Source organism: Dendrobates tinctorius, unplaced genomic scaffold (genome assembly GCF_039654945.1).
Source record: "Dendrobates tinctorius isolate UK_male_01 unplaced genomic scaffold, ASM3965494v1 ptg000048l, whole genome shotgun sequence".
Taxonomy (NCBI): Eukaryota; Metazoa; Chordata; class Amphibia; order Anura; family Dendrobatidae; genus Dendrobates; species Dendrobates tinctorius.
Window position 1 is genome coordinate 22,276,025 of NW_027361716.1, and position 144,179 is coordinate 22,420,203.

Sequence of the window (144,179 nt, forward strand, 5' to 3'; positions counted from 1 at the left end):
TCCTCTTAGAAACTTGTTTGGGCTGTTGAGAGGAGTAAAAAAACATCAAAAATTTCAATCCTGCACGATTCTACCAAGAAATGTGATTGTTAATTCAAAACGCTGCTTTTTGCTATTGGGCTCTATTGTATAATCAATGTTTTGAATTTTCTCCAAAAGTAAAGTAGTTGCAAGCTCATCCTTTTAGAGTCTTGTTTGGGCTCATGAGAGGAGTAGAAAAACATTAAAAATTTCAATCCTGAACGATTTTACCAAGAGATGTGAGTGTTCATTCAAACCACTGCTTTTTGCTATTGGTCCCTATTGAATAATGAATATTTTGAATTTTCTCCAAAAGTAATGTAGTTGCAAACTCATCCTTTTAGAAACTTGTTTGGGCTGTTGAGTGGAGTAGAAAAACATCAAAATTTTCAATACTGAACGATTCTACCAAGAGATGTGAGTGTTCATTCAAACCGCTGCTTTTTGCTATTGGGCGTTATTGAATAATGAATGTTTTGAATTTTCTCCAAAGGTAAAGTAGTTGCAAACTCATCCTTTTAGAAAGTTGTTTGGGCTGTTGAGAGGAGTAGAAGAACATCAAAAATTTCAATCCTGCACGATTCTACCAAGAAATGTGAGTGTTCTTTCAAACCGCTGCTTTTTGCTATTGGTCCCTATTGAATAATGAATGTTTTGAATTTTCTCCAAAAGTAAAGTAATTGCAAACTCATCCTTTTAGAAACTTCTTTGGGCTGTTGAGCAGAGTAGAGAAACACGAAAAATTTCAATCCTGCACGATTCTACCAAGAAATGTGAGTGTTCATTCAAACCGCTGATTTTTGGTGTTTTGGGCCCAATTGAATAATGAATGTTTTGAATTTTCTCCAAAAGTAAAGTAGTTGCAAACTCATCCTCTTAGAAACTTGTTTGGGCTGTTGAGATGAGTAAAAAAACATCAAAAATTTCAATCCTGCACGATTCTACCAAGAAATGTGAGTGTTCATTCAAACCGCTGGTTTTTGCTATTTTGGGCCCTATTGAATAATGAATGTTTTGAATTTTCTCCAAAAGTAAAGTAGTTGCAAGCTCATCCTTTTAGAGTCTTGTTTGGGCTCATGAGAGAAGTAGAAAAACATCAAAAATTTCAATCCTGAACCATTCTACCAAGAGATGTGAGTGTTCATTCAAACAGCTGCTTTTTGCTATTGGGCCTTATTGAATAATGAATGTTTTGAATTGTCTTCAAAAGTAAAGTAGTTGCAAACTCATCCTTTTAGAAACTTGTTTGGGCTGTTGAGAGGAGTAGAAAAACATCAAAAATTTCAATCCTGCACTATTCTACCAAGAAATGTGAGTGTTCATTCAAACCGCTGGTTTTTGCTATTTTGGGCCCTATTGAATAATGAATGTTTTGAATTTTCTCCAAAAGTAAAGTAGTTGCAAACTCATCCTCTTAGAAACATGTTTGGGCTGTTGAGAGGAGTAAAAAAACATCAAAAATTTCAATCCTGCACGATTCTACCAAGAAATGTGATTGTTCATTCAAACCGCTGATTTTTGCTATTGGGCCCTATTGAATAATGAATTTTTTGAACTTTCTCCAAATCGAAACTAGTTGCAAACTCATACTTCTAGAGTCTTGTTTGGGCTCTGGAGAGAAGTAGAAAAACATCACAAATTTCAATCCTGAACGATTCTACCAAGAGATGTGAGTGTTCATTCAAACAGCTGCTTTTTGCTATTGGGCCCTATTGAATAATGAATGTTTTGAATTTTCTGCAAAAGTAAAGTTGTTGCAAACTTATCCTTTTAGAAACTTGTTTGGGCTGTTTAGAGGAGTAGAAAAACATCAAAAATTTCAATCCTGCAAGATTCTACCAAGAACTGTGATTGTTCATTCAAAACGCTGCTTTTTGCTATTAGACCCTATTGAATAATGAATGTTTTGAATTTTCTGGAAAAGTAAAGCAGTTGCAAACTCATCCTTCTTTAGTCTTGTTTGGGCTCATGAGAGTAGAAAAACGTCAAAAATTTCAATCCTGCATGATTCCACCAAAAAATGTGAGTTCATTCAAACCGCTGCTTTTTGCAATTGATCCCTAATGAATAATGAATGTTTTGAATTTTAACCAAAAGTAAAGTAGTTGCAAACTTATGCTTTTAGAGTCTTGTTGGGCTCATGAGAGGAGTAGAAAAACATCAAAAATTTCAATCCTGAATGATTCTACCAAGAAATGTGAGTGTTCATTCAAACCGCTGGTTTTTGCTATTTTGGGCCCTATTGAATAATGAATGTTTTGAATTTTCTCCAAAAGTAAAGTAGTTGCAAGCTCATCCTTTTAGAGTCTTGTTTGGGCTCATGAGAGGAGTAGAAAAACATCAAAAATTTCAATCCTGAACGATTCTACCAAGAGATGTGAGTGTTCATTCAAACCGCTGCTTTTTGCTATTGGTCCCTATTGAATAATGAATATTTTGAATTTTCTCCAAAAGTAAAGTAGTTGCAAACTCATCCTTTTAGAAACTTGTTTGGGCTGTTGAGAGGAGTAGAAAAACAAGAACATTTTCTATCCTGCACGATTCTACCAGGAAATGTGATTGTTCATTCAAAACGCTGCTTTTTGCTAATGGGCAAATGAATGAATGTTTTGAATTTTCTCCAAAAGTAAAGTAGTTGCAAACTCATCCTTTTAGAGTCTTGTTTGGGCTCATGAGAGGAGTAGAAAAACATCAAAAATTTCAGTCCTGAACAATTCTACCAAGAGATGTGAGTGTTCATTCAAACAGCTGCTTTTTTCTATTGGGCCCTATTGAATAATGAATATTTTGAATTTTCTGCAAAAGTAAAGTAGTTGCAAACTCATCCTTTTAGAAACTTGTTTGGGCTGTTGAGAGGAGTAGAAAAACATCAAAAATTTCAATTCTGCACGATTCTATCAAGAGCTGTGATTGTTCATTCAAAACGCTGCTTTTTGCTGTTAGACCCTATTGAATAATGAATGTTTTGAATTTTCTGCAAAAGTAAAGTAGTTGCAAACTCATCATTCTATAGTATTGTTTGGGCTCATGAGAGTAGAAAAACATCAAAAATTTCAATCCTGCACCATTCTACCAAAAAATGTGAGTACATTCAAACCGCTGCTTCTTGCTATTGATCCCTAATGAATAATGAATGTTTTGAATTTTAACCAAAAGTAAAGTAGTTGCAAACTTATCCTTTTAGAGACTTGTTTGGGCTCATGAGAGGAGTAGAAAAACATCAAAAATTTCAATCCTGAACGATTCTACCAAGAGATGTGAGTGTTTATTCAAACCGCTGCTTTTTGCTATTGAATAATGAATGTTTTGAATTTTCTCCAAAAGTAAAGTAGTTGCAAACTCATCCTTTTAGAAACTTGTTTGGGCTCATGAGAGGAGTAGAAAAATATCAAAAATATAAATCCTGCTCGATTCTACCAAGAAATGTGAGTGTTCCTTCAAACGTCTGCTTTTTGCTATTGGGCCCTCTTGAATAATGAATGTTTTGAATTATCTCCAAAAGTAAAGTAGTTGCAAACTCATCCTTTTAGAAACTTGTTTGGGCTGTTGAGAGGAGTAGAAAAGCATCAAAAATTTCAATCCTGCACGATTCTACCATGAACCGAGATTGTTCATTCAAAACGCTGCTTTTTGCTATCAGACCCTATTGAATAATGAATGTTTTGAATTTTCTCCAAAAGTATAGTTGCAAACTCATCCTTCTAGAGTTTTGCTTGTGCTCATGAGAGGAGTAGAAAAACGTCAAAAATTTCAATCCTGCATGATTCTACCAAGAAATGTGAGTGTTCTTTCAAACCGCTGCTTTTTGCTATTGGGCCTATTGAATAATGAATGTTTTGAATTTTCTCCAAAAGTAAAGTAGTTGCAAACTCATCGTTTTAGAAACTTGTTTGGGCTGTTGAGAGGAGTAGAAAAACATCAAAAATTTCAATCCTGCACGATTCTACCAAGAAATGTGATTGTTCATTCAAAACGCTGCTTTTTGCTATTGGGCTCTATTGAATAATGAATGTTTTGAATTTTCTGCAAAAGTAAAGTAGTTGCAAACTCATCCTCTTATAAACTTGTTTGGGCTGTTGAGAGGAGTAAAAAAACATCAAAAATTTCAATCCTGCACGATTCTACCAAGAAATGTGATTGTTCATTCAAACAGCTGCTTTTTGCTATTGGACCCTATTGAATAATGAAAGTTTTGAATTTTCTGCAAAAGTAAAGTAGTTGCAAACTCATCCTCTTAGAAACTTGTTTGGGTTGTTGAGAGGAGTAAAAAAACATCAAAAATTTCAATCCTGCACGATTCTACCAAGAAATGTGTTTGTTCATTGAAAACGCTGCTTTTTGCTATTGGGCTCTATTGAATAATGAATGTTTTGAATTTTCTGCAAAAGTAAAGTAGTTGCAAACTCATACTTCTAGAGTCTTGTTTGGGCTCAGGAGAGGAGTAGAAAAACATCACAAATTTCAATCCTGCACGATTCTACCAAGAAATGTGATTGTTCATTCAAAACGCTACTTTTTGCTATTGGGCTCTATTGAATAATGAATGTTTTGAATTTTCTCCAAAAGTAAAGTAGTTGCAAGCTCATCCTTTTAAATTCTTGTTTGGGCTCATGAGAGGAGTAGAAAAACATCAAAAATTTCAATCCTGAACGATTCTACCAAGAGATGTGAGTGTTCATTCAAACAGCTGCTTTTTGATATTGGGCCCTATTGAATAATGAATGTTTTGAATTTTCTGCAAAGGTAAAGTAGTTGCCAACCATCCTTATAGAGACTTGTTTGGGCTCATGAGAGGAGTAGAAAAACGTCAAAAATTCCAATCTTGCACGATTATACCGAGAAATGTGAGTGTTCATTCAAACGGCTGGTTTTTGCTATTGGGTCTTATTGAATAATGAATGTTTTGAAATTTCTCCAAAAGTAAAGTAGTAGCAAACTCATCCTTTTAGATTCTTGTTTGGGCTCATGAGAGGAGTAGAAAAACATCAAAAATTTCTATCCTTTACCATTCTACCCAGAAATATGAGTGTTAATTCAAACCGCTGCTTTTTCCTATTGGGCCCTATTGAATAATGAATGTTTTTAATTTTCTCCAAAAGTAAAGTAGTTGCAAACTCATCCTTCTAGAGTCTTGTTTGGGCTCATGAGAGGAGTAGAAAAACATCAAAAATTTCAATCCTGAACGATTCTACCAAGAGATGTGAGTGTTCATTGAAACAGCTGCTTTTTGCTATTGGTCCCTATTGAATAATGAATGTTTTGAATTTCCTCCAAAAGTAAAGTAGTTGCAAACTCATCCTTTTAGAAACTTGCTTGGGCTGCACTATTCTACCAAGAAATGTGAGTGCTCATTCAAACCACTGCTTTTTGCTATTTTGGGCCCTATTGAATAATGAGTGTTTTGAATTTTCTCCAAAAGTAAAGGAGTTGCAAACTTATCCTTTTAGAAACTTGTTTGGGCTGTTGAGAGGAGTACAAAAACATCAAAAATTTCAATACTGCATGATTCTACCAAGAAATGTGATTGTTCATTCAAAACGCTGCTTTTTGCTATTGGGCTCTATTGAATAATGAATGTTTTGAATTTTCTCCAAAAGTAAAGTAGTTGCAAGCTTATCCTTTTAGAGTCTTGTTTGGGCTCATGAGAGGAGTAGAAAAACATCAAAAATTTCAATCCTGAACGATTGTACCAAGAAATGTGAGTGTTCATTCAAACAGCTGCTTTTTGCTATTGGGCACTATTGAATAATGAATGTTTTGAATTTTCCGCAAAAGTAAAGTAGTTGCAAACCCATCCTTATAGAGACTTGTTTGGGCTCATGAGAGGAGTAGAAAAATGTCAAAAAATCCAATCCTGCACGATTCTACCGATAAATGTGAGTGTTCATTCAAACTGCTGCTTTTTGCTATTGGGCCTAAATTGAATAATTAATGTTTTGAATTTTCTCCAAAAGTAAAGTAGTTGCAAACTCATCCTTTTAGAAACTTGTTTGGGCTGTTGAGAGGAGTAGAAAAACATCAAAAATTTCAATCCTGCACGATTCTATCAAGAAATGTGAGCGTTCATTCAAACCGCTGCTTTTTTACTATTGGTCCCTATTGAATAATGAATGTTTTGAATTTGCTCCAAAAGTAAAGTAATTGCAAACTCATCCTTTTAGAAACTTGTTTGGGCTGTTGAGCGGAGTAGAAAAACATGAAAAATTTCAATCCTGCACGATTCTACCAGGAAACGTGAGTGTTCATTCAAACCGCTGATTTTTGCTATTTTGGGCCCTATTGAATAATGAATGTTTTGAATTTTCTCCAAAAGTAAAGTAGTTGCAAACTCATCCTCTAAGAAACTTGTTTGGGCTGTTGATAGGAGTAAAAAAACATCAAAAATTTCAATCCTGCACGATTCTACCAAGAAATGTGATTGTTCATTCAAAACGCTGCTTTTTGCTATTGGGCTCTATTGAATAATGAATGTTTTGAATTTTCTCCAAAAGTAAAGTAGTTGCAAGCTCATCCTTTTAGAGTCTTGTTTAGGCTCATGAGAGGAGTAGAAAAACATCAAAAATTTCAATCATGAACGATTCTACCAAGAGATGTGAGTGTTGATTCAAACCGCTGCTTTTTGCTATTGGTCCCTATTGAATAATGAATATTTTGAATTTTCTCCAAAAGTAAAGTAGTTGCAAACTCATCCTTTTAGAATCTTGTTTGGGCTGTTGAGAGGAGTAGAAAAACATCAACATTTTCTATCCTGCACGATTTTACCAAGAAATGTGATAGTTCATTCAAAACGCTGCTTTTTGCTAATGGGCAAATGAATGAATGTTTTGAATTTTCTCCAAAAGTAAAGTAGTTGCAAGCTCATCCTTTTAGAGTCTTGTTTGAGCTCATGAGAGGAGTAGAAAAACATCAAAAATTTCAATTCTGCACGATTCTACCAAGAGATGTGAGTGTTCATTCAAACAGCTGCTTTTTGCTATTGGGCCCTATTGAATAATGAATGTTTTGAATTTTCTGCAAAAGTAAAGTTGTTGCAAACTCATCCTTTTAGAAACTTGTTTGGGCTGTTGAGAGGAGTAGAAAAATATCAAAAATTTCAATCCTGCAAGATTCTACCAAGAACTGTGATTGTTCATTCAAAACGCTGCTTTTTACTACTAGACCCTATTGAATAATGAATGTTTTGAATTTTCTGGAAAAGTAAAGTAGTTACAAACTCATCCTTCTATAGTCTTGTTTGGGCTCATGAGAGTAGAAAAACGTCAAAAATTTCAATCCTGCACGATTCTACCAAAAAATGTGAGTTCATTCAAACCGCTGCTTTTTGCAATTGATCCCTAATGAATAATGAATGTTTTGAATTTTAAAAAAAAGTAAAGTAGTTGCAAACTTATGCTTTTAGAGTCTTGTTTGGGCTCATGAGAGGAGTAGAAAAACATCAAAAATTTCAATCCTGAACGATTCTACCAAGAGATGTGAGTGTTCATTCAAACAGCTGCTTTATGCTATTGGGCCCTATTGAACAATGAATGTTTTGAATTTTCTGCAAAAGTAAAGCAGTTGCAAACTCATCCTTTTAGAAACTTGTTTGGGCTCATGAGAGGAGTAGAAAAATATCAAAAATATAAATCCTGCTCAATTCTACCAAGAAATGTGAGTGTTCCTTCAAACGGCTGCTTTTTGCTATTGGGCCCTCTTGAATAATGAATGTTTTGAATTATCTCCAAAAGCAAAGTAGTTGCAAACTCATCCTTTTAAAAACTTGTTTGGGCTGTTGAGAGGAGTAGAAAAGCATCAAAAATTTCAATCCTGCACGATTCTACCATGAACCGAGATTGTTCATTCAAAACGCTGCTTTTTGCTATCAGACCCTATTGAATAATGAATGTTTTGAATTTTCTCCAAAAGTAAAGTAGTTGCAAACTGATCCTTTTAGAAACTTGTTTGAGCTCATGAGAGGAGTAGAAAAACATCAAAAATATAAATCCTGCTCGATTCAACCAAGAAATATGAATGTTCCTTCAAACCGCTGCTTTTTGCTATTGGGCCCTCTTGAATAATGAATGTTGTGAATTATCTCCAAAAGTTAAGTAGTTGCAAACTCATCCTTTTAGAAACTTGTTTGGGCTGTTGAGAGGAGTAGAAAAACATCAAAAAATTCAATCCTGCACGATTCTACCAAGAAATGTGAGTGTTCTTTCAAACCGCTGCTTTTTGCTATTGGTCCCTATTGAATAATGAATGTTTTGAATTTTCTCCAAAAGTAAAGTAATTGCAAACTCATCCTTTTAGAAACTTCTTTGGGCTGTTGAGCAGAGTAGAGAAACATGAAAAATTTCAATCCTGCACGATTCTACCAAGAAATGTGAGTGTTCATTCAATCCGCTGATTTTTGCTATTTTGGGCCCAATTGAATAATGAATGTTTTGAATTTTCTCCAAAAGTAAAGTAGTTGCAAACTCATCCTCTTAGAAACTTGTTTGGGCTGTTGAGAGGAGTAGAAAAACAAGAACATTTTCTATCCTGCACGATTCTACCAGGAAATGTGATTGTTCATTCAAAACGCTGCTTTTTGCTAATGGGCAAATGAATGAATGTTTTGAATTTTCTCCAAAAGTAAAGTAGTTGCAAACTCATCCTTTTAGAGTCTTGTTTGGGCTCATGAGAGGAGTAGAAAAACATCAAAAATTTCAGTCCTGAACAATTCTACCAAGAGATGTGAGTGTTCATTCAAACAGCTGCTTTTTTCTATTGGGCCCTATTGAATAATGAATATTTTGAATTTTCTGCAAAAGTAAAGTAGTTGCAAACTCATCCTTTTAGAAACTTGTTTGGGCTGTTGAGAGGAGTAGAAAAACATCAAAAATTTCAATTCTGCACGATTCTATCAAGAGCTGTGATTGTTCATTCAAAACGCTGCTTTTTGCTGTTAGACCCTATTGAATAATGAATGTTTTGAATTTTCTGCAAAAGTAAAGTAGTTGCAAACTCATCATGCTATAGTATTGTTTGGGCTCATGAGAGTAGAAAAACATCAAAAATTTCAATCCTGCACCATTCTACCAAAAAATGTGAGTACATTCAAACCGCTGCTTTTTGCTATTGATCCCTAATGAATAATGAATGTTTTGAATTTTAACCAAAAGTAAAGTAGTTGCAAACTTATCCTTTTAGAGACTTGTTTGGGCTCATGAGAGGAGTAGAAAAACATCAAAAATTTCAATCCTGAACGATTCTACCAAGAGATGTGAGTGTTTATTCAAACCGCTGCTTTTTGCTATTGAATAATGAATGTTTTGAATTTTCTCCAAAAGTAAAGCAGTTGCAAACTCATCCTTTTAGAAACTTGTTTGGGCTCATGAGAGGAGTAGAAAAACATCAAAAATATAAATCCTGCTCGATTCTACCAAGAAATGTGAGTGTTCTTTCAAACCGCTGCTTTTTGCTATTGGGCCCTCTTGAATAATGAATGTTTTGAATTATCTCCAAAAGTTAAGTAGTTGCAAACTCATCCTTTTAGAAACTTGTTTGGGCTGTTGAGAGGAGTAGAAAAACGTCAAAAATATAAATCCTGCACAATTCTACCAAGAAATTTGAGTGTTTATTCAAACCGCTGCTTTTTGCTATTGGGCCCTATTGAATAATGAATGTTTTGAATTTTCCGCAAAAGTAAAGTAGTTGCAAACCCATCCTTATAGAGACTTGTTTGGGCTCATGAGAGGAGTAGAAAAACGTCAAAAAATCCAATCCTGCACGATTCTATTGAGAAATGTGAGTGTTCATTCAAACCGCTGCTTTTTGCTATTGGGCCTTATTGAATAATGAATGTTTTGAATTTTCTTCAAAAGTAAAGTAGTTGCAAACTCATTCTTTTAGAAACTTGTTTGGGCTGTTGAGAGGAGTAGAAAAACATCAAAAATTTCAATCCTGCACGATTCTACCAAGAAATGTGATTGTTCATTCAAAAAGCTGCTTTTTGCCATTGGGCTCTATTGAATAATGAATGTTTTGAATTTCCTCCAAAAGTAAAGTAGTTACAAGCTCATCCCTTTAGAGTCTTGTTTGGGCTCATGAGAGGAGTAGAAAAACATTAAAAATTTCAATCCTGAACGATTCTACCAAGAGATGTGAGTGTTCATTCAAACAGCTGCTTTTTGCTATTGGGCCTATTGAATAATGAATGTTTTGAATTTTCTGCAAAAGTAAAGTAGTTGCAAACTCATCCTTTTAGAAACTTGTTTGGGCTGTTGAGAGGAGAAGAAAAGCATCAAAAATTACAATCCTGCCCGATTCTACCAAGAACTGTGATTGTTCATTGAAAACACTGCTTTTTGCAATTAGACTCTATTGAATAAAGAATGTTTTGAATTTTCTCCAAAAGTAAAGTAGTTGCAAACTCATCCTTTTAGAAACTTGTTTGGGCTGTTGAGAGGAGTAGAAAAACATCAAAAATTTCAATCCTGCTCGATTATACGAAGAAATGTGAGTGTTCATTCAAACCGCTGCTTTTTGCGATTGGGTCCGATTGAATAATGAATGTTTTGAATTTTCTGCAAAAGTAAAGTAGTTCCAAACTCATCCTTCTAGAGTCTTGTTTGGGATCCTGAGAGGATTAGAAAAAGTTAAAAATTTCAATCCTGCATGATTCTACCAAGAAATGTGAGTGTTTATTCAAACCGCTGCTTTTTGCTATTGAATAATGAATGTTTTGAATTTTCTCCAAAAGTAAAGTAGTTGCAAGCTCATCCTTTTAGAGTCTTGTTTGGGCTCATGAGAGGAGTAGAAAAACATCAAAAATTTCAGTCCTGAACAATTCTACCAAGAGATGTGAGTGTTCATTCAAACAACTGCTTTTTGCTATTGGGCCCTTTTGAATAATGAATGTTTTGAATTTTCTGCAAAAGTAAAGTAGTTGCAAACTCATCCTTTTAGAAACTTGTTTGGGCTGATGAGAGAAGTAGAAAAACATAAAAAATTTCAATTCTGCACGATTCTATCAAGAACTGTGATTGTTCATTCAAAACGCTGCTTTTTGCGATTAGACCCTATTGAATAATGAATGTTTTGAATTTTCTGCAAAAGTAAAGTAGTTGCAAACTCATCCTTTTAGAAAATTGTTTGGGCTGTTGAGAGGAGTAGAAAAACATCAAAAATTTCAATTCTGCACGATTCTTTCAAGAACTGTGATTGTTCATTCAAAACGCTGCTTTTTGCTACTAGACCCTATTGAATAATGAATGTTTTGAATTTTCTGCAAAAGTAAAGTAGTTGCAAACTCATCCTTCTATAGTATTGTTTGGGCTCATGAGAGTAGAAAAACGTCAAAAATTTCAATCCTGCACGATTCTACCAAAAAATGTGAGTACATTCAAACCGCTGCTTTTTGCTATTGATCCCTAATGAATAATGAATGTTTTGAATTTTAACCAAAAGTAAAGTAATTGCAAACTCATCCTTTTAGAAACTTGTTTGGGCTGTTGAGCGGAGTAGAGAAACATGAAAAATTTAAATCCTGCACGATTCTACCAAGGAATGTGAGTGTTCATTTAAACCGCTGATTTTTGCTATTTTGGGCCCTATTGAATAATGAATGTTTTGAATTTTCTCCAAAAGTAAAGAAGTTGCAAACTCATCCTCTTAGAAACTTGTTTGGGCTGTTGAGAGGAGTAAAAAAACATCAAAAATTTCAATCCTGCACGATTCTACCAAGAAATGTGATTGTTCATTCAAAACGCTGCTTTTTGCTATTGGGCTCTATTGAATAATGAATATTTTGAATTTTCTCCAAAAGTAAAGTAGTTGCAAGCTCATCCTTTTAGAGTCTTGTTTGGGCTCATGAGAGGAGTAGAAAAACATCAAAAATTTCAATCCTGAACGATTCTACCAAGAGATGTGAGTGTTCATTCAAACAGCTGCTTTTTGCTATTGGGCCCTATTGAATAATGAATGTTTTGAATTTTCCGCAAAAGTAAAGTAGTTGCAAACCCATCCTTATAGAGACTTGTTTGGGCTCATGAGAGGAGTAGAAAAACGTCAAAAAATCCAATCCTGCACGATTCTACCGAGAAATGTGAGTGTTCATTCAAACAGCTGCTTTTTGCTATTCGGCCTTATTGAATAATGAATGTTTTGAATTTTCTTCAAAAGTAAAGTAGTTGCAAACTCATCCTTTTAGAAACTTGATTGGGCTGTTGAGAGGAGTAGAAAAACATCAAAAATTTCAATCCTGCACGATTCTACCAAGAAATGTGTGTGTTCATTCAAACCGCTGCTTTTTGCTATTGGTCCCTATTGAATAATGAATGTTTTGAATTTTCTCCAAAAGTAAAGTAATTGCAAACTCATCCTTTTAGAAACTTGTTTGGGCTGTTGAGAGGAGTAGAAAAACATCAAAAATTTCAATCCTGCACGATTCTACCAAGAAATGTGAGTGTTCATTCAAACCGCTGGTTTTTGCTATTTTGGGCCCTATTGAATAATGAATGTTTTGAATTTTCTCCAAAAGTAAAGTAGTTGCAAACTCATCCTCTTAGAAACTTGTTTGGGCTGTTGAGAGGAGTAAAAAAACATCAAAAATTTCAATCCTGCACGATTCTACCAAGAAATGTGTTTGTTCATTGAAAACGCTGCTTTTTGCTATTGGGCTCTATTGAATAATGAATGTTTTGAATTTTCTCCAAAAGTAAAGTAGTTGCAAGCTCATCCTTTTAGAGTCTTGTTTGGGCTCATTAGAGAAGTAGAAAAACATCAAAAATTTCAATCCTGAACGATTCTACCAAGAGATGTGAGTGTTCATTCAAACCGCTGCTTTTTGCTATTGGTCCCTATTGAATAATGAATATTTTGAATTTTCTCCAAAAGTAAAGTAGTTGCAAACTCATCCTTTTAGAAACTTGTTTGGGCTGTTGAGAGGAGTAGAAAAGCATCAAAAATTTCAATCCTGCACGATTCTACCATGAACCGAGATTGTTCATTCAAAACGTTGCTTTTTGCTATCAGACCCTATTGAATAATGAATGTTTTGTATTTTCTCCAAAAGTATAGTTGCAAACTCATCCTTCTAGAGTTTTGCTTGTGCTCATGAGAGGAGTAGAAAAATGTCAAAAATTTCAATCCTGCACGATTCTACCAAGAAATGTGAGTGTTCTTTCAAACCGCTGCTTTTTGCTATTGGGCCTATTGAATAATGAATGTTTTGAATTTTCTCCAAAAGTAAAGTAGTTGCAAACTCATCCTTCTATAGTATTGTTTGGGCTCATGAGAGTAGAAAAACGTCAAAAATTTCAATCCTGCACAATTCTACCAAAAAATGTGAGTACATTCAAACCGCTGCTTTTTGCTATTGATCCCTAATGAATAATGAATGTTTTGAATTTTAACCAAAAGTAAAGTAATTGCAAACTCATCCTTTTAGAAACTTCTTTGGGCTGTTGAGCGGAGTAGAGAAACATGAAAAATTTAAATCCTGCACGATTCTACCAAGGAATGTGAGTGTTCATTTAAACCGCTGATTTTTGCTATTTTGGGCCCTATTGAATAATGAATGTTTTGAATTTTCTCCAAAAGTAAAGTAGTTGCAAACTCATCCTCTTAGAAACTTGTTTGGGCTGTTGAGAGGAGTAAAAAAACATCAAAAATTTCAATCCTGCACGATTCTACCAAGAAATGTGATTGTTCATTCAAAACGCTGCTTTTTGCTATTGGGCTCTATTGAATAATGAATGTTTTGAATTTTCTCCAAAAGTAAAGTAGTTGCAAGCTCATCCTTTTAGAGTCTTGTTTGGGCTCATGAGAGGAGTAGAAAAACATCAAAAATTTCAATCCTGAACGATTCTACCAAGAGATGTGAGTGTTCATTCAAACAGCTGCTTTTTGCTATTGGGCCCTATTGAATAATGAATGTTTTGAATTTTCCGCAAAAGTAAAGTAGTTGCAAACCCATCCTTATAGAGACTTGTTTGGGCTCATGAGAGGAGTAGAAAAACGTCAAAAAATCCAATCCTGCACGATTCTACCGAGAAATGTGAGTGTTCATTCAAACCGCTGCTTTTTGCTATTCGGCCTTATTGAATAATGAATGTTTTGCATTTTCTTCAAAAGTAAAGTAGTTGCAAACTCATCCTTTTAGAAACTTGATTGGGCTGTTGAGAGGAGTAGAAAAACATCAAAAATTTCAATCCTGCACGATTCTACCAAGAAATGTGAGTGTTCATTCAAACCGCTGGTTTTTGCTATTTTGGGCCCTATTGAATAATGAATGTTTTGAATTTTCTCCAAAAGTAAAGTAGTTGCAAACTCATCCTCTTAGAAACTTGTTTGGGCTGTTGAGAGGAGTAAAAAAACATCAAAAATTTCAATCCTGCACGATTCTACCAAGAAATGTGTTTGTTCATTGAAAACGCTGCTTTTTGCTATTGGGCTCTATTGAATAATGAATGTTTTGAATTTTCTCCAAAAGTAAAGTAGTTGCAAGCTCATCCTTTTAGAGTCTTGTTCGGGCTCATGAGAGAAGTAGAAAAACATCAAAAATTTCAATCCTGAACGATTCTACCAAGAGATGTGAGTGTTCATTCAAACCGCTGCTTTTTGCTATTGGTCCCTATTGAATAATGAATATTTTGAATTTTCTCCAAAAGTAAAGTAGTTGCAAACTCATCCTTTTAGAAACTTGTTTGGGCTCATGAGAGGAGTAGAAAAATATCAAAAATATAAATCCTGCTCGATTCTACCAAGAAATGTTAGTGTTCCTTCAAACGTCTGCTTTTTGCTATTGGGCCCTCTTGAATAATGAATGTTTTGAATTATCTCCAAAAGTAAAGTAGTTGCAAACTCATCCTTTTAGAAACTTGTTTGGGCTGTTGAGAGGAGTAGAAAAGCATCAAAAATTTCAATCCTGCACGATTCTACCATGAACCGAGATTGTTCATTCAAAACGCTGCTTTTTGCTATCAGACCCTATTGAATAATGAATGTTTTGAATTTTCTCCAAAAGTATAGTTGCAAACTCATCCTTCTAGAGTTTTGCTTGTGCTCATGAGAGGAGTAGAAAAACGTCAAAAATTTCAATCCTGCACGATTCTACCAAGAAATGTGAGTGTTCTTTCAAACCGCTGCTTTTTGCTATTGGGCCTATTGAATAATGAATGTTTTGAATTTTCTCCAAAAGTAAAGTAGTTGCAAACTCATCGTTTTAGAAACTTGTTTGGGCTGTTGAGAGGAGTAGAAAAACATCAAAAATTTCAATCCTGCACGATTCTACCAAGAAATGTGATTGTTCATTCAAAACGCTGCTTTTTGCTATTGGGCTCTATTGAATAATGAATGTTTTGAATTTTCTGCAAAAGTAAAGTAGTTGCAAACTCATCCTCATATAAACTTGTTTGGGCTGTTGAGAGGAGTAAAAAAACATCAAAAATTTCAATCCTGCACGATTCTACCAAGAAATGTGATTGCTCATTCAAACAGCTGCTTTTTGCTTTTGGACCCTATTGAATAATGAAAGTTTTGAATTTTCTGCAAAAGTAAAGTAGTTGCAAACTCATCCTCTTAGAAACTTGTTTGGGCTGTTGAGAGGAGTAAAAAAACATCAAAAATTTCAATCCTGCACGATTCTACCAAGAAATGTGATTGTTCATTCAAAATGCTGCTTTTTGCTATTGGGCTCTATTGAATAATGAATGTTTTGAATTTTCTCCAAAAGTAAAGTAGTTGCAATCTCATCCTTTTAGAGTCTTGTTTGGGCTCATGAGAGAAGTAGAAAAACATCAAAAATTTCAATCCTGAACGATTCTACCAAGAGATGTGAGTGTTCATTCAAACAGCTGCTTTTTGCTATTGGGCCCTATTGAATAATGAATGTTTTGAATTTTCTGCAAAAGTAAAGTAGTTGCAAACCCATCCTCATAGAGACTTGTTTGGGCTCATGAGAGGAGTAGAAAAACATCAAAAAATCCAATCCTGCACGATTCTACCGAGAAATGTGAGTGTTCATTCAAACCGCTGCTTTTTGCTATTGGGCCTTATTGAATAATGAATGTTTTGAATTTTCTTCAAAAGTAAAGTATTTGCAAACTCATCCTTTTAGAAACTTGTTTGGGCTGTTGAGAGGAGTAGAAAAACATCAAAAATTTCAATCCTGCACGATTCTACCAAGAAATGTGATTGTTCATTCAAACCGCTGATTTTTGCTATTGGGCCCTATTGAATAATGAATGTTTTGAACTTTCTCCAAAACTAAACTAGTTGCAAACTCATACTTCTAGAGTCTTGTTTGGGCTCAGGAGATGAGTAGAAAAACATCACAAATTTCAATCCTGACCGATTCTACCAAGAGATGTGAGTGTACATTCAAGCAGCTGCTTTTTGCTATTGGGCCCTATTGAATAATGAATGTTTTGAATTTTCTGCAAAAGTAAAGTAGTTGCAAACCATCCTTCTAGAGTCTTGTTTGGGCTCATGAGAGGAGTAGAAAAATGTCAAAAATTCCAATCCTGCAATATTATACCGAGAAATGTGAGTGTTCATTCAAACCGCTGCTTTTTGCTATTGGGCCTTATTGAATAATGAATGTTTTGAATTTTCTGCAAAAGTAAAGTAGTTGCAAACTCATACTTCTAGAGTCTTGTTTGGGCTCAGGAGAGGAGTAGAAAAACATCACAAATTTCAATCCTGCACGATTCTACCAAGAAATGTGATTGTTCATTCAAAACGCTACTTTTTGCTATTGGGCTCTATTGAATAATGAATGTTTTGAATTTTCTCCAAAAGTAAAGTAGTTGCAAGCTCATCCTTTTAGATTCTTGTTTGGGCTCATGAGAGGAGTAGAAAAACATCAAAAATTTCAATCCTGAACGATTCTACCAAGAGATGTGAGTGTTCATTCAAACAGCTGCTTTTTGATATTGGGCCCTATTGAATAATGAATGTTTTGAATTTTCTGCAAAAGTAAAGTAGTTGCCAACCATCCTTATAGAGACTTGTTTGGGCTCATGAGAGGAGCAGAAAAACATCAAAAATTCCAATCCTGCACGATTATACCGAGAAATGTGAGTGTTCATTCAAACCGCTGCTTTTTGCTATTGGGTCTAATTGAATAATGAATGTTTTGAAATTTCTCCAAAAGTAAAGTAGTAGCAAACTCATCCTTTTAGATTCTTGTTTGGGCTCATGAGAGGAGTAGAAAAACATCAAAAATTTCTATCCTTTACCATTCTACCCAGAAATATGAGTGTTAATTCAAACCGCTGCTTTTTCCTATTGGGCCCTATTGAATAAAGAATGTTTTTAATTTTCTCCAAAAGTAAAGTAGTTGCAAACTCATCCTTCTAGAGTCTTGTTTGGGCTCATGAGAGGAGTAGAAAAACATCAAAAATTTCAAACCTGAACGATTCTACCAAGAGATGTGAGTGTTCATTGAAACAGCTGCTTTTTGCTATTGGTCCCTATTGAATAATGAATGTTTTGAATTTCCTCCAAAAGTAAAGTAGTTGCAAACTCATCCTTTTAGAAACTTGCTTGGGCTGCACTATTCTACCAAGAAATGTGAGTGCTCATTCAAACCACTGCTTTTTGCTATTTTGGGCCCTATTGAATAATGAGTGTTTTGAATTTTCTCCAAAAGTAAAGGAGTTGCAAACTTATCCTTTTAGAAACTTGTTTGGGCTGTTGAGAGGAGTACAAAAACATCAAAAATTTCAATACTGCATGATTCTACCAAGAAATGTGATTGTTCATTCAAAACGCTGCTTTTTGCTATTGGGCTCTATTGAATAATGAATGTTTTGAATTTTCTCCAAAAGTAAAGTAGTTGCAAGCTTATCCTTTTAGAGTCTTGTTTGGGCTCATGAGAGGAGTAGAAAAACATCAAAAATTTCAATCCTGAACGATTCTACCAAGAAATGTGAGTGTTCATTCAAACAGCTGCTTTTTGCTATTGGGCACTATTGAATAATGAATGTTTTGAATTTTCCGCAAAAGTAAAGTAGTTGCAAACCCATCCTTATAGAGACTTGTTTGGGCTCATGAGAGGAGTAGAAAAATGTCAAAAAATCCAATCCTGCACGATTCTACCGAGAAATGTGGGTGTTCATTCAAACTGCTGCTTTTTGCTATTGGGCCTAAATTGAATAATTAATGTTTTGAATTTTCTCCAAAAGTAAAGTAGTTGCAAACTCATCCTTTTAGAAACTTGTTTGGGCTGTTGAGAGGAGTAGAAAAACATCAAAAATTTCAATCCTGCACGATTCTACCAAGAAATGTGAGCGTTCATTCAAACCGCTGCTTTTTTACTATTGGTCCCTATTGAATAATGAATGTTTTGAATTTGCTCGAAAAGTAAAGTAATTGCAAACTCATCCTTTTAGAAACTTGTTTGGGCTGTTGAGCGGAGTAGAAAAACATGAAAAATTTCAATCCTGCACGATTCTACCAAGAAACGTGAGTGTTCATTCAAACCGCTGGTTTTTGCTATTTTGGGCCCTATTGAATAATGAATGTTTTGAATTTTCTCCAAAAGTAAAGTAGTTGCAAACTCATCCTCTTAGAAACTTGTTTGGGCTGTTGATAGGAGTAAAAAAACATCAAAAATTTCAATCCTGCACGATTCTACCAAGAAATGTGATTGTTCATTCAAAACGCTGCTTTTTGCTATTGGGCTCTATTGAATAATGAATGTTTTGAATTTTCTCCAAAAGTAAAGTAGTTGCAAGCTCATCCTTTTAGAGTCTTGTTTAGGCTAATGAGAGGAGTAGAAAAACATCAAAAATTTCAATCCTGAACGATTCTACCTAGAGATGTGAGTGTTGATTCAAACCGCTGCTTTTTGCTATTGGTCCCTATTGATTAAATATTTTGAATTTTGTCCAAAAGTAAAGTAGTTGCAAACTCATCCTTTTAGAATCTTGTTTTTGGCTGTTGAGTGGAGTAGAAAAACATCAACATTTTCTATCCTGCACGATTTTACCAAGAAATGTGATAGTTCATTCAAAACGCTGCTTTTTGCTAATGGGCAAATGAATGAATGTTTTGAATTTTCTCCAAAAGTAAAGTAGTTGCAAGCTCATCCTTTTAGAGTCTTGTTTGAGCTCATGAGAGGAGTAGAAAAACATCAAAAATTTCAATTCTGCACGATTCTACCAAGAGATGTGAGTGTTCATTCAAACAGCTGCTTTTTGCTATTGGGCCCTATTGAATAATGAATGTTTTGAATTTTCTGCAAAAGTAAAGTTTTTGCAAACTCATCCTTTTAGAAACTTGTTTGGGCTGTTGAGAGGAGTAGAAAAATATCAAAAATTTCAATCCTGCAAGATTCTACCAAGAACTGTGATTGTTCATTCAAAACGCTGCTTTTTGCTATTAGACCCTATTGAATAATGAATGTTTTGAATTTTCTGGAAAAGTAAAGTAGTTGCAAACTCATCCTTCTATAGTCTTGTTTGGGCTCATGAGAGTAGAAAAACGTCAAAAATTTCAATCCTGCACGATTCTACCAAAAAATGTGAGTTCATTCAAACCGCTGCTTTTTGCAATTGATCCCTAATGAATAATGAATGTTTTGAATTTTAAAAAAAAGTAAAGTAGTTGCAAACTTATGCTTTTAGAGTCTTGTTTGGGCTCATGAGAGGAGTAGAAAAACATCAAAAATTTCAATCCTGAACGATTCTACCAAGAGATGTGAGTGTTCATTCAAACAGCTGCTTTATGCTATTGGGCCCTATTGAACAATGAATGTTTTGAATTTTCTGCAAAAGTAAAGCAGTTGCAAACTCATCCTTTTAGAAACTTGTTTGGGCTCATGAGAGGAGTAGAAAAATATCAAAAATATAAATCCTGCTCAATTCTACCAAGAAATGTGAGTGTTGCTTCAAACGGCTGCTTTTTGCTATTGGGCCTATTGAATAATGAATGTTTTGAATTTTCTCCAAAAGTAAAGTAGTTGCAAACTCATCCTTCTATAGTATTGTTTGGGCTCATGAGAGTAGAAAAACGTCAAAAATTTCAATCCTGCACAATTCTACCAAAAAATGTGAGTACATTCAAACCGCTGCTTTTTGCTATTGATCCCTAATGAATAATGAATGTTTTGAATTTTAACCAAAAGTAAAGTAATTGCAAACTCATCCTTTTAGAAACTTCTTTGGGCTGTTGAGCGGAGTAGAGAAACATGAAAAATTTAAATCCTGCACGATTCTACCAAGGAATGTGAGTGTTCATTTAAACCGCTGATTTTTGCTATTTTGGGCCCTATTGAATAATGAATGTTTTGAATTTTCTCTAAAAGTAAAGTAGTTGCAAACTCATCCTCTTAGAAACTTGTTTGGGCTGTTGAGAGGAGTAAAAAAACATCAAAAATTTCAATCCTGCACGATTCTACCAAGAAATGTGATTGTTCATTCAAAACGCTGCTTTTTGCTATTGGGCTCTATTGAATAATGAATGTTTTGAATTTTCTCCAAAAGTAAAGTAGTTGCAAGCTCATCCTTTTAGAGTCTTGTTTGGGCTCATGAGAGGAGTAGAAAAACATCAAAAATTTCAATCCTGAACGATTCTACCAAGAGATGTGAGTGTTCAATCAAACAGCTGCTTTTTGCTATTGGGCCCTATTGAATAATGAATGTTTTGAATTTTCCGCAAAAGTAAAGTAGTTGCAAACCCATCCTTATAGAGACTTGTTTGGGCTCATGAGAGGAGTAGAAAAACGTCAAAAAATCCAATCCTGCACGATTCTACCGAGAAATGTGAGTGTTCATTCAAACCGCTGATTTTTGCTATTCGGCCTTATTGAATAATGAATGTTTTGCATTTTCTTCAAAAGTAAAGTAGTTGCAAACTCATCCTTTTAGAAACTTGATTGGGCTGTTGAGAGGAGTAGAAAAACATCAAAAATTTCAATCCTGCACGATTCTACCAAGAAATGTGTGTGTTCATTCAAACCGCTGCTTTTTGCTATTGGTCCCTATTGAATAATGAATGTTTTGAATTTTCTCCAAAAGTAAAGTAATTGCAAACTCATCCTTTTAGAAACTTGTTTGGGCTGTTGAGAGGAGTAGAAAAACATCAAAAATTTCAATCCTGCACGATTCTACCAAGAAATGTGAGTGTTCATTCAAACCGCTGGTTTTTGCTATTTTGGGCCCTATTGAATAATGAATGTTTTGAATTTTCTCCAAAAGTAAAGTAGTTGCAAACTCATCCTCTTAGAAACTTGTTTGGGCTGTTGAGAGGAGTAAAAAAACATCAAAAATTTCAATCCTGCACGATTCTACCAAGAAATGTGTTTGTTCATTGAAAACGCTGCTTTTTGCTATTGGGCTCTATTGAATAATGAATGTTTTGAATTTTCTCCAAAAGTAAAGTAGTTGCAAGCTCATCCTTTTAGAGTCTTGTTTGGGCTCATGAGAGAAGTAGAAAAACATCAAAAATTTCAATCCTGAACGATTCTACCAAGAGATGTGAGTGTTCATTCAAACCGCTGCTTTTTGCTATTGGTCCCTATTGAATAATGAATATTTTGAATTTTCTCCAAAAGTAAAGTAGTTGCAAACTCATCCTTTTAGAAACTTGTTTGGGCTCATGAGAGGAGTAGAAAAATATCAAAAATATAAATCCTGCTCGATTCTACCAAGAAATGTTAGTGTTCCTTCAAACGTCTGCTTTTTGCTATTGGGCCCTCTTGAATAATGAATGTTTTGAATTATCTCCAAAAGTAAAGTAGTTGCAAACTCATCCTTTTAGAAACTTGTTTGGGCTGTTGAGAGGAGTAGAAAAGCATCAAAAATTTCAATCCTGCACGATTCTACCATGAACCGAGATTGTTCATTCAAAACGCTGCTTTTTGCTATCAGACCCTATTGAATAATGAATGTTTTGAATTTTCTCCAAAAGTATAGTTGCAAACTCATCCTTCTAGAGTTTTGCTTGTGCTCATGAGAGGAGTAGAAAAACGTCAAAAATTTCAATCCTGCACGATTCTACCAAGAAATGTGAGTGTTCTTTCAAACCGCTGCTTTTTGCTATTGGGCCTATTGAATAATGAATGTTTTGAATTTTCTCCAAAAGTAAAGTAGTTGCAAACTCATCGTTTTAGAAACTTGTTTGGGCTGTTGAGAGGAGTAGAAAAACATCAAAAATATCAATCCTGCACGATTCTACCAAGAAATGTGATTGTTCATTCAAAACGCTGCTTTTTGCTATTGGGCTCTATTGAATAATGAATGTTTTGAATTTTCTGCAAAAGTAAAGTAGTTGCAAACTCATCCTCATATAAACTTGTTTGGGCTGTTGAGAGGAGTAAAAAAACATCAAAAATTTCAATCCTGCACGATTCTACCAAGAAATGTGATTGCTCATTCAAACAGCTGCTTTTTGCTTTTGGACCCTATTGAATAATGAAAGTTTTGAATTTTCTGCAAAAGTAAAGTAGTTGCAAACTCATCCTCTTAGAAACTTGTTTGGGCTGTTGAGAGGAGTAAAAAAACATCAAAAATTTCAATCCTGCACGATTCTACCAAGAAATGTGATTGTTCATTCAAAATGCTGCTTTTTGCTATTGGGCTCTATTGAATAATGAATGTTTTGAATTTTCTCCAAAAGTAAAGTAGTTGCAATCTCATCCTTTTAGAGTCTTGTTTGGGCTCATGAGAGAAGTAGAAAAACATCAAAAATTTCAATCCTGAACGATTCTACCAAGAGATGTGAGTGTTCATTCAAACAGCTGCTTTTTGCTATTGGGCCCTATTGAATAATGAATGTTTTGAATTTTCTGCAAAAGTAAAGTAGTTGCAAACCTATCCTCATAGAGACTTGTTTGGGCTCATGAGAGGAGTAGAAAAACATCAAAAAATCCAATCCTGCACGATTCTACCGAGAAATGTGAGTGTTCATTCAAACCGCTGCTTTTTGCTATTGGGCCTTATTGAATAATGAATGTTTTGAATTTTCTTCAAAAGTAAAGTATTTGCAAACTCATCCTTTTAGAAACTTGTTTGGGCTGTTGAGAGGAGTAGAAAAACATCAAAAATTTCAATCCTGCACGATTCTACCAAGAAATGTGATTGTTCATTCAAACCGCTGATTTTTGCTATTGGGCCCTATTGAATAATGAATGTTTTGAACTTTCTCCAAAACTAAACTAGTTGCAAACTCATACTTCTAGAGTCTTGTTTGGGCTCAGGAGATGAGTAGAAAAACATCACAAATTTCAATCCTGACCGATTCTACCAAGAGATGTGAGTGTACATTCAAACAGCTGCTTTTTGCTATTGGGCCCTATTGAATAATGAATGTTTTGAATTTTCTGCAAAAGTAAAGTAGTTGCAAACCATCCTTCTAGAGTCTTGTTTGGGCTCATGAGAGGAGTAGAAAAATGTCAAAAATTCCAATCCTGCAATATTATACCGAGAAATGTGAGTGTTCATTCAAACCGCTGCTTTTTGCTATTGGGCCTTATTGAATAATGAATGTTTTGAATTTTCTGCAAAAGTAAAGTAGTTGCAAACTCATACTTCTAGAGTCTTGTTTGGGCTCAGGAGAGGAGTAGAAAAACATCACAAATTTCAATCCTGCACGATTCTACCAAGAAATGTGATTGTTCATTCAAAACGCTACTTTTTGCTATTGGGCTCTATTGAATAATGAATGTTTTGAATTTTCTCCAAAAGTAAAGTAGTTGCAAGCTCATCCTTTTAGATTCTTGTTTGGGCTCATGAGAGGAGTAGAAAAACATCAAAAATTTCAATCCTGAACGATTCTACCAAGAGATGTGAGTGTTCATTCAAACAGCTGCTTTTTGATATTGGGCCCTATTGAATAATGAATGTTTTGAATTTTCTGCAAAAGTAAAGTAGTTGCCAACCATCCTTATAGAGACTTGTTTGGGCTCATGAGAGGAGCAGAAAAACATCAAAAATTCCAATCCTGCACGATTATACCGAGAAATGTGAGTGTTCATTCAAACCGCTGCTTTTTGCTATTGGGTCTAATTGAATAATGAATGTTTTGAAATTTCTCCAAAAGTAAAGTAGTAGCAAACTCATCCTTTTAGATTCTTGTTTGGGCTCATGAGAGGAGTAGAAAAACAACAAAAATTTCTATCCTTTACCATTCTACCCAGAAATATGAGTGTTAATTCAAACCGCTGCTTTTTCCTATTGGGCCCTATTGAATAAAGAATGTTTTTAATTTTCTCCAAAAGTAAAGTAGTTGCAAACTCATCCTTCTAGAGTCTTGTTTGGGCTCATGAGAGGAGTAGAAAAACATCAAAAATTTCAATCCTGAACGATTCTACCAAGAGATGTGAGTGTTCATTGAAACAGCTGCTTTTTGCTATTGGTCCCTATTGAATAATGAATGTTTTGAATTTCCTCCAAAAGTAAAGTAGTTGCAAACTCATCCTTTTAGAAACTTGCTTGGGCTGCACTATTCTACCAAGAAATGTGAGTGCTCATTCAAACCACTGCTTTTTGCTATTTTGGGCCCTATTGAATAATGAGTGTTTTGAATTTTCTCCAAAAGTAAAGGAGTTGCAAACTTATCCTTTTAGAAACTTGTTTGGGCTGTTGAGAGGAGTACAAAAACATCAAAAATTTCAATACTGCAAGATTCTACCAAGAAATGTGATTGTTCATTCAAAACGCTGCTTTTTGCTATTGGGCTCTATTGAATAATGAATGTTTTGAATTTTCTCCAAAAGTAAAGTAGTTGCAAGCTTATCCTTTTAGAGTCTTGTTTGGGCTCATGAGAGGAGTAGAAAAACATCAAAAATTTCAATCCTGAACGATTCTACCAAGAAATGTGAGTGTTCATTCAAACAGCTGCTTTTTGCTATTGGGCACTATTGAATAATGAATGTTTTGAATTTTCCGCAAAAGTAAAGTAGTTGCAAACCCATCCTTATAGAGACTTGTTTGGGCTCATGAGTGGAGTAGAAAAATGTCAAAAAATCCAATCCTGCACGATTCTACCGAGAAATGTGAGTGTTCATTCAAACTGCTGCTTTTTGCTATTGGGCCTAAATTGAATAATTAATGTTTTGAATTTTCTCCAAAAGTAAAGTAGTTGCAAACTCATCCTTTTAGAAACTTGTTTGGGCTGTTGAGAGGAGTAGAAAAACATCAAAAATTTCAATCCTGCACGATTCTACCAAGAAATGTGAGCGTTCATTCAAACCGCTGCTTTTTTACTATTGGTCCCTATTGAATAATGAATGTTTTGAATTTGCTCCAAAAGTAAAGTAATTGCAAACTCATCCTTTTAGAAACTTGTTTGGGCTGTTGAGCGGAGTAGAAAAACATGAAAAATTTCAATCCTGCACGATTTTACCAAGAAACGTGAGTGTTCATTCAAACCGCTGGTTTTTGCTATTTTGGGCCCTATTGAATAATGAAAGTTTTGAATTTTCTCCAAAAGTAAAGTAGTTGCAAACTCATCCTCTTAGAAACTTGTTTGGGCTGTTGATAGGAGTAAAAAAACATCAAAAATTTCAATCCTGCACGATTCTACCAAGAAATGTGATTGTTCATTCAAAACGCTGCTTTTTGCTATTGGGCTCTATTGAATAATGAATGTTTTGAATTTTCTCCAAAAGTAAAGTAGTTGCAAGCTCATCCTTTTAGAGTCTTGTTTAGGCTAATGAGAGGAGTAGAAAAACATCAAAAATTTCAATCCTGAACGATTCTACCTAGAGATGTGAGTGTTGATTCAAACCGCTGCTTTTTGCTATTGGTCCCTATTGATTAAATATTTTGAATTTTGTCCAAAAGTAAAGTAGTTGCAAACTCATCCTTTTAGAATCTTGTTTTTGGCTGTTGAGTGGAGTAGAAAAACATCAACATTTTCTATCCTGCACGATTTTACCAAGAAATGTGATAGTTCATTCAAAACGCTGCTTTTTGCTAATGGGCAAATGAATGAATGTTTTGAATTTTCTCCAAAAGTAAAGTAGTTGCAAGCTCATCCTTTTAGAGTCTTGTTTGAGCTCATGAGAGGAGTAGAAAAACATCAAAAATTTCAATTCTGCACGATTCTACCAAGAGATGTGAGTGTTCATTCAAACAGCTGCTTTTTGCTATTGGGCCCTATTGAATAATGAATGTTTTGAATTTTCTGCAAAAGTAAAGTTTTTGCAAACTCATCCTTTTAGAAACTTGTTTGGGCTGTTGAGAGGAGTAGAAAAATATCAAAAATTTCAATCCTGCAAGATTCTACCAAGAACTGTGATTGTTCATTCAAAACGCTGCTTTTTGCTATTAGACCCTATTGAATAATGAATGTTTTGAATTTTCTGGAAAAGTAAAGTAGTTGCAAACTCATCCTTCTATAGTCTTGTTTGGGCTCATGAGAGTAGAAAAACGTCAAAAATTTCAATCCTGCACGATTCTACCAAAAAATGTGAGTTCATTCAAACCGCTGCTTTTTGCAATTGATCCCTAATGAATAATGAATGTTTTGAATTTTAAAAAAAAGTAAAGTAGTTGCAAACTTATGCTTTTAGAGTCTTGTTTGGGCTCATGAGAGGAGTAGAAAAACATCAAAAATTTCAATCCTGAACGATTCTACCAAGAGATGTGAGTGTTCATTCAAACAGCTGCTTTATGCTATTGGGCCCTATTGAACAATGAATGTTTTGAATTTTCTGCAAAAGTAAAGCAGTTGCAAACTCATCCTTTTAGAAACTTGTTTGGGCTCATGAGAGGAGTAGAAAAATATCAAAAATATAAATCCTGCTCAATTCTACCAAGAAATGTGAGTGTTCCTTCAAACGGCTGCTTTTTGCTATTGGGCCCTCTTGAATAATGAATGTTTTGAATTATCTCCAAAAGTAAAGTAGTTGCAAACTCATCCTTTTAGAAACTTGTTTGGGCTGTTGAGAGGAGTAGAAAAGCATCAAAAATTTCAATCCTGCACGATTCTACCAAGAAATGTGAGTGTTCTTTCAAACCGCTGCTTTTTGCTATTGGTCCCTATTGAATAATGAATGTTTTGAATTTTCTGCAAAAGTAAAGTAGTTGCAAACCATCCTTCTAGAGTCTTGTTTGGGCTCATGAGAGGAGTAGAAAAATGTCAAAAATTCCAATCCTGCAATATTATACCGAGAAATGTGAGTGTTCATTCAAACCGCTGCTTTTTGCTATTGGGCCTTATTGAATAATGAATGTTTTGAATTTTCTGCAAAAGTAAAGTAGTTGCAAACTCATACTTCTAGAGTCTTGTTTGGGCTCAGGAGAGGAGTAGAAAAACATCACAAATTTCAATCCTGCACGATTCTACCAAGAAATGTGATTGTTCATTCAAAACGCTACTTTTTGCTATTGGGCTCTATTGAATAATGAATGTTTTGAATTTTCTCCAAAAGTAAAGTAGTTGCAAGCTCATCCTTTTAGATTCTTGTTTGGGCTCATGAGAGGAGTAGAAAAACATCAAAAATTTCAATCCTGAACGATTCTACCAAGAGATGTGAGTGTTCATTCAAACAGCTGCTTTTTGATATTGGGCCCTATTGAATAATGAATGTTTTGAATTTTCTGCAAAAGTAAAGTAGTTGCCAACCATCCTTATAGAGACTTGTTTGGGCTCATGAGAGGAGCAGAAAAACATCAAAAATTCCAATCCTGCACGATTATACCGAGAAATGTGAGTGTTCATTCAAACCGCTGCTTTTTGCTATTGGGTCTAATTGAATAATGAATGTTTTGAAATTTCTCCAAAAGTAAAGTAGTAGCAAACTCATCCTTTTAGATTCTTGTTTGGGCTCATGAGAGGAGTAGAAAAACAACAAAAATTTCTATCCTTTACCATTCTACCCAGAAATATGAGTGTTAATTCAAACCGCTGCTTTTTCCTATTGGGCCCTATTGAATAAAGAATGTTTTTAATTTTCTCCAAAAGTAAAGTAGTTGCAAACTCATCCTTCTAGAGTCTTGTTTGGGCTCATGAGAGGAGTAGAAAAACATCAAAAATTTCAATCCTGAACGATTCTACCAAGAGATGTGAGTGTTCATTGAAACAGCTGCTTTTTGCTATTGGTCCCTATTGAATAATGAATGTTTTGAATTTCCTCCAAAAGTAAAGTAGTTGCAAACTCATCCTTTTAGAAACTTGCTTGGGCTGCACTATTCTACCAAGAAATGTGAGTGCTCATTCAAACCACTGCTTTTTGCTATTTTGGGCCCTATTGAATAATGAGTGTTTTGAATTTTCTCCAAAAGTAAAGGAGTTGCAAACTTATCCTTTTAGAAACTTGTTTGGGCTGTTGAGAGGAGTACAAAAACATCAAAAATTTCAATACTGCAAGATTCTACCAAGAAATGTGATTGTTCATTCAAAACGCTGCTTTTTGCTATTGGGCTCTATTGAATAATGAATGTTTTGAATTTTCTCCAAAAGTAAAGTAGTTGCAAGCTTATCCTTTTAGAGTCTTGTTTGGGCTCATGAGAGGAGTAGAAAAACATCAAAAATTTCAATCCTGAACGATTCTACCAAGAAATGTGAGTGTTCATTCAAACAGCTGCTTTTTGCTATTGGGCACTATTGAATAATGAATGTTTTGAATTTTCCGCAAAAGTAAAGTAGTTGCAAACCCATCCTTATAGAGACTTGTTTGGGCTCATGAGTGGAGTAGAAAAATGTCAAAAAATCCAATCCTGCACGATTCTACCGAGAAATGTGAGTGTTCATTCAAACTGCTGCTTTTTGCTATTGGGCCTAAATTGAATAATTAATGTTTTGAATTTTCTCCAAAAGTAAAGTAGTTGCAAACTCATCCTTTTAGAAACTTGTTTGGGCTGTTGAGAGGAGTAGAAAAACATCAAAAATTTCAATCCTGCACGATTCTACCAAGAAATGTGAGCGTTCATTCAAACCGCTGCTTTTTTACTATTGGTCCCTATTGAATAATGAATGTTTTGAATTTGCTCCAAAAGTAAAGTAATTGCAAACTCATCCTTTTAGAAACTTGTTTGGGCTGTTGAGCGGAGTAGAAAAACATGAAAAATTTCAATCCTGCACGATTTTACCAAGAAACGTGAGTGTTCATTCAAACCGCTGGTTTTTGCTATTTTGGGCCCTATTGAATAATGAAAGTTTTGAATTTTCTCCAAAAGTAAAGTAGTTGCAAACTCATCCTCTTAGAAACTTGTTTGGGCTGTTGATAGGAGTAAAAAAACATCAAAAATTTCAATCCTGCACGATTCTACCAAGAAATGTGATTGTTCATTCAAAACGCTGCTTTTTGCTATTGGGCTCTATTGAATAATGAATGTTTTGAATTTTCTCCAAAAGTAAAGTAGTTGCAAGCTCATCCTTTTAGAGTCTTGTTTAGGCTAATGAGAGGAGTAGAAAAACATCAAAAATTTCAATCCTGAACGATTCTACCTAGAGATGTGAGTGTTGATTCAAACCGCTGCTTTTTGCTATTGGTCCCTATTGATTAAATATTTTGAATTTTGTCCAAAAGTAAAGTAGTTGCAAACTCATCCTTTTAGAATCTTGTTTTTGGCTGTTGAGTGGAGTAGAAAAACATCAACATTTTCTATCCTGCACGATTTTACCAAGAAATGTGATAGTTCATTCAAAACGCTGCTTTTTGCTAATGGGCAAATGAATGAATGTTTTGAATTTTCTCCAAAAGTAAAGTAGTTGCAAGCTCATCCTTTTAGAGTCTTGTTTGAGCTCATGAGAGGAGTAGAAAAACATCAAAAATTTCAATTCTGCACGATTCTACCAAGAGATGTGAGTGTTCATTCAAACAGCTGCTTTTTGCTATTGGGCCCTATTGAATAATGAATGTTTTGAATTTTCTGCAAAAGTAAAGTTTTTGCAAACTCATCCTTTTAGAAACTTGTTTGGGCTGTTGAGAGGAGTAGAAAAATATCAAAAATTTCAATCCTGCAAGATTCTACCAAGAACTGTGATTGTTCATTCAAAACGCTGCTTTTTGCTATTAGACCCTATTGAATAATGAATGTTTTGAATTTTCTGGAAAAGTAAAGTAGTTGCAAACTCATCCTTCTATAGTCTTGTTTGGGCTCATGAGAGTAGAAAAACGTCAAAAATTTCAATCCTGCACGATTCTACCAAAAAATGTGAGTTCATTCAAACCGCTGCTTTTTGCAATTGATCCCTAATGAATAATGAATGTTTTGAATTTTAAAAAAAAGTAAAGTAGTTGCAAACTTATGCTTTTAGAGTCTTGTTTGGGCTCATGAGAGGAGTAGAAAAACATCAAAAATTTCAATCCTGAACGATTCTACCAAGAGATGTGAGTGTTCATTCAAACAGCTGCTTTATGCTATTGGGCCCTATTGAACAATGAATGTTTTGAATTTTCTGCAAAAGTAAAGCAGTTGCAAACTCATCCTTTTAGAAACTTGTTTGGGCTCATGAGAGGAGTAGAAAAATATCAAAAATATAAATCCTGCTCAATTCTACCAAGAAATGTGAGTGTTCCTTCAAACGGCTGCTTTTTGCTATTGGGCCCTCTTGAATAATGAATGTTTTGAATTATCTCCAAAAGTAAAGTAGTTGCAAACTCATCCTTTTAGAAACTTGTTTGGGCTGTTGAGAGGAGTAGAAAAGCATCAAAAATTTCAATCCTGCACGATTCTACCAAGAAATGTGAGTGTTCTTTCAAACCGCTGCTTTTTGCTATTGGTCCCTATTGAATAATGAATGTTTTGAATTTTCTCCAAAAGTAAAGTAATTGCAAACTCATCCTTTTAGAAACTTCTTTGGGCTGTTGAGCAGAGTAGAGAAACATGAAAAATTTCAATCCTGCACGATTCTACCAAGAAATGTGAGTGTTCATTTAATCCGCTGATTTTTGCTATTTTGGGCCCAATTGAATAATGAATGTTTTGAATTTTCTCCAAAAGTAAAGTAGTTGCAAACTCATCCTCTTAGAAACTTGTTTGGGCTGTTGAGAGGAGTAAAAAAACATCAAAAATTTCAATCCTGCACGATTCTACCAAGAAATGTTTTTGTTCATTCAAAACGCTGCTTTTTGCTATTGGGCTCTATTGAATAATGAATGTTTTGAATTTTCTCCAAAAGTAAAGTAGTTGCAAGCTCATCCTTTTAGAGACTTGTTTGGGCTCATGAGAGGAGTAGAAAAACACCAAATTTTCAATCCTGAACGATTCTACCAAGAGATGTGAGTGTTCATTCAAACAGCTGCTTTTTGCTATTGGGCCCTATTGAATAATGAATATTTTGAATTTTCCACAAAAGTAAAGTAGTTGCAAACCCATCCTTATAGAGACTTGTTTGGGCTCATGAGAGGAGTAGAAAAACGTCAAAAAATCCAATCCTGCACGATTCTACCGAGAAATGTGAGTGTTCATTCAAACCGCTGCTTTTTGCTATTGGGCCTTATTGAATAATGAATGTTTTGAATTTTCTTCAAAAGTAAAGTAGTTGCAAACTCATCCTTTTAGAAACTTGTTTGGGCTGTTGAGAGGAGTAAAAAAACATCAAAAATTTCAATCCTGCACGATTCTACCAAGAAATGTGATTGTTCATTCAAACCGCTGATTTTTGCTATTGGGCCATATTGAATAATGAATGTTTTGAACTTTCTCCAAAACTAAACTAGTTGCAAACTCATACTTCTAGAGTCTTGTTTGGGCTCAGGAGAGGAGTAGAAAAACATCACAAATTTCAATCCTGAACGATTCTACCAAGAGATGAGAGTGTTCATTCAAACAGCTGCTTTTTGCTTTTGGGCCCTATTGAATAATGAATGTTTTGAATTTTCTGCAAAAGTAAAGTAGTTGCAAACCATCCTTATAGAGACTTGTTTGTTCACATGAAGGGAGTAGAAAAACGTCAAAAATTCCAATCCTGCTCGATTATACCGAGAAATGTGAGTGTTCATTCAAACCGCTGCTTTTTGCTATTGGGCCTTATTGAATAATGAATGTTTTGAAATTTCTCCAAAAGTAAAGTAGTTGCAAACTCATCCTTTTAGAAACTTGTTTGGGCTGTTGAGAGGAGTAGAAAAACATCAACATTTTCTATCCTGCACGATTCTACCAAGAAATGTGATTGTTCATTCAAAACGATGCTTTTTGCTATTGGGCTCTATTGAATAATGAATGTTTTGAATTTTCTCCAAAATTAAAGTAGTTGCAAGCTCATCCTTTTAGATTCTTATTTGGGCTCATGAGAGGAGTAGAAAAATATCAAAAATTTCAATACTGAACGATTCTACCAAAAGATGTGAGTGTTCATTCAAACCGCTGCTTTTTGCTATTGGTCTCTATTGAATAATGAATATTTTGAATTTTCTCCAAAAGTAAAGTAGTTGCAAACTCATCCTTTTAGAAACTTGTTTGGGCTGTTGAGAGGAGTAGAAAAACATCAACATTTTCTTTTCTGCACGATTCTACCAAGAAATGTGATTGTTCATTCAAAACGATGCTTTTTGCTATTGGGCTCTATTGAATAATGAATGTTTTGAAATTTCTCCAAAAGTAAAGAAGTTGCAAACTCACCCTTTTAGAGTCTTGTTTGGGCTCATGAGAAGAGTAGAAAAACATCAAAAATTTCAATCCTGCACGATTATACCAAGAAATGTGAGTGTTCATTCAAACCGCTGCTTTTTGCGATTGGGTCCTAATGAATAATGAATGTTTTGAATTTTCTGCAAAATTAAAGTAGTTCCAAAATCATCCTTTTAGAGACTTGTTTGGGCTCATGAGAGGATCAGAAAATCGTTAAAAATTTCAATCCTGCATGATTCTACCAAGAAATGTGAGTGTTCATTCAAACCGCAGCTTTTTGCTATTGAATAATGAATGTTTTGAATTTTCTCCAAAAGTAAAGTAATTGCAAACTCATCCTTTTAGAAACTTGTTTGGGCTGTTAAGCGGAGTAGAGAAACATGAAAAATTTAAATCCTGCACGATTCTACCAAGAAATGTGAGTGTTCATTCAAACCACTGATTTTTGCTATTTTGGGCCCTATTGAATAAAGAATGTTTTGAATTTTCTCCAAAAGTAAAGAAGTTGCAAACTCACCCTTTTAGAGTCTTGTTTGGGCTCATGAGAAGAGTAGAAAAACATCAAAAATTTCAATCCTGCACGATTATACCAAGAAATGTGAGTGTTCATTCAAACCGCTGCTTTTTGCGATTGGGTCCTAATGAATAATGAATGTTTTGAATTTTCTGCAAAATTAAAGTAGTTCCAAAATCATCCTTTTAGAGACTTGTTTGGGCTCATGAGAGGATCAGAAAATCGTTAAAAATTTCAATCCTGCATGATTCTACCAAGAAATGTGAGTGTTCATTCAAACCGCAGCTTTTTGCTATTGAATAATGAATGTTTTGAATTTTCTCCAAAAGTAAAGTAGTTGCAAATTGATCCTTTTAGAAACTTGTTTGGGCTCATGAGAGGAGTAGAAAAACATCAAAAATATAAATCCTGCTCGATTCTACCAAGAAATATGAGTGTTCCTTCAAACCGCTGCTTTTTGCTATTGGGCCCTCTTGAATAATGAATGTTGTGAATTATCTCCAAAAGTTAAGTAGTTGCAAACTCATCCTTTTAGAAACTTGTTTGGGCTGTTGAGAGGAGTAGAAAAACATCAAAAAATTCAATCCTGCACGATTCTACCAAGAAATGTGATTGTTCATTCAAAACGCTGGTTTTTGCTATTAGACCCTATTGAATAATGAATGTTTTGAATTTTCTCCAAAAGTAAAGTAGTTGCAAACTCATCCTTCTAGAGTCTTGTTTGGGCTCATGAGAGGAGTAGAAACACATCAAAAATTTAAATCCTGCACGATTCTACCAAGAAATGTGAGTGTTCATTCAAACCACTGCTTTTTGCTATTGAGCCCTATTGAATAATGAATGTTTTGAACTTTCTCCAAAAGTAAAGTAGTTGCAAACTCATCCTTCTAGAGTCTTGTTTGGGCTCAGGAGAGGAGTAGAAAAACATCACAAATTTCAATCCTGCACGATTCTACCAAGAAATGTGATTGTTCATTCAAAACGCTACTTTTTGCTATTGGGCTCTATTGAATAATGAATGTTTTGAATTTTCTCCAAAAGTAAAGTAGTTGCAAGCTCATCCTTTTAGATTCTTGTTTGGGCTCATGAGAGGAGTAGAAAAACATCAAAAATTTCAATCCTGAACGATTCTACCAAGAGATGTGAGTGTTCATTCAAACAGCTGCTTTATGCTATTGGGCCCTATTGAATAATGAATGTTTTTTGAATTTTCTGCAAAAGTAAAGTCGTTGCAAACTCATCCTTTTAGAAACTTGTTTGGGCTGTTGAGAGGAGTAGAAAAACATCAAAAATTTCAATCCTGCACGATTCTACCAAGAAATGTGATTGTTCATTCAAACCACTGCTTTTTGCTATTGGGCAAATGAATGTTTTGAATGTTCTCCGAAAGTAAAGTAGTTGCAAGCTCATCCTTTTAGAGTCTTGTTTGGGCTCATGAGAGGAGTAGAAAAACATCAAAAATTTCAACCCTGAACGATTCTACCTAGAAATGTGAGTGTTCATTCAAACAGCTGCTTTTTGCTATTGGACCCTATTGAATAATGAAAGTTTTGAATTTTCTGCAAAAGTAAAGTAGTTGCAAACTCATCCTTTTAGAAACTTGTTTGGGCTGTTGAGAGGAATAGAAAAACATCAAAAATTTCAATCCTGCATGATTCTACCAAGAAATGTGAGCGTTCATTCAAACTGCTGCTTTTTGTTATTGGGCACTCTTGAACAATGAATGTTTTGAATTATCTCCAAAAGTTAAGTTTGTTGCAAACTCATTCTTTTAGAAACTTGTTTGGGCTGTTGAGAGGAGTAGAAAAACATCAAAAATTTCAATTCTGCACGATTCTATCAAGAACTGTGATTGTTCATTCAAAACGCTGCTTTTTGCGATTAGACCCTATTGAATAATGAATGTTTTGAATTTTCTGCAAATGTAAAGTAGTTGCAAACTCATCATTTTAGAAACTTGTTTGGGCTGTTGAGAGGAGTAGAAAAACATCAAAAATTTCAATTCTGCACGATTCTATCAAGAACTGTGATTGTTCATTCAAAACGCTGCATTTTGCTATTAGACCCTATTGAATAATGAATGTTTTGAATTTTTTGCAAAAGTAAAGTAGTTGCAAACTCATCCTTCTATAGTATTGTTTGGGCTCATGAGAGTAGAAAAACGTCAAAAATTTCAATCCTGCACTATTCTACCAAAAAATGTGAGTACATTCAAACTGCTGCTTTTTGCTATTGATCCCTAATGAATAATGAATGTTTTGAATTTTAACCAAAAGTAAAGTAGTTGCAAACTTATCCTTTTAGATTCTTGTTTGGGCTCATGAGAGGAGTAGAAAAACATCAAAAATTTCAATCCTGAACGATTCTACCAAGAGATGTGAGTGTTCATTCAAACAGCTGCTTTATGCTATTGGGCCCTATTGAATAATGAATGTTTTGAATTTTCTGCAAAAGTAAAGTCGTTGCAAACTCATCCTTTTAGAAACTTGTTTGGGCTGTTGAGAGGAGTAGAAAAACATCAAAAATTTCAATCCTGCACGATTCTACCAAGAAATGTGATTGTTCATTCAAACCACTGCTTTTTGCTATTGGGCAAATGAATGTTTTGAATTTTCTCCAAAAGTAAAGTAGTTGCAAGCTCATCCTTTTAGAGTCTTGTTTGGGCTCATGAGAGGAGTAGAAAAACATCAAAAATTTCAACCCTGAACGATTCTACCTAGAAATGTGAGTGTTCATTCAAACAGCTGCTTTTTGCTATTGGACCCTATTGAATAATGAAAGTTTTGAATTTTCTGCAAAAGTAAAGTAGTTGCAAACTCATCCTTTTAGAAACTTGTTTGGGCTGTTGAGAGGAATAGAAAAACATCAAAAATTTCAATCCTGCATGATTCTACCAAGAAATGTGAGCGTTCATTCAAACTGCTGCTTTTTGTTATTGGGCACTCTTGAATAATGAATGTTTTGAATTATCTCCAAAAGTTAAGTTTGTTGCAAACTCATCCTTTTAGAAACTTGTTTGGGCTGTTGAGAGGAGTAGAAAAACATCAAAAATTTCAATTCTGCACGATTCTATCAAGAACTGTGATTGTTCATTCAAAACGCTGCTTTTTGCGATTAGACCCTATTGAATAATGAATGTTTTGAATTTTCTGCAAATGTAAAGTAGTTGCAAACTCATCCTTTTAGAAACTTGTTTGGGCTGTTGAGAGGAGTAGAAAAACATCAAAAATTTCAATTCTGCACGATTCTATCAAGAACTGTGATTGTTCATTCAAAACGCTGCTTTTTGCTATTAGACTCTATTGAATAATGAATGTTTTGAATTTTTTGCAAAAGTAAAGTAGTTGCAAACTCATCCTTCTATAGTATTGTTTGGGCTCATGAGAGTAGAAAAACGTCAAAAATTTCAATCCTGCACTATTCTACCAAAAAATGTGAGTACATTCAAACTGCTGCTTTTTGCTATTGATCCCTAATGAATAATGAATGTTTTGAATTTTAACCAAAAGTAAAGTAGTTGCAAACTTATCCTTTTAGAGTCTTGTTTTGGCTCATGAGAGGAGTAGAAAAACATCAAAAATTTCAATCCTGAACTATTCTACCAAGAGATGTGAGTGTTCATTCAAAAAGCTGCTTTTTGCCATTGGGCCCTATTGAATAATGAATGTTTTGAATTTTCTGCAAAAGTAAAGTAGTTGCAAACTCATCCTTTTAGAAACTTGTTTTGTTTGTTGAGAGGAGTAGAAAAGCATCAAAAAATTCAATCCTGCCTGATTCTACCAAGAACTGTGATTGTACATTCAAAACACTGCTTTTTGCAATTAGACTCTATTGAATAAAGAATGTTTTGAATTTTCTCCAAAAGTAAAGTAGTTGCAAACTCATCCTTTTAGAAACTTGTTTGGGCTGTTGAGAGGAGTAGAAAAACATCAAAAATTTCAATCCTGCTCAATTATACCAAGAAATGTGAGTGTTCATTCAAACCGCTGCTTTTTGCGATTGGGTTCTATTGAATAATGAATGTTTTGAATTTTCTGCAAAAGTAAAGTAGTTCCAAACTCATCCTTCTAGAGTCTTGTTTGGGCTCATGAGAGGATTAGAAAAAGGTTAAAAATTTCAATCCTGCATGATTCTACCAAGAAATGTGAGTGTTTATTCAAACCGCTGCTTTTTGCTATTGAATAATGAATGTTTTGAATTTTCTCCAAAAGTAAAGTAGTTGCAAACTCATCCTTTTAGAAACTTGTTTGGGCTGTTGAGAGGAGTAGAAAAACATCAAAAATATAAATCCTGCTCGATTCTACCAAGAAATGTGAGTGTTCTTTCAAACCGCTGCTTTTTGCTATTGGGCCCTCTTGAATAATGAATGTTTTGAATTATCTCCAAAAGTTAAGTAGTTGCAAACTCATCCTTTTAGAAACTTGTTTGGGCTGTTGAGAGGAGTAGAAAAACATCAAAAATTTCAATCCTGCACGATTCTACCAAGAAATGTGATTGTTCATTCAAAACGCTGCTTTTTGCTATTAGACCCTATTGAATAATGAATGTTTTGAATTTTCTCCAAAAGTAAAGTAGTTGCAAACTCATTCTTCTAGAGTCTTGTTTGGGCTCCTGAGAGGAGGAGAAAAACATCAAAAATTTAAATCCTGCACAATTCTACCATGAAATTTGAGTGTTTATTCAAACCGCTGCTTTTTGCTATTGGGCCCTATTGAATAATGAATGTTTTGATTTTTCCACAAAAGTAAAGTAGTTGCAAACCCATCCTTATAGAGACTTGTTTGGGCTCATGAGAGGAGTAGAAAAACGTCAAAAAATCCAATCCTGCACGATTCTATTGAGAAATGTGAGTGTTCATTCAAACCGCTGCTTTTTGCTATTGGGCCTTATTGAATAATGAATGTTTTGAATTTACTTCAAAAGTAAAGTAGTTGCAAACTCATTCTTTTAGAAACTTGTTTGGGCTGTTGAGAGGAGTAGAAAAACATCAAAAATTTCAATCCTGCATGATTCTACCAAGAAATGTGATTGTTCATTCAAAACGCAGCTTTTTGCTATTGGGCTCTATTGAATAATGAATGTTTTGAATTTTCTCCAAAAGTAAAGTAGTTGCAAGCTCATCCTTTTAGAGTCTTGTTAGGGCTCATGAGAGGAGTAGAAAAACATCAAAAATTTCAATCCTGAACGATTCTACCAAGAGATGTGAGTGTTCATTCAAACCGCTGCTTTTTGCTATTGGGCCCTATTGAATAATGAATGTTTTGAATTTTCTCCAAAAGTAAAGTAGTTGCAAACTCATCCTTTTAGAAACTTGTTTGGGCTGTTGAGAGGAGTAGAAAAACATCAAAAATTTCAATAATGCACGATTCTATCAAGAACTGTGATTGTTCATTCAAAACGCTGCTTTTTGCTATTAGACCCTATTGAATAATGAATGTTTTGAATTTTCTGCAAAAGTAAAGTAGTTGCAAACTCATCCTTCTATAATATTGTTTGGGCTCATGAGAGTAGAAAAAGTCAAAAATTTCAATCCTGCACGATTCTACCAAAAAATGTGAGTTCATTCAAACCGCTGCTTTTTGCTATTGATCCCTAATGAATAATGAATGTTTTGAATTTTAACCAAAAGTAAAGTAGTTGCAAACTTATCCTTTTAGAGTCTTGTTTGAGCTCAAGAGAGGAGTAGAAAAACATCAAAAATTTCAATCCTGAACGATTCTACCAAGAAATGTGAGTGTTCTTTCAAACCGCTGCTTTTTGCTATTGGGCCCTCTTGAATAATGAATGTTTTGAATTATCTCCAAAAGTTAAGTAGTTGCAAACTCATCCTTTTAGAAACTTGTTTGGGCTGTTGAGAGGAGTAGAAAAACAAAAAAAATTTCAATCCTGCACGATTCTACCAAGAAATGTGATTGTTCATTCAAAACGCTGCTTTTTGCTACTAGACCCTATTGAATAATGAATGTTTTGAATTTTCTCCAAAAGTAAAGTAGTTGCAAACTCATCCTTCTAGAGTCTTGTTTGGGCTCCTGAGAGGAGTAGAAAAACGTCAAAAATTTAAATCCTGCACAATTCTACCAAGAAATTTGAGTGTTTATTCAAACCGCTGCTTTTTGCTATTGGGCCCTATTGAATAATGAATGTTTTGAATTTTCCACAAAAGTAAAGTAGTTGCAAACCCATCCTCATAGAGACTTGTTTGGTCTCATGAGAGGAGTAGAAAAACGTCAAAAAATCCAATCCTGCACGATTCTATTGAGAAATGTGAGTGTTCATTCAAACCGCTGCTTTTTGCTATTGGGCCTTATTGAATAATGAATGTTTTGAATTTTCTTCAAAAGTAAAGTAGTTGCAAACTCATTCTTTTAGAAACTTGTTTGGGCTCATGAGAGGAGTAGAAAAACATCAAAAATTTCAATCCTGAACGATTCTACCAAGAGATGTGAGTGTTCATTCAAACCGCTGCTTTTTGCTATTGGTCCCTATTGAATAATGAATATTTTGAATTTTCTCTAAAAGTAAAGTAGTTGCAAACTCATCCTTTTAGTAACTTGTTTGGGCTGTTGAGAGGAGTAGAAAAACATCAACATTTTCTATCCTGCACGATTCTACCAAGAACTGTGAGTGTTCATTCAAAACGCTGCTTTTTGCTAATGGGCAAATGCATGAATGTTTTGAATTTTCTCCAAAAGTAAAGTAGTTGCAAGCTCATCCTTTTAGAGTCTTGTTTGGTCTCATGAGAGGAGTAGAAAAACATCAAAAATTTCAATCCTGAACAATTCTACCAAGAGATGTGAGTGTTCATTCAAACAGCTGCTTTTTGCTATTGGGCCCTATTGAATAATGAATGTTTTGAATTTTCTGCAAAAGTAAAGTAGTTGCAAACTCATCCTTTTAGAAAGTTGTTTGGGCTGTTGAGAGGAGTAGAAGAACATCAAAAATTTCAATCCTGCACGATTCTACCAAGAAATGTGAGTGTTCTTTCAAACCGCTGATTTTTGCTATTGGGCCGTATTGAATAATGAATGTTTTGAACTTTCTCCAAAACTAAACTAGTTGCAAACTCATACTTCTAGAGTCTTGTTTGGGCTCAGGAGAGGAGTAGAAAAACATCACAAATTTCAATCCTGAACGATTCTACCAAGAGATGTGAGTGTTCATTCAAACAGCTGCTTTTCGCTTTTGGGCCCTATTGAATAATGAATGTTTTGAATTTTCTGCAAAAGTAAAGCAGTTGCAAACCATCCTTATGGAGACTTGTTTGTTCTCATGAGGGGAGTGGAAAAACGTCAAAAATTCCAATTCTGCTCGATTATACCGAGAAATGTGAGTGTTCATTCAAACCGCTGCTTTTTGCTATTGGGCCTTATTGAATAATGAATGTTTTGAAATTTCTCCAAAAGTAAAGTAGTTGCAAACTCATCCTTTTAGAAACTTGTTTGGGCTGTTGAGAGGAGTAGAAAAACATCAACATTTTCTATCCTGCACGATTCTACCAAGAAATGTGATTGTTCATTCAAAACGATGCTTTTTGCTATTGGGCTCTATTGAATAATGAATGTTTTGAATTTTCTCCAAAATTAAAGTAGTTGCAAGCTCATCCTTTTAGATTCGTGTTTGGGCTCATGAGAGGAGTAGAAAAATATCAAAAATTTCAATACTGAACGATTCTACCAAGAGATGTGAGTGTTCATTCAAACCGCTGCTTTTTGCTATTGGTCTATATTGAATAATGAATATTTTGAATTTTCTCCAAAAGTAAAGTAGTTGCAAACTCATCCTTTTAGAAACTTGTTTGGGCTGTTGAGAGGAGTAGAAAAACATCAACATTTTCTATCCTGCACGATTCTACCAAGAAATGTGATTGTTCATTCAAAACGATGCTTTTTGCTATTGGGCTCTATTGAATAATGAATGTTTTGAAATTTCTCCAAAAGTAAAGTAATTGCAAACTCATCCTTTTAGAAACTTGTTTGGGCTGTTAAGCGGAGTAGAGAAACATGAAAAATTTAAATCCTGCACGATTCTACCAAGAAATGTGAGTGTTCATTCAAACCACTGATTTTTGCTATTTTGGGCCCTATTGAATAATGAATGTTTTGAATTTTCTCCAAAAGTAAAGTAGTTGCAAACTCATCCTTTTAGAAACTTGTTTGGGCTGTTGAGAGGAGTAAAAAAACATCAAAAATTTCAATCCTGCCCGTTTCTACCAAGAAGTGTGATTGTACATTCAAAACACTGCTTTTTGCAATTAGTCTCTATTGAATAAAGAATGTTTTGAATTTTCTCCAAAAGTAAAGAAGTTGCAAACTCATCCTTTTAGAGTCTTGTTTGGGCTCATGAGAAGAGTAGAAAAACATCAAAAATGTCAATCCTGAACGATTCTACCAAGAGATGTGAGTGTTCATTCAAACCGCTGCTTTTTGCTATTGGTCCCTATTGAATAATGAATATTTTGAATTTTCTCTAAAAGTAAAGTAGTTGCAAACTCATCCTTTTAGAAACTTGTTTGGGCAGTTGAGAGGAGTAGAAAAACATCAACATTTTCTATCCTGCACGATTCTACCAAGAACTGTGAGTGTTCATTCAAAACGCTGCTTTTTGTTAATGGGCAAATGAATGAATGTTTTGAATTTTCTCCAAAAGTAAAGTAGTTGCAAGCTCATCCTTTTAGAGTCTTGTTTGGTCTCATGAGAGGAGTAGAAAAACATCAAAAATTTCAATCCTGAACAATTCTACCAAGAGATGTGAGTGTTCATTCAAACAGCTGCTTTTTGCTATTGGGCCCTACTGAATAATGAATGTTATGAATTTTCTGCAAAAGTAAAGTAGTTGCAAACTCATCCTTTTAGAAAGTTGTTTGGGCTGTTGAGAGGAGTAGAAGAACATCAAAAATTTCAATCCTGCACGATTCTACCAAGAAATGTGAGTGTTCTTTCAAACCGCTGCTTTTTGCTATTGGTCTATATTGAATAATGAATATTTTGAATTTTCTCCAAAAGTAAAGTAGTTGCAAACTCATCCTTTTAGAAACTTGTTTGGGCTGTTGAGAGGAGTAGAAAAACATCAACATTTTCTATCCTGCACGATTCTACCAAGAAATGTGATTGTTCATTCAAAACGATGCTTTTTGCTATTGGGCTCTATTTAATAATGAATGTTTTGAAATTTCTCCAAAAGTAAAGTAATTGCAAACTCATCCTTTTAGAAACTTGTTTGGGCTGTTAAGCGGAGTAGAGAAACATGAAAAATTTAAATCCTGCATGATTCTACCAAGAAATGTGAGTGTTCATTCAAACCACTGATTTTTGCTATTTTGGGCCCTATTGAATAATGAATGTTTTGAATTTTCTCCAAAAGTAAAGTAGTTGCAAACTCATCTTTTTAGAAACTTGTTTGGGCTGTTGAGACGAGTAAAAAAACATCAAAAATTTCAATCCTGCCTGTTTCTACCAAGAAGTGTGATTGTACATTCAAAACACTGCTTTTTGCAATTAGACTCTATTGAATAAAGAATGTTTTGAATTTTCTCCAAAAGTAAAGAAGTTGCAAACTCACCCTTTTAGAGTCTTGTTTGGGCTCATGAGAAGAGTAGAAAAACATCAAAAATTTCAATCCTGCACGATTATACCAAGAAATGTGAGTGTTCATTCAAACCGCTGCTTTTTGCGATTGGGTCCGAATGAATAATGAATCTTTTGAATTTTCTGCAAAATTAAAGTAGTTCCAAAATCATCCTTTTAGAGACTTGTTTGGGCTCATGAGAGGATCAGAAAAACGTTAAAAATTTCAATCCTGCATGATTCTACCAAGAAATGTGAGTGTTCATTCAAACCGCAGCTTTTTGCTATTGAATAATGAATGTTTTGAATTTTCTCCAAAAGTAAAGTAGTTGCAAACTGATCCTTTTAGAAACTTGTTTGGGCTCATGAGAGGAGTAGAAAAACATCAAAAATATAAATCCTGCTCGATTCTACCAAGAAATATGAGTGTTCCTTCAAACCGCTGCTTTTTGCTATTGGGCCCTCTTGAATAATGAATGTTGTGAATTATCTCCAAAAGTTAAGTAGTTGCAAACTCATCCTTTTAGAAACTTGTTTGGGCTGTTGAGAGGAGTAGAAAAACATCAAAAAATTCAATCCTGCACAATTCTACCAAGAAATGTGATTGTTCATTCAAAACGCTGGTTTTTGATATTAGACCCTATTGAATAATGAATGTTTTGAATTTTCTCCAAAAGTAAAGTAGTTGCAAACTCATCCTTCTAGAGTCTTGTTTGGGCTCATGAGAGGAGTAGAAAAACATCAAATATTTAAATCCTGCACGATTCTACCAAGAAATGTGAGTGTTCATTCAAACCGCTGCTTTTTGCTATTGAGCCCTATTGAATAATGAATGTTTTGAACTTTCTCCAAAAGTAAAGTAGTTGCAAACTCATCCTTCTAGAGTCTTGTTTGGGCTCAGGAGAGGAGTAGAAAAACATCACAAATTTCAATCCTGCACGATTCTACCAAGAAATGTGATTGTTCATTCAAAACGCTACTTTTTGCTATTGGGCTCTATTGAATAATGAATGTTTTGAATTTTCTCCAAAAGTAAAGTAGTTGCAAGCTCATCCTTTTAGATTCTTGTTTGGGCTCATGAGAGGAGTAGAAAAACATCAAAAATTTCAATCCTGAACGATTCTACCAAGAGATGTGAGTGTTCATTCAAACAGCTGCTTTATGCTATTGGGCCCTATTGAATAATGAATGTTTTGAATTTTCTGCAAAAGTAAAGTCGTTGCAAACTCATCCTTTTAGAAACTTGTTTGGGCTGTTGAGAGGAGTAGAAAAACATCAAAAATTTCAATCCTGCACGATTCTACCAAGAAATGTGATTGTTCATTCAAACCACTGCTTTTTGCTATTGGGCAAATGAATGTTTTGAATTTTCTCCAAAAGAAAAGCAGTTGCAAGCTCATCCTTTTAGAGTCTTGTTTGGGCTCATGAGAGGAGTAGAAAAACATCAAAAATTTCAACCCTGAACGATTCTACCTAGAAATGTGAGTGTTCATTCAAACAGCTGCTTTTTGTTATTGGACCCTATTGAATAATGAAAGTTTTGAATTTTCTGCAAAAGTAAAGTAGTTGCAAACTCATCCTTTTAGAAACTTGTTTGGGCTGTTGAGAGGAGTAGAAAAACATCAAAAATATAAATCCTGCTCGATTCTACCAAGAAATGTGAGCGTTCATTCAAACTGCTGCTTTTTGTTATTGGGCACTCTTGAATAATGAATGTTTTGAATTATCTCCAAAAGTTAAGTAGTTGCAAACTCATCCTTTTAGAAACTTGCTTGGGCTGTTGAGAGGAGTAGAAAAACATCAAAAATTTCAATTCTGCACGATTCAACCAAGAAATGTGATTGTTCATTCAAAACGCTGCTTTTTGCTATTAGACCCTATTGAATAATGAATGTTTTGAATTTTCTCCAAAAGTAAAGTAGTTGCAAACTCATTTTTCTAAAGTCTTGTTTGGGCTCCTGAGAGGAGGAGAAAAACGTCAAAAATTTAAATCCTGCACATTTCTACCATGAAATTTGAGTGTTTATTCAAACCGCTGCTTTTTGCTATTGGGCCCTATTGAATAATGAATGTTTTGAATTTTCTCCAAAAGTAAAGTAGTTGCAAACTCATTCTTTTAGAAACTTGTTTGGGCTGTTGAGAGGAGTAGAAAAACATCAAAAATTTCAATCCTGCACGATTCTACCAAGAAATGTGATTGTTCATTCAAAACGCAGCTTTTTGCTATTGGGCTCTATTGAATAATGAATGTTTTGAATTTTCTCCAAAAGTAAAGTAGTTGCAAGCTCATCCTTTTAGAGTCTTGTTTGGGCTCATGAGAGGAGTAGAAAAACATCAAAAATTTCAATCCTGAACGATCCTACCAAGAGATGTGAGTGTTCATTCAAACCGCTGCTTTTTGCTATTGGGCCCTATTGAATAATGAATGTTTTGAATTTTCTCCAAAAGTAAAGTAGTTGCAAACTCATCCTTTTAGAAACTTGTTTGGGCTGTTGAGAGGAGTAGAAAAACATCAAAAATTTCAATTCTGCACGATTCTATCAAGAACTGTGATTGTTCATTCAAAACGCTGCTTTTTGCTATTAGACCCTATTGAATAATGAATGTTTTGAATTTTCTGCAAAAGTAAAGTAGTTGCAAGCTCATCCTTTTAGAGTCTTGTTTGATCTCATGAGAGGAGTAGAAAAACATCAAAAATTTCAATCCTGAACAATTCTACCAAGAGATGTGAGTGTTCATTCAAACAGCTGCTTTTTGCTATTGGGCCCTACTGAATAATGAATGTTATGAATTTTCTGCAAAAGTAAAGTAGTTGCAAACTCATCCTTTTAGAAAGTTGTTTGGGCTGTTGAGAGGAGTAGAAGAACATCAAAAATTTCAATCCTGCACGATTCTACCAAGAAATGTGAGTGTTCTTTCAAACCGCTGCTTTTTGCTATTGGTCTATATTGAATAATGAATATTTTGAATTTTCTCCAAAAGTAAAGTAGTTGCAAACTCATCCTTTTAGAAACTTGTTTGGGCTGTTGAGAGGAGTAGAAAAACATCAACATTTTCTATCCTGCACGATTCTACCAAGAAATGTGATTGTTCATTCAAAACGATGCTTTTTGCTATTGGGCTCTATTTAATAATGAATGTTTTGAAATTTCTCCAAAAGTAAAGTAATTGCAAACTCATCCTTTTAGAAACTTGTTTGGGCTGTTAAGCGGAGTAGAGAACATGAAAAATTTAAATCCTGCATGATTCTACCAAGAAATGTGAGTGTTCATTCAAACCACTGATTTTTGCTATTTTGGGCCCTATTGAATAATGAATGTTTTGAATTTTCTCCAAAAGTAAAGTAGTTGCAAACTCATCCTTTTAGAAACTTGTTTGGGCTGTTGAGACGAGTAAAAAAACATCAAAAATTTCAATCCTGCCCGTTTCTACCAAGAAGTGTGATTGTACATTCAAAACACTGCTTTTTGCAATTAGACTCTATTGAATAAAGAATGTTTTGAATCTTCTCCAAAAGTAAAGAAGTTGCAAACTCACCCTTTTAGAGTCTTGTTTGGGCTCATGAGAAGAGTAGAAAAACATCAAAAATTTCAATCCTGCACGATTATACCAAGAAATGTGAGTGTTCATTCAAACCGCTGCTTTTTGCGATTGGGTCCGAATGAATAATGAATGTTTTGAATTTTCTGCAAAATTAAAGTAGTTCCAAAATCATCCTTTTAGAGACTTGTTTGGGCTCATGAGAGGATCAGAAAAACGTTAAAAATTTCAATCCTGCATGATTCTACCAAGAAATGTGAGTGTTCATTCAAACCGCAGCTTTTTGCTATTGAATAATGAATGTTTTGAATTTTCTCCAAAAGTAAAGTAGTTGCAAACTGATCCTTTTAGAAACTTGTTTGGGCTCATGAGAGGAGTAGAAAAACATCAAAAATATAAATCCTGCTCGATTCTACCAAGAAATATGAGTGTTCCTTCAAACCGCTGCTTTTTGCTATTGGGCCCTCTTGAATAATGAATGTTGTGAATTATCTCCAAAAGTTAAGTAGTTGCAAACTCATCCTTTTAGAAACTTGTTTGGGCTGTTGAGAGGAGTAGAAAAACATCAAAAAATTCAATCCTGCACGATTCTACCAAGAAATGTGATTGTTCATTCAAAACGCTGGTTTTTGATATTAGACCCTATTGAATAATGAATGTTTTGAATTTTCTCCAAAAGTAAAGTAGTTGCAAACTCATCCTTCTAGAGTCTTGTTTGGGCTCATGAGAGGAGTAGAAAAACATCAAAAATTTAAATCCTGCACGATTCTACCAAGAAATGTGAGTGTTCATTCAAACCGCTGCTTTTTGCTATTGAGCCCTATTGAATAATGAATGTTTTGAACTTTCTCCAAAAGTAAAGTAGTTGCAAACTCATCCTTCTAGAGTCTTGTTTGGGCTCAGGAGAGGAGTAGAAAAACATCACAAATTTCAATCCTGCACGATTCTACCAAGAAATGTGATTGTTCATTCAAAACGCTACTTTTTGCTATTGGGCTCTATTGAATAATGAATGTTTTGAATTTTCTCCAAAAGTAAAGTAGTTGCAAGCTCATCCTTTTAGATTCTTGTTTGGGCTCATGAGAGGAGTAGAAAAACATCAAAAATTTCAATCCTGAACGATTCTACCAAGAGATGTGAGTGTTCATTCAAACAGCTGCTTTATGCTATTGGGCCCTATTGAATAATGAATGTTTTGAATTTTCTGCAAAAGTAAAGTCGTTGCAAACTCATCCTTTTAGAAACTTTTTTGGGCTGTTGAGAGGAGTAGAGAAACATCAAAAATTTCAATCCTGCACGATTCTACCAAGAAATGTGATTGTTCATTCAAACCACTGCTTTTTGCTATTGGGCAAATGAATGTTTTGAATTTTCTCCAAAAGAAAAGTAGTTGCAAGCTCATCCTTTTAGAGTCTTGTTTGGGCTCATGAGAGGAGTAGAAAAACATCAAAAATTTCAACCCTGAACGATTCTACCTAGAAATGTGAGTGTTCATTCAAACAGCTGCTTTTTGTTATTGGACCCTATTGAATAATGAAAGTTTTGAATTTTCTGCAAAAGTAAAGTAGTTGCAAACTCATCCTTTTAGAAACTTGTTTGGGCTGTTGAGAGGAGTAGAAAAACATCAAAAATATAAATCCTGCTCGATTCTACCAAGAAATGTGAGCGTTCATTCAAACTGCTGCTTTTTGTTATTGGGCACTCTTGAATAATGAATGTTTTGAATTATCTCCAAAAGTTAAGTAGTTGCAAACTCATCCTTTTAGAAACTTGCTTGGGCTGTTGAGAGGAGTAGAAAACCATCAAAAATTTCAATTCTGCACGATTCTACCAAGAAATGTGATTGTTCATTCAAAACGCTGCTTTTTGCTATTAGACCCTATTGAATAATGAATGTTTTGAATTTTCTCCAAAAGTAAAGTAGTTGCAAACTCATTCTTCTAGAGTCTTGTTTGGGCTCCTGAGAGGAGAAAAACGTCAAAAATTTAAATCCTGCACATTTCTACCATGAAATTTGAGTGTTTATTCAAACCGCTGCTTTTTGCTATTGGGCCCTATTGAATAATGAATGTTTTGAATTTTCTCCAAAAGTAAAGTAGTTGCAAACTCATTCTTTTAGAAACTTGTTTGGGCTGTTGAGAGGAGTAGAAAAACATCAAAAATTTCAATCCTGCACGATTCTACCAAGAAATGTGATTGTTCATTCAAAACGCAGCTTTTTGCTATTGGGCTCTATTGAATAATGAATGTTTTGAATTTTCTCCAAAAGTAAAGTAGTTGCAAGCTCATCCTTTTAGAGTCTTGTTTGGGCTCATGAGAGGAGTAGAAAAACATCAAAAATTTCAATCCTGAACGATTCTACCAAGAGATGTGAGTGTTCATTCAAACCGCTGCTTTTTGCTATTGGGCCCTATTGAATAATGAATGTTTTGAATTTTCTCCAAAAGTAAAGTAGTTGCAAACTCATCCTTTTAGAAACTTGTTTGGGCTGTTGAGAGGAGTAGAAAAACATCAAAAATTTCAATTCTGCACGATTCTATCAAGAACTGTGATTGTTCATTTAAAACGCTGCTTTTTGCTATTAGACCCTATTGAATAATGAATGTTTTGAATTTTCTGCAAAAGTAAAGTAGTTGCAAACTCATCCTTCTATAGTATTGTTTGGGCTCATGAGAGTAGAAAAACATCAAAAATTTCAATCCTGCACGATTCTACCAAAAAATGTGAGTTCATTCAAACCGCTGCTTTTTGCTATTGATCCCTAATGAATAATGAATGTTTTGAATTTTCTCCAAAAGTAAAGTAGTTGCAAACTAATCCTTCTAGATTCTTGTTTGGGCTCCTGAGAGGAGTAGAAAAACGTCAAAAATTTAAATCCTGCACAATTCTACCAAGAAATTTGAGTGTTTATTCAAACCGCTGCTTTTTGCTATTGGGCCCTATTGAATAATGAATGTTTTGAATTTTCCGCAAAAGTAAAGTAGTTGCAAACCCATCCTTATAGAGACTTGTTTGGTCTCATGAGAGGAGTAGAAAAACGTCAAAAAATCCAATCCTGCACGATTCTATTGAGAAATGTGAGTGTTCATTCAAACCGCTGCTTTTTGCTATTGGGCCTTATTGAATAATGAATGTTTTGAATTTTCTTCAAAAGTAAAGTAGTTGCAAACTCATTCTTTTAGAAACTTCTTTGGGCTGTTGAGAGGAGTAGAAAAACATCAAAAATTTAAATCCTGCACGATTCTACCAAGAAATGTGATTGTTCATTCAAAACGCAGCTTTTTGCTATTGGGCTCTATTGAATAATGAATGTTTTGAATTTTCTCCAAAAGTAAAGTAGTTGCAAGCTCATCCTTTTAGAGTCTTGTTTGGGCTCATGAGACGAGTAGAAAAACATCAAAAATTTCAATCCTGAACGATTCTACCAAGAGATGTGAGTGTTCATTCAAACCGCTGCTTTTTGCTATTGGTCCCTATTGGATAATGAATATTTTGAATTTTCTCTAAAAGTAAAGTAGTTGCAAACTCATCCTTTTAGAAACTTGTTTGGGCTGTTGAGAGGAGTAGAAAAACATCAACATTTTCTATCCTGCACGATTCTACCAAGAACTGTGAGTGTTCATTCAAAACGCTGCTTTTTGCTAATGGGCAAATGAATGAATGTTTTGAATTTTCTCCAAAAGTAAAGTAGTTGCAAGTTAATCCTTTTAGAGTCTTGTTTGGTCTCATGAGAGGAGTAGAAAAACATCAAAAATTTCAATCCTGAACAATTCTACCAAGAGATGTGAGTGTTCATTCAAACAGCTGCTTTTTGCTATTGGACCCTATTGAATAATGAATGTTTTGAATTTTCTGCAAAAGTAAAGTAGTTGCAAACTCATCCTTTTAGAAAGTTGTTTGGGCTGTTGAGAGGAGTAGAAGAACATCAAAAATTTCAATCCTGCACGATTCTACCAAGAAATGTGAGTGTTCTTTCAAACCGCTGCTTTTTGCTATTGGTCCCTATTGAATAATGAATGTTTTGAATTTTCTCCAAAAGTAAAGTAATTGCAAACTCATCCTTTTAGAAACTTCTTTGGGCTGTTGAGCAGAGTAGAGAAACATGAAAAATTTCAATCCTGCACGATTCTACCAAGAAATGTGAGTGTTCATTCAATCTGCTGATTTTTGCTATTTTGGGCCCAATTGAATAATGAATGTTTTGAATTTTCTCCAAAAGTAAAGTAGTTGCAAACTCATCCTCTTAGAAACTTGTTTGGGCTGTTGAGAGGAGTAAAAAAACATCAAAAATTTCAATCCTGCACGATTCTACCAAGAAATGTTTTTGTTCATTCAAAACGCTGCTTTTTGCTATTGGGCTCTATTGAATAATGAATGTTTTGAATTTTCTCCAAAAGTAAAATAGCTGCAAGCTCATCCTTTTAGAGTCTTGTTTGGGCTCATGAGAGGAGTAGAAAAACACCAAATTTTCAATCCTGAACGATTCTACCAAGAGATGTGAGTGTTCATTCAAACAGCTGCTTTTTGCTATTGGGCCCTATTGAATAATGAATATTTTGAATTTTCCGCAAAAGTAAAGTAGTTGCAAACCCATCCTTATAGAGACTTGTTTGGGCTCATGAGAGGAGTAGAAAAACGTCAAAAAATCCAATCCTGCACGATTCTACCGAGAAATGTGAGTGTTCATTCAAACCGCTGCTTTTTGCTATTGGGCCTTATTGAATAATGATTGTTTTGAATTTTCTTCAAAAGTAAAGTAGTTGCAAACTCATCCTTTTAGAAACTTGTTTGGGCTGTTGAGAGGAGTAAAAAAACATCAAAAATTTCAATCCTGCACGATTCTACCAAGAAATGTGATTGTTCATTCAAACCGCTGATTTTTGCTTTTGGGCCGTATTGAATAATGAATGTTTTGAACTTTCTCCAAAACTAAACTAGTTGCAAACTCATACTTCTAGAGTCTTGTTTGGGCTCAGGAGAGGAGTAGAAAAACATCACAAATTTCAATCCTGAACGATTCTACCAAGAGATGTGAGTGTTCATTCAAACAGCTGCTTTTTGCTTTTGGGCCCTATTGAATAATGAATGTTTTGAATTTTCTGCAAAAGTAAAGTAGTTGCAAACCATCCTTATAGAGACTTGTTTGTTCTCATGAGGGGAGTGGAAAAACGTCAAAAATTCCAATCCTGCTCGATTATACCGAGAAATGTGAGTGTTCATTCAAACCACTGCTTTTTGCTATTGGGCCTTATTGAATAATGAATGTTTTGAAATTTCTCCAAAAGTAAAGTAGTTGCAAACTCATCCTTTTAGAAACTTGTTTGGGCTGTTGAGAGGAGTAGAAAAACATCAACATTTTCTATCCTCCACGATTCTACCAAGAAATGTGATTGTTCATTCAAAACGCTGGTTTTCGCTATTAGACCCTATTGAATAATGAATCTTTTGAATTTTCTCCAAAAGTAAAGTAGTTGCAAACTCATCCTTCTAGAGTCTTGTTTGGGCTCATGAGAGGAGTAGAAAAACATCAAAAATTTAAATCCTGCACGATTCTACCAAGAAATGTGAGTGTTCATTCAAACCGCTGCTTTTTGCTATTGAGCCCTATTGAATAATGAATGTTTTGAACTTTCTCCAAAAGTAAAGTAGTTGCAAACTCATCCTTCTAGAGTCTTGTTTGGGCTCAGGAGAGGAGTAGAAAAACATCACAAATTTCAATCCTGCACGATTCTACCAAGAAATGTGATTGTTCATTCAAAACGCTACTTTTTGCTATTGGGCTCTATTGAATAATGAATGTTTTGAATTTTCTCCAAAAGTAAAGTAGTTGCAAGCTCATCCTTTTAGATTCTTGTTTGGGCTCATGAGAGGAGTAGAAAAACATCAAAAATTTCAATCCTGAACGATTCTACCAAGAGATGTGAGTGTTCATTCAAACAACTGCTTTATGCTATTGGGCCCTATTGAATAATGAATGTTTTGAATTTTCTGCAAAAGTAAAGTCGTTGCAAACTCATCCTTTTAGAAACTTGTTTGGGCTGTTGAGAGGAGTAGAAAAACATCAAAAATTTCAATCCTGCACGATTCTACCAAGAAATGTGATTGTTCATTGAAACCACTGCTTTTTGCTATTGGGCAAATGAATGTTTTGAATTTTCTCCAAAAGTAAAGTAGTTGCAAGCTCATCCTTTTAGAGTCTTGTTTGGGCTCATGAGAGGAGTAGAAAAACATCAAAAATTTCAACCCTGAACGATTCTACCTAGAAATGTGAGTGTTCATTCAAACAGCTGCTTTTTGCTATTGGACCCTATTGAATAATGAAAGTTTTGAATTTTCTGCAAAAGTAAAGTAGTTGCAAACTCATCCTTTTAGAAACTTGTTTGGGCTGTTGAGAGAAATAGAAAAATATCAAAAATTTCAATCCTGCATGATTCTACCAAGAAATGTGAGCGTTCATTCAAACTGCTGCTTTTTGTTATTGGGCACTCTTGAATAATGAATGTTTTGAATTATCTCCAAAAGTTAAGTTTGTTACAAACTCATCCTTTTAGAAACTTGTTTGGGCTGTTGAGAGAAGTAGAAAAACATCAAAAATTTCAATTCTGCACGATTCTATCAAGAACTGTGATTGTTCATTCAAAACGCTGCTTTTTGCGATTAGACCCTATTGAATAATGAATGTTTTGAATTTTCTGCAAATGTAAAGTAGTTGCAAACTCATCCTTTTAGAAACTTGTTTGGGCTGTTGAGAGGAGTAGAAAAACATCAAAAATTTCAATTCTGCAAGATTCTATCAAGAACTGTGATTGTTCATTCAAAACGCTGCTTTTTGCTATTAGACCCTATTGAATAATGAATGTTTTGAATTTTCTGCAAAAGTAAAGTAGTTGCAAACTCATCCTTCTATAGTATTGTTTGGGCTCATGAGAGTAGAAAAACGTCAAAAATTTCAATCCTGCACTATTCTACCAAAAAATGTGAGTACATTCAAACTGCTGCTTTTTGCTATTGATCCCTAATGAATAATGAATGTTTTGAATTTTAACCAAAAGTAAAGTAGTTGCAAACTTATCCTTTTAGAGTCTTGTTTGGGCTCATGAGAGGAGTAGAAAAACATCAAAAATTTCAATCCTGAACGATTCTACCAAGAGATGTGAGTGTTCTTTCAAAAAGCTGCTTTTTGCTATTGGGCCCTATTGAATAATGAATGTTTTCAATTTTCTGCAAATGTAAAGTAGTTGCAAACTCATCCTTTTAGAAACTTGTTTGGGTTGTTGAGAGGAGTAGAAAAGCATCAAAAAATTCAATCCTGCCTGATTCTACCAAGAACTGTGATTGTACATTCAAAACACTGCTTTTTGCAATTAGAATCTATTGAATAAAGAATGTTTTGAATTTTCTCCAAAAGTAAAGTAGTTGCAAACTCATCCTTTTAGAAACTTGTTTGGGCTGTTGAGAGAAGTAGAAAAACATCAAAAATTTAAATCCTGCTCGATTATACCAAGAAATGTGAGTGTTCATTCAAACCGCTGCTTTTTGCGATTGGGTCCTATTGAATAATGAATGTTTTGAATTTTCTGCAAAAGTAAAGTAGTTCCAAACTCATCCTTCTAGAGTCTTGTTTGGGCTCATGAGAGGATTAGAAAAAGGTTAAATATTTCAATCCTGCATGATTCTACCAAGAAATGTGAGTGTTTATTCAAACCGCTGCATTTTGCTATTGAATAATGAATGTTTTGAATTTCCTCCAAAAGTAAAGTAGTTGCAAGCTCATCCTTTTAGAAACTTGTTTGGGCTCATGAGAGGAGTAGAAAAACATCAAAAACATAAATCCTGCTCGATTCTACCAAGAAATGTGATTGTTCATTCAAAACGCTGCTTTTTGCTATTAGACCCTATTGAATAATGAATGTTTTGAATTTTCTCCAAAAGTAAAGTAGTTGCAAACTCATTCTTCTAGAGTCTTGTTTGGGCTCCTGAGAGGAGGAGAAAAACGTCAAAAATTTAAATCCTGCACAATTCTACCATGAAATTTGAGTGTTTATTCAAACCGCTGCTTTTTGCTATTGGGCCCTATTGAATAATGAATGTTTTGATTTTTCCACAAAAGTAAAGTAGTTGCAAACCCATCCTTATAGAGACTTGTTTGGGCTCATGAGAGGAGTAGAAAAACGTCAAAAAATCCAATCCTGCACGATTCTATTGAGAAATGTGAGTGTTCATTCAAAACGCTGCTTTTTGCTAATGGGCAAATGAATGAATGTTTTGAATTTTCTCCAAAAGTAAAGTAGTTGCAAGCTCATCCTTTTAGAGTCTTGTTTGGGATCATGAGAGGAGTAGAAAAACATCAAAAATTTCAGTCCTGAACAATTCTACCAAGAGATGTGAGTGTTCATTCAAACAGCTGCTTTTTGCTATTGGGCCCTGTTGAATAATGATTGTTTTGAATTTTCTGCAAAAGTAAAGTAGTTGCAAACTCATCCTTTGAGAAACTTGTTTGGGCTGTTGAGAGGAGTAGAAAAACATCAAAAATTTCAATTCTGCACGATTCTATCAAGAACTGTGATTGTTCATTCAAAACGCTGCTTTTTGCGATTAGACCCTATTGAATAATGAATGTTTTGAATTTTCTGCAAAAGTAAAGTAGTTGCAAACTCATCCTTTTAAAAACTTGTTTGGGCTGTTGAGAGGAGTAGAAAAACATCAAAAATTTAAATTCTGCACAATTCTATCAAGAACTGTGATTGTTCATTCAAAACGCTGCTTTTTGCTAATAGACCCTATTGAATAGTGAATGTTTTGAATTTTCTGCAAAAGTAAAGTAGTTGCAAACTCATCCTTCTATAGTATTGTTTGGGCTCATGAGAGTAGAAAAACGTCAAAAATTTCAATCCTGCACGATTCTACCAAAAAATGTGAGTACATTCAAACCGCTGCTTTTTGCTATTGATCCCTAATGAATAAAGAATGTGTTGAATTTTAACCAAAAGTAAAGTAGTTTCAAACTTATCCTTTTAGAGTCTTGTTTGGGCTCATTAGAGGAGTAGAAAAACATCAAAAATTTCAATCCTGAACGATTCTACCAAGAAATGTGAGTGTTCATTCAAACAGCTGCTTTTTGCTATTGGGCTCTATTGAATAATGAATGTTTTGAATTTTCTGCAAAAGTAAAGTAGTTGCAAACTCATCCTTTTAGAAACTTGTTTGGGCTGTTGAGAGGAGTAGAAAAGCATCAAAAATTTCAATCCTGCCCGATTCTACCAAGAACTGTGATTGTACATTCAAAACACTGCTTTTTGCAATTAGACTCTATTGAATAAAGAATGTTTTGAATTTTCTGCAAAACTAAAGTAGTTGCAAAGTCATCATTTTAGAAACTTGTTTGGGCTGTTGAGAGGAGTAGAAAAACATCAAAAATTTCAATCTTGCTCGATTATACCAAGAAATGTGAGTGTTCATTCAAACCGCTGCTTTTTGCGATTGGGTCCTATTGAATAATGAATGTTTTGAATTTTCTGCAAAAGTAAAGTAGTTCCAAACTCATCCTTCTAGAGTCTTGTTTGGGCTCATGAGAGGATTAGAAAAAGGTTAAAAATTTCAATCCTGCATGATTCTACCAAGAAATGTGAGTGTTTATTCAAACCGCTGCTTTTTGCTATTGAATAATGAATGTTTTGAATTTTCTCCAAAAGTAAAGTAGTTGCAAACTCATCCTTTTAGAAACTTGTTTGGGATCATGAGAGGAGTAGAAAAACATCAAAATTATAAATCCTGCTCGATCCTACCAAGAAATGTGAGTGTTCTTTCAAACCGCTGCTTTTTGCTATTGGGCCCTCTTGAATAATGAATGTTTTGAATTATCTCCAAAAGTTAAGTAGTTGCAAACTCATCCTTTTAGAAACTTGTTTGGGCTGTTGAGAGGAGTAGAAAAACATCAAAAATTTCAATCCTGCACGATTCTACCAAGAAATGCGATTGTTCATTCAAAACGCTGCTTTTTGCTATTAGACCCTATTGAATAATGAATGTTTTGAATTTTCTCCAAAAGTAAAGTAGTTGCAAACTCATCCTTCTATAGTCTTGTTTGGGCTCCTGAGAGGAGTAGAAAAACGTCAAAAATTTAAATCCTGCACAATTCTACCAAGAAATTTGAGTGTTTATTCAAACCGCTGCTTTTTGCTATTGGGCCCTATTGAATAATGAATGTTTTGAATTTTCCGCAAAAGTAAAGTAGTTGCAAACCCATCCTTATAGAGACTTGTTTGGTCTCATGAGAGGAGTAGAAAAACGTCAAAAAATCCAATCCTGCACGATTCTATTGAGAAATGTGAGTGTTCATTCAAACCGCTGCTTTTTGCTATTGGGCCTTATTGAATAATGAATGTTTTGAATTTTCTTCAAAAGTAAAGTAGTTGCAAACTCATTCTTTTAGAAACTTGTTTGGGCTGTTGAGAGGAGTAGAAAAACATCAAAAATTTCAATCCTGCACGATTCTACCAAGAAATGTGATTGTTCATTCAAAACGCAGCTTTTTGCTATTGGGCTCTGTTGAATAATGAATGTTTTGAATTTTCTCCAAAAGTAAAGTAGTTGCAAGCTCATCCTTTTAGAGTCTTGTTTGGGCTCATGAGAGGAGTAGAAAAACATCAAAAATTTCAATCCTGAACGATTCTACCAAGAGAAGTGAATGTTCATTCAAACCGCTGCTTTTTGCTATTGGTCCCTATTGAATAATGGATATTTTGAATTTTCTCTAAAAGTAAAGTAGTTGCAAACTCATCCTTTTAGAAACTTGTTTGGGCTGTTGAGAGGAGTAGAAAAACATCAACATTTTCTATCCTGCACGATTCTACCAAGAACTGTGAGTGTTCATTCAAAACGCTGCTTTTTGCTAATGGGCAAATGAATGAATGTTTTGAATTTTCTCCAAAAGTAAAGTAGTTGCAAGTTAATCCTTTTAGAGTCTTGTTTGGTCTCATGAGAGGAGTAGAAAAACATCAAAAATTTCAATCCTGAACAATTCTACCAAGAGATGTGAGTGTTCATTCAAACAGCTGCTTTTTGCTATTGGGCCCTATTGAATAATGAATGTTTTGAATTTTCTGCAAAAGTAAAGTAGTTGCAAACTCATTCTTTTAGAAAGTTGTTTGGGCTGTTGAGCAGAGTAGAGAAACATGAAAAATTTCAATCCTGCACGATTCTACCAAGAAATGTGAGTGTTCATTCAATCTGCTGATTTTTGCTATTTTGGGCCCAATTGAATAATGAATGTTTTGAATTTTCTCCAAAAGTAAAGTAGTTGCAAACTCATACTCTTAGAAACTTGTTTGGGCTGTTGAGAGGAGTAAAAAAACATCAAAAATTTCAATCCTGCACGATTCTACCAAGAAATGTTTTTGTTCATTCAAAACGCTGCTTTTTGCTATTGGGCTCTATTGAATAATGAATGTTTTGAATTTTCTCCAAAAGTAAAGTAGTTGCAAGCTCATCCTTTTAGAGTCTTGTTTGGGCTCATGAGAGGAGTAGAAAAACACCAAATTTTCAATCCTGAACGATTCTACCAAGAGATGTGAGTGTTCATTCAAACAGCTGCTTTTTGCTATTGGGCCCTATTGAATAATGAATATTTTGAATTTTCCGCAAAAGTAAAGTAGTTGCAAACCCATCCTTATAGAAACTTGTTTGGGCTCATGAGAGGAGTAGACAAACGTCAAAAAATCCAATCCTGCACGATTCTACCGAGAAATGTGAGTGTTCATTCAAACCGCTGCTTTTTGCTATTGGGCCTTATTGAATAATGAATGTTTTGAATTTTCTTCAAAAGTAAAGTAGTTGCAAACTCATCCTTTTAGAAACTTGTTTGGGCTGTTGAGAGGAGTAAAAAAACATCAAAAATTTCAATCCTGCACGATTCTACCAAGAAATGTGATTGTTCATTCAAACCGCTGATTTTTGCTATTGGGCCGTATTGAATAATGAATGTTTTGAACTTTCTCCAAAACTAAACTAGTTGCAAACTCATACTTCTAGAGTCTTGTTTGGGCTCAGGAGAGGAGTAGAAAAACATCACAAATTTCAATCCTGAACGATTCTACCAAGAGATGTGAGTGTTCATTCAAACAGCTGCTTTTTGCTTTTGGGCCCTATTGAATAATGAATGTTTTGAATTTTCTGCAAAAGTAAAGTAGTTGCAAACCATCCTTATAGAGACTTGTTTGTTCTCATGAGGGGAGTGGAAAAATGTCAAAAATTCCAATCCTGCTCGATTATACCGAGAAATGTGAGTGTTCATTCAAACCGCTGCTTTTTGCTATTGGGCCTTATTGAATAATGAATGTTTTGAAATTTCTCCAAAAGTAAAGTAGTTGTAAACTCATCCTTTTAGAATCTTGTTTGGGCTGTTGAGAGGAGTAGAAAAACATCAACATTTTCTATCCTGCACGATTCTACCAAGAAATGTGATTGTTCATTCAAAACGATGCTTTTTGCTATTGGGCTCTATTGAATAATGAATGTTTTGAATTTTCTCCAAAATTAAAGTAGTTGCAAGCTCATCCTTTTAGATTCTTGTTTGGGCTCATGAGAGGAGTAGAAAAATATCAAAAATTTCAATACTGAACGATTCTACCAAGAGATGTGAGTGTTCATTCAAACCGCTGCTTTTTGCTATTGGTCTATATTGAATAATGAATATTTTGAATTTTCTCCAAAAGTAAAGTAGTTGCAAACTCATCCTTTTAGAAACTTGTTTGGGCTGTTGAGAGGAGTAGAAAAACATCAACATTTTCTATCCTGCACGATTCTACCAAGAAATGTGATTGTTCATTCAAAACGATGCTTTTTGCTATTGGGCTCTATTGAATAATGAATGTTTTGAAATTTCTCCAAAAGTAAAGTAATTGCAAACTCATCCTTTTAGAAACTTGTTTGGGCTGTTAAGCGGAGTAGAGAAACATGAAAAATTTAAATCCTGCACGATTCTACCAAGAAATGTGAGTGTTCATTCAAACCACTGATTTTTGCTATTTTGGGCCCTATTGAATAATGAATGTTTTAAATTTTCTCCAAAAGTAAAGTAGTTGCAAACTCATCCTTTTAGAAACTTGTTTGGGCTGTTGAGAGGAGTAAAAAAACATCAAAAATTTCAATCCTGCCCGTTTCTACCAAGAAGTGTGATTGTACATTCAAAACACGGCTTTTTGCAATTAGTCTCTATTGAATAAAGAATGTTTTGAATTTTCTCCAAAAGTAAAGAAGTTGCAAACTCACCCTTTTAGAGTCTTGTTTGGGCTCATGAGAAGAGTAGAAAAACATCAAAAATGTCAATCCTGAACGATTCTACCAAGAGATGTGAGTGTTCATTCAAACCGCTGCCTTTTGCTATTGGTCCCTATTGAATAATGAATATTTTGAATTTTCTCTAAAAGTAAAGTAGTTGCAAACTCATCCTTTTAGAAACTTGTTTGGGCAGTTGAGAGGAGTAGAAAAACATCAACATTTTCTATCCTGCACGATTCTACCAAGAACTGTGAGTGTTCATTCAAAACGCTGCTTTTTGCTAATGGGCAAATGAATGAATGTTTTGAATTTTCTCCAAAAGTAAAGTAGTTGCAAGCTCATCCTTTTAGAGTCTTGTTTGGTCTCATGAGAGGAGTAGAAAAACATCAAAAATTTCAGTCCTGAACAATTCTACCAAGAGATGTGAGTGTTCATTCAAACAGCTGCTTTTTGCTATTGGGCCCTATTGAATAATGAATGTTTTGAATTTTCTGCAAAAGTAAAGTAGTTGCAAACTCATTCTTTTAGAAAGTTGTTTGGGCTGTTGAGCAGAGTAGAGAAACATGAAAAATTTCAATCCTGCACGATTCTACCAAGAAATGTGAGTGTTCATTCAATCTGCTGATTTTTGCTATTTTGGGCCCAATTGAATAATGAATGTTTTGAATTTTCTCCAAAAGTAAAGTAGTTGCAAACTCATACTCTTAGAAACTTGTTTGGGCTGTTGAGAGGAGTAAAAAAACATCAAAAATTTCAATCCTGCACGATTCTACCAAGAAATGTTTTTGTTCATTCAAAACGCTGCTTTTTGCTATTGGGCTCTATTGAATAATGAATGTTTTGAATTTTCTCCAAAAGTAAAGTAGTTGCAAGCTCATCCTTTTAGAGTCTTGTTTGGGCTCATGAGAGGAGTAGAAAAACACCAAATTTTCAATCCTGAACGATTCTACCAAGAGATGTGAGTGTTCATTCAAACAGCTGCTTTTTGCTATTGGGCCCTATTGAATAATGAATATTTTGAATTTTCCGCAAAAGTAAAGTAGTTGCAAACCCATCCTTATAGAAACTTGTTTGGGCTCATGAGAGGAGTAGACAAACGTCAAAAAATCCAATCCTGCACGATTCTACCGAGAAATGTGAGTGTTCATTCAAACCGCTGCTTTTTGCTATTGGGCCTTATTGAATAATGAATGTTTTGAATTTTCTTCAAAAGTAAAGTAGTTGCAAACTCATCCTTTTAGAAACTTGTTTGGGCTGTTGAGAGGAGTAAAAAAACATCAAAAATTTCAATCCTGCACGATTCTACCAAGAAATGTGATTGTTCATTCAAACCGCTGATTTTTGCTATTGGGCCGTATTGAATAATGAATGTTTTGAACTTTCTCCAAAACTAAACTAGTTGCAAACTCATACTTCTAGAGTCTTGTTTGGGCTCAGGAGAGGAGTAGAAAAACATCACAAATTTCAATCCTGAACGATTCTACCAAGAGATGTGAGTGTTCATTCAAACAGCTGCTTTTTGCTTTTGGGCCCTATTGAATAATGAATGTTTTGAATTTTCTGCAAAAGTAAAGTAGTTGCAAACCATCCTTATAGAGACTTGTTTGTTCTCATGAGGGGAGTGGAAAAATGTCAAAAATTCCAATCCTGCTCGATTATACCGAGAAATGTGAGTGTTCATTCAAACCGCTGCTTTTTGCTATTGGGCCTTATTGAATAATGAATGTTTTGAAATTTCTCCAAAAGTAAAGTAGTTGCAAACTCATCCTTTTAGAATCTTGTTTGGGCTGTTGAGAGGAGTAGAAAAACATCAACATTTTCTATCCTGCACGATTCTACCAAGAAATGTGATTGTTCATTCAAAACGATGCTTTTTGCTATTGGGCTCTATTGAATAATGAATGTTTTGAATTTTCTCCAAAATTAAAGTAGTTGCAAGCTCATCCTTTTAGATTCTTGTTTGGGCTCATGAGAGGAGTAGAAAAATATCAAAAATTTCAATACTGAACGATTCTACCAAGAGATGTGAGTGTTCATTCAAACCGCTGCTTTTTGCTATTGGTCTATATTGAATAATGAATATTTTGAATTTTCTCCAAAAGTAAAGTAGTTGCAAACTCATCCTTTTAGAAACTTGTTTGGGCTGTTGAGAGGAGTAGAAAAACATCAACATTTTCTATCCTGCACGATTCTACCAAGAAATGTGATTGTTCATTCAAAACGATGCTTTTTGCTATTGGGCTCTATTGAATAATGAATGTTTTGAAATTTCTCCAAAAGTAAAGTAATTGCAAACTCATCCTTTTAGAAACTTGTTTGGGCTGTTAAGCGGAGTAGAGAAACATGAAAAATTTAAATCCTGCACGATTCTACCAAGAAATGTGAGTGTTCATTCAAACCACTGATTTTTGCTATTTTGGGCCCTATTGAATAATGAATGTTTTAAATTTTCTCCAAAAGTAAAGTAGTTGCAAACTCATCCTTTTAGAAACTTGTTTGGGCTGTTGAGAGGAGTAAAAAAACATCAAAAATTTCAATCCTGCCCGTTTCTACCAAGAAGTGTGATTGTACATTCAAAACACGGCTTTTTGCAATTAGTCTCTATTGAATAAAGAATGTTTTGAATTTTCTCCAAAAGTAAAGAAGTTGCAAACTCACCCTTTTAGAGTCTTGTTTGGGCTCATGAGAAGAGTAGAAAAACATCAAAAATGTCAATCCTGAACGATTCTACCAAGAGATGTGAGTGTTCATTCAAACCGCTGCCTTTTGCTATTGGTCCCTATTGAATAATGAATATTTTGAATTTTCTCTAAAAGTAAAGTAGTTGCAAACTCATCCTTTTAGAAACTTGTTTGGGCAGTTGAGAGGAGTAGAAAAACATCAACATTTTCTATCCTGCACGATTCTACCAAGAACTGTGAGTGTTCATTCAAAACGCTGCTTTTTGCTAATGGGCAAATGAATGAATGTTTTGAATTTTCTCCAAAAGTAAAGTAGTTGCAAGCTCATCCTTTTAGAGTCTTGTTTGGTCTCATGAGAGGAGTAGAAAAACATCAAAAATTTCAGTCCTGAACAATTCTACCAAGAGATGTGAGTGTTCATTCAAACAGCTGCTTTTTGCTATTGGGCCCTATTGAATAATGAATGTTTTGAATTTTCTGCAAAAGTAAAGTAGTTGCAAACTCATCCTTTTAGAAAGTTGTTTGGGCTGTTGAGAGGAGTAGAAGAACATCAAAAATTTCAATCCTGCACGATTCTACCAAGAAATGTGAGTGTTCTTTCAAACCGCTGCTTTTTGCTATTGGTCTATATTGAATAATGAATATTTTGAATTTTCTCCAAAAGTAAAGTAGTTGCAAACTCATCCTTTTAGAAACTTGTTTGGGCTGTTGAGAGGAGTAGAAAAACATCAACATTTTCTATCCTGCACGATTCTACCAAGAAATGTGATTGTTCATTCAAAACGATGCTTTTTGCTATTGGGCTATATTTAATAATGAATGTTTTGAAATTTCTCCAAAAGTAAAGTAATTGCAAACTCATCCTTTTAGAAACTTGTTTGGGCTGTTAAGCGGAGTAGAGAAACATGAAAAATTTAAATCCTGCATGATTCTACCAAGAAATGTGAGTGTTCATTCAAACCACTGATTTTTGCTATTTTGGGCCCTATTGAATAATGAATGTTTTGAATTTTCTCCAAAAGTAAAGTAGTTGCAAACTCATCCTTTTAGAAACTTGTTTGGGCTGTTGAGAGGAGTAAAAAAACATCAAAAATTTCAATCCTGCCCGTTTCTACCAAGAAGTGTGATTGTACATTCAAAACACTGCTTTTTGCAATTAGACTCTATTGAATAAAGAATGTTTTGAATTTTCTCCAAAAGTAAAGAAGTTGCAAACTCACCCTTTTAGAGTCTTGTTTGGGCTCATGAGAAGAGTAGAAAAACATCAAAAATTTCAATCCTGCACGATTATACCAAGAAATGTGAGTGTTCATTCAAACCGCTGCTTTTTGCGATTGGGTCCGAATGAATAATGAATGTTTTGAATTTTCTGCAAAATTAAAGTAGTTCCAAAATCATCCTTTTAGAGACTTGTTTGGGCTCATGAGAGGATCAGAAAAACGTTAAAAATTTAAATCCTGCATGATTCTACCAAGAAATGTGAGTGTTCATTCAAACCGCAGCTTTTTGCTATTGAATAATGAATGTTTTGAATTTTCTCCAAAAGTAAAGTAGTTGCAAACTGATCCTTTTAGAAACTTGTTTGGGCTCATGAGAAGAGTAGAAAAACATCAAAAATGTCAATCCTGAACGATTCTACAAAGAGATGTGAGTGTTCATTCAAACCGCTGCTTTTTGCTATTGGTCCCTATTGAATAATGAATATTTTGAATTTTCTCTAAAAGTAAAGTAGTTGCAAACTCATCCTTTTAGAAACTTGTTTGGGCAGTTGAGAGGAGTAGAAAAACATCAACATTTTCTATCCTGCACGATTCTACCAAGAACTGTGAGTGTTCATTCAAAACGCTGCTTTTTGCTAATGGGCAAATGAATGAATGTTTTGAATTTTCTCCAAAAGTAAAGTAGTTGCAAGCTCATCCTTTTAGAGTCTTGTTTGGTCTCATGAGAGGAGTAGAAAAACATCAAAAATTTCAATCCTGAACAATTCTACCAAGAGATGTGAGTGTTCATTCAAACAGCTGCTTTTTGCGATTGGGCCTTATTGAATAATGAATGTTTTGAATTTTCTTCAAAAGTAAAGTAGTTGCATACTCATCCTTTTAGAAACTTGTTTGGGCTGTTGAGAGGAGTAGAAAAACATCAAAAATTTCAATCCTGCACTATTCTACCAAGAAATGTGAGTGTTCATTCAAACCACTGGTTTTTGCTATTTTGGGCCCTATTGAATAATGAATGTTTTGAATTTTCTCCAAAAGTAAAGTAGTTGCAAACTCATCCTCTTAGAAACTTGTTTGGGCTGTTGAGAGGAGTAGAAAAACATCAAAAATTTCAATCCTGCACTATTCTACCAAGAAATGTGAGTGTTCATTCAAACCACTGGTTTTTGCTATTTTGGGCCCTATTGAATAATGAATGTATTGAATTTTCTCCAAAAGTAAAGTAGTTGCAAACTCATCCTCTTAGAAACTTGTTTGGGCTGTTGAGAGGAGTAAAAAAACATCAAAAATTTCAATCCTGCAAGATTATACCGAGAAATGTGAGTGTTCATTCAAACCGCTGCTTTTTGCTATTGGGCCTTATTGAATAATGAATGTTTTGAATTTTCTGCAAAAGTAAAGTAGTTGCAAACTCATACTTCTAGAGTCTTGTTTGGGCTCAGGATAGGAGTAGAAAAACATCACAAATTTCAATCCTGCGCGATTCTACCAAGAAATGTGATTGTTCATTCAAAACGCTACTTTTTGCTATTGGGCTCTATAGAATAATAAATGTTTTGAAATTTCTCCAAAAGTAAAGTAGTTGCAAACTCATCCTTTTAGATTCTTGTTTGGGCTCATGAGAGGAGTAGAAAAACATCAAAAATTTCAATCCTGCACGATTATACCAAGAAATGTGAGTGTTCATTCAAACCGCTGCTTTTTGCTATTGAATAATGAATGTTTTGAATTTTCTCCAAAAGTAAAGTAGTTGCAAACTCATCCTTTTAGAAACTTTTTTGGGCTCATGAGAGGAGTATAAAAATATCAAAAATATAAATCCTGCTCGATTCTACCAAGAAATGTGAGTGTTCCTTCAAACGGCTGCTTTTTGCTATTGGGCCCTCTTGACTAATGAATGTTTTGAATTATCTCCAAAAGTAAAGTAGTTGCAAACTCATCCTTTTAGAAACTTGTTTGGGCTGTTGAGAGGAGTAGAAAAGCATCAAAAATTTCAATCCTGCACGATTCTACCATGAACCGAGATTGTTCATTCAAAACGCTGCTTTTTGCTATCAGACCCTATTGAATAATGAATGTTTTGAATTTTCTCCAAAAGTATAGTTGCAAACTCATCCTTCTAGAGTTTTGCTTGTGCTCATGAGAGGAGTAGAAAAACGTCAAAAATTTCAATCCTGCACGATTCTACCAAGAAATGTGAGTGTTCATTCAAACCGCTGCTTTTTGCTATTGGGCCTATTGAATAATGAATGTTTTGAATTTTCTCCAAAAGTAAAGTAGTTGCAAACTCATCGTTTTAGAAACTTGTTTGGGCTGTTGAGAGGAGTAGAAAAACATCAAAAATTTCAATCCTGCACAATTCTACCAAGAAATGTGATTGTTCATTCAAAACGCTGCTTTTTGCTATTGGGCTCTATTGAATAATGAATGTTTAGAATTTTCTGCAAAAGTAAAGTAGTTGCAAACTCATCCTCTTAGAAACTTGTTTGGGCTGTTGAGAGGAGTAAAAAAACATCAAAAATTTCAATCCTGCACGATTCTACCAAGAAATGTGATTGTTCATTCAAACAGCTGCTTTTTGGTATTGGACCCTATTGAATAGTGAAAGTTTTGAATTTTCTGCAAAAGTAAAGTAGTTGCAAACTCATCCTCTTAGAAACTTGTTTGGGCTGTTGAGAGGAGTAAAAAAACATCAAAAATTTCAATCCTGCACGATTCTACCAAGAAATGTGATTGTTCATTCAAAACGCTGCTTTTTGCTATTGGGCTCTATTGAATAATGAATGTTTTGAATTTTCTCCAAAAGTAAAGTAGTTGCAATCTCATCCTTTTAGAGTCTTGTTTGGGCTCATGAGAGGAGTAGAAAAACATCAAAAATTTCAATCCTGAACGAATCTACCAAGAGACGTGAATGTTCATTCAAACAGCTGCTTTTTGCTTTTGGGCCCTATTGAATAATGAATGTTTTGAATTTTCTGCAAAAGTAAAGTAGTTGCAAAGCCATCCTTACAGAGACATGTTTGGGATCATGAGAGGAGTAGAAAAACGTCAAAAAATCCAATCCTGCTCGATTCTACCAAGAAATGTGATTGTTCATTCAAAACACTGCTTTTTGCTATTGGGCTCTATTGAATAATGACTGTTTTGAATTTTCTCCAAAAGTAAAGTAGTTGCAAGCTCATCCTTTTAGAGTCTTGTTTAGGCTCATGAGAGGAGTAGAAAAACATTAAAAATTTCAATCCTGATCGATTCTACCAAGAGATGTGAGTGTTCATTCAAACCGCTGCTTTTTGCTATTGGTCTCTATTGAATAATGAATATTTTGAATTTTCTCCAAAAGTAAAGTAGTTGCAAACTCATCCTTTTAGAAACTTGTTTGGGCTGTTGAGAGGAGTAGAAAAACATCAACATTTTCTATCCTGCACGATTCTACCAAGAAATGTGATTGTTCATTCAAAACGATGCTTTTTGCTATTGGGCTCTATTGAATAATGAATGTTTTGAATTTTCTCCAAAATTAAAGTAGTTGCAAGCTCATCCTTTTAAATTATTGTTTGGGCTCATGAGAGGAGTAATAAAATATCAAAAATTTCAATACTGAACGATTATACCAAGAGATGTGAGTGTTCATTCAAACCGCTGCTTTTTGCTATTGGGCGTTATTGAATAATGAATGTTTTGAATTTTCTCCAAAAGTAAAGTAGTTGCAAACTCATCCTTTTAGAAACTTGTTTGGGCTGTTGAGAGGAGTAGAAAAACATCAAAAATTTCAATCCTGCACGATTCTACCAAGAAATGTGAGTGTTCATTCAAACCGGTGCTTTTTGCTATTGGTCCCTATTGAATAATGAATGTTTTGAAATTTCTCCAAAAGTAAAGTAATTGCAAACTCATCCTTTTAGAAACTTGTTTGGGCTGTTAATCGGAGTAGAAAAACATGAAAAATTTAAATCCTGCACGATTCTACCAAGAAATGTGAGTGTTCATTCAAACCGCTGATTTTTGCTATTTTGGGCCCTATTGAATAATGAATGTTTTGAATTTTCTCCAAAAGTAAAGTAGTTGCAAACTCATCCTTTTAGAAACTTGTTTGGGCTGTTGAGAGGAGTAAAAAAACAGCAAAAATTTCAATCCTGCACGATTCTACCAAGAAATGTGATTGTTCATTCAAACAGCTGCTTTTTGCTATTGGACCCTATTGAATAATGAAAGTTTTGAATTTTCTGCAAAAGTAAAGTAGTTGCAAACTCATCCTCTTAGAAACTTGTTTGGGCTGTTGAGAGGAGTAAAAAAACATCAAAAATTTCAATCCTGCACGATTCTACCAAGAAATGTGATTGTTCATTCAAAACGCTGCTTTTTGCTATTGGGCTCTATTGAATAATGAATGTTTTGAATTTTCTCCAAAAGTAAAGTAGTTGCAATCTCATCCTTTTAGAGTCTTGTTTGGGCTCATGAGAGGAGTAGAAAAACATCAAAAATTTCAATCCTGAACGAATCTACCAAGAAATGTGATTGTTCATTCAAAACGCTGCTTTTTGCTATTGGGCTCTATTGAATAATGAATGTTTTGAATTTTCTCCAAAAGTAAAGTAGTTGCAATCTCATCCTTTTAGAGTCTTGTTTGGGCTCATGAGAGGAGTAGAAAAACATCAAAAATTTAAATCCTGAACGAATCTACCAAGAGACGTGAATGTTCATTCAAACAGCTGCTTTTTGCTTTTGGGCCCTATTGAATAATGAATGTTTTGAATTTTCTGCAAAAGTAAAGTAGTTGCAAAGCCATCCTTACAGAGACATGTTTGGGCTCATGAGAGGAGTAGAAAAACGTCAAAAAATCCAATCCTGCTCGATTCTACCAAGAAATGTGATTTTTCATTCAAAACACTGCTTTTTGCTATTGGGCTCTATTGAATAATGACTGTTTTGAATTTTCTCCAAAAGTAAAGTAGTTGCAAGCTCATCCTTTTAGAGTCTTGTTTAGGCTCATGAGAGGAGTAGAAAAACATTAAAAATTTCAATCCTGATCGATTCTACCAAGAGATGTGAGTGTTCATTCAAACCGCTGCTTTTTGCTATTGGTCTCTATTGAATAATGAATATTTTGAATTTTCTCCAAAAGTAAAGTAGTTGCAAACTCATCCTTTTAGAAACTTGTTTGGGCTGTTGAGAGGAGTAGAAAAACATCAACATTTTCTATCCTGCACGATTCTACCAAGAAATGTGATTGTTCATTCAAAACGATGCTTTTTGCTATTGGGCTCTATTGAATAATGAATGTTTTGAATTTTCTCCAAAATTAAAGTAGTTGCAAGCTCATCCTTTTAGATTATTGTTTGGGCTCATGAGAGGAGTAATAAAATATCAAAAATTTCAATACTGAACGATTATACCAAGAGATGTGAGTGTTCATTCAAACCGCTGCTTTTTGCTATTGGGCGTTATTGAATAATGAATGTTTTGAAATTTCTCCAAAAGTAAAGTAATTGCAAACTCATCCTTTTAGAAACTTGTTTGGGCTGTTAAGCGGAGTAGAAAAACATGAAAAATTTAAATCCTGCACGATTCTACCAAGAAATGTGAGTGTTCATTCAAACCGCTGATTTTTGCTATTTTGGGCCCTATTGAATAATGAATGTTTTGAATTTTCTCCAAAAGTAAAGTAGTTGCAAACTCATCCTTTTAGAAACTTGTTTGGGCTGTTGAGAGGAGTAAAAAAACATCAAAAATTTCAATCCTGCCCGATTCTACCAAAAAGTGTGATTGTACATTCAAAACACTGCTTTTTGCAATTAGACTCTATTGAATAAAGAATGTTTTGAATTTTCTCCAAAAGTAAAGAAATTGCAAACTCACCCTTTTAGAGTCTTGTTTGGGCTCATGAGAAGAGTAGAAAAACATCAAAAATTTCAATCCTGCACGATTATACCAAGTTATGTGAGTGTTCATTCAAACCGCTGCTTTTTGCGATTGGGTCCTATTGAATAATGAATGTTTTGAATTTTCTGCAAAAGTAAAGTAGTTCCAAAATCATCCTTTTAGAGACTTGTTTGGGCTCATGAGAGGATCAGAAAAACGTTAAAAATTTCAATCCTGCATGATTCTACCAAGAAATGTGAGTTTTCATTCAAACCGCAGCTTTTTGCTATTGAATAATGAATGTTTTGAATTTTCTCCAAAAGTAAAGTAGTTGCAAACTCATCCTTTTAGAAACTTGTTTGGGCTCATGAGAGGAGTAGAAAAACATCAAAAATATAAATCCTGCTCGATTCTACCAAGAAATATGAGTGTTCCATCAAACCGCTGCTTTTTGCTATTGGGCCCTCTTGAATAATTAATGTTGTGAATTATCTCCAAAAGTTAAGTAGTTGCAAACAAATCCTTTTAGAAACTTGTTTGGGTTGTTGAGAGGAGTAGAAAAACATCAAAAAATTCAATCCTGCACGATTCTACCAAGAAATGTGATTGTTCATTCAAAACGCTGGTTTTTGCTATTAGACCCTATTGAATAATGAATGTTTTGAATTTTCTCCAAAAGTAAAGTAGTTGCAAACTCATCCTTCTACAGGCTTGTTTGGGCTCATGAGAGAAGTAGAAAAACGTCAAAAATTTCAATCCTGCACGATTCTACCAAGAAATGTGAGTGTTCATTCAAACCGCTGATTTTTGCTACTGGGCCTTATTGAATAATGAATGTTTTGAATTGTCTTCAAAAGTAAAGTAGTTGCAAACTCATCCTCTTAGAAACTTGTTTGGGCTGTTGAGAGGAGTAAAAAAACATCAAAAATTTCAATCCTGCACGATTCTACCAAGAAATGTGAGTGTTCATTCAAACCGCTGGTTTTTGCTATTTTGGGCCCTATTGAATAATGAATGTTTTGAATTTTCTCCAAAAGTAAAGTAGTTGCAAACTCATCCTCTTAGAAACTTGTTTGGGCTGTTGAGAGGAGTAAAAAAACATCAAAAATTTCAATCCTGCACGATTCTACCAAGAAATGTGATTGTTCATTCAAACCGCTGATTTTTGCTATTGGGCCCTATTGAATAATGAATGTTTTGAACTTTCTCCAAAACGAAACTAGGTGCAAACTCATACTTCTAGAGTCTTGCTTGGGCTCAGGAAAGGAGTAGAAAAACATCACAAATTTCAATCCTGAACGATTCTACCAAGAGATGTGAGTGTTCATTCAAACAGCTGCTTTTTGCTATTGGGCCCTATTGAATAATGAATGTTTTGAATTTTCTGCAAAAGTAAAGTAGTTGCAAACCATCCTTCTAGAGTCTTGTTTGGGCTCATGAAAGGAGTAGAAAAATGTCAAAAATTCCAATCCTGCAAGATTATACCGAGAAATGTGAGTGTTCATTCAAACCGCTGCTTTTTGCTATTGGGCCTTATTGAATAATGAATGTTTTGAATTTTCTGCAAAAGTAAAGTAGTTGCAAACTCATACTTCTAGAGTCTTGTTTGGGCTCAGGAGAGGAGTAGAAAAACATCACAAATTTCAATCCTGCACGATTCTACCAAGAAATGTGATTGTTCATTCAAAACGCTACTTTTTGCTATTGGGCTCTATTGAATAATGAATGTTTTGAAATTTCTCCAAAAGTAAAGTAGTTCCAAACTCATCCTTTTAGATTCTTGTTTGGGCTCATGAGAGGAGTAGAAAAACATCAAAAATTTCAATCCTGCACGATTATACCAAGAAATGTGAGTGTTCATTCAAACCGCTGCTTTTTGCTATTGAATAATGAATGTTTTGAATTTTCTCCAAAAGTAAAATAGTTGCAAACTCATCCTTTTAGAAACTTTTTTGGGCTCATGAGAGGAGTATAAAAATATCAAAAATATAAATCCTGCTCGATTCTACCAAGAAATGTGAGTGTTCCTTCAAACGGCTGCTTTTTGCTATTGGGCCCTCTTGACTAATGAATGTTTTGAATTATCTCCAAAAGTAAAGTAGTTGCAAACTCATCCTTTTAGAAACTTGTTTGGGCTGTTGAGAGGAGTAGAAAAGCATCAAAAATTTCAATCCTGCACGATTCTACCATGAACCGAGATTGTTCATTCAAAACGCTGCTTTTTGCTATCAGACCCTATTGAATAATGAATGTTTTGAATTTTCTTCAAAAGTATAGTTGCAAACTCATCCTTCTAGAGTTTTGCTTGTGCTCATGAGAGGAGTAGAAAAACGTCAAAAATTTCAATCCTGCACGATTCTACCAAGAAATGTGAGTGTTCATTCAAACCGCTGCTTTTTGCTATTGGGCCTATTGAATAATGAATGTTTTGAATTTTCTCCAAAAGTAAAGTAGTTGCAAACTCATCGTTTTAGAAACTTGTTTGGGCTGTTGAGAGGAGTAGAAAAACATCAAAAATTTCAATCCTGCACGATTCTACCAAGAAATGTGATTGTTCATTCAAAACGCTGCTTTTTGCTATTGGGCTCTATTGAATAATGAATGTTTAGAATTTTCTGCAAAAGTAAAGTAGTTGCAAACTCATCCTCTTAGAAACTTGTTTGGGCTGTTGAGAGGAGTAAAAAAACATCAAAAATTTCAATCCTGCACGATTCTGCCAAGAAATGTGATTGTTCATTCAAACAGCTGCTTTTTGCTATTGGACCCTATTGAATAATGAAAGTTTTGAATTTTCTGCAAAAGTAAAGTAGTTGCAAACTCATCCTCTTAGAAACTTGTTTGGGCTGTTGAGAGGAGTAAAAAAACATCAAAAATTTCAATCCTGCACGATTCTACCAAGAAATGTGATTGTTCATTCAAAACGCTGCTTTTTGCTATTGGGCTCTATTGAATAATGAATGTTTTGAATTTTCTCCAAAAGTAAAGTAGTTGCAATCTCATCCTTTTAGAGTCTTGTTTGGGCTCATGAGAGGAGTAGAAAAACATCAAAAATTTCAATCCTGAACGAATCTACCAAGAGACGTGAATGTTCATTCAAACAGCTGGTTTTTGCTTTTGGGCCCTATTGAATAATGAATGTTTTGAATTTTCTGCAAAAGTAAAGTAGTTGCAAAGCCATCCTTACAGAGACATGTTTGGGCTCATGAGAGGAGTAGAGAAATGTCAAAAAATCCAATCCTGCTCGATTCTACCAAGAAATGTGATTGTTCATTCAAAACACTGCTTTTTGCTATTGGGCTCTATTGAATAATGACTGTTTTGAATTTTCTCCAAAAGTAAAGTAGTTGCAAGCTCATCCTTTTAGAGTCTTGTTTAGACTCATGAGAGGAGTAGAAAAACATTAAAAATTTCAATCCTGATCAATTCTACCAAGAGATGTGAGTGTTCATTCAAACCGCTGCTTTTTGCTATTGGTCTCTATTGAATAATGAATATTTTGAATTTTCTCCAAAAGTAAAGTAGTTGCAAACTCATCCTTTTAGAAACTTGTTTGGGCTGTTGAGAGGAGTAGAAAAACATCAACATTTTCTATCCTGCACGATTCTACCAAGAAATGTGATTGTTCATTCAAAACGATGCTTTTTGCTATTGGGCTCTATTGAATAATGAATGTTTTGAATTTTCTCCAAAATTAAAGTAGTTGCAAGCTCATCCTTTTAGATTATTGTTTGGGCTCATGAGAGGAGTAATAAAATATCAAAAATTTCAATACTGAACGATTATACCAAGAGATGTGAGTGTTCATTCAAACCGCTGCTTTTTGCTATTGGGCGTTATTGAATAATGAATGTTTTGAATTTTCTCCAAAAGTAAAGTAGTTGCAAACTCATCCTTTTAGAAACTTGTTTGGGCTGTTGAGAGGAGTAGAAAAACATCAAAAATTTCAATCCTGCACGATTCTACCAAGAAATGTGAGTGTTCATTCAAACCGGTGCTTTTTGCTATTGGTCCCTATTGAATAATGAATGTTTTGAAATTTCTCCAAAAGTAAAGTAATTGCAAACTCATCCTTTTAGAAACTTGTTTGGGCTGTTAAGCGGAGTAGAAAAACATGAAAAATTTAAATCCTGCACGATTCTACCAAGAAATGTGACTGTTCATTCAAACCGCTGATTTTTGCTATTTTGGGCCCTATTGAATAATGAATGTTTTGAATTTTCTCCAAAAGTAAAGTAGTTGCAAACTCATCCTTTTAGAAACTTGTTTGGGCTGTTGAGAGGAGTAAAAAAACATCAAAAATTTCAATCCTGCACGATTCTACCAAGAAATGTGATTGTTCATTCAAACAGCTGCTTTTTGCTATTGGACCCTATTGAATAATGAAAGTTTTGAATTTTCTGCAAAAGTAAAGTAGTTGCAAACTCATCCTCTTAGAAACTTGTTTGGGCTGTTGAGAGGAGTAAAAAAACATCAAAAATTTCAATCCTGCACGATTCTACCAAGAAATGTGATTGTTCATTCAAAACGCTGCTTTTTGCTATTGGGCTCTATTGAATAATGAATGTTTTGAATTTTCTCCAAAAGTAAAGTAGTTGCAATCTCATCCTTTTAGAGTCTTGTTTGGGCTCATGAGAGGAGTAGAAAAACATCAAAAATTTCAATCCTGAACGAATCTACCAAGAAATGTGATTGTTCATTCAAAACGCTGCTTTTTGCTATTGGGCTCTATTGAATAATGAATGTTTTGAATTTTCTCCAAAAGTAAAGTAGTTGCAATCTCATCCTTTTAGAGTCTTGTTTGGGCTCATGAGAGGAGTAGAAAAACATCAAAAATTTCAATCCTGAACGAATCTACCAAGAGACGTGAATGTTCATTCAAACAGCTGCTTTTTGCTTTTGGGCCCTATTGAATAATGAATGTTTTGAATTTTCTGCAAAAGTAAAGTAGTTGCAAAGCCATCCTTACAGAGACATGTTTGGGCTCATGAGAGGAGTAGAAAAACGTCAAAAAATCCAATCCTGCTCGATTCTACCAAGAAATGTGATTTTTCATTCAAAACACTGCTTTTTGCTATTGGGCTCTATTGAATAATGACTGTTTTGAATTTTCTCCAAAAGTAAAGTAGTTGCAAGCTCATCCTTTTAGAGTCTTGTTTAGGCTCATGAGAGGAGTAGAAAAACATTAAAAATTTCAATCCTGATCGATTCTACCAAGAGATGTGAGTGTTCATTCAAACCGCTGCTTTTTGCTATTGGTCTCTATTGAATAATGAATATTTTGAATTTTCTCCAAAAGTAAAGTAGTTGCAAACTCATCCTTTAAGAAACTTGTTTGGGCTGTTGAGAGGAGTAGAAAAACATCAACATTTTCTATCCTGCACGATTCTACCAAGAAATGTGATTGTTCATTCAAAACGATGCTTTTTGCTATTGGGCTCTATTGAATAATGAATGTTTTGAATTTTCTCCAAAATTAAAGTAGTTGCAAGCTCATCCTTTTAGATTATTGTTTGGGCTCATGAGAGGAGTAATAAAATATCAAAAATTTCAATACTGAACGATTATACCAAGAGATGTGAGTGTTCATTCAAACCGCTGCTTTTTGCTATTGGGCGTTATTGAATAATGAATGTTTTGAATTTTCTCCAAAAGTAAAGTAGTTGCAAACTCATCCTTTTAGAAACTTGTTCGGGCTGTTGAGAGGAGTAGAAAAACATCAAAAATTTCAATCCTGCACGATTCTACCAAGAAATGTGAGTGTTCATTCAAACCGGTGCTTTTTGCTATTGGTCCCTATTGAATAATGAATGTTTTGAAATTTCTCCAAAAGTAAAGTAATTGCAAACTCATCCTTTTAGAAACTTGTTTGGGCTGTTAAGCGGAGTAGAAAAACATGAAAAATTTAAATCCTGCACGATTCTACCAAGAAATGTGAGTGTTCATTCAAACCGCTGATTTTTGCTATTTTGGGCCCTATTGAATAATGAATGTTTTGAATTTTCTCCAAAAGTAAAGTAGTTGCAAACTCATCCTTTTAGAAACTTGTTTGGGCTGTTGAGAGGAGTAAAAAAACATCAAAAATTTCAATCCTGCCCGATTCTACCAAAAAGTGTGATTGTACATTCAAAACACTGCTTTTTGCAATTAGACTCTATTGAATAAAGAATGTTTTGAATTTTCTCCAAAAGTAAAGAAATTGCAAACTCACCCTTTTAGAGTCTTGTTTGGGCTCATGAGAAGAGTAGAAAAACATCAAAAATTTCAATCCTGCACGATTATACCAAGATATGTGAGTGTTCATTCAAACCGCTGCTTTTTGCGATTGGGTCCTATTGAATAATGAATGTTTAGAATTTTCTGCAAAAGTAAAGTAGTTCCAAAATCATCCTTTTAGAGACTTGTTTGGGCTCATGAGAGGATCAGAAAAACGTTAAAAATTTCAATCCTGCATGATTCTACCAAGAAATGTGAGTTTTCATTCAAACCGCAGCTTTTTGCTATTGAATAATGAATGTTTTGAATTTTCTCCAAAAGTAAAGTAGTTGCAAACTCATCCTTTTAGAAACTTGTTTGGGCTCATGAGAGGAGTAGAAAAACATCAAAAATATAAATCCTGCTCGATTCTACCAAGAAATATGAGTGTTCCATCAAACCGCTGCTTTTTGCTATTGGGCCCTCTTGAATAATTAATGTTGTGAATTATCTCCAAAAGTTAAGTAGTTGCAAACTCATCCTTTTAGAAACTTGTTTGGGTTGTTGAGAGGAGTAGCAAAACATCAAAAAATTCATTCCTGCACGATTCTACTAAGAAATGTGATTGTTCATTCAAAACGCTGGTTTTTGCTATTAGACCCTATTGAATAATGAATGTTTTGAATTTTCTCCAAAAGTAAAGTAGTTGCAAACTCATCCTTCTACAGGCTTGTTTGGGCTCATGAGAGAAGTAGAAAAACGTCAAAAATTTCAATCCTGCACGATTCTACCAAGAAATGTGAGTGTTCATTCAAACCGCTGATTTTTGCTTTTTTGGGCCCTATTGAATAATGAATGTTTTAAATTTTCTCCAAAAGTAAAGTAGTTGCAAACTCATCCTCTTAGAAACTTGTTTGGGCTGTTGAGAGGAGTAAAAAAACATCAAAAATTTCAATCCTGCACGATTCTACCAAGAAATGTGATTGTTAATTCAAAACGCTGCTTTTTGCTATTGGGCTCTATTGTATAATGAATGTTTTGAATTTTCTCCAAAAGTAAAGTAGTTGCAAGCTCATCCTTTTAGAGTCTTGTTTGGGCTCATGAGAGGAGTAGAAAAACATTAAAAATTTCAATCCTGAACGATTCTACCAAGAGATGTGAGTGTTCATTCAAACCACTGCTTTTTGCTATTGGTCCCTATTGAATAATGAATATTTTGAATTTTCTCCAAAAGTAAAGTAGTTGCAAACTCATCCTTTTAGAAACTTGTTTGGGCTGTTGAGTGGAGTAGAAAAACATCAAAAATTTCAATACTGAACGATTCTACCAAGAGATGTGAGTGTTCATTCAAACCGCTGCTTTTTGCTATTGGGCGTTATTGAATAATGAATGTTTTGAATTTTCTCCAAAGGTAAAGTAGTTGCAAACTCATCCTTTTAGAAAGTTGTTTGGGCTGTTGAGAGGAGTAGAAGAACATCAAAAATTTCAATCCTGCACGATTCTACCAAGAAATGTGAGTGTTCTTTCAAACCGCTGCTTTTTGCTATTGGTCCCTATTGAATAATGAATGTTTTGAATTTTCTCCAAAAGTAAAGTAATTGCAAACTCATCCTTTTAGAAACTTCTTTGGGCTGTTGAGCAGAGTAGAGAAACACGAAAAATTTCAATCCTGCACGATTCTACCAAGAAATGTGAGTGTTCATTCAAACCGCTGATTTTTGGTATTTTGGGCCCAATTGAATAATGAATGTTTTGAATTTTCTCCAAAAGTAAAGTAGTTGCAAACTCATCCTCTTAGAAACTTGTTTGGGCTGTTGAGATGAGTAAAAAAACATCAAAAATTTCAATCCTGCACGATTCTACCAAGAAATGTGTTTGTTCATTGAAAACGCTGCTTTTTGCTATTGGGCTCTATTGAATAATGAATGTTTTGAATTTTCTCCAAAAGTAAAGTAGTTGCAAGCTCATCCTTTTAGAGTCTTGTTTGGGCTCATGAGAGAAGTAGAAAAACATCAAAAATTTCAATCCTGAACCATTCTACCAAGAGATGTGAGTGTTCATTCAAACAGCTGCTTTTTGCTATTGGGCCCTATTGAATAATGAATGTTTTGAATTTTCCGCAAAAGTAAAGTAGTTGCAAACCCATCCTTATAGAGACTTGTTTGGGCTCATGAGAGGAGTAGAAAAACGTCAAAAAATCCAATCCTGCACGATTATACCGAGAAATGTGAGTGTTCATTCAAACAGCTGCTTTTTGCTATTGGGCCTTATTGAATAATGAATGTTTTGAATTGTCTTCAAAAGTAAAGTAGTTGCAAACTCATCCTTTTAGAAACTTGTTTGGGCTGTTGAGAGGAGTAGAAAAACATCAAAAATTTCAATCCTGCACTATTCTACCAAGAAATGTGAGTGTTCATTCAAACCGCTGGTTTTTGCTATTTTGGGCCCTATTGAATAATGAATGTTTTGAATTTTCTCCAAAAGTAAAGTAGTTGCAAACTCATCCTCTTAGAAACTTGTTTGGGCTGTTGAGAGGAGTAAAAAAACATCAAAAATTTCAATCCTGCACGATTCTACCAAGAAATGTGATTGTTCATTCAAACCGCTGATTTTTGCTATTGGGAACTATTGAATAATGAATGTTTTGAACTTTCTCCAAAACGAAACTAGGTGCAAACTCATACTTCTAGAGTCTTGTTTGGGCTCAGGAGAGGAGTAGAAAAACATCACAAATTTCAATCCTGAACGATTCTACCAAGAGATGTGAGTGTTCATTCAAACAGCTGCTTTTTGCTATTGGGCCCTATTGAACAATGAATGTTTTGAATTTTCTGCAAAAGTAAAGTAGTTGCAAACCATCCTTCTAGAGTCTTGTTTGGGCTCATGAAAGGAGTAGAAAAACGTCAAAAATTCCAATCCTGCAAGATTATACCGAGAAATGTGAGTGTTCATTCAAACCGCTGCTTTTTGCTATTGGGCCTTATTGAATAATGAATGTTTTGAATTTTCTGCAAAAGTAAAGTAGTTGCAAACTCATACTTCTAGAGTCTTGTTTGGGCTCAGGAGAGGAGTAGAAAAACATCACAAATTTCAATCCTGCACGATTCTATCAAGAAATGTGATTGTTCATTCAAAACGCTACTTTTTGCTATTGGGCTCTATTGAATAATGAATGTTTTGAAATTTCTCCAAAAGTAAAGTAGTTGCAAACTCATCCTTTTAGATTCTTGTTTGGGCTCATGAGAGGAGTAGAAAAACATCAAAAATTTCAATCCTGCACGATTATACCAAGAAATGTGAGTGTTCATTCAAACCGCTGCTTTTTGCTATTGAATATGAATGTTTTGAATTTTCTCCAAAAGTAAAGTAGTTGCAAACTCATCCTTTTAGAAACTTTTTTGGGCTCATGAGAGGAGTATAAAAATATCAAAAATATAAATCCTGCTCGATTCTACCAAGAAATGTGAGTGTTCCTTCAAACGGCTGCTTTTTGCTATTGGGCCCTCTTGACTAATGAATGTTTTGAATTATCTCCAAAAGTAAAGTAGTTGCAAACTCATCCTTTTAGAAACTTGTTTGGGCTGTTGAGAGGAGTAGAAAAGCATCAAAAATTTCAATCCTGCACGATTCTACCATGAACCGAGATTGTTCATTCAAAACGCTACTTTTTGCTATCAGACCCTATTGAATAATGAATGTTTTGAATTTTTTCCAAAAGTATAGTTGCAAACTCATCCTCCTAGAGTTTTCCTTGTGCTCATGAGAGGAGTATAAAAATATCAAAAATTTCAATCCTGCACGATTCTACCAAGAAATGTGAGTGTTCATTCAAACTGCTGCTTTTTGCTATTGGGCCTATTGAATAATGAAAGTTTTGAATTTTCTCCAAAAGTAAAGTAGTTGAAACTCATCGTTTTAGAAACTTGTTTGGGCTGTTGAGAGGAGTAGAAAAACAGCAAAAATTTCAATCCTGCACGATTCTACCAAGAAATGTGATTGTTCATTCAAAACGCTGCTTTTTGCTATTGGGCTCTATTGAATAATGAATGTTTAGAATTTTCTGCAAAAGTAAAGTAGTTGCAAACTCATCCTCTTAGAAACTTGTTTGGGCTGTTGAGAGGAGTAAAAAAACATCAAAAATTTCAATCCTGCACGATTCTACCAAGAAATGTGATTGTTCATTCAAACAGCTGCTTTTTGCTATTGGACCCTATTGAATAATGAAAGTTTTGAATTTTCTGCAAAAGTAAAGTAGTTGCAAACTCATCCTCTTAGAAACTTGTTTGGGTTGTTGAGAGGAGTAAAAAAACATCAAAAATTTCAATCCTGCACGATTATACCAAGAAATGTGATTGTTCATTCAAAACGCTGCTTTTTGCTATTGGGCTCTATTGAATAATGAATGTTTTGAATTTTCTCCAAAAGTAAAGTAGTTGCAATCTCATCCTTTTAGAGTCTTGTTTGGGCTCATGAGAGGAGTAGAAAAACATCAAAAATTTCAATCCTGAACGAATCTACCAAGAGACGTGAATGTTCATTCAAACAGCTGCTTTTTGCTTTTGGGCCCTATTGAATAATGAATGTTTTGAATTTTCTGCAAAAGTAAAGTAGTTGCAAAGCCATCCTTACAGAGACATGTTTGGGCTCATGAGAGGAGTAGAAAAACGTCAAAAAATCCAATCCTGCTCGATTCTACCAAGAAATGTGATTGTTCATTCAAAACACTGCTTTTTGCTATTGGGCTCTATTGAATAATGACTGTTTTGAATTTTCTCCAAAAGTAAAGTAGTTGCAAGCTCATCCTTTTAGAGTCTTGTTTAGGCTCATGAGAGGAGTAGAAAAACATTAAAAATTTCAATCCTGATCGATTCTACCAAGAGATGTGAGTGTTCATTCAAACCGCTGCTTTTTGCTATTGGTCTCTATTGAATAATGAATATTTTGAATTTTCTCCAAAAGTAAAGTAGTTGCAAACTCATCCTTTTAGAAACTTGTTTGGGCTTTTGAGAGGAGTAGAAAAACATCAACATTTTCTATCCTGCACGATTCTACCAAGAAATGTGATTGTTCATTCAAAACGATGCTTTTTGCTATTGGGCTCTATTGAATAATGAATGTTTTGAATTTTCTCCAAAATTAAAGTAGTTACAAGCTCATCCTTTTAGATTATTGTTTGGGCTCATGAGAGGAGTAATAAAATATCAAAAATTTCAATACTGAACGATTATACCAAGAGATGTGAGTGTTCATTCAAACCGCTGCTTTTTGCTGTTGGGCGTTATTGAATAATGAATGTTTTGAATTTTCTCCAAAAGTAAAGTAGTTGCAAACTCATCCTTTTAGAAACTTGTTTGGGCTGTTCAGAGGAGTAGAAAAACATCAAAAATTTCAATCCTGCACGATTCTACCAAGAAATGTGAGTGTTCATTCAAACCGGTGCTTTTTGCTATTGGTCCCTATTGAATAATGAATGTTTTGAAATTTCTCCAAAAGTAAAGTAATTGCAAACTCATGCTTTTAGAAACTTGTTTGGGCTGTTAAGCGGAGTAGAAAAACATGAAAAATTTAAATCCTGCACGATTATACCAAGATATGTGAGTGTTCATTCAAACCGCTGCTTTTTGCGATTGGGTCCTATTGAATAATGAATGTTTTGAATTTTCTGCAAAAGTAAAGTAGTTCCAAAATCATCCTTTTAGAGACTTGTTTGGGCTCATGAGAGGATCAGAAAAACGTTAAAAATTTCAATCCTGCATGATTCTACCAAGAAATGTGAGTTTTCATTCAAACCGCAGCTTTTTGCTATTGAATAATGAATGTTTTGAATTTTCTCCAAAAGTAAAGTAGTTGCAAACTCATCCTTTTAGAAACTTGTTTGGGCTCATGAGAGGAGTAGAAAAACATCAAAAATATAAATCCTGCTCGATTCTACCAAGAAATATGAGTGTTCCATCAAACCGCTGCTTTTTGCTATTGGGCCCTCTTGAATAATGAATGTTGTGAATTATCTCCAAAAGTTAAGTAGTTGCAAACTCATCCTTTTAGAAACTTGTTTGGGTTGTTGAGAGGAGTAGAAAAACATCAAAAAATTCAATCCTGCACGATTCTACCAAGAAATGTGATTGTTCATTCAAAACGCTGGTTTTTGCTATTAGACCCTATTGAATAATGAATGTTTTGAATTTTCTCCAAAAGTAAAGTAGTTGCAAACTCATCCTTCTACAGGCTTGTTTGGGCTCATGAGAGAAGTAGAAAAATGTCAAAAATTTCAATCCTGCACGATTCTACCAAGAAATGTGAGTGTTCATTCAAACCGCTGATTGTTGCTTTTTTGGGCCCTATTGAATAATGAATGTTTTAAATTTTCCCCAAAAGTAAAGTAGTTGCAAACTCATCCTCTTAGAAACTTGTTTGGGCTGTTGAGAGGAGTAAAAAAACATCAAAAATTTCAATCCTGCACGATTCTACCAAGAAATGTGATTGTTAATTCAAAACGCTGCTTTTTGCTATTGGGCTCTATTGTATAATGAATGTTTTGAATTTTCTCCAAAAGTAAAGTAGTTGCAAGCTCATCCTTTTAGAGACTTGTTTGGGCTCATGAGAGGAGTAGAAAAACATTAAAAATTTCAATCCTGAACGATTCTACCAAGAGATGTGAGTGTTCATTCAAACCACTGCTTTTTGCTATTGGTCCCTATTGAATAATGAATATTTTGAATTTTCTCCAAAAGTAAAGTAGTTGCAAACTCATCCTTTTAGAAACTTGTTTGGGCTGTTGAGTGGAGTAGAAAAACATCAAAATTTTCAATACTGAACGATTATACCAAGAGATGTGAGTGTTCATTCAAACCGCTGCTTTTTGCTATTGGGCGTTATTGAATAATGAATGTTTTGAATTTTCTCCCAAGGTAAAGTAGTTGCAAACTCATCCTTTTAGAAAGTTGTTTGGGCTGTTGAGAGGAGTAGAAGAACATCAAAAATTTCAATCCTGCACGATTCTACCAAGAAATGTGAGTGTTCTTTCAAACCGCTGCTTTTTGCTATTGGTCCCTATTGAATAATGAATGTTTTGAATTTTCTCCAAAAGTAAAGTAATTGCAAACTCATCCTTTTAGAAACTTCTTTGGGCTGTTGAGCAGAGTAGAGAAACACGAAAAATTTCAATCCTGCACGATTCTACCAAGAAATGTGAGTGTTCATTCAAACCGCTGATTTTTGGTGTTTTGGGCCCAATTGAATAATGAATGTTTTGAATTTTCTCCAAAAGTAAAGTAGTTGCAAACTCATCCTCTTAGAAACTTGTTTGGGCTGTTGAGATGAGTAAAAAAACATCAAAAATTTCAATCCTGCACGATTCTACCAAGAAATGTGTTTGTTCATTGAAAACGCTGCTTTTTGCTATTGGGCTCTATTGAATAATGAATGTTTTAAATTTTCTCCAAAAGTAAAGTAGTTGCAAGCTCATCCTTTTAGAGTCTTGTTTGGGCTCATGAGAGAAGTAGAAAAACATCAAAAATTTCAATCCTGAACCATTCTACCAAGAGATGTGAGTGTTCATTCAAACAGCTGCTTTTTGCTATTGGGCCCTATTGAATAATGAATGTTTTGAATTTTCCGCAAAAGTAAAGTAGTTGCAAACCCATCCTTATAGAGACTTGTTTGGGCTCATGAGAGGAGTAGAAAAACGTCAAAAAATCCAATCCTGCACGATTCTACCGAGAAATGTGAGTGTTCATTCAAACAGCTGCTTTTTGCTATTGGGCCTTATTGAATAATGAATGTTTTGAAATGTCTTCAAAAGTAAAGTAGTTGCAAACGCATCCTTTTAGAAACTTGTTTGGGCTGTTGAGAGGAGTAGAAAAACATCAAAAATTTCAATCCTGCACTATTCTACCAAGAAATGTGAGTGTTCATTCAAACCGCTGGTTTTTGCTATTTTGGGCCCTATTGAATAATGAATGTTTTGAATTTTCTCCAAAAGTAAAGTAGTTGCAAACTCATCCTCTTAGAAACTTGTTTGGGCTGTTGAGAGGAGTAAAAAAACATCAAAAATTTCAATCCTGCACGATTCTACCAAGAAATGTGATTGTTCATTCAAACCGCTGATTTTTGCTATTGGGCCCTATTGAATAATGAATTTTTTGAACTTTCTCCAAATCGAAACTAGTTGCAACCTCATACTTCTAGAGTCTTGTTTGGGCTCTGGAGAGAAGTAGAAAAACATCACAAATTTCAATCCTGAACGATTCTACCAAGTGATGTGAGTGTTCATTCAAACAGCTGCTTTTTGCTATTGGGCCCTATTGAATAATGAATGTTTTGAATTTTCTGCAAAAGTAAAGTTGTTGCAAACTTATCCTTATAGAAACTTGTTTGGGCTGTTTAGCGGAGTAGAAAAACATCAAAAATTTCAATCCTGCAAGATTCTACCAAGAACTGTGATTGTTCATTCAAAACGCTGCTTTTTGCTATTAGACCCTATTGAATAATGAATGTTTTGAATTTTCTGGAAAAGTAAAGTAGTTGCAAACTCATCCTTCTTTAGTCTTGTTTGGGCTCATGAGAGCAGAAAAACGTCAAAAATTTCAATCCTGCATGATTCTACCAAAAAATGTGAGTTCATTCAAACCGCTGCTTTTTGCAATTGATCCCTAATGAATAATGAATGTTTTGAATTTTAACCAAAAGTAAAGTAGTTGCAAACTTATGCTTTTAGAGTCTTGTTGGGCTCATGAGAGGAGTAGAAAAACATCAAAAATTTCAATCCTGAATGATTCTACCAAGAAATGTGAGTGTTTATTCAAACCGCTGGTTTTTGCTATTTTGGGCCCTATTGAATAATGAATGTTTTGAATTTTCTCCAAAAGTAAAGTAGTTGCAAGCTCATCCTTTTAGAGTCTTGTTTGGGCTCATGAGAGGAGTAGAAAAACATCAAAAATTTCAATCTTGAACGATTCTACCAAGAGATGTGAGTGTTCATTCAAACCGCTGCTTTTTGCTATTGGTCCCTATTGAATAATGAATATTTTGAATTTTCTCCAAAAGTAAAGTAGTTGCAAACTCATCCTTTTAGAAACTTGTTTGGGCTGTTGAGAGGAGTAGAAAAACAAGAACATTTTCTATCCTGCACGATTCTACCAGGAAATGTGATTGTTCATTCAAAACGCTGCTTTTTGCTAATGGGCAAATGAATGAATGTTTTGAATTTTCTCCAAAAGTAAAGTAGTTGCAAACTCATCCTTTTAGAGTCTTGTTTGGGCTCATGAGAGGAGTAGAAAAACATCAAAAATTTCAATCCTGAACGATTCTACCAAGAGATGTGAGTGTTTATTCAAACCGCTGCTTTTTGCTATTGAATAATGAATGTTTTGAATTTTCTCCAAAAGTAAAGTAGTTGCAAACTCATCCTTTTAGAAACTTGTTTGGGCTCATGAGAGGAGTAGAAAAATATCAAAAATATAAATCCTGCTCGATTCTACCAAGAAATGTGAGTGTTCCTTCAAACGTCTGCTTTTTGCTATTGGGCCCTCTTGAATAATGAATGTTTTGAATTATCTCCAAAAGTAAAGTAGTTGCAAACTCATCCTTTTAGAAACTTGTTTGGGCTGTTGAGAGGAGTAGAAAAGCATCAAAAATTTCAATCCTGCACGATTCTACCATGAACCGAGATTGCTCATTCAAAACGCTGCTTTTTGCTATCAGACCCTATTGAATAATGAATGTTTTGAATTTTCTCCAAAAGTATAGTTGCAAACTCATCCTTCTAGAGTTTTGCTTGTGCTCATGAGAGGAGTAGAAAAACGTCAAAAATTTCAATCCTGCACGATTCTACCAAGAAATGTGAGTGTTCATTCAAACCGCTGCTTTTTGCTATTGGGCCTATTGAATAATGAATGTTTTGAATTTTCTCCAAAAGTAAAGTAGTTGCAAACTCATCGTTTTAGAAACTTGTTTGGGCTGTTGAGAGGAGTAGAAAAACATCAAAAATTTCAATCCTGCACGATTCTACCAAGAAATGTGATTGTTCATTCAAAACGCTGCTTTTTGCTATTGGGCTCTATTGAATAATGAATGTTTTGAATTTTCTGCAAAAGTAAAGTAGTTGCAAACTCATCCTCTTATAAACTTGTTTGGGCTGTTGAGAGGAGTAAAAAAACATCAAAAATTTCAATCCTGCACGATTCTACCAAGAAATGTGATTGTTCATTCAAACAGCTGCTTTTTGCTATTGGACCCTATTGAAAAATGAAAGTTTTGAATTTTCTGCAAAAGTAAAGTAGTTGCAAACTCATCCTCTTAGAAACTTGTTTGGGCTGTTGAGAGGAGTAAAAAAACATCAAAAATTTCAATCCTGCACGATTCTACCAAGAAATGTGTTTGTTCATTGAAAACGCTGCTTTTTGCTATTGGGCTCTATTGAATAATGAATGTTTTGAATTTTCTGCAAAAGTAAAGTAGTTGCAAACTCATACTTCTAGAGTCTTGTTTGGGCTCAGGAGAGGAGTAGAAAAACATCACAAATTTCAATCCTGCACGATTCTACCAAGAAATGTGATTGTTCATTCAAAACGCTACTTTTTGCTATTGGGCTCTATTGAATAATGAATGTTTTGAATTTTCTCCAAAAGTAAAGTAGTTGCAAGCTCATCCTTTTAAATTCTTGTTTCGGCTCATGAGAGGAGTAGAAAAACATCAAAAATTTCAATCCTGAACGATTCTACTAAGAGATGTGAGTGTTCATTCAAACAGCTGCTTTTTGATATTGGGCCCTATTGAATAATGAATGTTTTGAATTTTCTGCAAAGGTAAAGTAGTTGCCAACCATCCTTATAGAGACTTGTTTGGGCTCATGAGAGGAGTAGAAAAACGTCAAAAATTCCAATCCTGCACGATTATACCGAGAAATGTGAGTGTTCATTCAAACGGCTGGTTTTTGCTATTGGGTCTTATTGAATAATGAATGTTTTGAAATTTCTCCAAAAGTAAAGTAGTAGCAAACTCATCCTTTTAGATTCTTGTTTGGGCTCATGAGAGGAGTAGAAAAACATCAAAAATTTCAATCCTGAACGATTCTACCAAGAGATGTGAGTGTTCATTGAAACAGCTGCTTTTTGCTGTTGGTCCCTATTGAATAATGAATGTTTTGAATTTCCTCCAAAAGTAAAGTAGTTGCAAACTCATCCTTTTAGAAACTTGCTTGGGCTGCACTATTCTTCCAAGAAATGTGAGTGCTCATTCAAACCACTGCTTTTTGCTATTTTGGGCCCTATTGAATAATGAGTGTTTTGAATTTTCTCCAAAAGTAAAGTAGTTGCAAGCTCATCCTTTTAAATTCTTGTTTGGGCTCATGAGAGGAGTAGAAAAACATCAAAAATTTCAATCCTGAACGATTCTACCAAGAGATGTGAGTGTTCATTGAAACAGCTGCTTTTTGCTATTGGTCCCTATTGAATAATGAATGTTTTGAATTTCCTCCAAAAGTAAAGTAGTTGCAAACTCATCCTTTTAGAAACTTGCTTGGGCTGCACTATTCTACCAAGAAATGTGAGTGCTCATTCAAACCACTGCTTTTTGCTATTTTGGTCCCTATTGAATAATGAATGTTTTGAATTTCCTCCAAAAGTAAAGTAGTTGCAAACTCATCCTTTTAGAAACTTGCTTGGGCTGCACTATTCTACCAAGAAATGTGAGTGCTCATTCAAAACGCTACTTTTTGCTATTGGGCTCTATTGAATAATGAATGTTTTGAATTTTCTCCAAAAGTAAAGTAGTTGCAAGCTCATCCTTTTAAATTCTTGTTTGGGCTCATGAGAGGAGTAGAAAAACATCAAAAATTTCAATCCTGAACGATTCTACCAAGAGATGTGAGTGTTCATTCAAACAGCTGCTTTTTGTTATTGGGCCCTATTGAATAATGAATGTTTTGAATTTTCTGCAAAGGTAAAGTAGTTGCCAACCATCCTTATAGAGACTTGTTTGGGCTCATGAGAGGAGTAGAAAAACGTCAAAAATTCCAATCCTGCACGATTATACCGAGAAATGTGAGTGTTCATTCAAACGGCTGGTTTTTGCTATTGGGTCTTATTGAATAATGAATGTTTTGAAATTTCTCCAAAAGTAAAGTAGTAGCAAACTCATCCTTTTAGATTCTTGTTTGGGCTCATGAGAGGAGTAGAAAAACATCAAAAATTTCTATCCTTTACCATTCTACCCAGAAATATGAGTGTTAATTCAAACCGCTGCTTTTTCCTATTGGGCCCTATTGAATAATGAATGTTTTTAATTTTCTCCAAAAGTAAAGTAGTTGCAAACTCATCCTTCTAGAGTCTTGTTTGGGCTCATGAGAGGAGTAGAAAAACATCAAAAATTTCAATCCTGAACGATTCTACCAAGAGATGTGAGTGTTCATTGAAACAGCTGCTTTTTGCTATTGGTCCCTATTGAATAATGAATGTTTTGAATTTCCTCCAAAAGTAAAGTAGTTGCAAACTCATCCTTTTAGAAACTTGCTTGGGCTGCACTATTCTACCAAGAAATGTGAGTGCTCATTCAAACCACTGCTTTTTGCTATTTTGGGCCCTATTGAATAATGAGTGTTTTGATTTTCTCCAAAAGTAAAGTAGTTGCAAACTCATCCTTTTAGAAACTTGTTTGGGCTCATGAGAGGAGTAGAAAAACGTCAAAAAATCCAATCCTGCACGATTCTACCGAGAAATGTGAGTGTTCATTCAAACCGCTGCTTTTTGCTATTGGGCCTTATTGAATAATGAATGTTTTGAATTTTCTTCAAAAGTAAAGTAGTTGCAAACTCATCCTTTTAGAAACTTGTTTGGGCTGTTGAGAGGAGTAAAAAAACATCAAAAATTTCAATCCTGCACGATTCTACCAAGAAATGTGATTGTTCATTCAAACCGCTGATTTTTGCTATTGGGCCATATTGAATAATGAATGTTTTGAACTTTCTCCAAAACTAAACTACTTGCAAACTCATACTTCTAGAGTCTTGTTTGGGCTCAGGAGAGGAGTAGAAAAACATCACAAATTTCAATCCTGAACGATTCTACCAAGAGATGTGAGTGTTCATTCAAACAGCTGCTTTTTGCTTTTGGGCCCTATTGAATAATGAATGTTTTGAATTTTCTGCAAAATTAAAGTAGTTGCAAACCATCCTTATAGAGACTTGTTTGTTCACATGAGGGGAGTAGAAAAACGTCAAAAATTCCAATCCTGCTCGATTATACCGAGAAATGTGAGTGTTCATTCAAACCGCTGCTTTTTGCTATTGGGCCTTATTGAATAATGAATGTTTTGAAATTTCTCCAAAAGTAAAGTAGTTGCAAACTCATCCTTTTAGAAACTTGTTTGGGCTGTTGAGAGGAGTAGAAAAACATCAACATTTTCTATCCTGCATGATTCTACCAAGAAATGTGATTGTTCATTCAAAACGATGCTTTTTGCTATTGGGCTCTATTGAATAATGAATGTTTTGAATTTTCTCCAAAATTAAAGTAGTTGCAAGCTCATCCTTTTAGATTCTTGTTTGGGCTCATGAGAGGAGTAGAAAAATATCAAAAATTTCAATACTGAACGATTCTACCAAGAGATGTGAGTGTTCATTCAAACCGCTGCTTTTTGCTATTGGTCTCTATTGAATAATGAATATTTTGAATTTTCTCCAAAAGTAAAGTAGTTGCAAACTCATCCTTTTAGAAACTTGTTTGGGCTGTTGAGAGGAGTAGAAAAACATCAACATTTTCTTTTCTGCACGATTCTACCAAGAAATGTGATTGTTCATTCAAAACGATGCTTTTTGCTATTGGGCTCTATTGAATAATGAATGTTTTGAAATTTCTCCAAAAGTAAAGTAATTGCAAACTCATCCTTTTAGAAACTTGTTTGGGCTGTTAAGCGGAGTAGAGAAACATGAAAAATTTAAATCCTGCACGATTCTACCAAGAAATGTGAGTGTTCATTCAAACCACTGATTTTTGCTATTTTGGGCCCTATTGAATAATGAATGTTTTGAATTTTCTCCAAAAGTAAAGTAGTTGCAAACTCATCCTTTTAGAAACTTGTTTGGGCTGTTGAGAGGAGTAAAAAAACATCAAAAATTTCAATCCTGCCTGTTTCTACCAAGAAGTGTGATTGTACATTCAAAACACTGCTTTTTGCAATTAGACTCTATTGAATAAAGAATGTTTTGAATTTTCTCCAAAAGTAAAGAAGTTGCAAACTCACCCTTTTAGAGTCTTGTTTGGGCTCATGAGAAGAGTAGAAAACCATCAAAAATTTCAATCCTGCACGATTATACCAAGAAATGTGAGTGTTCATTCAAACCGCTGCTTTTTGCGATTGGGTCCTAATGAATAATGAATGTTTTGAATTTTCTGCAAAATTAAAGTAGTTCCAAAATCATCCTTTTAGAGACTTGTTTGGGCTCATGAGAGGATCAGAAAATCGTTAAAAATTTCAATCCTGCATGATTCTACCAAGAAATGTGAGTGTTCATTCAAACCGCAGCTTTTTGCTATTGAATAATGAATGTTTTGAATTTTCTCCAAAAGTAAAGTAGTTGCAAACTCATCCTTTTAGAAACTTGTTTGGGCTCATGAGAGGAGTAGAAAAACATCAAAAATATAAATCCTGCTCGATTCTACCAAGAAATATGAGTGTTCCTTCAAACCGCTGCTTTTTGCTATTGGGCCCTCTTGAATAATGAATGTTGTGAATTATCTCCAAAAGTTAAGTAGTTGCAAACTCATCCTTTTAGAAACTTGTTTGGGCTGTTGAGAGGAGTAGAAAAACATCAAAAAATTCAATCCTGCACGATTCTACCAAGAAATGTGATTGTTCATTCAAAACGCTGGTTTTTGCTATTAGACCCTATTGAATAATGAATGTTTTGAATTTTCTCCAAAAGTAAAGTAGTTGCAAACTCATCCTTCTAGAGTCTTGTTTGGGCTCATGAGAGGAGTAGAAAAACATCAAAAATTTAAATCCTGCACGATTCTACCAAGAAATGTGAGTGTTCATTCAAACCGCTGCTTTTTGCTATTGAGCCCTATTGAATAATGAATGTTTTGAACTTTCTCCAAAAGTAAAGTAGTTGCAAACTCATCCTTCTAGAGTCTTGTTTGGGCTCAGGAGAGGAGTAGAAAAACATCACAAATTTCAATCCTGCACGATTCTACCAAGAAATGTGATTGTTCATTCAAAACGCTACTTTTTGCTATTGGGCTCTATTGAATAATGAATGTTTTGAATTTTCTCCAAAAGTAAAGTAGTTGCAAGCTCATCCTTTTAGATTCTTGTTTGGGCTCATGAGAGGAGTAGAAAAACATCAAAAATTTCAATCCTGAACGATTCTACCAAGAGATGTGAGTGTTCATTCAAACAGCTGCTTTATGCTATTGGGCCCTATTGAATAATGAATGTTTTGAATTTTCTGCAAAAGTAAAGTCGTTGCAAACTCATCCTTTTAGAAACTTGTTTGGGCTGTTGAGAGGAGTAGAAAAACATCAAAAATTTCAATCCTGCACGATTCTACCAAGAAATGTGATTGTTCATTCAAACCACTGCTTTTTGCTATTGGGCAAATGAATGTTTTGAATGTTCTCCAAAAGTAAAGTAGTTGCAAGCTCATCCTTTTAGAGTCTTGTTTGGGCTCATGAGAGGAGTAGAAAAACATCAAAAATTTCAACCCTGAACGATTCTACCTAGAAATGTGAGTGTTCATTCAAACAGCTGCTTTTTGCTATTGGACCCTATTGAATAATGAAAGTTTTGAATTTTCTGCAAAAGTAAAGTAGTTGCAAACTCATCCTTTTAGAAACTTGTTTGGGCTGTTGAGAGGAATAGAAAAACATCAAAAATTTCAATCCTGCATGATTCTACCAAGAAATGTGAGCGTTCATTCAAACTGCTGCTTTTTGTTATTGGGCACTCTTGAACAATGAATGTTTTGAATTATCTCCAAAAGTTAAGTTTGTTGCAAACTCATTCTTTTAGAAACTTGTTTGGGCTGTTGAGAGGAGTAGAAAAACATCAAAAATTTCAATTCTGCAAGATTCTATCAAGAACTGTGATTGTTCATTCAAAACGCTGCTTTTTGCGATTAGACCCTATTGAATAATGAATGTTTTGAATTTTCTGCAAATGTAAAGTAGTTGCAAACTCATCATTTTAGAAACTTGTTTGGGCTGTTGAGAGGAGTAGAAAAACATCAAAAATTTCAATTCTGCACGATTCTATCAAGAACTGTGATTGTTCATTCAAAACGCTGCTTTTTGCTATTAGACCCTATTGAATAATGAATGTTTTGAATTTTTTGCAAAAGTAAAGTAGTTGCAAACTCATCCTTCTATAGTATTGTTTGGGCTCATGAGAGTAGAAAAACGTCAAAAATTTCAATTCTGCACTATTCTACCAAAAAATGTGAGTACATTCAAACTGCTGCTTTTTGCTATTGATCCCTAATGAATAATGAATGTTTTGAATTTTAACCAAAAGTAAAGTAGTTGCAAACTTATCCTTTTAGATTCTTGTTTGGGCTCATGAGAGGAGTAGAAAAACATCAAAAATTTCAATCCTGAACGATTCTACCAAGAGATGTGAGTGTTCATTCAAACAGCTGCTTTATGCTATTGGGCCCTATTGAATAATGAATGTTTTGAATTTTCTGCAAAAGTAAAGTCGTTGCAAACTCATCCTTTTAGAAACTTGTTTGGGCTGTTGAGAGGAGTAGAAAAACATCAAAAATTTCAATCCTGCACGATTCTACCAAGAAATGTGATTGTTCATTCAAACCACTGCTTTTTGCTATTGGGCAAATGAATGTTTTGAATTTTCTCCAAAAGTAAAGTAGTTGCAAGCTCATCCTTTTAGAGTATTGTTTGGGCTCATGAGAGGAGTAGAAAAACATCAAAAATTTCAACCCTGAACGATTCTACCTAGAAATGTGAGTGTTCATTCAAACAGCTGCTTTTTGCTATTGGACCCTATTGAATAATGAAAGTTTTGAATTTTCTGCAAAAGTAAAGTAGTTGCAAACTCATCCTTTTAGAAACTTGTTTGGGCTGTTGAGAGGAATAGAAAAACATCAAAAATTTCAATCCTGCATGATTCTACCAAGAAATGTGAGCGTTCATTCAAACTGCTGCTTTTTGTTATTGGGCACTCTTGAATAATGAATGTTTTGAATTATCTCCAAAAGTTAAGTTTGTTGCAAACTCATCCTTTTAGAAACTTGTTTGGGCTGTTGAGAGGAGTAGAAAAACATCAAAAATTTCAATTCTGCACGATTCTATCAAGAACTGTGATTGTTCATTCAAAACGCTGCTTTTTGCGATTAGACCCTATTGAATAATGAATGTTTTGAATTTTCTGCAAATGTAAAGTAGTTGCAAACTCATCCTTTTAGAAACTTGTTTGGGCTGTTGAGAGGAGTAGAAAAACATCAAAAATTTCAATTCTGCACGATTCTATCAAGAACTGTGATTGTTCATTCAAAACGCTGCTTTTTGCTATTAGACTCTATTGAATAATGAATGTTTTGAATTTTTTGCAAAAGTAAAGTAGTTGCAAACTCATCCTTCTATAGTATTGTTTGGGCTCATGAGAGTAGAAAAACGTCAAAAATTTCATTCCTGCACTATTCTACCAAAAAATGTGAGTACATTCAAACTGCTGCTTTTTGCTATTGATCCCTAATGAATAATGAATGTTTTGAATTTTAACCAAATGTAAAGTAGTTGCAAACTTATCCTTTTAGAGTCTTGTTTTGGCTCATGAGAGGAGTAGAAAAACATCAAAAATTTCAATCCTGAACGATTCTACCAAGAGATGTGAGTGTTCATTCAAAAAGCTGCTTTTTGCTATTGGGCCCTATTGAATAATGAATGTTTTGAATTTTCTGCAAAAGTAAAGTAGTTGCAAACTCATCCTTTTAGAAACTTGTTTTGGTTGTTGAGAGGAGTAGAAAAGCATCAAAAAATTCAATCCTGCCTGATTCTACCAAGAACTGTGATTGTACATTCAAAACACTGCTTTTTGCAATTAGACTCTATTGAATAAAGAATGTTTTGAATTTTCTCCAAAAGTAAAGTAGTTGCAAACTCATCCTTTTAGAAACTTGTTTGGGCTGTTGAGAGGAGTAGAAAAACATCAAAAATTTCAATCCTGCTCAATTATACCAAGAAATGTGAGTGTTCATTCAAACCGCTGCTTTTTGCGATTGGGTTCTATTGAATAATGAATGTTTTGAATTTTCTGCAAAAGTAAAGTAGTTCCAAACTCATCCTTCTAGAGTCTTGTTTGGGCTCATGAGAGGATTAGAAAAAGGTTAAAAATTTCAATCCTGCATGATTCTACCAAGAAATGTGAGTGTTTATTCAAACCGCTGCTTTTTGCTATTGAATAATGAATGTTTTGAATTTTCTCCAAAAGTAAAGTAGTTGCAAACTCATCCTTTTAGAAACTTGTTTGGGCTCATGAGAGGAGTAGAAAAACATCAAAAATATAAATCCTGCTCGATTCTACCAAGAAATGTGAGTGTTCTTTCAAACCGCTGCTTTTTGCTATTGGGCCCTCTTGAATAATGAATGTTTTGAATTATCTCCAAAAGTTAAGTAGTTGCAAACTCATCCTTTTAGAAACTTGTTTGGGCTGCTGAGAGGAGTAGAAAAACATCAAAAATTTCAATCCTGCACGATTCTACCAAGAAATGTGATTGTTCATTCAAAACGCTGCTTTTTGCTATTAGACCCTATTGAATAATGAATGTTTTGAATTTTCTCCAAAAGTAAAGTAGTTGCAAACTCATTCTTCTAGAGTCTTGTTTGGGCTCCTGAGAGGAGGAGAAAAACATCAAAAATTTAAATCCTGCACAATTCTACCATGAAATTTGAGTGTTTATTCAAACCGCTGCTTTTTGCTATTGGGCCCTATTGAATAATGAATGTTTTGATTTTTCCACAAAAGTAAAGTAGTTGCAAACCCATCCTTATAGAGACTTGTTTGGGCTCATGAGAGGAGTAGAAAAACGTCAAAAAATCCAATCCTGCACGATTCTATTGAGAAATGTGAGTGTTCATTCAAACCGCTGGTTTTTGCTATTGGGCCTTATTGAATAATGAATGTTTTGAATTTACTTCAAAAGTAAAGTAGTTGCAAACTCATTCTTTTAGAAACTTGTTTGGGCTGTTGAGAGGAGTAGAAAAACATCAAAAATTTCAATCCTGCATGATTCTACCAAGAAATGTGATTGTTCATTCAAAACGCAGCTTTTTGCTATTGGGCTCTATTGAATAATGAATGTTTTGAATTTTCTCCAAAAGTAAAGTAGTTGCAAGCTCATCCTTTTAGAGTCTTGTTTGGGCTCATGAGAGGAGTAGAAAAACATCAAAAATTTCAATCCTGAACGATTCTACCAAGAGATGTGAGTGTTCATTCAAACCGCTGCTTTTTGCTATTGGGCCCTATTGAATAATGAATGTTTTGAATTTTCTCCAAAAGTAAAGTAGTTGCAAACTCATCCTTTTAGAAACTTGTTTGGGCTGTTGAGAGGAGTAGAAAAACATCAAAAATTTCAATAATGCACGATTCTATCAAGAACTGTGATTGTTCATTCAAAACGCTGCTTTTTGCTATTAGACCCTATTGAATAATGAATGTTTTGAATTTTCTGCAAAAGTAAAGTAGTTGCAAACTCATCCTTCTATAATATTGTTTGGGCTCATGAGAGTAGAAAAAGTCAAAAATTTCAATCCTGCACGATTCTACCAAAAAATGTGAGTTCATTCAAACCGCTGCTTTTTGCTATTGATCCCTAATGAATAATGAATGTTTTGAATTTTAACCAAAAGTAAAGTAGTTGCAAACTTATCCTTTTAGAGTCTTGTTTGAGCTCATGAGAGGAGTAGAAAAACATCAAAAATTTCAATCCTGAATGATTCTACCAAGAAATGTGAGTGTTCTTTCAAACCGCTGCTTTTTGCTATTGGGCCCTCTTGAATAATGAATGTTTTGAATTATCTCCAAAAGTTAAGTAGTTGCAAACTCATCCTTTTAGAAACTTGTTTGGGCTGTTGAGAGGAGTAGAAAAACAAAAAAAATTTCAATCCTGCACGATTCTACCAAGAAATGTGATTGTTCATTCAAAACGCTGCTTTTTGCTACTAGACCCTATTGAATAATGAATGTTTTGAATTTTCTCCAAAAGTAAAGTAGTTGCAAACTCATCCTTCTAGAGTCTTGTTTGGGCTCCTGAGAGGAGTAGAAAAACGTCAAAAATTTAAATCCTGCACAATTCTACCAAGAAATTTGAGTGTTTATTCAAACCGCTGCTTTTTGCTATTGGGCCCTATTGAATAATGAATGTTTTGAATTTTCCGCAAAAGTAAAGTAGTTGCAAACCCATCCTCAGAGAGACTTGTTTGGTCTCATGAGAGGAGTAGAAAAACATCAAAAAATCCAATCCTGCACGATTCTATTGAGAAATGTGAGTGTTCATTCAAACCGCTGCTTTTTGCTATTGGGCCTTATTGAATAATGAATGTTTTGAATTTTCTTCAAAAGTAAAGTAGTTGCAAACTCATTCTTTTAGAAACTTGTTTGGGCTCATGAGAGGAGTAGAAAAACATCAAAAATTTCAATCCTGAACGATTCTACCAAGAGATGTGAGTGTTCATTCAAACCGCTGCTTTTTGCTATTGGTCCCTATTGAATAATGAATATTTTGAATTTTCTCTAAAAGTAAAGTAGTTGCAAACTCATCCTTTTAGAAACTTGTTTGGGCTGTTGAGAGGAGTAGAAAAACATCAACATTTTCTATCCTGCACGATTCTACCAAGAACTGTGAGTGTTCATTCAAAACGCTGCTTTTTGCTAATGGGCAAATGCATGAATGTTTTGAATTTTCTCCAAAAGTAAAGTAGTTGCAAGCTCATCCTTTTAGAGTCTTGTTTGGTCTCATGAGAGGAGTAGAAAAACATCAAAAATTTCAATCCTGAACAATTCTACCAAGAGATGTGAGTGTTCATTCAAACAGCTGCTTTTTGCTATTGGGCCCTATTGAATAATGAATGTTTTGAATTTTCTGCAAAAGTAAAGTAGTTGCAAACTCATCCTTTTAGAAAGTTGTTTGGGCTGTTGAGAGGAGTAGAAGAACATCAAAAATTTCAATCCTGCACGATTCTACCAAGAAATGTGAGTGTTCTTTCAAACCGCTGCTTTTTGCTATTGGTCCCTATTGAATAATGAATGTTTTGAATTTTCTCGAAAAGTAAAGTAATTGCAAACTCATCCTTTTAGAAACTTCTTTGGGCTGTTGAGCAGAGTAGCGAAACATGAAAAATTTCAATCCTGCACGATTCTACCAAGAAATGTGAGTGTTCATTCAATCTGCTGATTTTTGCTATTTTGGGCCCAATTGAATAATGAATGTTTTGAATTTTCTCCAAAAGTAAAGTAGTTGCAAACTCATCCTCTTAGAAACTTGTTTGGGCTGTTGAGAGGAGTAAAAAACATCAAAAATTTCAATCCTGCATGATTCTACCAAGAAATGTTTTTGTTCATTCAAAACGCTGCTTTTTGCTATTGGGCTCTATTGAATAATGAATGTTTTGAAATTTCTCCAAAAGTAAAGTAGTTGCAAGTTCATCCTTTTAGAGTCTTGTTTGGGCTCATGAGAGGAGTAGAAAAACACCAAATTTTCAATCCTGAACGATTCTACCAAGAGATGTGAGTGTTCATTCAAACAGCTGCTTTTTGCTATTGGGCCCTATTGAATAATGAATATTTTGAATTTTCCGCAAAAGTAAAGTAGTTGCAAACCCATCCTTATAGAGACTTGTTTGGGCTCATGAGAGGAGTAGAAAAACGTCAAAAAATCCAATCCTGCACGATTCTACCGAGAAATGTGAGTGTTCATTCAAACCGCTGCTTTTTGCTATTGGGCCTTATTGAATAATGAATGTTTTGAATTTTCTTCAAAAGTAAAGTAGTTGCAAACTCATCCTTTTAGAAACTTGTTTGGGTTGTTGAGAGGAGTAAAAAAACATCAAAAATTTCAATCCTGCACGATTCTACCAAGAAATGTGATTGTTCATTCAAACCGCTGATTTTTGCTATTGGGCCGTATTGAATAATGAATGTTTTGAACTTTCTCCAAAACTAAACTAGTTGCAAACTCATACTTCTAGAGTCTTGTTTGGGCTCAGGAGAGGAGTAGAAAAACATCACAAATTTCAATCCTGAATGATTCTACCAAGAGATGTGAGTGTTCATTCAAACAGCTGCTTTTTGCTTTTGGGCCCTATTGAATAATGAATGTTTTGAATTTTCTGCAAAAGTAAAGCAGTTGCAAACCATCCTTATGGAGACTTGTTTGTTCTCATGAGGGGAGTGGAAAAACGTCAAAAATTCCAATTCTGCTCGATTATACCGAGAAATGTGAGTGTTCATTCAAACCGCTGCTTTTTGCTATTGGGCCTTATTGAATAATGAATGTTTTGAAATTTCTCCAAAAGTAAAGTAGTTGCAAACTCATCCTTTTAGATACTTGTTTGGGCTGTTGAGAGGAGTAGAAAAACATCAACATTTTCTATCCTGCACGATTCTACCAAGAAATGTGATTGTTCATTCAAAACGATGCTTTTTGCTATTGGGCTCTATTGAATAATGAATGTTTTGAATTTTCTCCAAAATTAAAGTAGTTGCAAGCTCATCCTTTTAGATTCTTGTTTGGGCTCATGAGAGGAGTAGAAAAATATCAAAAATTTCAATACTGAATGATTCTACCAAGAGATGTGAGTGTTCATTCAAACCGCTGCTTTTTGCTATTGGTCTATATTGAATAATGAATATTTTGAATTTTCTCCAAAAGTAAAGTAGTTGCAAACTCATCCTTTTAGAAACTTGTTTGGGCTGTTGAGAGGAGTAGAAAAACATCAACATTTTCTATCCTGCACGATTCTACCAAGAAATGTGATTGTTCATTCAAAACGATGCTTTTTGCTATTGGGCTCTATTGAATAATGAATGTTTTGAAATTTCTCCAAAAGTAAAGTAATTGCAAACTCATCCTTTTAGAAACTTGTTTGGGCTGTTAAGCGGAGTAGAGAAACATGAAAAATTTAAATCCTGCACGATTCTACCAAGAAATGTGAGTGTTCATTCAAACCACTGATTTTTGCTATTTTGGGCCCTATTGAATAATGAATGTTTTGAATTTTCTCCAAAAGTAAAGTAGTTGCAAACTCATCCTTTTAGAAACTTGTTTGGGCTGTTGAGAGGAGTAGAAAAACATCAAAAATTTCAATCCTGCACGATTCTACCAAGAAATGTGAGTGTTCATTCAAACCGGTGCTTTTTGCTATTGGTCCCTATTGAATAATGAATGTTTTGAAATTTCTCCAAAAGTAAAGTAATTGCAAACTCATCCTTTTAGAAACTTGTTTGGGCTGTTAAGCGGAGTAGAAAAACATGAAAAATTTAAATCCTGCACGATTCTACCAAGAAATGTGAGTGTTCATTCAAACCGCTGATTTTTGCTATTTTGGGCCCTATTGAATAATGAATGTTTTGAATTTTCTCCAAAAGTAAAGTAGTTGCAAACTCATCCTTTTAGAAACTTGTTTGGGCTGTTGAGAGGAGTAAAAAAACATCAAAAATTTCAATCCTGCCCGATTCTACCAAAAAGTGTGATTGTACATTCAAAACACTGCTTTTTGCAATTAGACTCTATTGAATAAAGAATGTTTTGAATTTTCTCCAAAAGTAAAGAAATTGCAAACTCACCCTTTTAGAGTCTTGTTTGGGCTCATGAGAAGAGTAGAAAAACATCAAAAATTTCAATCCTGCACGATTATACCAAGATATGTGAGTGTTCATTCAAACCGCTGCTTTTTGCGATTGGGTCCTATTGAATAATGAATGTTTAGAATTTTCTGCAAAAGTAAAGTAGTTCCAAAATCATCCTTTTAGAGACTTGTTTGGGCTCATGAGAGGATCAGAAAAACGTTAAAAATTTCAATCCTGCATGATTCTACCAAGAAATGTGAGTTTTCATTCAAACCGCAGCTTTTTGCTATTGAATAATGAATGTTTTGAATTTTCTCCAAAAGTAAAGTAGTTGCAAACTCATCCTTTTAGAAACTTGTTTGGGCTCATGAGAGGAGTAGAAAAACATCAAAAATATAAATCCTGCTCGATTCTACCAAGAAATATGAGTGTTCCATCAAACCGCTGCTTTTTGCTATTGGGCCCTCTTGAATAATTAATGTTGTGAATTATCTCCAAAAGTTAAGTAGTTGCAAACTCATCCTTTTAGAAACTTGTTTGGGTTGTTGAGAGGAGTAGCAAAACATCAAAAAATTCAATCCTGCACGATTCTACTAAGAAATGTGATTGTTCATTCAAAACGCTGGTTTTTGCTATTAGACCCTATTGAATAATGAATGTTTTGAATTTTCTCCAAAAGTAAAGTAGTTGCAAACTCATCCTTCTACAGGCTTGTTTGGGCTCATGAGAGAAGTAGAAAAACGTCAAAAATTTCAATCCTGCACGATTCTACCAAGAAATGTGAGTGTTCATTCAAACCGCTGATTTTTGCTTTTTTGGGCCCTATTGAATAATGAATGTTTTAAATTTTCTCCAAAAGTAAAGTAGTTGCAAACTCATCCTCTTAGAAACTTGTTTGGGCTGTTGAGAGGAGTAAAAAAACATCAAAAATTTCAATCCTGCACGATTCTACCAAGAAATGTGATTGTTAATTCAAAACGCTGCTTTTTGCTATTGGGCTCTATTGTATAATGAATGTTTTGAATTTTCTCCAAAAGTAAAGTAGTTGCAAGCTCATCCTTTTAGAGTCTTGTTTGGGCTCATGAGAGGAGTAGAAAAACATTAAAAATTTCAATCCTGAACGATTCTACCAAGAGATGTGAGTGTTCATTCAAACCACTGCTTTTTGCTATTGGTCCCTATTGAATAATGAATATTTTGAATTTTCTCCAAAAGTAAAGTAGTTGCAAACTCATCCTTTTAGAAACTTGTTTGGGCTGTTGAGTGGAGTAGAAAAACATCAAAAATTTCAATACTGAACGATTCTACCAAGAGATGTGAGTGTTCATTCAAACCGCTGCTTTTTGCTATTGGGCGTTATTGAATAATGAATGTTTTGAATTTTCTCCAAAGGTAAAGTAGTTGCAAACTCATCCTTTTAGAAAGTTGTTTGGGCTGTTGAGAGGAGTAGAAGAACATCAAAAATTTCAATCCTGCACGATTCTACCAAGAAATGTGAGTGTTCTTTCAAACCGCTGCTTTTTGCTATTGGTCCCTATTGAATAATGAATGTTTTGAATTTTCTCCAAAAGTAAAGTAATTGCAAACTCATCCTTTTAGAAACTTCTTTGGGCTGTTGAGCAGAGTAGAGAAACACGAAAAATTTCAATCCTGCACGATTCTACCAAGAAATGTGAGTGTTCATTCAAACCGCTGATTTTTGGTATTTTGGGCCCAATTGAATAATGAATGTTTTGAATTTTCTCCAAAAGTAAAGTAGTTGCAAACTCATCCTCTTAGAAACTTGTTTGGGCTGTTGAGATGAGTAAAAAAACATCAAAAATTTCAATCCTGCACGATTCTACCAAGAAATGTGTTTGTTCATTGAAAACGCTGCTTTTTGCTATTGGGCTCTATTGAATAATGAATGTTTTGAATTTTCTCCAAAAGTAAAGTAGTTGCAAGCTCATCCTTTTAGAGTCTTGTTTGGGCTCATGAGAGAAGTAGAAAAACATCAAAAATTTCAATCCTGAACCATTCTACCAAGAGATGTGAGTGTTCATTCAAACAGCTGCTTTTTGCTATTGGGCCCTATTGAATAATGAATGTTTTGAATTTTCCGCAAAAGTAAAGTAGTTGCAAACCCATCCTTATAGAGACTTGTTTGGGCTCATGAGAGGAGTAGAAAAACGTCAAAAAATCCAATCCTGCACGATTATACCGAGAAATGTGAGTGTTCATTCAAACAGCTGCTTTTTGCTATTGGGCCTTATTGAATAATGAATGTTTTGAATTGTCTTCAAAAGTAAAGTAGTTGCAAACTCATCCTTTTAGAAACTTGTTTGGGCTGTTGAGAGGAGTAGAAAAACATCAAAAATTTCAATCCTGCACTATTCTACCAAGAAATGTGAGTGTTCATTCAAACCGCTGGTTTTTGCTATTTTGGGCCCTATTGAATAATGAATGTTTTGAATTTTCTCCAAAAGTAAAGTAGTTGCAAACTCATCCTCTTAGAAACTTGTTTGGGCTGTTGAGAGGAGTAAAAAAACATCAAAAATTTCAATCCTGCACGATTCTACCAAGAAATGTGATTGTTCATTCAAACCGCTGATTTTTGCTATTGGGAACTATTGAATAATGAATGTTTTGAACTTTCTCCAAAACGAAACTAGGTGCAAACTCATACTTCTAGAGTCTTGTTTGGGCTCAGGAGAGGAGTAGAAAAACATCACAAATTTCAATCCTGAACGATTCTACCAAGAGATGTGAGTGTTCATTCAAACAGCTGCTTTTTGCTATTGGGCCCTATTGAACAATGAATGTTTTGAATTTTCTGCAAAAGTAAAGTAGTTGCAAACCATCCTTCTAGAGTCTTGTTTGGGCTCATGAAAGGAGTAGAAAAACGTCAAAAATTCCAATCCTGCAAGATTATACCGAGAAATGTGAGTGTTCATTCAAACCGCTGCTTTTTGCTATTGGGCCTTATTGAATAATGAATGTTTTGAATTTTCTGCAAAAGTAAAGTAGTTGCAAACTCATACTTCTAGAGTCTTGTTTGGGCTCAGGAGAGGAGTAGAAAAACATCACAAATTTCAATCCTGCACGATTCTATCAAGAAATGTGATTGTTCATTCAAAACGCTACTTTTTGCTATTGGGCTCTATTGAATAATGAATGTTTTGAAATTTCTCCAAAAGTAAAGTAGTTGCAAACTCATCCTTTTAGATTCTTGTTTGGGCTCATGAGAGGAGTAGAAAAACATCAAAAATTTCAATCCTGCACGATTATACCAAGAAATGTGAGTGTTCATTCAAACCGCTGCTTTTTGCTATTGAATATGAATGTTTTGAATTTTCTCCAAAAGTAAAGTAGTTGCAAACTCATCCTTTTAGAAACTTTTTTGGGCTCATGAGAGGAGTATAAAAATATCAAAAATATAAATCCTGCTCGATTCTACCAAGAAATGTGAGTGTTCCTTCAAACGGCTGCTTTTTGCTATTGGGCCCTCTTGACTAATGAATGTTTTGAATTATCTCCAAAAGTAAAGTAGTTGCAAACTCATCCTTTTAGAAACTTGTTTGGGCTGTTGAGAGGAGTAGAAAAGCATCAAAAATTTCAATCCTGCACGATTCTACCATGAACCGAGATTGTTCATTCAAAACGCTGCTTTTTGCTATCAGACCCTATTGAATAATGAATGTTTTGAATTTTTTCCAAAAGTATAGTTGCAAACTCATCCTCCTAGAGTTTTCCTTGTGCTCATGAGAGGAGTATAAAAATATCAAAAATTTCAATCCTGCACGATTCTACCAAGAAATGTGAGTGTTCATTCAAACTGCTGCTTTTTGCTATTGGGCCTATTGAATAATGAAAGTTTTGAATTTTCTCCAAAAGTAAAGTAGTTGCAAACTCATCGTTTTAGAAACTTGTTTGGGCTGTTGAGAGGAGTAGAAAAACAGCAAAAATTTCAATCCTGCACGATTCTACCAAGAAATGTGATTGTTCATTCAAAACGCTGCTTTTTGCTATTGGGCTCTATTGAATAATAAATGTTTAGAATTTTCTGCAAAAGTAAAGTAGTTGCAAACTCATCCTCTTAGAAACTTGTTTGGGCTGTTGAGAGGAGTAAAAAAACATCAAAAATTTCAATCCTGCACGATTCTACCAAGAAATGTGATTGTTCATTCAAACAGCTGCTTTTTGCTATTGGACCCTATTGAATAATGAAAGTTTTGAATTTTCTGCAAAAGTAAAGTAGTTGCAAACTCATCCTCTTAGAAACTTGTTTGGGTTGTTGAGAGGAGTAAAAAAACATCAAAAATTTCAATCCTGCACGATTATACCAAGAAATGTGATTGTTCATTCAAAACGCTGCTTTTTGCTATTGGGCTCTATTGAATAATGAATGTTTTGAATTTTCTCCAAAAGTAAAGTAGTTGCAATCTCATCCTTTTAGAGTCTTGTTTGGGCTCATGAGAGGAGTAGAAAAACATCAAAAATTTCAATCCTGAACGAATCTACCAAGAGACGTGAATGTTCATTCAAACAGCTGCTTTTTGCTTTTGGGCCCTATTGAATAATGAATGTTTTGAATTTTCTGCAAAAGTAAAGTAGTTGCAAAGCCATCCTTACAGAGACATGTTTGGGCTCATGAGAGGAGTAGAAAAACGTCAAAAAATCCAATCCTGCTCGATTCTACCAAGAAATGTGATTGTTCATTCAAAACACTGCTTTTTGCTATTGGGCTCTATTGAATAATGACTGTTTTGAATTTTCTCCAAAAGTAAAGTAGTTGCAAGCTCATCCTTTTAGAGTCTTGTTTAGGCTCATGAGAGGAGTAGAAAAACATTAAAAATTTCAATCCTGATCGATTCTACCAAGAGATGTGAGTGTTCATTCAAACCGCTGCTTTTTGCTATTGGTCTCTATTGAATAATGAATATTTTGAATTTTCTCCAAAAGTAAAGTAGTTGCAAACTCATCCTTTTAGAAACTTGTTTGGGCTTTTGAGAGGAGTAGAAAAACATCAACATTTTCTATCCTGCACGATTCTACCAAGAAATGTGATTGTTCATTCAAAACGATGCTTTTTGCTATTGGGCTCTATTGAATAATGAATGTTTTGAATTTTCTCCAAAATTAAAGTAGTTACAAGCTCATCCTTTTAGATTATTGTTTGGGCTCATGAGAGGAGTAATAAAATATCAAAAATTTCAATACTGAACGATTATACCAAGAGATGTGAGTGTTCATTCAAACCGCTGCTTTTTGCTGTTGGGCGTTATTGAATAATGAATGTTTTGAATTTTCTCCAAAAGTAAAGTAGTTGCAAACTCATCCTTTTAGAAACTTGTTTGGGCTGTTCAGAGGAGTAGAAAAACATCAAAAATTTCAATCCTGCACGATTCTACCAAGAAATGTGAGTGTTCATTCAAACCGGTGCTTTTTGCTATTGGTCCCTATTGAATAATGAATGTTTTGAAATTTCTCCAAAAGTAAAGTAATTGCAAACTCATCCTTTTAGAAACTTGTTTGGGCTGTTAAGCGGAGTAGAAAAACATGAAAAATTTAAATCCTGCACGATTATACCAAGATATGTGAGTGTTCATTCAAACCGCTGCTTTTTGCGATTGGGTCCTATTGAATAATGAATGTTTTGAATTTTCTGCAAAAGTAAAGTAGTTCCAAAATCATCCTTTTAGAGACTTGTTTGGGCTCATGAGAGGATCAGAAAAACGTTAAAAATTTCAATCCTGCATGATTCTACCAAGAAATGTGAGTTTTCATTCAAACCGCAGCTTTTTGCTATTGAATAATGAATGTTTTGAATTTTCTCCAAAAGTAAAGTAGTTGCAAACTCATCCTTTTAGAAACTTGTTTGGGCTCATGAGAGGAGTAGAAAAACATCAAAAATATAAATCCTGCTCGATTCTACCAAGAAATATGAGTGTTCCATCAAACCGCTGCTTTTTGCTATTGGGCCCTCTTGAATAATGAATGTTGTGAATTATCTCCAAAAGTTAAGTAGTTGCAAACTCATCCTTTTAGAAACTTGTTTGGGTTGTTGAGAGGAGTAGAAAAACATCAAAAAATTCAATCCTGCACGATTCTACCAAGAAATGTGATTGTTCATTCAAAACGCTGGTTTTTGCTATTAGACCCTATTGAATAATGAATGTTTTGAATTTTCTCCAAAAGTAAAGTAGTTGCAAACTCATCCTTCTACAGGCTTGTTTGGGCTCATGAGAGAAGTAGAAAAATGTCAAAAATTTCAATCCTGCACGATTCTACCAAGAAATGTGAGTGTTCATTCAAACCGCTGATTGTTGCTTTTTTGGGCCCTATTGAATAATGAATGTTTTAAATTTTCCCCAAAAGTAAAGTAGTTGCAAACTCATCCTCTTAGAAACTTGTTTGGGCTGTTGAGAGGAGTAAAAAAACATCAAAAATTTCAATCCTGCACGATTCTACCAAGAAATGTGATTGTTAATTCAAAACGCTGCTTTTTGCTATTGGGCTCTATTGTATAATGAATGTTTTGAATTTTCTCCAAAAGTAAAGTAGTTGCAAGCTCATCCTTTTAGAGACTTGTTTGGGCTCATGAGAGGAGTAGAAAAACATTAAAAATTTCAATCCTGAACGATTCTACCAAGAGATGTGAGTGTTCATTCAAACCACTGCTTTTTGCTATTGGTCCCTATTGAATAATGAATATTTTGAATTTTCTCCAAAAGTAAAGTAGTTGCAAACTCATCCTTTTAGAAACTTGTTTGGGCTGTTGAGTGGAGTAGAAAAACATCAAAATTTTCAATACTGAACGATTATACCAAGAGATGTGAGTGTTCATTCAAACCGCTGCTTTTTGCTATTGGGCGTTATTGAATAATGAATGTTTTGAATTTTCTCCAAAGGTAAAGTAGTTGCAAACTCATCCTTTTAGAAAGTTGTTTGGGCTGTTGAGAGGAGTAGAAGAACATCAAAAATTTCAATCCTGCACGATTCTACCAAGAAATGTGAGTGTTCTTTCAAACCGCTGCTTTTTGCTATTGGTCCCTATTGAATAATGAATGTTTTGAATTTTCTCCAAAAGTAAAGTAATTGCAAACTCATCCTTTTAGAAACTTCTTTGGGCTGTTGAGCAGAGTAGAGAAACACGAAAAATTTCAATCCTGCACGATTCTACCAAGAAATGTGAGTGTTCATTCAAACCGCTGATTTTTGGTGTTTTGGGCCCAATTGAATAATGAATGTTTTGAATTTTCTCCAAAAGTAAAGTAGTTGCAAACTCATCCTCTTAGAAACTTGTTTGGGCTGTTGAGATGAGTAAAAAAACATCAAAAATTTCAATCCTGCACGATTCTACCAAGAAATGTGTTTGTTCATTGAAAACGCTGCTTTTTGCTATTGGGCTCTATTGAATAATGAATGTTTTAAATTTTCTCCAAAAGTAAAGTAGTTGCAAGCTCATCCTTTTAGAGTCTTGTTTGGGCTCATGAGAGAAGTAGAAAAACATCAAAAATTTCAATCCTGAACCATTCTACCAAGAGATGTGAGTGTTCATTCAAACAGCTGCTTTTTGCTATTGGGCCCTATTGAATAATGAATGTTTTGAATTTTCCGCAAAAGTAAAGTAGTTGCAAACCCATCCTTATAGAGACTTGTTTGGGCTCATGAGAGGAGTAGAAAAACGTCAAAAAATCCAATCCTGCACGATTCTACCGAGAAATGTGAGTGTTCATTCAAACAGCTGCTTTTTGCTATTGGGCCTTATTGAATAATGAATGTTTTGAAATGTCTTCAAAAGTAAAGTAGTTGCAAACGCATCCTTTTAGAAACTTGTTTGGGCTGTTGAGAGGAGTAGAAAAACATCAAAAATTTCAATCCTGCACTATTCTACCAAGAAATGTGAGTGTTCATTCAAACCGCTGGTTTTTGCTATTTTGGGCCCTATTGAATAATGAATGTTTTGAATTTTCTCCAAAAGTAAAGTAGTTGCAAACTCATCCTCTTAGAAACTTGTTTGGGCTGTTGAGAGGAGTAAAAAAACATCAAAAATTTCAATCCTGCACGATTCTACCAAGAAATGTGATTGTTCATTCAAACCGCTGATTTTTGCTATTGGGCCCTATTGAATAATGAATTTTTTGAACTTTCTCCAAATCGAAACTAGTTGCAACCTCATACTTCTAGAGTCTTGTTTGGGCTCTGGAGAGAAGTAGAAAAACATCACAAATTTCAATCCTGAACGATTCTACCAAGTGATGTGAGTGTTCATTCAAACAGCTGCTTTTTGCTATTGGGCCCTATTGAATAATGAATGTTTTGAATTTTCTGCAAAAGTAAAGTTGTTGCAAACTTATCCTTTTAGAAACTTGTTTGGGCTGTTTAGCGGAGTAGAAAAACATCAAAAATTTCAATCCTGCAAGATTCTACCAAGAACTGTGATTGTTCATTCAAAACGCTGCTTTTTGCTATTAGACCCTATTGAATAATGAATGTTTTGAATTTTCTGGAAAAGTAAAGTAGTTGCAAACTCATCCTTCTTTAGTCTTGTTTGGGCTCATGAGAGCAGAAAAACGTCAAAAATTTCAATCCTGCATGATTCTACCAAAAAATGTGAGTTCATTCAAACCGCTGCTTTTTGCAATTGATCCCTAATGAATAATGAATGTTTTGAATTTTAACCAAAAGTAAAGTAGTTGCAAACTTATGCTTTTAGAGTCTTGTTGGGCTCATGAGAGGAGTAGAAAAACATCAAAAATTTCAATCCTGAATGATTCTACCAAGAAATGTGAGTGTTTATTCAAACCGCTGGTTTTTGCTATTTTGGGCCCTATTGAATAATGAATGTTTTGAATTTTCTCCAAAAGTAAAGTAGTTGCAAGCTCATCCTTTTAGAGTCTTGTTTGGGCTCATGAGAGGAGTAGAAAAACATCAAAAATTTCAATCTTGAACGATTCTACCAAGAGATGTGAGTGTTCATTCAAACCGCTGCTTTTTGCTATTGGTCCCTATTGAATAATGAATATTTTGAATTTTCTCCAAAAGTAAAGTAGTTGCAAACTCATCCTTTTAGAAACTTGTTTGGGCTGTTGAGAGGAGTAGAAAAACAAGAACATTTTCTATCCTGCACGATTCTACCAGGAAATGTGATTGTTCATTCAAAACGCTGCTTTTTGCTAATGGGCAAATGAATGAATGTTTTGAATTTTCTCCAAAAGTAAAGTAGTTGCAAACTCATCCTTTTAGAGTCTTGTTTGGGCTCATGAGAGGAGTAGAAAAACATCAAAAATTTCAATCCTGAACGATTCTACCAAGAGATGTGAGTGTTTATTCAAACCGCTGCTTTTTGCTATTGAATAATGAATGTTTTGAATTTTCTCCAAAAGTAAAGTAGTTGCAAACTCATCCTTTTAGAAACTTGTTTGGGCTCATGAGAGGAGTAGAAAAATATCAAAAATATAAATCCTGCTCGATTCTACCAAGAAATGTGAGTGTTCCTTCAAACGTCTGCTTTTTGCTATTGGGCCCTCTTGAATAATGAATGTTTTGAATTATCTCCAAAAGTAAAGTAGTTGCAAACTCATCCTTTTAGAAACTTGTTTGGGCTGTTGAGAGGAGTAGAAAAGCATCAAAAATTTCAATCCTGCACGATTCTACCATGAACCGAGATTGCTCATTCAAAACGCTGCTTTTTGCTATCAGACCCTATTGAATAATGAATGTTTTGAATTTTCTCCAAAAGTATAGTTGCAAACTCATCCTTCTAGAGTTTTGCTTGTGCTCATGAGAGGAGTAGAAAAACGTCAAAAATTTCAATCCTGCACGATTCTACCAAGAAATGTGAGTGTTCATTCAAACCGCTGCTTTTTGCTATTGGGCCTATTGAATAATGAATGTTTTGAATTTTCTCCAAAAGTAAAGTAGTTGCAAACTCATCGTTTTAGAAACTTGTTTGGGCTGTTGAGAGGAGTAGAAAAACATCAAAAATTTCAATCCTGCACGATTCTACCAAGAAATGTGATTGTTCATTCAAAACGCTGCTTTTTGCTATTGGGCTCTATTGAATAATGAATGTTTTGAATTTTCTGCAAAAGTAAAGTAGTTGCAAACTCATCCTCTTATAAACTTGTTTGGGCTGTTGAGAGGAGTAAAAAAACATCAAAAATTTCAATCCTGCACGATTCTACCAAGAAATGTGATTGTTCATTCAAACAGCTGCTTTTTGCTATTGGACCCTATTGAAAAATGAAAGTTTTGAATTTTCTGCAAAAGTAAAGTAGTTGCAAACTCATCCTCTTAGAAACTTGTTTGGGCTGTTGAGAGGAGTAAAAAAACATCAAAAATTTCAATCCTGCACGATTCTACCAAGAAATGTGTTTGTTCATTGAAAACGCTGCTTTTTGCTATTGGGCTCTATTGAATAATGAATGTTTTGAATTTTCTGCAAAAGTAAAGTAGTTGCAAACTCATACTTCTAGAGTCTTGTTTGGGCTCAGGAGAGGAGTAGAAAAACATCACAAATTTCAATCCTGCACGATTCTACCAAGAAATGTGATTGTTCATTCAAAACGCTACTTTTTGCTATTGGGCTCTATTGAATAATGAATGTTTTGAATTTTCTCCAAAAGTAAAGTAGTTGCAAGCTCATCCTTTTAAATTCTTGTTTCGGCTCATGAGAGGAGTAGAAAAACATCAAAAATTTCAATCCTGAACGATTCTACTAAGAGATGTGAGTGTTCATTCAAACAGCTGCTTTTTGATATTGGGCCCTATTGAATAATGAATGTTTTGAATTTTCTGCAAAGGTAAAGTAGTTGCCAACCATCCTTATAGAGACTTGTTTGGGCTCATGAGAGGAGTAGAAAAACGTCAAAAATTCCAATCCTGCACGATTATACCGAGAAATGTGAGTGTTCATTCAAACGGCTGGTTTTTGCTATTGGGTCTTATTGAATAATGAATGTTTTGAAATTTCTCCAAAAGTAAAGTAGTAGCAAACTCATCCTTTTAGATTCTTGTTTGGGCTCATGAGAGGAGTAGAAAAACATCAAAAATTTCAATCCTGAACGATTCTACCAAGAGATGTGAGTGTTCATTGAAACAGCTGCTTTTTGCTGTTGGTCCCTATTGAATAATGAATGTTTTGAATTTCCTCCAAAAGTAAAGTAGTTGCAAACTCATCCTTTTAGAAACTTGCTTGGGCTGCACTATTCTTCCAAGAAATGTGAGTGCTCATTCAAACCACTGCTTTTTGCTATTTTGGGCCCTATTGAATAATGAGTGTTTTGAATTTTCTCCAAAAGTAAAGTAGTTGCAAGCTCATCCTTTTAAATTCTTGTTTGGGCTCATGAGAGGAGTAGAAAAACATCAAAAATTTCAATCCTGAACGATTCTACCAAGAGATGTGAGTGTTCATTGAAACAGCTGCTTTTTGCTATTGGTCCCTATTGAATAATGAATGTTTTGAATTTCCTCCAAAAGTAAAGTAGTTGCAAACTCATCCTTTTAGAAACTTGCTTGGGCTGCACTATTCTACCAAGAAATGTGAGTGCTCATTCAAACCACTGCTTTTTGCTATTTTGGTCCCTATTGAATAATGAATGTTTTGAATTTCCTCCAAAAGTAAAGTAGTTGCAAACTCATCCTTTTAGAAACTTGCTTGGGCTGCACTATTCTACCAAGAAATGTGAGTGCTCATTCAAAACGCTACTTTTTGCTATTGGGCTCTATTGAATAATGAATGTTTTGAATTTTCTCCAAAAGTAAAGTAGTTGCAAGCTCATCCTTTTAAATTCTTGTTTGGGCTCATGAGAGGAGTAGAAAAACATCAAAAATTTCAATCCTGAATGATTCTACCAAGAGATGTGAGTGTTCATTCAAACAGCTGCTTTTTGTTATTGGGCCCTATTGAATAATGAATGTTTTGAATTTTCTGCAAAGGTAAAGTAGTTGCCAACCATCCTTATAGAGACTTGTTTGGGCTCATGAGAGGAGTAGAAAAACGTCAAAAATTCCAATCCTGCACGATTATACCGAGAAATGTGAGTGTTCATTCAAACGGCTGGTTTTTGCTATTGGGTCTTATTGAATAATGAATGTTTTGAAATTTCTCCAAAAGTAAAGTAGTAGCAAACTCATCCTTTTAGATTCTTGTTTGGGCTCATGAGAGGAGTAGAAAAACATCAAAAATTTCTATCCTTTACCATTCTACCCAGAAATATGAGTGTTAATTCAAACCGCTGCTTTTTCCTATTGGGCCCTATTGAATAATGAATGTTTTTAATTTTCTCCAAAAGTAAAGTAGTTGCAAACTCATCCTTCTAGAGTCTTGTTTGGGCTCATGAGAAGAGTAGAAAAACATCAAAAATTTCAATCCTGAACGATTCTACCAAGAGATGTGAGTGTTCATTGAAACAGCTGCTTTTTGCTATTGGTCCCTATTGAATAATGAATGTTTTGAATTTCCTCCAAAAGTAAAGTAGTTGCAAACTCATCCTTTTAGAAACTTGCTTGGGCTGCACTATTCTACCAAGAAATGTGAGTGCTCATTCAAACCACTGCTTTTTGCTATTTTGGGCCCTATTGAATAATGAGTGTTTTGATTTTCTCCAAAAGTAAAGTAGTTGCAAACTCATCCTTTTAGAAACTTGTTTGGGCTCATGAGAGGAGTAGAAAAACGTCAAAAAATCCAATCCTGCACGATTCTACCGAGAAATGTGAGTGTTCATTCAAACCGCTGCTTTTTGCTATTGGGCCTTATTGAATAATGAATGTTTTGAATTTTCTTCAAAAGTAAAGTAGTTGCAAACTCATCCTTTTAGAAACTTGTTTGGGCTGTTGAGAGGAGTAAAAAAACATCAAAAATTTCAATCCTGCACGATTCTACCAAGAAATGTGATTGTTCATTCAAACCGCTGATTTTTGCTATTGGGCCATATTGAATAATGAATGTTTTGAACTTTCTCCAAAACTAAACTACTTGCAAACTCATACTTCTAGAGTCTTGTTTGGGCTCAGGAGAGGAGTAGAAAAACATCACAAATTTCAATCCTGAACGATTCTACCAAGAGATGTGAGTGTTCATTCAAACAGCTGCTTTTTGCTTTTGGGCCCTATTGAATAATGAATGTTTTGAATTTTCTGCAAAATTAAAGTAGTTGCAAACCATCCTTATAGAGACTTGTTTGTTCACATGAGGGGAGTAGAAAAACGTCAAAAATTCCAATCCTGCTCGATTATACCGAGAAATGTGAGTGTTCATTCAAACCGCTGCTTTTTGCTATTGGGCCTTATTGAATAATGAATGTTTTGAAATTTCTCCAAAAGTAAAGTAGTTGCAAACTCATCCTTTTAGAAACTTGTTTGGGCTGTTGAGAGGAGTAGAAAAACATCAACATTTTCTATCCTGCATGATTCTACCAAGAAATGTGATTGTTCATTCAAAACGATGCTTTTTGCTATTGGGCTCTATTGAATAATGAATGTTTTGAATTTTCTCCAAAATTAAAGTAGTTGCAAGCTCATCCTTTTAGATTCTTGTTTGGGCTCATGAGAGGAGTAGAAAAATATCAAAAATTTCAATACTGAACGATTCTACCAAGAGATGTGAGTGTTCATTCAAACCGCTGCTTTTTGCTATTGGTCTCTATTGAATAATGAATATTTTGAATTTTCTCCAAAAGTAAAGTAGTTGCAAACTCATCCTTTTAGAAACTTGTTTGGGCTGTTGAGAGGAGTAGAAAAACATCAACATTTTCTTTTCTGCACGATTCTACCAAGAAATGTGATTGTTCATTCAAAACGATGCTTTTTGCTATTGGGCTCTATTGAATAATGAATGTTTTGAAATTTCTCCAAAAGTAAAGTAATTGCAAACTCATCCTTTTAGAAACTTGTTTGGGCTGTTAAGCGGAGTAGAGAAACATGAAAAATTTAAATCCTGCACGATTCTACCAAGAAATGTGAGTGTTCATTCAAACCACTGATTTTTGCTATTTTGGGCCCTATTGAATAATGAATGTTTTGAATTTTCTCCAAAAGTAAAGTAGTTGCAAACTCATCCTTTTAGAAACTTGTTTGGGCTGTTGAGAGGAGTAAAAAAACATCAAAAATTTCAATCCTGCCTGTTTCTACCAAGAAGTGTGATTGTACATTCAAAACACTGCTTTTTGCAATTAGACTCTATTGAATAAAGAATGTTTTGAATTTTCTCCAAAAGTAAAGAAGTTGCAAACTCACCCTTTTAGAGTCTTGTTTGGGCTCATGAGAAGAGTAGAAAACCATCAAAAATTTCAATCCTGCACGATTATACCAAGAAATGTGAGTGTTCATTCAAACCGCTGCTTTTTGCGATTGGGTCCTAATGAATAATGAATGTTTTGAATTTTCTGCAAAATTAAAGTAGTTCCAAAATCATCCTTTTAGAGACTTGTTTGGGCTCATGAGAGGATCAGAAAATCGTTAAAAATTTCAATCCTGCATGATTCTACCAAGAAATGTGAGTGTTCATTCAAACCGCAGCTTTTTGCTATTGAATAATGAATGTTTTGAATTTTCTCCAAAAGTAAAGTAGTTGCAAACTGATCCTTTTAGAAACTTGTTTGGGCTCATGAGAGGAGTAGAAAAACATCAAAAATATAAATCCTGCTCGATTCTACCAAGAAATATGAGTGTTCCTTCAAACCGCTGCTTTTTGCTATTGGGCCCTCTTGAATAATGAATGTTGTGAATTATCTCCAAAAGTTAAGTAGTTGCAAACTCATCCTTTTAGAAACTTGTTTGGGCTGTTGAGAGGAGTAGAAAAACATCAAAAAATTCAATCCTGCACGATTCTACCAAGAAATGTGATTGTTCATTCAAAACGCTGGTTTTTGCTATTAGACCCTATTGAATAATGAATGTTTTGAATTTTCTCCAAAAGTAAAGTAGTTGCAAACTCATCCTTCTAGAGTCTTGTTTGGGCTCATGAGAGGAGTAGAAAAACATCAAAAATTTAAATCCTGCACGATTCTACCAAGAAATGTGAGTGTTCATTCATACCGCTGCTTTTTGCTATTGAGCCCTATTGAATAATGAATGTTTTGAACTTTCTCCAAAAGTAAAGTAGTTGCAAACTCATCCTTCTAGAGTCTTGTTTGGGCTCAGGAGAGGAGTAGAAAAACATCACAAATTTCAATCCTGCACGATTCTACCAAGAAATGTGATTGTTCATTCAAAACGCTACTTTTTGCTATTGGGCTCTATTGAATAATGAATGTTTTGAATTTTCTCCAAAAGTAAAGTAGTTGCAAGCTCATCCTTTTAGATTCTTGTTTGGGCTCATGAGAGGAGTAGAAAAACATCAAAAATTTCAATCCTGAACGATTCTACCAAGAGATGTGAGTGTTCATTCAAACAGCTGCTTTATGCTATTGGGCCCTATTGAATAATGAATGTTTTGAATTTTCTGCAAAAGTAAAGTCGTTGCAAACTCATCCTTTTAGAAACTTGTTTGGGCTGTTGAGAGGAGTAGAAAAACATCAAAAATTTCAATCCTGCACGATTCTACCAAGAAATGTGATTGTTCATTCAAACCACTGCTTTTTGCTATTGGGCAAATGAATGTTTTGAATGTTCTCCAAAAGTAAAGTAGTTGCAAGCTCATCCTTTTAGAGTCTTGTTTGGGCTCATGAGAGGAGTAGAAAAACATCAAAAATTTCAACCCTGAACGATTCTACCTAGAAATGTGAGTGTTCATTCAAACAGCTGCTTTTTGCTATTGGACCCTATTGAATAATGAAAGTTTTGAATTTTCTGCAAAAGTAAAGTAGTTGCAAACTCATCCTTTTAGAAACTTGTTTGGGCTGTTGAGAGGAATAGAAAAACATCAAAAATTTCAATCCTGCATGATTCTACCAAGAAATGTGAGCGTTCATTCAAACTGCTGCTTTTTGTTATTGGGCACTCTTGAACAATGAATGTTTTGAATTATCTCCAAAAGTTAAGTTTGTTGCAAACTCATTCTTTTAGAAACTTGTTTGGGCTGTTGAGAGGAGTAGAAAAACATCAAAAATTTCAATTCTGCAAGATTCTATCAAGAACTGTGATTGTTCATTCAAAACGCTGCTTTTTGCGATTAGACCCTATTGAATAATGAATGTTTTGAATTTTCTGCAAATGTAAAGTAGTTGCAAACTCATCATTTTAGAAACTTGTTTGGGCTGTTGAGAGGAGTAGAAAAACATCAAAAATTTCAATTCTGCACGATTCTATCAAGAACTGTGATTGTTCATTCAAAACGCTGCTTTTTGCTATTAGACCCTATTGAATAATGAATGTTTTGAATTTTTTGCAAAAGTAAAGTAGTTGCAAACTCATCCTTCTATAGTATTGTTTGGGCTCATGAGAGTAGAAAAACGTCAAAAATTTCAATTCTGCACTATTCTACCAAAAAATGTGAGTACATTCAAACTGCTGCTTTTTGCTATTGATAACTAATGAATAATGAATGTTTTGAATTTTAACCAAAAGTAAAGTAGTTGCAAACTTATCCTTTTAGATTCTTGTTTGGGCTCATGAGAGGAGTAGAAAAACATCAAAAATTTCAATCCTGAACGATTCTACCAAGAGATGTGAGTGTTCATTCAAACAGCTGCTTTATGCTATTGGGCCCTATTGAATAATGAATGTTTTGAATTTTCTGCAAAAGTAAAGTCGTTGCAAACTCATCCTTTTAGAAACTTGTTTGGGCTGTTGAGAGGAGTAGAAAAACATCAAAAATTTCAATCCTGCACGATTCTACCAAGAAATGTGATTGTTCATTCAAACCACTGCTTTTTGCTATTGGGCAAATGAATGTTTTGAATTTTCTCCAAAAGTAAAGTAGTTGCAAGCTCATCCTTTTAGAGTATTGTTTGGGCTCATGAGAGGAGTAGAAAAACATCAAAAATTTCAACCCTGAACGATTCTACCTAGAAATGTGAGTGTTCATTCAAACAGCTGCTTTTTGCTATTGGACCCTATTGAATAATGAAAGTTTTGAATTTTCTGCAAAAGTAAAGTAGTTGCAAACTCATCCTTTTAGAAACTTGTTTGGGCTGTTGAGAGGAATAGAAAAACATCAAAAATTTCAATCCTGCATGATTCTACCAAGAAATGTGAGCGTTCATTCAAACTGCTGCTTTTTGTTATTGGGCACTCTTGAATAATGAATGTTTTGAATTATCTCCAAAAGTTAAGTTTGTTGCAAACTCATCCTTTTAGAAACTTGTTTGGGCTGTTGAGAGGAGTAGAAAAACATCAAAAATTTCAATTCTGCACGATTCTATCAAGAACTGTGATTGTTCATTCAAAACGCTGCTTTTTGCGATTAGACCCTATTGAATAATGAATGTTTTGAATTTTCTGCAAATGTAAAGTAGTTGCAAACTCATCCTTTTAGAAACTTGTTTGGGCTGTTGAGAGGAGTAGAAAAACATCAAAAATTTCAATTCTGCACGATTCTATCAAGAACTGTGATTGTTCATTCAAAACGCTGCTTTTTGCTATTAGACTCTATTGAATAATGAATGTTTTGAATTTTTTGCAAAAGTAAAGTAGTTGCAAACTCATCCTTCTATAGTATTGTTTGGGCTCATGAGAGTAGAAAAACGTCAAAAATTTCATTCCTGCACTATTCTACCAAAAAATGTGAGTACATTCAAACTGCTGCTTTTTGCTATTGATCCCTAATGAATAATGAATGTTTTGAATTTTAACCAAATGTAAAGTAGTTGCAAACTTATCCTTTTAGAGTCTTGTTTTGGCTCATGAGAGGAGTAGAAAAACATCAAAAATTTCAATCCTGAACGATTCTACCAAGAGATGTGAGTGTTCATTCAAAAAGCTGCTTTTTGCTATTGGGCCCTATTGAATAATGAATGTTTTGAATTTTCTGCAAAAGTAAAGTAGTTGCAAACTCATCCTTTTAGAAACTTGTTTTGGTTGTTGAGAGGAGTAGAAAAGCATCAAAAAATTCAATCCTGCCTGATTCTACCAAGAACTGTGATTGTACATTCAAAACACTGCTTTTTGCAATTAAACTCTATTGAATAAAGAATGTTTTGAATTTTCTCCAAAAGTAAAGTAGTTGCAAACTCATCCTTTTAGAAACTTGTTTGGGCTGTTGAGAGGAGTAGAAAAACATCAAAAATTTCAATCCTGCTCAATTATACCAAGAAATGTGAGTGTTCATTCAAACCGCTGCTTTTTGCGATTGGGTTCTATTGAATAATGAATGTTTTGAATTTTCTGCAAAAGTAAAGTAGTTCCAAACTCATCCTTCTAGAGTCTTGTTTGGGCTCATGAGAGGATTAGAAAAAGGTTAAAAATTTCAATCCTGCATGATTCTACCAAGAAATGTGAGTGTTTATTCAAACCGCTGCTTTTTGCTATTGAATAATGAATGTTTTGAATTTTCTCCAAAAGTAAAGTAGTTGCAAACTCATCCTTTTAGAAACTTGTTTGGGCTCATGAGAGGAGTAGAAAAACATCAAAAATATAAATCCTGCTCGATTCTACCAAGAAATGTGAGTGTTCTTTCAAACCGCTGCTTTTTGCTATTGGGCCCTCTTGAATAATGAATGTTTTGAATTATCTCCAAAAGTTAAGTAGTTGCAAACTCATCCTTTTAGAAACTTGTTTGGGCTGCTGAGAGGAGTAGAAAAACATCAAAAATTTCAATCCTGCACGATTCTACCAAGAAATGTGATTGTTCATTCAAAACGCTGCTTTTTGCTATTAGACCCTATTGAATAATGAATGTTTTGAATTTTCTCCAAAAGTAAAGTAGTTGCAAACTCATTCTTCTAGAGTCTTGTTTGGGCTCCTGAGAGGAGGAAAAAAACATCAAAAATTTAAATCCTGCACAATTCTACCATGAAATTTGAGTGTTTATTCAAACCGCTGCTTTTTGCTATTGGGCCCTATTGAATAATGAATGTTTTGATTTTTCCACAAAAGTAAAGTAGTTGCAAACCCATCCTTATAGAGACTTGTTTGGGCTCATGAGAGGAGTAGAAAAACGTCAAAAAATCCAATCCTGCACGATTCTATTGAGAAATGTGAGTGTTCATTCAAACCGCTGGTTTTTGCTATTGGGCCTTATTGAATAATGAATGTTTTGAATTTACTTCAAAAGTAAAGTAGTTGCAAACTCATTCTTTTAGAAACTTGTTTGGGCTGTTGAGAGGAGTAGAAAAACATCAAAAATTTCAATCCTGCATGATTCTACCAAGAAATGTGATTGTTCATTCAAAACGCAGCTTTTTGCTATTGGGCTCTATTGAATAATGAATGTTTTGAATTTTCTCCAAAAGTAAAGTAGTTGCAAGCTCATCCTTTTAGAGTCTTGTTTGGGCTCATGAGAGGAGTAGAAAAACATCAAAAATTTCAATCCTGAACGATTCTACCAAGAGATGTGAGTGTTCATTCAAACCGCTGCTTTTTGCTATTGGGCCCTATTGAATAATGAATGTTTTGAATTTTCTCCAAAAGTAAAGTAGTTGCAAACTCATCCTTTTAGAAACTTGTTTGGGCTGTTGAGAGGAGTAGAAAAACATCAAAAATTTCAATAATGCACGATTCTATCAAGAACTGTGATTGTTCATTCAAAACGCTGCTTTTTGCTATTAGACCCTATTGAATAATGAATGTTTTGAATTTTCTGCAAAAGTAAAGTAGTTGCAAACTCATCCTTCTATAATATTGTTTGGGCTCATGAGAGTAGAAAAAGTCAAAAATTTCAATCCTGCACGATTCTACCAAAAAATGTGAGTTCATTCAAACCGCTGCTTTTTGCTATTGATCCCTAATGAATAATGAATGTTTTGAATTTTAACCAAAAGTAAAGTAGTTGCAAACTTATCCTTTTAGAGTCTTGTTTGAGCTCATGAGAGGAGTAGAAAAACATCAAAAATTTCAATCCTGAATGATTCTACCAAGAAATGTGAGTGTTCTTTCAAACCGCTGCTTTTTGCTATTGGGCCCTCTTGAATAATGAATGTTTTGAATTATCTCCAAAAGTTAAGTAGTTGCAAACTCATCCTTTTAGAAACTTGTTTGGGCTGTTGAGAGGAGTAGAAAAACAAAAAAAATTTCAATCCTGCACGATTCTACCAAGAAATGTGATTGTTCATTCAAAACGCTGCTTTTTGCTACTAGACCCTATTGAATAATGAATGTTTTGAATTTTCTCCAAAAGTAAAGTAGTTGCAAACTCATCCTTCTAGAGTCTTGTTTGGGCTCCTGAGAGGAGTAGAAAAACGTCAAAAATTTAAATCCTGCACAATTCTACCAAGAAATTTGAGTGTTTATTCAAACCGCTGCTTTTTGCTATTGGGCCCTATTGAATAATGAATGTTTTGAATTTTCCGCAAAAGTAAAGTAGTTGCAAACCCATCCTCAGAGAGACTTGTTTGGTCTCATGAGAGGAGTAGAAAAACGTCAAAAAATCCAATCCTGCACGATTCTATTGAGAAATGTGAGTGTTCATTCAAACCGCTGCTTTTTGCTATTGGGCCTTATTGAATAATGAATGTTTTGAATTTTCTTCAAAAGTAAAGTAGTTGCAAACTCATTCTTTTAGAAACTTGTTTGGGCTCATGAGAGGAGTAGAAAAACATCAAAAATTTCAATCCTGAACGATTCTACCAAGAGATGTGAGTGTTCATTCAAACCGCTGCTTTTTGCTATTGGTCCCTATTGAATAATGAATATTTTGAATTTTCTCTAAAAGTAAAGTAGTTGCAAACTCATCCTTTTAGAAACTTGTTTGGGCTGTTGAGAGGAGTAGAAAAACATCAACATTTTCTATCCTGCACGATTCTACCAAGAACTGTGAGTGTTCATTCAAAACGCTGCTTTTTGCTAATGGGCAAATGCATGAATGTTTTGAATTTTCTCCAAAAGTAAAGTAGTTGCAAGCTCATCCTTTTAGAGTCTTGTTTGGTCTCATGAGAGGAGTAGAAAAACATCAAAAATTTCAATCCTGAACAATTCTACCAAGAGATGTGAGTGTTCATTCAAACAGCTGCTTTTTGCTATTGGGCCCTATTGAATAATGAATGTTTTGAATTTTCTGCAAAAGTAAAGTAGTTGCAAACTCATCCTTTTAGAAAGTTGTTTGGGCTGTTGAGAGGAGTAGAAGAACATCAAAAATTTCAATCCTGCACGATTCTACCAAGAAATGTGAGTGTTCTTTCAAACCGCTGCTTTTTGCTATTGGTCCCTATTGAATAATGAATGTTTTGAATTTTCTCGAAAAGTAAAGTAATTGCAAACTCATCCTTTTAGAAACTTCTTTGGGCTGTTGAGCAGAGTAGCGAAACATGAAAAATTTCAATCCTGCACGATTCTACCAAGAAATGTGAGTGTTCATTCAATCTGCTGATTTTTGCTATTTTGGGCCCAATTGAATAATGAATGTTTTGAATTTTCTCCAAAAGTAAAGTAGTTGCAAACTCATCCTCTTAGAAACTTGTTTGGGCTGTTGAGAGGAGTAAAAAACATCAAAAATTTCAATCCTGCATGATTCTACCAAGAAATGTTTTTGTTCATTCAAAACGCTGCTTTTTGCTATTGGGCTCTATTGAATAATGAATGTTTTGAAATTTCTCCAAAAGTAAAGTAGTTGCAAGTTCATCCTTTTAGAGTCTTGTTTGGGCTCATGAGAGGAGTAGAAAAACACCAAATTTTCAATCCTGAACGATTCTACCAAGAGATGTGAGTGTTCATTCAAACAGCTGCTTTTTGCTATTGGGCCCTATTGAATAATGAATATTTTGAATTTTCCGCAAAAGTAAAGTAGTTGCAAACCCATCCTTATAGAGACTTGTTTGGGCTCATGAGAGGAGTAGAAAAATGTCAAAAAATCCAATCCTGCACGATTCTACCGAGAAATGTGAGTGTTCATTCAAACCGCTGCTTTTTGCTATTGGGCCTTATTGAATAATGAATGTTTTGAATTTTCTTCAAAAGTAAAGTAGTTGCAAACTCATCCTTTTAGAAACTTGTTTGGGTTGTTGAGAGGAGTAAAAAAACATCAAAAATTTCAATCCTGCACGATTCTACCAAGAAATGTGATTGTTCATTCAAACCGCTGATTTTTGCTATTGGGCCGTATTGAATAATGAATGTTTTGAACTTTCTCCAAAACTAAACTAGTTGCAAACTCATACTTCTAGAGTCTTGTTTGGGCTCAGGAGAGGAGTAGAAAAACATCACAAATTTCAATCCTGAATGATTCTACCAAGAGATGTGAGTGTTCATTCAAACAGCTGCTTTTTGCTTTTGGGCCCTATTGAATAATGAATGTTTTGAATTTTCTGCAAAAGTAAAGCAGTTGCAAACCATCCTTATGGAGACTTGTTTGTTCTCATGAGGGGAGTGGAAAAACGTCAAAAATTCCAATTCTGCTCGATTATACCGAGAAATGTGAGTGTTCATTCAAACCGCTGCTTTTTGCTATTGGGCCTTATTGAATAATGAATGTTTTGAAATTTCTCCAAAAGTAAAGTAGTTGCAAACTCATCCTTTTAGATACTTGTTTGGGCTGTTGAGAGGAGTAGAAAAACATCAACATTTTCTATCCTGCACGATTCTACCAAGAAATGTGATTGTTCATTCAAAACCATGCTTTTTGCTATTGGGCTCTATTGAATAATGAATGTTTTGAATTTTCTCCAAAATTAAAGTAGTTGCAAGCTCATCCTTTTAGATTCTTGTTTGGGCTCATGAGAGGAGTAGAAAAATATCAAAAATTTCAATACTGAATGATTCTACCAAGAGATGTGAGTGTTCATTCAAACCGCTGCTTTTTGCTATTGGTCTATATTGAATAATGAATATTTTGAATTTTCTCCAAAAGTAAAGTAGTTGCAAACTCATCCTTTTAGAAACTTGTTTGGGCTGTTGAGAGGAGTAGAAAAACATCAACATTTTCTATCCTGCACGATTCTACCAAGAAATGTGATTGTTCATTCAAAACGATGCTTTTTGCTATTGGGCTCTATTGAATAATGAATGTTTTGAAATTTCTCCAAAAGTAAAGTAATTGCAAACTCATCCTTTTAGAAACTTGTTTGGGCTGTTAAGCGGAGTAGAGAAACATGAAAAATTTAAATCCTGCACGATTCTACCAAGAAATGTGAGTGTTCATTCAAACCACTGATTTTTGCTATTTTGGGCCCTATTGAATAATGAATGTTTTGAATTTTCTCCAAAAGTAAAGTAGTTGCAAACTCATCCTTTTAGAAACTTGTTTGGGCTGTTGAGAGGAGTAAAAAAACATCAAAAATTTCAATCCTGCCCGTTTCTACCAAGAAGTGTGATTGTACATTCAAAACACTGCTTTTTGCAATTAGTCTCTATTGAATAAAGAATGTTTTGAATTTTCTCCAAAAGTAAAGAAGTTGCAAACTCACCCTTTTAGAGTCTTGTTTGGGCTCATGAGAAGAGTAGAAAAACATCAAAAATGTCAATCCTGAACGATTCTACCAAGAGATGTGAGTGTTCATTCAAACCGCTGCTTTTTGCTATTGGTCCCTATTGAATAATGAATATTTTGAATTTTCTCTAAAAGTAAAGTAGTTGCAAACTCATCCTTTTAGAAACTTGTTTGGGCAGTTGAGAGGAGTAGAAAAACATCAACATTTTCTATCCTGCACGATTCTACCAAGAACTGTGAGTGTTCATTCAAAACGCTGCTTTTTGTTAATGGGCAAATGAATGAATGTTTTGAATTTTCTCCAAAAGTAAAGTAGTTGCAAGCTCATCCTTTTAGAGTCTTGTTTGGTCTCATGAGAGGAGTAGAAAAACATCAAAAATTTCAATCCTGAACAATTCTACCAAGAGATGTGAGTGTTCATTCAAACAGCTGCTTTTTGCTATTGGGCCCTACTGAATAATGAATGTTATGAATTTTCTGCAAAAGTAAAGTAGTTGCAAACTCATCCTTTTAGAAAGTTGTTTGGGCTGTTGAGAGGAGTAGAAGAACATCAAAAATTTCAATCCTGCACGATTCTACCAAGAAATGTGAGTGTTCTTTCAAACCGCTGCTTTTTGCTATTGGTCTATATTGAATAATGAATATTTTGAATTTTCTCCAAAAGTAAAGTAGTTGCAAACTCATCCTTTTAGAAACTTGTTTGGGCTGTTGAGAGGAGTAGAAAAACATCAACATTTTCTATCCTGCACGATTCTACCAAGAAATGTGATTGTTCATTCAAAACGATGCTTTTTGCTATTGGGCTCTATTTAATAATGAATGTTTTGAAATTTCTCCAAAAGTAAAGTAATTGCAAACTCATCCTTTTAGAAACTTGTTTGGGCTGTTAAGCGGAGTAGAGAAACATGAAAAATTTAAATCCTGCATGATTCTACCAAGAAATGTGAGTGTTCATTCAAACCACTGATTTTTGCTATTTTGGGCCCTATTGAATAATGAATGTTTTGAATTTTCTCCAAAAGTAAAGTAGTTGCAAACTCATCCTTTTAGAAACTTGTTTGGGCTGTTGAGAGGAGTAAAAAAACATCAAAAATTTCAATCCTGCCCGTTTCTACCAAGAAGTGTGATTGTACATTCAAAACACTGCTTTTTGCAATTAGACTCTATTGAATAAAGAATGTTTTGAATTTTCTCCAAAAGTAAAGAAGTTGCAAACTCACCCTTTTAGAGTCTTGTTTGGGCTCATGAGAAGAGTAGAAAAACATCAAAAATTTCAATCCTGCACGATTATACCAAGAAATGTGAGTGTTCATTCAAACCGCTGCTTTTTGCGATTGGGTCCGAATGAATAATGAATGTTTTGAATTTTCTGCAAAATTAAAGTAGTTCCAAAATCATCCTTTTAGAGACTTGTTTGGGCTCATGAGAGGATCAGAAAAACGTTAAAAATTTCAATCCTGCATGATTCTACCAAGAAATGTGAGTGTTCATTCAAACCGCAGCTTTTTGCTATTGAATAATGAATGTTTTGAATTTTCTCCAAAAGTAAAGTAGTTGCAAACTGATCCTTTTAGAAACTTGTTTGGGCTCATGAGAGGAGTAGAAAAACATCAAAAATATAAATCCTGCTCGATTCTACCAAGAAATATGAGTGTTCCTTCAAACCGCTGCTTTTTGCTATTGGGCCCTCTTGAATAATGAATGTTGTGAATTATCTCCAAAAGTTAAGTAGTTGCAAACTCATCCTTTTAGAAACTTGTTTGGGCTGTTGAGAGGAGTAGAAAAACATCAAAAAATTCAATCCTGCACGATTCTACCAAGAAATGTGATTGTTCATTCAAAACGCTGGTTTTTGATATTAGACCCTATTGAATAATGAATGTTTTGAATTTTCTCCAAAAGTAAAGTAGTTGCAAACTCATCCTTCTAGAGTCTTGTTTGGGCTCATGAGAGGAGTAGAAAAACATCAAAAATTTAAATCCTGCACGATTCTACCAAGAAATGTGAGTGTTCATTCAAACCGCTGCTTTTTGCTATTGAGCCCTATTGAATAATGAATGTTTTGAACTTTCTCCAAAAGTAAAGTAGTTGCAAACTCATCCTTCTAGAGTCTTGTTTGGGCTCAGGAGAGGAGTAGAAAAACATCACAAATTTCAATCCTGCACGATTCTACCAAGAAATGTGATTGTTCATTCAAAACGCTACTTTTTGCTATTGGGCTCTATTGAATAATGAATGTTTTGAATTTTCTCCAAAAGTAAAGTAGTTGCAAGCTCATCCTTTTAGATTCTTGTTTGGGCTCATGAGAGGAGTAGAAAAACATCAAAAATTTCAATCCTGAACGATTCTACCAAGAGATGTGAGTGTTCATTCAAACAGCTGCTTTATGCTATTGGGCCCTATTGAATAATGAATGTTTTGAATTTTCTGCAAAAGTAAAGTCGTTGCAAACTCATCCTTTTAGAAACTTGTTTGGGCTGTTGAGAGGAGTAGAAAAACATCAAAAATTTCAATCCTGCACGATTCTACCAAGAAATGTGATTGTTCATTCAAACCACTGCTTTTTGCTATTGGGCAAATGAATGTTTTGAATTTTCTCCAAAAGAAAAGTAGTTGCAAGCTCATCCTTTTAGAGTCTTGTTTGGGCTCATGAGAGGAGTAGAAAAACATCAAAAATTTCAACCCTGAACGATTCTACCTAGAAATGTGAGTGTTCATTCATACAGCTGCTTTTTGTTATTGGACCCTATTGAATAATGAAAGTTTTGAATTTTCTGCAAAAGTAAAGTAGTTGCAAACTCATCCTTTAAGAAACTTGTTTGGGCTGTTGAGAGGAGTAGAAAAACATCAAAAATATAAATCCTGCTCGATTCTACCAAGAAATGTGAGCGTTCATTCAAACTGCTGCTTTTTGTTATTGGGCACTCTTGAATAATGAATGTTTTGAATTATCTCCAAAAGTTAAGTAGTTGCAAACTCATCCTTTTAGAAACTTGCTTGGGCTGTTGAGAGGAGTAGAAAAACATCAAAAATTTCAATTCTGTACGATTCTACCAAGAAATGTGATTGTTCATTCAAAACGCTGCTTTTTGCTATTAGACCCTATTGAATAATGAATGTTTTGAATTTTCTCCAAAAGTAAAGTAGTTGCAAACTCATTCTTCTAGAGTCTTGTTTGGGCTCCTGAGAGGAGGAGAAAAACGTCAAAAATTTAAATCCTGCACATTTCTACCATGAAATTTGAGTGTTTATTCAAACCGCTGCTTTTTGCTATTGGGCACTATTGAATAATGAATGTTTTGAATTTTCTCCAAAAGTAAAGTAGTTGCAAACTCATTCTTTTAGAAACTTGTTTGGGCTGTTGAGAGGAGTAGAAAAACATCAAAAATTTCAATCCTGCACGATTCTACCAAGAAATGTGATTGTTCATTCAAAACGCAGCTTTTTGCTATTGGGCTCTATTGAATAATGAATGTTTTGAATTTTCTCCAAAAGTAAAGTAGTTGCAAGCTCATCCTTTTAGAGTCTTGTTTGGGCTCATGAGCGGAGTAGAAAAACATCAAAAATTTCAATCCTGAACGATTCTACCAAGAGATGTGAGTTTTCATTCAAACCGCTGCTTTTTGCTATTGGGCCCTATTGAATAATGAATGTTTTGAATTTTCTCCAAAAGTAAAGTAGTTGCAAACTCATCCTTTTAGAAACTTGTTTGGGCTGTTGAGAGGAGTAGAAAAACATCAAAAATTTCAATTCTGCACGATTCTATCAAGAACTGTGATTGTTCATTCAAAACGCTGCTTTTTGCTATTAGACCCTATTGAATAATGAATGTTTTGAATTTTCTGCAAAAGTAAAGTAGTTGCAAACTCATCCTTCTATAGTATTGTTTGGGCTCATGAGAGTAGAAAAACGTCAAAAATTTCAATCCTGCACGATTCTACCAAAAAATGTGAGTTCATTCAAACCGCTGCTCTTTGCTATTGATCCCTAATGAATAATGAATGTTTTGAATTTTAACCAAAAGTAAAGTAGTTGCAAACTTATTCTTTTAGAGTCTTGTTTGAGCTCATGAGAGGAGTAGAAAAACATCAAAAATTTCAATCCTGAACGATTCTACCAAGAAATGTGAGTGTTCTTTCAAACCGCTGCTTTTTGCTATTGGGCCCTCTTGAATAATGAATGTTTTGAATTATCTCCAAAAGTTAAGTAGTTGCAAACTCATCCTTTTAGAAACTTGTTTGGGCTGTTGAGAGGAGTAGAAAAACAAAAAAAATTTCAATCCTGCACGATTCTACCAAGAAATGTGATTGTTCATTCAAAACGCTGCTTTTTGCTATTAGACCCTAATGAATAATGAATGTTTTGAATTTTCTCCAAAAGTAAAGTAGTTGCAAACTAATCCTTCTAGATTCTTGTTTGGGCTCCTGAGAGGAGTAGAAAAACGTCAAAAATTTAAATCCTGCACAATTCTACCAAGAAATTTGAGTGTTTATTCAAACCGCTGCTTTTTGCTATTGGGCCCTATTGAATAATGAATGTTTTGAATTTTCCGCAAAAGTAAAGTAGTTGCAAACCCATCCTTATAGAGACTTGTTTGGTCTCATGAGAGGAGTAGAAAAACGTCAAAAAATCCAATCCTGCACGATTCTATTGAGAAATGTGAGTGTTCATTCAAACCGCTGCTTTTTGCTATTGGGCCTTATTGAATAATGAATGTTTTGAATTTTCTTCAAAAGTAAAGTAGTTGCAAACTCATTCTTTTAGAAACTTCTTTCGGCTGTTGAGAGGAGTAGAAAAACATCAAAAATTTAAATCCTGCACGATTCTACCAAGAAATGTGATTGTTCATTCAAAACGCAGCTTTTTGCTATTGGGCTCTATTGAATAATGAATGTTTTGAATTTTCTCCAAAAGTAAAGTAGTTGCAAGCTCATCCTTTTAGAGTCTTGTTTGGGCTCATGAGACGAGTAGAAAAACATCAAAAATTTCAAACCTGAACGATTCTACCAAGAGATGTGAGTGTTCATTCAAACCGCTGCTTTTTGCTATTGGTCCCTATTGGATAATGAATATTTTGAATTTTCTCTAAAAGTAAAGTAGTTGCAAACTCATCCTTTTAGAAACTTGTTTGGGCTGTTGAGAGGAGTAGAAAAACACCAACATTTTCTATCCTGCACGATTCTACCAAGAACTGTGAGTGTTCATTCAAACCGCAGCTTTTTGCTATTGAATAATGAATGTTTTGAATTTTCTCCAAAAGTAAAGTAGTTGCAAACTGATCCTTTTAGAAACTTGTTTGGGCTCATGAGAGGAGTAGAAAAACATCAAAAATATAAATCCTGCTCGATTCTACCAAGAAATATGAGTGTTCCTTCAAACCGCTGCTTTTTGCTATTGGGCCCTCTTGAATAATGAATGTTGTGAATTATCTCCAAAAGTTAAGTAGTTGCAAACTCATCCTTTTAGAAACTTGTTTGGGCTGTTGAGAGGAGTAGAAAAACATCAAAAAATTCAATCCTGCACGATTCTACCAAGAAATGTGATTGTTCATTCAAAACGCTGGTTTTTGATATTAGACCCTATTGAATAATGAATGTTTTGAATTTTCTCCAAAAGTAAAGTAGTTGCAAACTTATCCTTCTAGAGTCTTGTTTGGGCTCATGAGAGGAGTAGAAAAACATCAAAAATTTAAATCCTGCACGATTCTACCAAGAAATGTGAGTGTTCATTCAAACCGCTGCTTTTTGCTATTGAGCCCTATTGAATAATGAATGTTTTGAACTTTCTCCAAAAGTAAAGTAGTTGCAAACTCATCCTTCTAGAGTCTTGTTTGGGCTCAGGAGAGGAGTAGAAAAACATCACAAATTTCAATCCTGCACGATTCTACCAAGAAATGTGATTGTTCATTCAAAACGCTACTTTTTGCTATTGGGCTCTATTGAATAATGAATGTTTTGAATTTTCTCCAAAAGTAAAGTAGTTGCAAGCTCATCCTTTTAGATTCTTGTTTGGGCTCATGAGAGGAGTAGAAAAACATCAAAAATTTCAATCCTGAACGATTCTACCAAGAGATGTGAGTGTTCATTCAAACAGCTGCTTTATGCTATTGGGCCCTATTGAATAATGAATGTTTTGAATTTTCTGCAAAAGTAAAGTCGTTGCAAACTCATCCTTTTAGAAACTTGTTTGGGCTGTTGAGAGGAGTAGAAAAACATCAAAAATTTCAATCCTGCACGATTCTACCAAGAAATGTGATTGTTCATTCAAACCACTGCTTTTTGCTGTTGGGCAAATGAATGTTTTGAATTTTCTCCAAAAGAAAAGTAGTTGCAAGCTCATCCTTTTAGAGTCTTGTTTGGGCTCATGAGAGGAGTAGAAAAACATCAAAAATTTCAACCCTGAACGATTCTACCTAGAAATGTGAGTGTTCATTCAAACAGCTGCTTTTTGTTATTGGACCCTATTGAATAATGAAAGTTTTGAATTTTCTGCAAAAGAAAAGTAGTTGCAAACTCATCCTTTAAGAAACTTGTTTGGGCTGATGAGAGGAGTAGAAAAACATCAAAAATATAAATCCTGCTCGATTCTACCAATAAATGTGAGCGTTCATTCAAACTGCTGCTTTTTGTAATTGGGCACTCTTGAATAATGAATGTTTTGAATTATCTCCAAAAGTTAAGTAGTGTCAAACTCATCCTTTTAGAAACTTTCTTGGGCTGTTGAGAGGAGTAGAAAAACATCAAAAATTTCAATTCTGCACGATTCTACCAAGAAATGTGATTGTTCATTCAAAACGCTGCTTTTTGCTATTAGACCCTATTGAATAATGAATGTTTTGAATTTTCTCCAAAAGTAAAGTAGTTGCAAACTCATTCTTCTAGAGTCTTGTTTGGGCTCCTGAGAGGAGGAGAAAAACATCAAAAATTTAAATCCTGCACATTTCTACCATGAAATTTGAGTGTTTATTCAAACCGCTGCTTTTTGCTATTGGGCCCTATTGAATAATGAATGTTTTGAATTTTCTCCAAAAGTAAAGTAGTTGCAAACTCATTCTTTTAGAAACTTGTTTGGGCTGTTGAGAGGAGTAGAAAAACATCAAAAATTTCAATCCTGCACGATTCTACCAAGAAATGTGATTGTTCATTCAAAACGCAGCTTTTTGCTATTGGGCTCTATTGAATAATGAATGTTTTGAATTTTCTCCAAAAGTAAAGTAGTTGCAAGCTCATCCTTTTAGAGTCTTGTTTGGGCTCATGAGCGGAGTAGAAAAACATCAAAAATTTCAATCCTGAACGATTCTACCAAGAGATGTGAGTGTTCATTCAAACCGCTGCTTTTTGCTATTGGGCCCTATTGAATAATGAATGTTTTGAATTTTCTCCAAAAGTAAAGTAGTTGCAAACTCATCCTTTTAGAAACTTGTTTGGTCTGTTGAGAGGAGTAGAAAAACATCAAAAATTTCAATTCTGCACGATTCTATCAAGAACTGTGATTGTTCATTCAAAACGCTGCTTTTTGCTATTAGACCCTATTGAATAATGAATGTTTTGAATTTTCTGCAAAAGTAAAGTAGTTGCAAACTCATCCTTCTATAGTATTGTTTGGGCTCATGAGAGTAGAAAAACGTCAAAAATTTCAATCCTGCACGATTCTACCAAAAAATGTGAGTTCATTCAAACCGCTGCTTTTTGCTATTGATCCCTAATGAATAATGAATGTTTTGAATTTTAACCAAAAGTAAAGTAGTTGCAAACTTATCCTTTTAGAGTCTTGTTTGAGCTCATGAGAGGAGTAGAAAAACATCAAAAATTTCAATCCTGAACGATTCTACCAAGAAATGTGAGTGTTCTTTCAAACCGCTGCTTTTTGCTATTGGGCCCTCTTGAATAATGAATGTTTTGAATTATCTCCAAAAGTTAAGTAGTTGCAAACTCATCCTTTTAGAAACTTGTTTGGGCTGTTGAGAGGAGTAGAAAAACAAAAAAAATTTCAATCCTGCACGATTCTACCAAGAAATGTGATTGTTCATTCAAAACGCTGCTTTTTGCTATTAGACCCTAATGAATAATGAATGTTTTGAATTTTCTCCAAAAGTAAAGTAGTTGCAAACTAATCCTTCTAGATTCTTGTTTGGGCTCCTGAGAGGAGTAGAAAAACGTCAAAAATTTAAATCCTGCACAATTCTACCAAGAAATTTGAGTGTTTATTCAAACCGCTGCTTTTTGCTATTGGGCCCTATTGAATAATGAATGTTTTGAATTTTCCGCAAAAGTAAAGTAGTTGCAAACCCATCCTTATAGAGACTTGTTTGGTCTCATGAGAGGAGTAGAAAAACGTCAAAAAATCCAATCCTGCACGATTCTATTGAGAAATGTGAGTGTTCATTCAAACCGCTGCTTTTTGCTATTGGGCCTTATTGAATAATGAATGTTTTGAATTTTCTTCAAAAGTAAAGTAGTTGCAAACTCATTCTTTTAGAAACTTCTTTGGGCTGTTGAGAGGAGTAGAAAAACATCAAAAATTTAAATCCTGCACGATTCTACCAAGAAATGTGATTGTTCATTCAAAACGCAGCTTTTTGCTATTGGGCTCTATTGAATAATGAATGTTTTGAATTTTCTCCAAAAGTAAAGTAGTTGCAAGCTCATCCTTTTAGAGTCTTGTTTGGGCTCATGAGACGAGTAGAAAAACATCAAAAATTTCAATCCTGAACGATTCTACCAAGAGATGTGAGTGTTCATTCAAACCGCTGCTTTTTGCTATTGGTCCCTATTGGATAATGAATATTTTGAATTTTCTCTAAAAGTAAAGTAGTTGCAAACTCATCCTTTTAGAAACTTGTTTGGGCTGTTGAGAGGAGTAGAAAAACATCAACATTTTCTATCCTGCACGATTCTACCAAGAACTGTGAGTGTTCATTCAAAACGCTGCTTTTTGCTAATGGGCAAATGAATGAATGTTTTGAATTTTCTCCAAAAGTAAAGTAGTTGCAAGCCCATCCTTTTAGAGTCTTGTTTGGTCTCATGAGAGGAGTAGAAAAACATCAACAATTTCAATCCTGAACAATTCTACCAAGAGATGTGAGTGTTCATTCAAACAGCTGCTTTTTGCTATTGGGCCCTATTGAATAATGAATGTTTTGAATTTTCTGCAAAAGTAAAGTAGTTGCAAACTCATCCTTTTAGAAAGTTGTTTGGGCTGTTGAGAGGAGTAGAAGAACATCAAAAATTTCAATTCTGCATGATTCTACCAAGAAATGTGAGTGTTCTTTCAAACCGCTGCTTTTTGCTATTGGTCCCTATTGAATAATGAATGTTTTGAATTTTCTCCAAAAGTAAAGTAATTGCAAACTCATCCTTTTAGAAACTTCTTTGGGCTGTTGAGCAGAGTAGAGAAACATGAAAAATTTCAATCCTGCACGATTCTACCAAGAAATGTGAGTGTTCATTCAATCTGCTGATTTTTGCTATTTTGGGCCCAATTGAATAATGAATGTTTTGAATTTTCTCCAAAAGTAAAGTAGTTGCAAACTCATCCTCTTAGAAACTTGTTTGGGCTGTTGAGAGGAGTAAAAAAACATCAAAAATTTCAATCCTGCACGATTCTACCAAGAAATGTTTTTGTTCATTCAAAACGCTGCTTTTTGCTATTGGGCTCTATTGAATAATGAATGTTTTGAATTTTCTCCAAAAGTAAAATAGTTGCAAGCTCATCCTTTTAGAGTCTTGTTTGGGCTCATGAGAGGAGTAGAAAAAAACCAAATTTTCAATCCTGAACAATTCTACCAAGAGATGTGAGTGTTCATTCAAACAGCTGCTTTTTGCTATTGGGCCCTATTGAATAATGAATATTTTGAATTTTCCGCAAAAGTAAAGTAGTTGCAAACCCATCCTTATAGAGACTTGTTTGGGCTCATGAGAGGAGTAGAAAAACGTCAAAAAATCCAATCCTGCACGATTCTACCGAGAAATGTGAGTGTTCATTCAAACCGCTGCTTTTTGCTATTGGGCCTTATTGAATAATGATTGTTTTGAATTTTCTTCAAAAGTAAAGTAGTTGCAAACTCATCCTTTTAGAAACTTGTTTGGGCTGTTGAGAGGAGTAAAAAAACATCAAAAATTTCAATCCTGCACGATTCTACCAAGAAATGTGATTGTTCATTCAAACCGCTGATTTTTGCTATTGGGCCGTATTGAATAATGAATGTTTTGAACTTTCTCCAAAACTAAACTAGTTGCAAACTCATACTTCTAGAGTCTTGTTTGGGCTCAGGAGAGGAGTAGAAAAACATCACAAATTTCAATCCTGAACGATTCTACCAAGAGATGTGAGTGTTCATTCAAACAGCTGCTTTTTGCTTTTGGGCCCTATTGAATAATGAATGTTTTGAATTTTCTGCAAAAGTAAAGTAGTTGCAAACCATCCTTATAGAGACTTGTTTGTTCTCATGAGGGGAGTGGAAAAACGTCAAAAATTCCAATCCTGCTCGATTATACCGAGAAATGTGAGTGTTCATTCAAACCACTGCTTTTTGCTATTGGGCCTTATTGAATAATGAATGTTTTGAAATATCTCCAAAAGTAAAGTAGTTGCAAACTCATCCTTTTAGAAACTTGTTTGGGCTGTTGAGAGGAGTAGAAAAACATCAACATTTTCTATCCTGCACGATTCTACCAAGAAATGTGATTGTTCATTCAAAACGCTGGTTTTCGCTATTAGACCCTATTGAATAATGAATGTTTTGAATTTTCTCCAAAAGTAAAGTAGTTGCAAACTCATCCTTCTAGAGTCTTGTTTGGGCTCATGAGAGGAGTAGAAAAACATCAAAAATTTACATCCTGCACGATTCTACCAAGAAATGTGAGTGTTCATTCAAACCGCTGCTTTTTGCTATTGTGCCCTATTGAATAATGAATGTTTTGAACTTTCTCCAAAAGTAAAGTAGTTGCAAACTCATCCTTCTAGAGTCTTGTTTGGGCTCAGGAGAGGAGTAGAAAAACATCACAAATTTCAATCCTGCACGATTCTACCAAGAAATGTGATTGTTCATTCAAAACGCTACTTTTTGCTATTGGGCTCTATTGAATAATGAATGTTTTGAATTTTCTCCAAAAGTAAAGTAGTTGCAAGCTCATCCTTTTAGATTCTTGTTTGGGCTCATGAGAGGAGTAGAAAAACATCAAAAATTTCAATCCTGCACGATTCTACCAAGAAATGTGATTGTTCATTCAAACCACTGCTTTTTGCTATTGGGCAAATGAATGTTTTGAATTTTCTCCAAAAGTAAAGTAGTTGCAAGCTCATCCTTTTAGAGTCTTGTTTGGGCTCATGAGAGGAGTAGAAAAACATCAAAAATTTCAACCCTGAACGATTCTACCTAGAAATGTGAGTGTTCATTCAAACAGCTGCTTTTTGCTATTGGACCCTATTGAATAATGAAAGTTTTGAATTTTCTGCAAAAGTAAAGTAGTTGCAAACTCATCCTTTTAGAAACTTGTTTGGGCTGTTGAGAGGAATAGAAAAACATCAAAAATTTCAATCCTGCATGATTCTACCAAGAAATGTGAGCGTTCATTCAAACTGCTGCTTTTTGTTATTGGGCACTCTTGAATAATGAATGTTTTGAATTATCTCCAAAAGTTAAGTTTGTTACAAACTCATCCTTTTAGAAACTTGTTTGGGCTGTTGAGAGAAGTAGAAAAACATCAAAAATTTCAATTCTGCACGATTCTATCAAGAACTGTGATTGTTCATTCAAAACGCTGCTTTTTGCGATTAGACCCTATTGAATAATGAATGTTTTGAATTTTCTGCAAATGTAAAGTAGTTGCAAACTCACCCTTTTAGAAACTTGTTTGGGCTGTTGAGAGGAGTAGAAAAACATCAAAAATTTCAATTCTGCAAGATTCTATCAAGAACTGTGATTGTTCATTCAAAACGCTGCTTTTTGCTATTAGACCCTATTGAATAATGAATGTTTTGAATTTTCTGCAAAAGTAAAGTAGTTGCAAACTCATCCTTCTATAGTATTGTTTGGGCTCATGAGAGTAGAAAAACGTCAAAAATTTCAATCCTGCACTATTCTACCAAAAAATGTGAGTACATTCAAACTGCTGCTTTTTGCTATTGATCCCTAATGAATAATGAATGTTTTGAATTTTAACCAAAAGTAAAGTAGTTGCAAACTTATCCTTTTAGAGTCTTGTTTGGGCTCATGAGAGGAGTAGAAAAACATCAAAAATTTCAATCCTGAACGATTCTACCAAGAGATGTGAGTGTTCTTTCAAAAAGCTGCTTTTTGCTATTGGGCCCTATTGAATAATGAATGTTTTCAATTTTCTGCAAATGTAAAGTAGTTGCAAACTCATCCTTTTAGAAACTTGTTTGGGTTGTTGAGAGGAGTAGAAAAGCATCAAAAAATTCAATCCTGCCTGATTCTACCAAGAACTGTGATTGTACATTCAAAACACTGCTTTTTGCAATTAGAATCTATTGAATAAAGAATGTTTTGAATTTTCTCCAAAAGTAAAGTAGCTGCAAACTCATCCTTTTAGAAACTTGTTTGGGCTGTTGAGAGGAATAGAAAAACATCAAAAATTTCAATCCTGCATGATTCTACCAAGAAATGTGAGCGTTCATTCAAACTGCTGCTTTTTGTTATTGGGCACTCTTGAATAATGAATGTTTTGAATTATCTCCAAAAGTTAAGTTTGTTACAAACTCATCCTTTTAGAAACTTGTTTGGGCTGTTGAGAGAAGTAGAAAAACATCAAAAATTTCAATTCTGCACGATTCTATCAAGAACTGTGATTGTTCATTCAAAACGCTGCTTTTTGCGATTAGACCCTATTGAATAATGAATGTTTTGAATTTTCTGCAAATGTAAAGTAGTTGCAAACTCACCCTTTTAGAAACTTGTTTGGGCTGTTGAGAGGAGTAGAAAAACATCAAAAATTTCAATTCTGCAAGATTCTATCAAGAACTGTGATTGTTCATTCAAAACGCTGCTTTTTGCTATTAGACCCTATTGAATAATGAATGTTTTGAATTTTCTGCAAAAGTAAAGTAGTTGCAAACTCATCCTTCTATAGTATTGTTTGGGCTCATGAGAGTAGAAAAACGTCAAAAATTTCAATCCTGCACTATTCTACCAAAAAATGTGAGTACATTCAAACTGCTGCTTTTTGCTATTGATCCCTAATGAATAATGAATGTTTTGAATTTTAACCAAAAGTAAAGTAGTTGCAAACTTATCCTTTTAGAGTCTTGTTTGGGCTCATGAGAGGAGTAGAAAAACATCAAAAATTTCAATCCTGAACGATTCTACCAAGAGATGTGAGTGTTCTTTCAAAAAGCTGCTTTTTGCTATTGGGCCCTATTGAATAATGAATGTTTTCAATTTTCTGCAAATGTAAAGTAGTTGCAAACTCATCCTTTTAGAAACTTGTTTGGGTTGTTGAGAGGAGTAGAAAAGCATCAAAAAATTCAATCCTGCCTGATTCTACCAAGAACTGTGATTGTACATTCAAAACACTGCTTTTTGCAATTAGAATCTATTGAATAAAGAATGTTTTGAATTTTCTCCAAAAGTAAAGTAGTTGCAAACTCATCCTTTTAGAAACTTGTTTGGGCTGTTGAGAGGAGTAGAAAAACATCAAAAATTTCAATCCTGCTCGATTATACCAAGAAATGTGAGTGTTCATTCAAACCGTTGCTTTTTGCGATTGGGTCCTATTGAATAATGAATGTTTTGAATTTTCTGCAAAAGTAAAGTAGTTCCAAACTCATCCTTCTAGAGTCTTGTTTGGGCTCATGAGAGGATTAGAAAAAGGTTAAATATTTCAATCCTGCATGATTCTACCAAGAAATGTGAGTGTTTATTCAAACCGCTGCATTTTGCTATTGAATAATGAATGTTTTGAATTTTCTCCAAAAGTTAAGTAGTTGCAAACTCATCCTTTTAGAAACTTGTTTGGGCTGTTGAGAGGAGTAGAAAAACATCAAAAATTTCAATCCTGCACGATTCTACCAAGAAATGTGATTGTTCATTCAAAACGCTGCTTTTTGCTATTAGACCCTATTGAATAATGAATGTTTTGAATTTTCTCTAAAAGTAAAGTAGTTGCAAACTCATTCTTCTAGAGTCTTGTTTGGGCTCCTGAGAGGAGGAGAAAAACGTCAAAAATTTAAATCCTGCACAATTCTACCATGAAATTTGAGTGTTTATTCAAACCGCTGCTTTTTGCTATTGGGCCCTATTGAATAATGAATGTTTTGATTTTTCCACAAAAGTAAAGTAGTTGCAAACCCATCCTTATAGAGACTTGTTTGGGCTCATGAGAGGAGTAGAAAAACGTCAAAAAATCCAATCCTGCACGATTCTATTGAGAAATGTGAGTGTTCATTCAAAACGCTGCTTTTTGCTAATGGGCAAATGAATGAATGTTTTGAATTTTCTCCAAAAGTAAAGTAGTTGCAAGCTCATCCTTTTAGAGTCTTGTTTGGGATCATGAGAGGAGTAGAAAAACATCAAAAATTTCAGTCCTGAACAATTCTACCAAGAGATGTGAGTGTTCATTCAAACAGCTGCTTTTTGCTATTGGGCCCTATTGAATAATGAATGTTTTGAATTTTCTGCAAAAGTAAAGTAGTTGCAAACTCATCCTTTGAGAAACTTGTTTGGGCTGTTGAGAGGAGTAGAAAAACATCAAAAATTTCAATTCTGCACGATTCTATCAAGAACTGTGATTGTTCATTCAAAACGCTGCTTTTTGCGATTAGACCCTATTGAATAATGAATGTTTTGAATTTTCTGCAAAAGTAAAGTAGTTGCAAACTCATCCTTTTAAAAACTTGTTTGGGCTGTTGAGAGGAGTAGAAAAACATCAAAAATTTAAATTCTGCACAATTCTATCAAGAACTGTGATTGTTCATTCAAAACGCTGCTTTTTGCTAATAGACCCTATTGAATAGTGAATGTTTTGAATTTTCTGCAAAAGTAAAGTAGTTGCAAACTCATCCTTCTATAGTATTGTTTGGGCTCATGAGAGTAGAAAAACGTCAAAAATTTCAATCCTGCACGATTCTACCAAAAAATGTGAGTACATTCAAACCGCTGCTTTTTGCTATTGATCCCTAATGAATAATGAATGTGTTGAATTTTAACCAAAAGTAAAGTAGTTTCAAACTTATCCTTTTAGAGTCTTGTTTGGGCTCATTAGAGGAGTAGAAAAACATCAAAAATTTCAATCCTGAACGATTCTACCAAGAAATGTGAGTTTTCATTCAATCAGCTGCTTTTTGCTATTGGGCTCTATTGAATAAAGAATGTTTTGAATTTTCTGCAAAAGTAAAGTAGTTGCAAACTCATCCTTTTAGAAACTTGTTTGGGCTGTTGAGAGGAGTAGAAAAGCATCAAAAATTTCAATCCTGCCCGATTCTACCAAGAACTGTGATTGTACATTCAAAACACTGCTTTTTGCAATTAGACTCTATTGAATAAAGAATGTTTTGAATTTTCTGCAAAACTAAAGTAGTTGCAAAGTCATCCTTTTAGAAACTTGTTTGGGCTGTTGAGAGGAGTAGAAAAACATCAAAAATTTCAATCTTGCTCGATTATACCAAGAAATGTGAGTGTTCATTCAAACCGCTGCTTTTTGCGATTGGGTCCTATTGAATAATGAATGTTTTGAATTTTCTGCAAAAGTAAAGTAGTTCCAAACTCATCCTTCTAGAGTCTTGTTTGGGCTCATGAAAGGATTAGAAAAAGGTTAAAAATTTCAATCCTGCATGATTCTACCAAGAAATGTGAGTGTTTATTCAAACCGCTGCTTTTTGCTATTGAATAATGAATGTTTTGAATTTTCTCCAAAAGTAAAGTAGTTGCAAACTCATCCTTTTAGAAACTTGTTTGGGCTCATGAGAGGAGTAGAAAAACATCAAAATTATAAATCCTGCTCGATCCTACCAAGAAATGTGAGTGTTCTTTCAAACCGCTGCTTTTTGCTATTGGGCCCTCTTGAATAATGAATGTTTTGAATTATCTCCAAAAGTTAAGTAGTTGCAAACTCATCCTTTTAGAAACTTGTTTGGGCTGTTGAGAGGAGTAGAAAAACATCAATAATTTCAATCCTGCACGATTCTACCAAGAAATGCGATTGTTCATTCAAAACGCTGCTTTTTGCTATTAGACCCTATTGAATAATGAATGTTTTGAATTTTCTCCAAAAGTAAAGTAGTTGCAAACTCATCCTTCTAGAGTCTTGTTTGGGCTCCTGAGAGGAGTAGAAAAACGTCAAAAATTTAAATCCTGCACAATTCTACCAAGAAATTTGAGTGTTTATTCAAACCGCTGCTTTTTGCTATTGGGCCCTATTGAATAATGAATGTTTTGAATTTTCCGCAAAAGTAAAGTAGTTGCAAACCCATCCTTATAGAGACTTGTTTGGTCTCATGAGAGGAGTAGAAAAACGTCAAAAAATCCAATCCTGCACGATTCTATTGAGAAATGTGAGTGTTCATTCAAACCGCTGCTTTTTGCTATTGGGCCTTATTGAATAATGAATGTTTTGAATTTTCTTCAAAAGTAAAGTAGTTGCAAACTCATTCTTTTAGAAACTTGTTTGGGCTGTTGAGAGGAGTAGAAAAACATCAAAAATTTCAATCCTGCACGATTCTACCAAGAAATGTGATTGTTCATTCAAAACGCAGCTTTTTGCTATTGGGCTCTATTGAATAATGAATGTTTTGAATTTTCTCCAAAAGTAAAGTAGTTGCAAGCTCATCCTTTTAGAGTCTTGTTTGGGCTCATGAGAGGAGTAGAAAAACATCAAAAATTTCAATCCTGAACGATTCTACCTAGAGATGTGTGTTCATTCAAACCGCTGCTTTTTGCTATTGGTCCCTATTGAATAATGGATATTTTGAATTTTCTCTAAAAGTAAAGTAGTTGCAAACTCATCCTTTTAGAAACTTGTTTGGGCTGTTGAGAGGAGTAGAAAAACATCAACATTTTCTATCCTGCACGATTCTACCAAGAACTGTGAGTGTTCATTCAAAACGCTGCTTTTTGCTAATGGGCAAATGAATGAATGTTTTGAATTTTCTCCAAAAGTAAAGTAGTTGCAAGTTAATCCTTTTAGAGTCTTGTTTGGTCTCATGAGAGGAGTAGAAAAACATCAAAAATTTCAATCCTGAACAATTCTACCAAGAGATGTGAGTGTTCATTCAAACAGCTGCTTTTTGCTATTGGGCCCTATTGAATAATGAATGTTTTGAATTTTCTGCAAAAGAAAAGTAGTTGCAAACTCATCCTTTTAGAAAGTTGTTTGGGCTGTTGAGCAGAGTAGAGAAACATGAAAAATTTCAATCCTGCACGATTCTACCAAGAAATGTGAGTGTTCATTCAATCTGCTGATTTTTGCTATTTTTTGCCCAATTGAATAATGAATGTTTTGAATTTTCCCCAAAAGTAAAGTAGTTGCAAACTCATCCTCTTAGAAACTTGTTTGGGCTGTTGAGAGGAGTAAAAAAACATCAAAAATTTCAATCCTGCACGATTCTACCAAGAAATGTTTTTGTTCATTCAAAACGCTGCTTTTTGCTATTGGGCTCTATTGAATAATGAATGTTTTGAATTTTCTCCAAAAGTAAAGTAGTTGCAAGCTCATCCTTTTAGAGTCTTGTTTGGGCTCATGAGAGGAGTAGAAAAACACCAAATTTTCAATCCTGAACGATTCTACCAAGAGATGTGAGTGTTCATTCAAACAGCTGCTTTTTGCTATTGGGCCCTATTGAATAATGAATATTTTGAATTTTCCGCAAAAGTAAAGTAGTTGCAAACCCATCCTTATAGAAACTTGTTTGGGCTCATGAGAGGAGTAGAAAAACGTCAAAAAATCCAATCCTGCACGATTCTACCGAGAAATGTGAGTGTTCATTCAAACCGCTGCTTTTTGCTATTGGGCCTTATTGAATAATGAATGTTTTGAATTTTCTTCAAAAGTAAAGTAGTTGCAAACTCATCCTTTTAGAAACTTGTTTGGGCTGTTGAGAGGAGTAAAAAAAACATCAAAAATTTCAATCCTGCACGATTCTACCAAGAAATGTGATTGTTCATTCAAACCGCTGATTTTTGCTATTGGGCCGTATTGAATAATGAATGTTTTGAACTTTCTCCAAAACTAAACTAGTTGCAAACTCATACTTCTAGAGTCTTGTTTGGGCTCAGGAGAGGAGTAGAAAAACATCACAAATTTCAATCCTGAACGATTCTACCAAGAGATGTGAGTGTTCATTCAAACAGCTGCTTTTTGCTTTTGGGCCCTATTGAATAATGAATGTTTTGAATTTTCTGCAAAAGTAAAGTAGTTGCAAACCATCCTTATAGAGACTTGTTTGTTCTCATGAGGGGAGTGGAAAAACGTCAAAAATTCCAATCCTGCTCGATTATACCGAGAAATGTGAGTGTTCATTCAAACCGCTGCTTTTTGATATTGGGCCTTATTGAATAATGAATGTTTTGAAATTTCTCCAAAAGTAAAGTAGTTGCAAACTCATCCTTTTAGAATCTTGTTTGGGCTGTTGAGAGGAGTAGAAGAACATCAACATTTTCTATCCTGCACGATTCTACCAAGAAATGTGATTGTTCATTCAAAACGATGCTTTTTGCTATTGGGCTCTATTGAATAATGAATGTTTTGAATTTTCTCCAAAATTAAAGTAGTTGCAAGCTCATCCTTTTAGATTCTTGTTTGGGCTCATGAGAGGAGTAGAAAAATATCAAAAATTTCAATACTGAACGATTCTACCAAGAGATGTGAGTGTTCATTCAAACCGCTGCTTTTTGCTATTGGTCTATATTGAATAATGAATATTTTGAATTTTCTCCAAAAGTAAAGTAGTTGCAAACTCATCCTTTTAGAAACTTGTTTGGGCTGTTGAGAGGAGTAGAAAAACATCAACATTTTCTATCCTGCACGATTCTACCAAGAAATGTGATTGTTCATTCAAAACGATGCTTTTTGCTATTGGGCTCTATTGAATAATGAATGTTTTGAAATTTCTCCAAAAGTAAAGTAATTGCAAACTCATCCTTTTAGAAACTTGTTTGGGCTGTTAAGCGGAGTAGAGAAACATGAAAAATTTAAATCCTGCACGATTCTACCAAGAAATGTGAGTGTTCATTCAAACCACTGATTTTTGCTATTTTGGGCCCTATTGAATAATGAATGTTTTGAATTTTCTCCAAAAGTAAAGTAGTTGCAAACTCATCCTTTTAGAAACTTGTTTGGGCTGTTGAGAGGAGTAAAAAAACATCAAAAATTTCAATCCTGCCCGTTTCTACCAAGAAGTGTGATTGTACATTCAAAACACTGCTTTTTGCAATTAGTCTCTATTGAATAAAGAATGTTTTGAATTTTCTCCAAAAGTAAAGAAGTTGCAAACTCACCCTTTTAGAGTCTTGTTTGGGCTCATGAGAAGAGTAGAAAAACATCAAAAATGTCAATCCTGAACGATTCTACCAAGAGATGTGAGTGTTCATTCAAACCGCTGCTTTTTGCTATTGGTCCCTATTGAATAATGAATATTTTGAATTTTCTCTAAAAGTAAAGTAGTTGCAAACTCATCCTTTTAGAAACTTGTTTGGGCAGTTGAGAGGAGTAGAAAAACATCAACATTTTCTATCCTGCACGATTCTACCAAGAACTGTGAGTGTTCATTCAAAACGCTGCTTTTTGCTAATGGGCAAATGAATGAATGTTTTGAATTTTCTCCAAAAGTAAAGTAGTTGCAAGTTAATCCTTTTAGAGTCTTGTTTGGTCTCATGAGAGGAGTAGAAAAACATCAAAAATTTCAATCCTGAACAATTCTACCAAGAGATGTGAGTGTTCATTCAAACAGCTGCTTTTTGCTATTGGGCCCTATTGAATAATGAATGTTTTGAATTTTCTGCAAAAGAAAAGTAGTTGCAAACTCATCCTTTTAGAAAGTTGTTTGGGCTGTTGAGCAGAGTAGAGAAACATGAAAAATTTCAATCCTGCACGATTCTACCAAGAAATGTGAGTGTTCATTCAATCTGCTGATTTTTGCTATTTTTTGCCCAATTGAATAATGAATGTTTTGAATTTTCTCCAAAAGTAAAGTAGTTGCAAACTCATCCTCTTAGAAACTTGTTTGGGCTGTTGAGAGGAGTAAAAAAACATCAAAAATTTCAATCCTGCACGATTCTACCAAGAAATGTTTTTGTTCATTCAAAACGCTGCTTTTTGCTATTGGGCTCTATTGAATAATGAATGTTTTGAATTTTCTCCAAAAGTAAAGTAGTTGCAAGCTCATCCTTTTAGAGTCTTGTTTGGGCTCATGAGAGGAGTAGAAAAACACCAAATTTTCAATCCTGAACGATTCTACCAAGAGATGTGAGTGTTCATTCAAACAGCTGCTTTTTGCTATTGGGCCCTATTGAATAATGAATATTTTGAATTTTCCGCAAAAGTAAAGTAGTTGCAAACCCATCCTTATAGAAACTTGTTTGGGCTCATGAGAGGAGTAGAAAAACGTCAAAAAATCCAATCCTGCACGATTCTACCGAGAAATGTGAGTGTTCATTCAAACCGCTGCTTTTTGCTATTGGGCCTTATTGAATAATGAATGTTTTGAATTTTCTTCAAAAGTAAAGTAGTTGCAAACTCATCCTTTTAGAAACTTGTTTGGGCTGTTGAGAGGAGTAAAAAAACATCAAAAATTTCAATCCTGCACGATTCTACCAAGAAATGTGATTGTTCATTCAAACCGCTGATTTTTGCTATTGGGCCGTATTGAATAATGAATGTTTTGAACTTTCTCCAAAACTAAACTAGTTGCAAACTCATACTTCTAGAGTCTTGTTTGGGCTCAGGAGAGGAGTAGAAAAACATCACAAATTTCAATCCTGAACGATTCTACCAAGAGATGTGAGTGTTCATTCAAACAGCTGCTTTTTGCTTTTGGGCCCTATTGAATAATGAATGTTTTGAATTTTCTGCAAAAGTAAAGTAGTTGCAAACCATCCTTATAGAGACTTGTTTGTTCTCATGAGGGGAGTGGAAAAACGTCAAAAATTCCAATCCTGCTCGATTATACCGAGAAATGTGAGTGTTCATTCAAACCGCTGCTTTTTGATATTGGGCCTTATTGAATAATGAATGTTTTGAAATTTCTCCAAAAGTAAAGTAGTTGCAAACTCATCCTTTTAGAATCTTGTTTGGGCTGTTGAGAGGAGTAGAAAAACATCAACATTTTCTATCCTGCACGATTCTACCAAGAAATGTGATTGTTCATTCAAAACGATGCTTTTTGCTATTGGGCTCTATTGAATAATGAATGTTTTGAATTTTCTCCAAAATTAAAGTAGTTGCAAGCTCATCCTTTTAGATTCTTGTTTGGGCTCATGAGAGGAGTAGAAAAATATCAAAAATTTCAATACTGAACGATTCTACCAAGAGATGTGAGTGTTCATTCAAACCGCTGCTTTTTGCTATTGGTCTATATTGAATAATGAATATTTTGAATTTTCTCCAAAAGTAAAGTAGTTGCAAACTCA